Genomic DNA, 144179 nt, shown 5'->3' on the forward strand with positions numbered 1-144179 from the left:
TCACCTGGTACAGAATAGTCTCTTCAATAAATGGTGCCTAGAGAACTGGATATCCATATGCAAAAGAATGAAAGAAGACCCGTATCTCACACCCTATACAAAAGTTAACTCAAAATGGACCAAAGATCTAAACATTCGGTCTAAGACCATAAAACAGTTAGAGGAAAATGTAGGGAGATATCTTATGAAACTTACCATTGGAGGCGGTTTTATGGACCTTAAACCTAAAGCAAGAGCACTGAAGAAAGAAAGAAAGAAATGGGAGCTCCTCAAAATTAAACACTTTTGTGCATCAAAGAACTTCATCAAGAAAGTAGAAAGACAGCCTACACAATGGGAGACAATATTTGGAAACGACATATCAGATAAAGGTCTAGTATCCAGAATTTATAAAGAGATTGTCCAACTCAACAACAAAAAGACAGCCAACCCAATTACAAAATGGGAAAAAGACTTGAACAGACACCCCTCAGAAGAGGAAATACAAATGGCCAAAAGGCACATGAAGAGATGCTCAATGTCCCTGGCCATTAGAGAAATGCAAATCAAAACCACAATGAGATATCATCTCACACCCACCAGAATGGCCATTATCAACAAAACAGAAAATGACAAGTGCTGGAGAGGATGCGGAGAAAGAGGCACACTTATCCACTGTTGGTGGGAATGTCAAAGGGTGCAACCACTGTGGAAGGCAGTTTGGCGGTTCCTCAAAAAGCTGAATATAGAATTGCCATACGACCCAGCAATACCATTGCTGGGTATCTACTCAAAGGACTTAAGGGCAAAGACACAAACAGACATTTGCACACCAATGTTTATAGCAGCGTTATTTACAATTGCAAAGAGATGGAAACAGCCAAAATGTCCATCAACAGACGAGTGGCTAAACAAACTGTGGTATATACATACGATGGAATATTATGCAGCTTTAAGACAGGATAAACTTATGAAGCATGTAATAACATGGATGGACCTAGAGAACAATATGCTGAGTGAGTCTAGCCAAAAACTAAAGGACAAATACTGTATGATCCCACTGATGTGAACCGACATTCGAGAATAAACTTGGAATATGTCATTGGTAACAGAGTTCAGCAGGAGTTAGAAACAGGGTAAGATAATGGGTAATTGGAGCTGAAGGGATACAGACTGTGCAGCAGGACTAGATACAAAAACTCAAAAATGGACAGCACAATAATACCTAATTGTAAAGTAATCATGTTAAAACACTGAATGAAGCTACATCTGAGCTATAGGTTTTTTTTTTTTTACTATTATTATTACTTTTATTTTTTTCTCTATATTAACATTCTATATCTTTTCCTGTTGTGTTGCTAGTTCTTCTAAACCGATGCAAATGTACTAAGAAACGATGATCATGCATCTATGTGATGATGTTGAGAATTACTGATTGCATATGTAGAATGGTATGATTTCTAAATGTTGGGTTAATTTCTTTTTTTCCGTTAATTAATAAAAAAAACAAAAACAAAAAAAATTTGAAAATATTTAGTAAAATAGCTCATTACTATAGCAAAGTTGATACTCATAGTAATTTTTTGCTTGATGTTTTGAGGACACGCAGTCTTGATAATTAATCAAATGGTAACCCTAATGTAGATTATGGACTATAGGTGGTAATATAATAAAATTATTTCATCAATTATAACAAAGTAATGCAAAGTGTTAATAGAGGAAACTATATGTGTGGAGGGGAATATATGGGAACTCTATATTTTCTGTATGACTTTTTGGTAAACCACAACTTATCTAATAAAAAAGAAAAAGAAAACAAAACATTCTGCCTTAATTCATTCCCAAAATGCAAAAACAGTATGGTCTCACTGATATGAACTGACATTAGTGAATAAACTTGGAGAATTTCAGTGGTAACAGAGACCATTAGGAGATAGAAATAGTGGAACATATTGGATAATTGGAACTGAAGGGATAGAGATTGTGCAACAGGACTGATTGTGAAAATTCAGAAATGGACAGCACAATACTACTTAAGTGTAATACAATTATGTTAAAACACTGAATGAAGCTGAATGTGAGAATAATAAGAGGAGGCCTGGGGGCACAAATACAATCAGAAAGAAAGATAGCTGATAAAGACTGAAATGGTATAATCTAGGAATGCCTAGAGCGTATAATGATAGTGACTAAATATACAAATTTAAAAAACATTTTTGCATGAGGAAGAACAAAGGAATGTCATTACTGCAGGGTGTTGAAAATAGATGGTAATTAATATTTTAAAATTTCAATTTATGTGTGAGACTAAAGCGAAAAATGTTTATTTGGTACAAAATTTATAATTTGACTAGTGCATTTCCTAATATAACATATGTAGACAGCTTAATTGAACACCATAAGTACATGGAACCCTGAGTAGGGCATGAGATTTTGTTGGTTTTTCCAGAGTGATGCCCTGATAAATCCCAGAGTGAGTTGAACAGTGAATAAAAAAGTATTTGCAGAGTTCCCTTGTGGGAATGGTGAGAAAGGGGGAAAATTCAACTTCACCAAGTTGAATTCTTGATATTCTCACAGGCAGTGTGGACAACCAAAGCAATAGGCTGAGCCCCCAGTTTTGGGGTTTGTTCATATGAAACTTAACCCCACAAAGGATAGGACAAGCCTACTTAAAATTAGGCCTAAGAGTCACCCCAAGAGAGCCTCTTCTGTTGCTCAGATGTGGCCTCTCTCCATCTGAGCAAACACAACATGCAAACTCACTGCCCTCCCTCTGTCTACGTGGGACATGACTCCCAGGGTGTGGACCTTCCTGGCAACGTGGGACAGAAATCCTAGAATGAGCTGAGACTCAGCATCAAGGGATTGAGAAAACCTTCTCAACCAAAAGGGGGAAGGGCAAAATGAGACAAAATAAAGTGTCAATGGCTGAGAGACTCCAAATAGAGTTGAGAGGTTATCCTGGAGGTTATTCTTATGCATTAAATAGATATCACCTTGTTAGTCAAGAGTAATGGGAAGGCTGGAGGGAACTGCCTGAAAATGTAGAGCTTTGTTCCAGTAGCCATGTTTCTTGAAGATGATTGTATAATGATACAGCTTTCACAATGTGACTGTGTGGTTGTGAAAACCTTGTGTCTGATGCTCCTTTTATCTACCTTATCAACAGAGAAGTAAAACATATGGAATAAAAATAAATAATAGGGGGAACAAATATTAAAATAAATTTAGATTGAAATGTTAGTGATCAATGAAAGGGAGGGGTAAGGGGTATGGTAAGTAAGAATTTTTTTCTGTTGTCCTTTTTTCTTAGAACAATTGATGCAAATGTTCTAAGAAATGATCATGATGATGAATATGCAACTATGTGATGATATTGTGAATTACTGATTATATGTGTAGAACGGAATGATCATAAGTTAAGAATGTTTGCGGTTTTTGTTGTATTTTTTTAATTTAAAAATTAATGAAAAAAAAGACATCATTTGTGACATCAGCCATCACTATGGTATGAAATAATAAATGCTGCTATCATATCTACAAAATAAATAAATAAATAAAATATAATTGACAGGTACTTTAAATACTACTGTCTTACACTATGTCCTTGTACAAGTGCAGATAGAAAGTTAGCCACAAAAAGCAGAAACACTGAAATACTTCTGAGAGAGACAAATAAAGAATTGAATATATATATATATATATATATATATATATATATATATATATATATATACTTTTTTTTTTTTGCATGGACAGGCTCTGGGAATCGAACCTGGGTCCCCGGCATTAGGCGAGAGTGCAAGTATTTTTAACTAGAATATATGCTCTTTGAAACTAAGAATTATGTCTTTCCCATTCATGAGAGCACTTCCTAACCTGGTTACATAATATACTTACAAAACATTCTGCCTGACATTAATAAAGCCATTACAAATCCAAATTCTACGTACTAAGGTAACAAAGAGCAAAGTAATTAAAAGCTAGATTCTTTTAAATCCAGGTAATTAAGTTTACAAAAAACTTTTCACCTATATTTATTACTAAACCTCTGTGATTTTTTAAAATAGGAAATATTTGAAGCATCAGCATATCTTTATTTTTATTATATTATATATGCATCATTGTTACCAGGTGCATTGCTCAGTTCATGTAACCTAACCTATCTAGTTAGGCTATTTTTAAGAGGAATTTTGAGAATTTACCTATAATACTAGCTTATTTTATAAGTAAATTTAGGGAGAACATGCTTAAGCAGAATAGAATTGCATTTGTTCAATTAAAAAAATTCATTATAAAATTCCTTCTGTTGGAGGTTAAAAAATCTCTTTGCTTTCATAATATCTTAAAATTACAAATAACCTTAGAAGTACATGGACTAACAAACTCTGGAAAACATAAAGCCATTGTTTAATTTGTCCCAAACCTAAATCCAGGAAAACTTTTCCACAGTTTTCAAGGAGTTTTCATTTTACTCACTAAAATTTGGCAATTAGATCTTATTTAATTACTCCTACCCCAAAGCTATTCCCATTTTAATCATGATTTGATTACTATGTTTACCATTGCAAAGGTATTATTGGAAAAGAAAATAATTTTAACGAACATGGCCTATTCCGAAACCTTTTTTTCTATGCCTACCATTTCTGATGTCCAGGCCCAGCTGAAAGAAACCTAAACTTCCCCTCCCCCATCTTTTTATACCCAGTCCTTCCCTTTTAGCTGCCTTACGTGGTTAAACCCTGGGGGCAGGGATAGATAAGACAAGGAAGAATGAGGTCTGGTTTGTTGAACTTGTTTTTAAAAGTTTTAGATAAGGCTAGTGAGATCTGAGTTTCTTTACCCTTCTTTTAATCATTTATAATTATTAGATCTATTCCATTTAAATCTGTGACTGGACAATTGGAAAAGGTTTTTCTAGAGGCAGAAAGACCTTTCTCTACCATTTCCAGAGGCAGCCCACCAGCAGCCTTCTGCTGCCTTAGGGAAATTCTAGGGGCAGTTTCTTTCTAATGTCCAGGTTTGTTTACAGTAATTACAAAACTAAGGTTTGAATCTTGTGGCCCAAAGGTTTTTCTTCTGGGATTTTTTATAATATACAAAAATACTTGATTATCTTTAAGCAATTTGAATAGAGCTCCTTAAGAATTCTTTGTTAATTTACTATTACCATCCAGAGGTATGAGAATATGCATAGACTCAGAAAGTTAGTCACAAAAAAAAAAACCAGAAACACTGAAATACTTTTGAGAGAGACAAATAAAGAATTGAATATACATTATTATATCCCATTTTTGCCCTTATGCAGAATAATTTTAGAGCCACTTTCATACCATTCTCCCCTGATTTTATATCATATTGAGGCCAGATGTGTTATGGAAATAAACCTTTTTCTCATAGGCTTATGACTAAAATCTTCCCAATTTTTCAATACAGCCCAACGGTTTTCATTTTAAGGATTTCCATAATCAGTAACCAACTTGGAAAACTTGACCAATAATAATGCAGAAAGACACCAACTAACAAGTTTAAATATACTTAATACTTACTATATATTTAAGTAACACACTTATTAATAAACAGAACCACCAACAATTAAATAGGCATTAAACACTTACTGTACCTAGATAGCACACTGTTCAGCAGTTAATCAGGCCTACTTAATTTCATTAAACACCAATTAATTGTTGGATTACTTATTTTCCAGGAGTATACTCAACAGACAAACTCAGGTCAGAGCCTTAAACCCCATACTGAATGGTACCCAGAAAGTAGAAGGGGGATCGTTCTGGAAGTGAGACCCAGGCCTTCAGGTATGTAGGTCTAGGGAACTTGAACCTCCAAACTGACTTCCCTATTCACTTGTACCTTGATGAATCCCTCACCCAGTCAGATGTCTGGACTTGGTACTGGAAACGGTTTCTCTCTTTGAAACTTCTTAAGATGCCAGAAGGGTTTGGAGTGCTGGCAGAACAGAGGGAAACCTGGTTGCTCAATCTAGTGGTCATAAAATGCTTGGTTACTAAAAATAAAAAGTCTCAGTTATCACACTTATTTGTTTTACTGGGACCCCAAAACCTCAGGCAGACAGCCTTCTTGCTTCTCAGGACCTTTTGGTCTCATCTGGGTCACCAAATTGTTACCAGATAAAGGTGGTGGATTTTTGTCCAATGCACTCAAATGACCAATTCCTGAGACACTGGGGTTTCAAAGAAAGAAGAAGTTTATTGCAGGTGTGCCATGGTGGCTCAGCAGGCCGAGTTCTCGTCTGCCATGCCAAAGACATGGGTTCGATTCCCAGTGCCTGCCCATGCAAAAAAAAAAAAAAAGGGTTTATTGCTAGGCATGAAGCAGGAAGAGCAGATTGGGGCCCAAAGCCTGTTTTTACGGATTCTAACAAGGAGAGATGAAGTCCTTATAATTTCAGATAGTAAGTCTAAACAGAAAGAAAGACAGTGTTATCATTTCAAAAGTACAGGTGGAAAGGAAAGGGGACAGAGTTATCATTTCAATGGCAGAATCTAAACTGATACTATTTGCAAATAAAGGAGTGAAACTGGGACTGGAACCAGCTAATAGCTGACTCAATTCCTTCATTAGCATTAAGGCAGTTGCCCTTCCAAGTTGCTTTGAGAAAAAGACCAGCTAAAAGGAGTAGCAGCTCTTAAAATCACAAAGGCACAAGGTAAGGGCTTTCACAATCATTATCAGATAACTAGGCAGCTGAGTTACAGTTCAGGCATTTCAGGAATTTTCTCTCTGTATTCTAATATACAAGAAAGGAACAAAAAGAATATTGATACAATGATTTAATAGTCATAATCATCCTTTAAATTCTAACTTCTCAGCTACAACTCCTCCCTCTCATTTGATAATTATTTCTCAATCTTGAGGAATATCAGGATGACAGCTCTTCTAACATCTTCATGCTGAAAAAGGCTATAGACATTACGGGGCAGAGGAATGAAACTGGTTGTTGTTCTTGGAGAGACTGTCACCTCTGGGTTTCAGAGCTTATTTGGCATTGGAAAGATCTGGAGATTTTAAGTCTCTGAAAAACAAACTTAATAAGCAAAGCTTTTATAAAACCCAGGGTATCTCTGTGTGGGTTTCCAGAAATCCTGTTGGTTGGGGCTTGCCATAATATATCAGTAGACAATATTTGGCTGAAACGTGCATAAGTGTTACCAGACAAAGGCAGTGGATTCTCGCCAATGTGCACAAATGACCAATTCCTGAGACACTGGAGTTTCAAAGAGAGAAAAAGTTTATTGCTAGGTGTGAAGCAGAAAAGCAGGTGACCTAGAGGCCCAAAGTCTAGGGGTTCAAGGTTTTTATGGATTCTAACAAGAAAAGATGAATCATTACAATCTCAAATAGTAAGTCTAAGTAGAGAGGGATACAGTTATCATTTCAATGGTATAGTCTAAGGTGATACCATTTACAAAATGTAAAGGAGTGAAACTGGGACTGGAACCAGTTAATTGCTGACTTAAGTTCCTCCATTAGCATCAGTGCAGTTGCCCTGACAAGTTACTTTGAGAAAAAGACTGGATAAAGGGAGTAATAACTCTTATGATCATAAAGGCACAAAATGAGGGCTTTTACAATCATTATCAGATATCACAGCAACTGAATTATAGTTCAAAGATTTCAGGTATTTTCTCTATCGAACATACCAGAAAGAAAAAAAGGAATATATATATATATATATATATATATATATATAATGTTTTAGTAGTCATAATCAACCTTCAAATCCTAGCTTCTCAGTTACAGAACTTCCAATAAAATCTCTTGACCTTCAAAAGCAGATAGTCAAAATAGCAACCATTGCTGAACTCCTTTGCTTACACTTAATATTTTAAAATGCATTTATTATGTATGAAAACAATGTCCAGATTTCTTTCCATATTCTATTTTTCAATGTAAAGGGCTGTAAACCATTGCCCCATGTAATGTCCTTCCCTCTGTGAACACAAATCTCTGTCCCCACCTACCCAACCCACATTTGCCATATGGTACTATAGATTGGTACCAAACAGACTTTAAAGAATGGTTAAATTGGCTATTAACTTTGCCTTAGTTGAATTAAAGAGTAACCAACATGTGTAGGTGACTAGCAAGTAGCCTGTGTCACCACCTGGCCCCTATGCTCAGATACTTGCCTTCACCATCCTGCCTCCTCTTGCTTCCTGTGCTGAGCTGTAGAAGAGCTGGCCACGGGAGGAGGTCTTGCCTTCAACATTGTCCCTGTCCTCAATGAATTCACACACCCAGACATAAATAATTATGACTGGAATAAAAGCTGTGGGAATTTTGGAAGACTCTAGTAAATATTGTACTTTCAGGGAATCTCAACAAATGAACTGAAAGCCACTATAAAGGGTTTTTACAATTACAAAATATTCTTTCATGGGATACTGGGAAATATTTTATTGATTTAATATCTTAGAACTAAATAATTCAAATCAAATCCTATCCAATGAAACATGAGTCCTTTAACCCTATTTAAGGACATCACCTGGGTCAAAATATATTGGAAACATCCTTTCAAATTGTCTCCAGAGCATTATTTTATACTCACCCTTGATTTGAAGTCAAGAACAATATGAATTGTAAAACTGTAAGTCTCTTAAGCCTCTACTTTGAAGGGAATAACTTTTTAGATATACAAGTGCTTATTCAAAGACCTGTTAGTCACATCCAGCCATCAGATTGAGAACCTATTTTGTCCGCAGTTTGATATTGTAGGCTCATCATGAAAGAATGAGAAGTATTTATCCCCCCCACCCTTTCCTGAGGGGACAACAAGGAGTTTGTGTTCCCAGAGAGAGATTCTACTGACGATAAGTTTCAAAACACTTGAAGTTTGTTAAGATGCAGATTCCTGGATCCAGTCCTGCTCAATAAGAATCTTTAAGGATGGATTCTGAAAAATGGATATTTTTAATAAGCTCCTTAGGTGATTCTTATATACATTACAATTTGAGAACTATTGATTCGGGCTCTTCTAAGCACCAGCCCTCCCTCCCCTCAACCCACATGAGCAGGGAGTTGCTGGTTGCTGTGGAAAGAACAGTTTCATTATACTTTGAGGCCTACCTTGAAAACATCCCTCAGCAGGCCATATTTAAAGAGATAAGGGCCATCATGGAATTAAGATAATGTAGCCTCTTGGGGAGGGGGGAGAAGAGAAACACGCTAGTGACTGGCAGAGTTAGTTTGTTTAATATCAGAGGGGCTATTCACAACATTATTATTATTATTATTTTAATTAGAAAACCTGTGGGTTTGCAGAACAATCATCATAAAATACAGGATCCTCATATACCACCCAATTATTAACACCTTGTATTGGTGTGGTACATTTGTTGCAATTGATGAAAGCACTTTTTAAAAATAATTACACTATTTACTATAGTCCATGGTTTAATTTAGAGTTCACTGTCTGTGTTGTGCAGTTCTATGGCTTAAAAATAATTTTTTATTCTAATAACATATGCACAACCTAAAATTTACCCTTTTAACCACATTCCAATATACAGTTCAACGCCATTAATTATGTACACAATGTTATGCTAACATGACTATCTTCCATTACCAAAACTTTTCCACCATCCCAAATAGAAAGCCTACATTTTAAGCTGTAACTTCCTGCTCTCTACCTCCAGCCCATCTCCAGGTAACACAGATTTTAGATTCTGATTCTATGAATTAGCTTATTCTAATTATTTCATATCAGTGAGGTCATACAATATTTCCTTTTGTGACTGGCTTATTTCACCCATTATGATGTCTTCAGGGTTCATTCATTTTGAAACATGTATGAAAACTTCATTCCTTTTTATGGTTAAGTAATATTCATTGTGTGTATATGCCATTCACCACTGATTGACACTTGGGTTGCTACCATCTTTTGGCAACTATGAATAATGCTGCTATGAACAACAGTATAAAAATATCTGTTTGAGTTCCTCCTTTCACTTATTTTGGGTATATACTTAGAAGTGAGATTGCAGATCATATGGTAATTCTATACTAGCATTCTGAAAAACTTTCAAACTGTCTTCCACAGTAGCTGTACCATTTTACATATCCAACAAAAATGAATGAATGTTCCAATTTCTCCACATCCTCTCCAACACTTACAATCTTCCTTCTTTTTTTTTAACATTAGCCATTCTAGTGGGTATGGAATGGTAGGTCATTGAGGTTTTGATTTCCATTCCCCTAATAGCTAATGATGTTTAGCATCTTTTCTTGTGCTTTTTTTGACCATTTGTATGTCTAGTATCTATTCGAGACTTCTTCCATTTGTTAATTGGGTTGTTTATCTTTTTATTGTTGAATGAAGAATTTATATATTATGGCTATTAAACCCTTATCAGATATGTAGTGTACAAATACTTTTTCCCATTAATATGGTTGTCATTTTGCTTTCATGATAAAGTCCTTTGAGGGGAAAAAGTTTTAAATTTTGATGAGGTCTCATTTATCTATCTTTTTCTTTTGTTGCCCATGCTTTTTGTGTAAAGTCTAAGAAAACATTGTCTAACACAAAATCCTGAAGATCCTTCTCTATGTTTTCTTCTAGGAGATTTATAGTACTGACTCTTACATTTAGGTCTTTCTTTCATTTTGAGTTGTATTTTTGTATATGGTGTCAGGTAGGGGTCCACCTTCATTCCTTTGCAAACAGAGATCCAGTCTTCCCAGAACTATTGGTGGAAGAGACTATTCTTTCCGCATTGAGTGATTTTTGCCCCTTTGTCAAAATTCAGATGACCATAAATGTGGGTGTTGATTTCTGAGTTCTCAGTTAGATTCCATTGGTGTATATATCTTTGTGCCAGAGCCATGCTGTTTCAATTACTGTGGCTTTGTGATAAGTTTAAAAATAGGGATATATGAGTTCTCCAACTTTGAGCTTCTTTATCAAGATGGTTTTGGCTATTTGGGGACCCTTACACTTCCAAATAAATTTGATGATTGGCTTTTCCATTTCTGCAAAGAAGATTCATGGAGTTTAGATTGGTACTATGTTGAATCTTTAAATTGCCTTGGATAGAATTGACACTTTATAATATTTAATCTTCCAATCCATGAACATGGAATATCCTTCTATTTATATAGATCTTCTTTGATTTCTTTTAGCAATGTTTATAGTTTTCTGTGTACAAGTCCTTTACATTCTTGGTAAGATTTATTCCTAGATATTTTATTCTTTTAATTGCTACTGTAAATGGATTTATTTTTTTGACTTCTTTTTCTAATTGCTCATTATTCATTTATATAGAAACACTACTAATTTTGGGGTGTTGGACCCTGCCACTTTGCTGAATTCATTTATTAGCTCTGGGAGCTTTGTTGTGGATTTTCTGGGATTTTCTTTATATAGGATCATATCATCTCCAGAAAAGGAAAGCTTTACTTACTTCCTTTCTTACTTGGGTGACTTTTATTTCTTTTTCTTGCCTAATTGTTCAGCTAGAACTTTCAGTACAATGTTAAAGATAACAGTGGTGACAGTGGGCATCCTTGTTTTGTTCCTGATCTTACAGGGAAAGCTTTCAGTCTTTCATCACTACATTATATTAGTAGTGGGTTTTACCTATATGCCCTTTATCATGTTGAGAAAGTCTCCCTCTATTCCTAGTTTTCTAAATGTTTTTAATCAAGACGTGGTGCTGGATTTTGTCAAGTAACTTTTCTGCATCAATTGAGAGGATCATGTATTTTTTCCCCTTCATTCTTTTAATGTGGTGTATTAGTTTGAAAGCTGCCAGAATGCAGTAAACCAGAAAAAGAATAGCTTTTATAAAGAGAAATGAAATAAGTCACAAGTTTACAGTTCTAAGGAAGTGAAAATATCCAAATTAAGGTACCAACAAGAGGTTACCGTCATTCATGATAGGTCGATGGGTCTGGAACACCTCTGTCAGTTGGGTAGTCACATGGTTGGCATCTGCTAATCCTTTGTTCCTGGGCTCCACTGCTGTCAGCCTCTCTCCCTGTGGAGGTTCCTCTCTTTGCTTCTCTGTGGCTGGTCTTCATCTCTTGGCTTCTCTTGGCTCTATCCAGGTTCTGGCTTGCTTAACATCTCATGGCAATGTCCGCTGGGCTCCAAGCATCTTCGAAATCCATGTCTCTCTGTACGACTGTGAAATCCTTGTGTCTGATGCTCCTTTTATCTATGGTATGGACAGATGACTAAAACACATGGATTATTAATAAATATATAATAGGGGGAACAAATGTTAAAATAAATTGAGTAGATTGAAATACTAGTGATCAATGAAAGGGAATGGTAAGGGGTACAGAAAAAATAGGGGAACAAAGGTCAAAATATATTGGGTAGATGGAAATACGAGTGGTCAATGAGAGGGAGGGATAAGGGGTATTGTATGTATGAGTTTTTTCTTTTATCTTTTTGTTTCTTTTTCTGGAGTGATGCAAATGTTCTAAGAAATGATCGTGACAATGAATACACAACTATGTGATGATATTGTGAGTCATTGCTTATATACCAAGAATGGAATGTTCATATGTTAAGAATGTTCATGTTTACAGTTTTCACAATGTGACTCTGTGATTGTGAAAACCTTGTGTCTGATGCTCCTTTTATCTACCATATCAACAGATGAGTAGAACATATGGAATAAAAATAAATAATAGGGGGAACAAATGCTAAAATAAATTTAGTTTGAAATGCTAGTGATAGATGAAAGTGAGGTGTGAGGGGTATGGTATGTATAATCTTTTTTTTTCTGTTATCATTTTATTTCTTTTTCTGTTGTTTTTTTATTTCTTTTTCTAAATCGATGCAAGTGTTCTAAGAAATGATGAATATGCAACTACGTGATGATATTGAGAATTGCTGATTGTATATGTAGAATGGAATGATATGTTAATATTTTTGTTTGTTGCTAATTTTTTTAATTAATAAATAAAAAAATTTAAAAAAGAATGTTCATGTTTATATGTTGTTATGTTTTGTCAATAAAATTATATTAAAAAAATCCATGTCTCTATTCTCCATATGTCCATGTCTGTGTCAGCTCTGCTGTGAAGTTTCTGTCAGCTCTGAGGCTTCTGTCAATTCTGTTTGGCTCTCTTCAAAATGTTTCCTCCTTTAAAGGATTCTAGTAAACTAATCAAGACTCACCTGGAATGGATGGAGTCACACCTCCATCTAATTAAAGGTCACACCCACAATTGGACGTGTCACATCTCCACAGTGATAATCTAATTGAGGGTTTCCAACCTATAGTGCTTGTTCTAGTTTGCTAGCTGCCGGAATGCAATATACCAGAAACAGAATGGTTTTTAAAAGGGGAATTTAATAAGTTGCTAGTTTACAGTTCCAAGGCTGAAAAAATGTCCCAATTAAAACAAGTCTATAGAAATATCCAACCAAAGGCATACAGGGAAAGATACCTTGGTTCAAGAAGGCCGATGAAGTTCAGGGTTTCTCTTTCAAGTGGAAGGTCATATGGTGAACACGGTCAGGGTTTCTCTCTCATCTGGAAGGGCACATGGTGAACACAGCATCATCTGCTAGCTTCTTCTCCTGGCTTCCTATTTCATGAAGCTCCTGGGAGACATTTTCCTTCTTCATTTCCAAAGGCTGGTGGCTTGACTAAATCACATCTCCAGGGAGATGCTCTGATTACAGTTTCAAACATACAGAATTGAATAGGGATTATTCTACCTTTATGAAATGGGATTTTGATTAAAACATGGCTTTTCTAGGGGACATACATCCTTTCAAACCAGCACATTCCACCCTCTGGACCCTAAAAAAGACATGTTTTCCCCATATACAAAATACATTCATTTCATAACAATATCAGAGAATCTTAAACCATTTCAGTAACATTACAAATACAATGCAAGGTTAAAACCAGCACAAAATCTCAAAGTTAGTTACAAGCATGGTCTGTTCTAAGGCAAAATTTTCCTCTGGCTTTGGACTTTTGAAAACTCATTAACAAGTTATTTGCTACCAACATAGAGAGGAGGAACATTCACAGGATACATATACCAATTTCCATAGGGAGGAAGGAACTCAGGGGTCACAGGACCCATACAATTTCAAAAACCTGCAGGGCAAAGTCCATTAGATCTCAAAATCTGACAGTCATTTATCCTCAGGGCTTTAGAAAGCGGCAGTCCCACCGTTTCCAAGGGCCTACACAGAGGACCGCCTCTCTCCGAACGCAACCTTGGAGGATACTGGGGAGGCCATCTTTTTCTCAGCTCCATCCTCTCCAAGCATCGGGGCTGCACCCGGGCTCTTTGCCATCTCCAGAGCACATGCTCAACCCCTCCATGTGGTGGTAGCCAGGCTCTCCCCAAACCCCAAGGAATGTGCTTCACCCTCTCCAAGGCCTGAGGCGGTATAACTCTTCCACTACAACAAGGTGGAAGGCCCATCCTCTGCCTTTGCGGCAAACTCACCCTCTCCATGGGCTTGGGTGGGTCCATTTTCCTGGCCCGAGGCTTCTTGACTTCAGACCTCAGCCTCCAGGGTTTTGCCTCTGAAGTTACTTTTCCTCCAATGTGTTCCTTCTCTGAATCTCCCAGTCCAGACTGGCAGCGGCTCTGTTTATACAGGTCCCACAACACTCTCATTGGCTTTCTATGCAGTAGCCTTGGATCATGCCCATCAGACATAGGAGTTTCCATAAATCTTTCCTTGATAACTCCATGTACAATCCTGGCTTTCTCTGAAATCGCTGACTGGTTCCACATTTGGTTAAATCCTCACACAAGGCACTATTCTCTGCGGTCTCCCTTTCTGGAGGCCCAGAATTTTCCAGGACATCAATTTCTGGTTTCTTTGTACCCAAGAGTTCACTTTTCAGCTTATCTCTCTTTTGTCACATTTCACTATAAGCTGTGAGGAGAAACCAGGCTACACTTTCAACGTTTAATCTGGAGATCTCTTCTGCTAAATATCCAAGTTCATGGCTTTTAAAATCTGCCTTTCAGCCAAAGCCACTAGTCAACTTTGCCAGATAATCTGCCATTTTAAAACAAAACTCACTTTCCTTCCAGTCTGGAATGACACGTCTCATTTCTGTCTAAGGCTTTATCAGAAGTGTCTTTAGAGTTCACGTTTCTACCAACAGTCTCTTCAAAGCATTCTAGACCTTCTCTATCGAACTTCTCAAAACTCTTCCAGAATCTTCCCCTTATTCATTTAAAATGCCGTTCCAACATGTTTGGTATTTGCAAACTGCAGCAGCACCCCACTCTCCGGTACCAAAATGTATTAGTTAGGGTTCTCTAGAGAAACAGAATCAACAGGGAACACTCACAAATATAAAATTTATAAAAGTGTCTCATATGACCACAGGAACACAGAGTCCAAAATCTGCAATGCAGGCTGTGAAGCCGATGATTCCAGTGGAGGGTCTGGATGGACTCCACAGGAGAGGCTCACCAGCGGAAGCAGAAAGAGAGCCTGTCTCTTCTGAATCCTCCTTAAAAGGCTTCCAGTGATTAGACTGAGCATCACTCATTGCAGAAGACACTCCCCTTGGCTAATTACAAATGGAATCAGCTGTGGATGCAGCTGATGTGATCATGATCTAATTATATGAAATGTCCTCATCACAACAGACAGGCCAGCACTTGCCCAACCAGACAAACAGTTACCACCGCTTGGCCAAATTGACACATGAACCTGACCATGACCATGCTGAATCAGAATTAAAAGAAACAGATGCCACCACAAAATTGAATCGGGCTTAAACATGGCTTTTCTGGGTACATTATACTTTCAAACCAACATGTGGTGTAATACATTAAATGATTTTCTTTTGTTGAAATAGCTTTGCTAACCTGGGATAAATGCCACTTGATCATAGTGTATACTTCCTTTAATGTCCTGTTGGAGTCAATTTATCAGTGCTTTGTTGATGATTTTTTAATCTCTGTTCATAAGTTATTGGTCTATAATTTTCTTTTCTTGTGATATGTTTATGTGGCTTAGATATGAGGCTTACACTAATCTTGTATAGTGAATTATAGAGTGTTCCTTCCTCTTCAATTTATTGGAAGAGTTTGAGCAGGATTGGTGTTAATTTTTCTTAGAATGTCTTAGTTTACTAAATCTATGGGTTGGCTTTTATAATGAGGATTTATTAGTTTATGAACCTACAGTTCTGAGGCTGTGAAAATGTCCAAATCAAGGCATCATCAAGATGATGCCTTCTTTCTGAAAACAGCTGCACACTATACATTCTAATGATAAAAATGTTAGCTCTAAGATGTATTCCCTGAGATATGTTTCCTGAATTTGAAACTATCTGATAATAGGAAGGAGATTTTCCTAAGTGTCAGTCCTCCTCTCAGGAAGGTCTGCCCAAAGTGAATGCAAAGTGCAGGATCCTCCCTGTCTTTTTTGAGCCCGTGTCTTGTCCTGATCTTGGGCTTGTTAGTGGCCTTATGAGCTCCCCTGTTTACAGGAGGTTGAATTTCCCCTCTATTTCCCAGGAGACAGAACTTCTCCCTCTCCCATGTGCTCCACTCTTGGATTCAAAGCAAATAAGCCTTTGTCCCAGGCTGTCTGCCTCAATTGTTTCGTACACTGCTTTCATCATCTGAAGCTGCTTTTGCCTGAAAGGTTGTTTCTGTTAGGGGAATGCAACAGAGCGGAGTTTCCAAAGTCAGTCTTTTCTGATCATAATAAGGTCAGAGACCCACAAAGGTTGTGCAGAGCACATCCAAACTGTCCTGGAGAGAGTATGATGGAGGGGGTAGGAAGGGCATCAGGAGCTTCTTTCACATCTTCCCAAAGCTGCATTTTCTTGAAAAACCCAACAAGTGTAGCTCTTTAATTGTCCTCCACAGCTCTGAGGAAGTATACTATCTTTCAGTCTCCCCTACCACCTGTATCCAGGGGTGGAGGGAATTGGAACAATGGCCATCCTCAGAGTCAGGTCCTCAGTGATCTGAAGAAGCTAATCAAAAGCCATGATTATTCAATCAGCCCATGTTCATCCCAGATCTTATGTCTTATTCTGGCACCAGCAAGCCATCCCAGGAGCTGGACCTCACTGATGCTTGGTGCAAGAGTCAGGTCTGGGCAATGGTAACCATAATATGAAAAAGATAAATTTACTGGTATTTATTGTCACTTACCAGCCTCTTCCTTCCAGTCTTCCCTGGATGCTGTACAGTGTTTTACTTGATCTGGAATTTCAAAATAATTGATTTAGACAGTTCCTGCCTGTTTAACAATTGTTTCTGTGAAAGGAGTGAATCCTGGAGATTCTTACTCGGCCATCTTGCCCTGAAGACTCTGTGCTGGTTTGAAAGGATGTATGCACTCTAGAAAAGCCATGTTTTGATCAAAATCCCATTTCATAAAGGTGGAGTAGTCCTTATCCAATACTGTATGTTTGAAACTGTAATCAGATCATCCCTGGATGATGTGATTTAGTCAAGAGTGGCTGTTAAACTGGATTAGGTGATGACATGTCTCCACCCATTTGGGTGGGTCTTGATTGGTTTATTGGAGTCCTATAAAAGAGGAAACATTTTGGAGAATGAGAGATTTGGAGAGAGCAGAGAAAGCTGCAGCACCACAAAGCAGAGAGCCCATGAGCCAGCGACCTTTGGAGACGAAGAAGGAAAGCACCTCCCGGGGAGCTTCATGAAACAGGAAGCCAGGAGAGAAAGCTAGCAGATGACACCTTGCTCACCATGTGCCCTTCCAGCTGAGAGAGAAACTGTGACTGTGTTCGCCATGTGCCTTCTCACTTGAGAGAGAAACCCTGAATTTCATTGGCCTTCTTGAACCAAGGTATCTTTCTCTGGAAGCCTTTGATTGGACATTTCTATAGACTTGTTTTAATTGGGACATTTTCTCGGCCTTAGAACTTGGTTCTAAGAACTGTAAACTAGAAACTTATTAAATTTCCCCTTTGAAAGGCCATTCTGTTCTTGGTAATTGCATTCCGGCAGCTAGCAAACTAGAATAAACTCTTATAAGAATTTTATAGTTTTAGCTGTTATGTGTAGGTCTTTGATCTATTTGAGTAAATTTTTGTGTACAGTATGGGGTATGGCTCCAAATTCACTCTTTAGCATGTGGATATAATTTGTCCCAACATCATTTATTACTGTTTGGTAGAATTCACCAATGAAGTCACTGAATCCTACACTTCTGAAAGTGGTATTGAAGTCTTTCACTATTATTATTGAATACATTTTTCTCCCTTCAATTCTGTCAGTTTTTGCTTCATTTATTTTGACGTTCTCTTCTTTGGCTTATATATGTTTCTAATTGTTTTATCTTCTTTAACGATTGACCCTTATATTATTATAAATTATCCCTCATTGTTAGTAACAATTTTTGTCTTAAAGTTTATTTTTCTAATATTGGTTTAGCCACTTCAGCTCTCTTGTGGTTATGCTTGCATGGTACATCTTTTTTTCTTTAAACTTGTTTACATATTTGAATCTAAAGTATGTCTCTTAGACATATAGTTACTGATGAAGTATTTATATATAATTACATATAGTTACTGATAAGGTAGAATTTATGTCATTTTTGTTCCTCAATTCCTCCATTATGCTTTCCTTTTTGCTATATAGGTATCTTCTGTTGTGCTGTTTTAATTCCTGACATTTCTTTGGCTATATATATTTTTGAGTGATGTTCTTTGCTTTTGCCTCAGGGATTAAAATTACCAGTTTAATTTACAACAATTCAGTTAACATTCATACCAACATACTTTAATAGTAAACAAAATTTTGTTCCTATGTAGTTTCATTCCTTTCACTTCCTTTGTGCTATTGTCATACAAATAACATCTCTGCACATTTTTTTTGTGCCCTTTGAACACAGATTTGTAATCATTGCTTTATGCAGCTGTCCTTAAAGTAGATAGGGAGAAAAAAACAGTTACCAACAAAAACATATTGTACTGTCTTTTATATCTACCTATGCAAACACTTTTACTGGTGCTCTTTATTTTCTCATGTGGGTTTGAGTTATTGTGCAATGTCCTCTGATTTCACCTGAAGAACTTTCTTTATTATTCCTTGTAGAACAGGTCTGCTAGTGATGAAATCTGTTTTTGTTTCTCTGGGAAGTTTTAATTTTGCTTTCATCTTAGCAGGATATTTTTGGTGGATACAGAATTCTTGGGTGACATTTTTGGTGGATATGGAATTCTTGGGTGACATTTTTGGTGGATACAGAATTCTTGGGTGACATTTTTGGTGGATACAGAACTCTCGGGTGGCATCTTTCAGGACCTTGAGTATGTAATCTCACTGCCTAGGCTTCCATGGTTTCTGAAGACAAATTGGCTGTTAGTCTTATTGAAGATCCCTTGTTTGTGTTCATTTCTCTCTTGCAGATTTCAAGATTCTCTTTTTGTTTTGTCTTTCATCAATTTAATTTTATCTCTAGGTGTGTCTCATTGAGTGTATTCGACTTGTGTTTGTTGAGCTTAGATATGTATATTAACGTTTTTCATTAAATCTCAGACATGTTTAGTCATTATTTCTTCACTCTAAGTTTTATTTGTTTCATATTTGAAGGTGACAAACTGGGATATCTGAAGTTTGGTACAGTGACTGACTTGCTTGAGCCAAACTACATCTTTAATTGAACCCCAACAGGACAGTAGAATTGGTAGAAGTGAGCCAGAAAGCAGTTATGATTGTTTTAATAGTTTAGCTACAAAGAGAGAGGAACACCATTTAAAAATAGGCTAATATCACAATTCACTTATTGCATAAAATTTTAAATGAATTCTTGTACTTGCAAGGGTTTATTCTAGGCACCAATTCACATCATCGAATCAATTTTAGTGGAAAAGTTAGCACATAATTAAATATAAGCTAATAAAGAAATGAAAAGTTCAGATACTGAAGAGTCTGATGGGGAAAAATTAAGTCAGGGCAATATGATGGAATGCCTGGATGTGGGGCTCCTTTACTCAGGGTAGTCATGGAAGGCCTCTCTAAGTGGTGATATTTGAGAAATAAAGTAACCCTGCATAGATGTGCAGGAAAGGCATTTAGGGCAGAGGGAACAGCAGGTGCAAAGGCTCTAAAGTGGGAACAAATTTCGCAAGTTCCGGGGATGGAAAGAAGGCCATTGTGGCTGGGGTGTAGAATGAGGGGAGGTGTTCTGCGTCAGATCATATCATGTAGGTTGGACTCTAAATGCACTGGAAAGTCACTCGATGGTTTACAGGGGAGTACCTAATGGTTGTTCCAAGAAAATCACTCTAGCTGTGGTGTGAAGATTGGAGTGTGGAGGAGCCAGCATGGAAGTTGACATACCATTATAGCTGTTGCTTCCAAATGTAATTTGGAAATAGAATGAACTTTTTTTTAAAACATTATTAAATTGTAAGAATAACATATATACAAAAAAAGCCATAAATTGCCAAGTACATTTTAACAAGTAGTTATACAATTAGAACTCTTTGACAGATATTCATAGTAAAGGAAAAACAGGAAACAAGGTGCTCTTTTTTTAAAATTTATTTATTAATTAAAAAAATTAAGAGCAAACAAACAAAAACATTAACGTATCATTCCGTTCTACATATATAATCAGTAATTCTCAATATCATCACATAGTTGCATATTCATCATTTCTTAGAACATTTGCATCAATTCAGAAAAAGAAATAAAAAGACAACCAAAAAAGAAATAAAACAATAACAGAAAACAAAAAAGATTATACATACCATACCCCTTACCCCTCACTTTCATTTATCACTAGCATTTCAAACTAAATTTATTTTAATATTTGTTCCCCCTATTCCTTATTTTTATTCCATATGTTCTACTCATCTGTTGACAAGGTAGATAAAAGGAGCATCAGACACAAGGTTTTCACAATCACACAGTCACACTGTGAAAGCTATATCATTATTCAATCATCATCAAGAAACATGGGTTTTTTTCTTTTTTTAAGAAAAATCTGCTGTTCTAGAGTAGGATTCTGTAGGCAGATTTTCAGGATTTGACAACATTATGTAAGTTATCTAAATTAACTTACATATCTAAATTAAGGACGTCTACAAAACAAAGTAGTTGCCTGTAAATTAGTAATCAGAAACTGGTTTTAACCCAGACTCAAGAGAGTCATAATTTCTTAAGAGGAAATAACACTCGTTTCTGGAAATGGAGAGGAAGTTGGTAGCAGCATACCAGGACTGGCTCAAGGCCTTGGTCCTGCTCTAGAACAGGCTATTAAGTAGGTGCTCAAAAACGGATTTAGGTTGCTTTCTGTCAGAAGCAATAGGACTTCACAGGGAATTTTATGCCAGAGATGAGAGCAAAAGGCTCTGGGTTATGACTTAGCATTCCTTTGACACAGTATAAGGAAGAAAATCTTCAGAGAATGGTAAATGTCATCGGCCAGGGTGTCGGCGTTAGGACATGTGTGGGAGCACTGTTTGGGTGCGGACGGTTTTACTTCCTTACAGAGTATGGCAAGGTGGAGAGTGTAGGAAAGTGTAGGTTGAATTCACGCCTGTGAGTGAACAAGCCAAGTGACTTACAGTCTAGACTATGAATTACAGACCAGGGTTGCAGATATTTCACAACCCAAAGGCCCCTGACCAGAAATTCTTGCTGATTCTGTGCTAATCAGAGCTGATGAAGAAAAAGAAGGGACCATGGCAGCATTGTAAGAGTGAAAGAGCATGAACCATGGTGCTCTGTCTTGAAAGGCTGAGGTAGACGTGGAGAGTCAGAAGCAATGCAGACTTCTGAAGTCTACTCTCAAGGAAGGCAAAACCCTAGGGGTAAAGAGAAGAAGTTTCCTCAGTGAGAGCTGGCCTACGTTTTGGTTGTAAAAGGTGCTTAATGTGCTTCTGGTGTAGAAGGGTTGGTTTCAAACAAAAACCTCTGGGTGTCCATCACTGTATTTCACAGGCTCCAGTAGTTATGGAGATAGCCCTCATTTGCTTGGTTTTGGTAAAGGGAATAACGAGTGCCTGCTGTAACCAAAAGAATTTTAACCCAGTTAACTCATTCCTGTTCACGCATTCTTGGAGGGTGAGAGGAGGGTGAGGAGTTGGCGTGGAGAAGAATAAATTCAAACGCTGACATGCTTCTTCCCAGGTTTGCCTGGGAGAACGTTGACGGGCACTGTTAGGCCCAGTCCAGCAGCACTTCCAAGGATGCTTACTATAGAAGGAGGAGAAAGAGAATGGAGACTGGGCCCAAACGTGTGTGTGGTTTTTGTTTATTTGTTTGTTTGTCTTGGTGTCCCTGGGTGGCAAAAGCAGATGTTGTGTTACTCCTGTGGAGAACTGCAAAGAAATGGGAACCTACAATAAGGCAGATCACTTCATCAGAATTCAGAGGCCCTTCTCGGTAAAAATAAAGGCAGTCAGCGTAGGAGATCAGGCTGCATTTTCCAGGACCTGTGGCTAAGAGTCACGGACTGAAACAAGGGTTGTGTGAGTTGCATGGGCTGCAGGAAGAGGAAGCAAACAGGGATTTTAAGTCTAGTATTATGGAGCCTTCATGGTTGAGAAGAAGGAGAAAGAGAAGCAGCTATTGTGAGTAGAACACATTTGCAAAGAAATATCTAAAAAATATTTTAGGGACTTCCTGTGATATTCTATGCCAAGCATTTGCAAAGTCTCCTTAAGAAAGTTAAGTTGAAGAGCCTCGTTATTCAACGATTTGACAGTCAGTTTATGTTTTGTTGGAATGCTATTACATGCTTGGACTGAACCATGTGAAGCCTCAGCTTTATTCAGCTTAGACTCCGAAATATAATCGCCTCTATTCAAAAAGGTTTTAATGACTTTGCTGTCTCATTAAATTACTGTCATCTTTGATCACTCCATTCCAATGACAAACCTCATCCTTTTTTTTCAAGTATCAAATTAACAACAACAAAATACTACAACAACAATTAAGATAACAACAGCACTAATAGCAAAATATGTAGTATTTGTTATGTGTCAGATACTGAGTCAACAATTCTACGACGTATTATTATTGCCCTATTTTAGAGTTGAGGTTACTGAGGCACAGAGTTTGAGTAACTTGTCTTAGCTTATACAGCTAGGAAGTGGCACAGCAGAGACCCAGACTCAGACACTCTTCTTCCAGAGTCTATGCTTTTTTCTAGTACACAAGTGTACATGAAGTTAGTATCTTATTCACTACTTGTGGCATCATGTATCTGCTCAGCATAGCTAATTTGAAAAGTTAATTGGCAACATAGCTGTTTTGCAACACCAAACTAAGACTTGGCTGAAGCAATAAGGCTATTTTTGCTTTAAATCTGTGATTCAATTCAAATGTAACAAGATGACCCACTTTACCAACTTGTGGTATTGTACAGCCACAACACTTTTATATTTTTAATTAAATGCTTGAGAACTGTCACTTGAGTATCTTATTTTGGTACGTCCCCCTTGCAGCCTTCAATACCTAAATCTGCCTTAAATTGAACTCTAGAATGTACTCAATCCAAAGACAGCTCGGTCCTGCTTCAGATCTCTAGTCAGGCGCTGGGACAACTGGATTTCCAAAACGAAAAGAGTGAAGTTGGTAACCTATGTCAAACTAAAAGCAAAATTTAACTCAAAATGGGTTGAAGACCCAAATGTAAAAGCCAAAACCATGACAAATCTTACCAGAAAACACAGGTATAAATCTTCATGATTTTGAATTAGGCAGTGGCTTCTTAGCTATAACACCAAATGCATAAGCAACAGAAGAAAAAATAGATGAATTGACCTTCAATCAAAATTAACAACTTTTGTGCTTCAAAAGATATCATCAAGAAAAGTAAAAGACAATCTACAGATTGGGAGAAAATATTTGCAAATCATCCATCTAATAAGGTACTTGTATCTAGAACATACAAAGAACTCTTACAACTCAATAATTAAAAGACAACCCAATTTCCCTCAACAAATGAATGGATAAACAAAATGTGGTATACATGCAGTGAGATATTATTCAGTCATAAAAAGGAAGTAAATTATATGATGTGTCAACATCAATGAACCTTGAAAACATTATACTGAGTGAAGCATGCAAAACACATAAGAACAAATATTGTATTATTCCATTTACACCACTTGCATGAAATATCTAGAAGTAGCAAATTAGTAGAGACAGAAAGTCAATTAGAGTTACTACAGAATAGAAGAAGAGGGAAAAGAGGGGGTTGTTGCTTGGTGGATAGGATGGTTAGGTTCTTTGTAAACTTGGCCAAGTGATTATGCCCAGTTGTCTGGCCTGACCGTTGCTGCAAGGGTATTTCATGGCTGGGTGATAAACTGGAAGGCTGGTGTATTAAATCATCAGTCAGTTGATTGCATCCGTGGCTGATTACATCTGCAATCAACTAAGGCGTGTCCCCCACAATGAGATCATTTGAAAGCTTTTAAGGGAGAAGAGGGACTCTTTCACTGCTTCTTCAGCCAGCGAGCCTCTCCTGTGGAGTTCGTCCAGACCCTTCATTGGAGCCGCCAGTTTCACAGCCTGCTCTCTGGGTTTTGGACTCTTCCATTCTCATGGTTGCATGAGACATTTCTATACTTTTCATATTTACAGATCTCTCCTGTTGGTTCTGTTTCTCTAGAGAACTCTAACACGGTGGAGGAACAGAGTATCTCTAAATTAAAAATATCGTGACATTAAAAAGTGGGCAAAGGATTTGAATAGACATTTCTATAAAGAATATACACAAATGGCTAATAAGAAAATGAAAAGATTCTCAACACTCATTAGGGAAAGCAAATCAAAACAACTGGAAAACAAACAAAACAACAACATGGAGATACCACTTCACATCCACTAAGATGGCTATAATAAAAATGTACAATAACAAGTGTTGGAGAGGATGTGGGGAAATCGGATCCCTCATACATTGTTATGGAAATGTAAAATGGAGTAGCTGCTGTGGAAGAAGTTTGGGAGTTCCTCAAAAGTTAAACATAAAGTTACAATAGGATCAGCAATTCCACTCCTAGCTATTCATGCAAGAGAAATTGAAAACCCATTTACACAAAAATTTGTACATGAATGTTCATAGCCATGTTATCCATGATAGCTCAAAAGTAGAAATAACCCAAATGTCCATCAACCGATGAATGGATAAACCAAGTGGAATATTTGTACATATTTACGCAAAAGAATATTATTCAGTCATAAAAAGGAATGAAGTACTGACTGATATACTCCATAAAATAGATGATAAACATTGAAAATATGCCAAGTGAAAGAAGCCAGATATAAAAGGCTACATAGAATATGATTACATGTATATGAAAAGTCCAGAATGAGTATAATCATAAAGACAGAGGGTAGACTAATGGTTGCCAATGGCTGGGGGGAGGAAAGAATGGGGGTACTGCTAAACAGGTACAGGGTTTCTTTGCAGGGTGATGAAAATGTTCTCAAATTAGACAATAGTGATGGTTGCACAACTGTGTGGATATGCTAAATATTACTAAATTGTACAATTTAAAATGCTGAATTTTATGGCATGTGAATTATATCTCAATTTTAAAAAATTTCTAGGCAGAGAGAACAAAGCTGCTCCTTCCACTATTGCCATGGTATTATACTGCCACCTGCTGTCAGCATTGAGGAATGGACACACACAGTCCAAACAAGGTTTATACTATATAAAGCTTCTGTGACGGTCTCCTGTTCAGATCTCACCCAGGCTACAGGCGTGCCCCATGCTTGAAGTCTAAGGTCAAAGTTGAGACTTTGGGAACCCCATTTCTAATGGCTTAATATTGAAAAGCTTCTATTCTCGGTCACACACTGTCCAACTACTAGCTCTCCTTCACAGACTGAGATTCTTGGCTAAATCTGGTTCTCAGATTAACGGAGAAATTCACACTCCTTGTCAAAGCATCTCTGCTAAAAGGAAATATCTCTAAGCATGTATTGAATGGTTAAAAACTATTTAAATTGCTACATGCTATAAAGATGTTGATAAACATTGAAAACATGCCAAGTAAAAGAAGCCAGATATAAAAGATGTAAGGAGAAATATTGAGTAATTTTACTGTCTTGGGATAGAAAACTTCCAGTGATTTTGCATCAGTTCTCTCTTGTATTATTTAACCCCGTGTTTACAATCAAAATATTAAAAAGCTCTATAAATGAAGATGGTCATCATAGTATTATTGATAATAGCAAAAATCAGAAATACGCAACAGTGAAAGTTTTATACACATTTGTTGAAACTCATATACTAGTTAAAAATTGTAAATAAAACGCTATGTAACAACATGAAAATCCCTATGCTTTAATGAAAAATGACAAAAGCACATATTTTTGTGTGTATAAATACTATATACATATACACACATATATTCACACATTCACAAAATTATAAGTGATCCACATATAAGTTGAAGTCATATGTCATTGGATACTTGAAGTAAATGTGCTTTAATCCTGTCACCCCTATTCCATAAAATATGTTCAATATCTACACCGAGACGTCTCTCGATTCCCAGGGCACATATTCTCATGGTCACTTTTTCCCTCTTGTTTCTTTAAAAATTATATGAGAGTTTATAATGTGTGTATAGAATTTAAAATGCATTGGTTATTTCCATCAGGAATCAGAAATCTACTCAATCGCTTCAACTGAAGAGGTTTTAATGATGACATTATTAAAGGTGCATGAGGGTGACTAAGAGAACCGTTAAGTTGAGGCATCCAGATACTAACAACAGCAAAAGCCTGTACCATCCGTAGGCTAAAGAACAAGGAGATGAAATAGTGTTTTCAGGACCTGGGGAGAAGGAGCCATGGAAAAGGGGCTCTTCATCAGAAACTGCAGCTGTTGGCCACCAGCTCAGCTCCAGAGAGCAAAATTCTCTCCTCCTGCCTCTCAATGCCCACACCCACTTAGACATCAGCTAAGGAGAGTACAGATGATGCTTTCCTAAGTGGTCAGCCCCTGGGATATAGAACAGGGCAGGGAAGGGAGGAGAATGGATATGAGGAAAGGGAACCAAAAACCCAGATAATGTCCTGGTTTGTCTACCCAGCATTTATTCTTGCCCTTTGCTCATCCCCTCTACATGGAAAACATGGAGTTCCATCAGCCATCATATTGTCTTGAGGTGATATCAGTTCAGGTATATTCCCACTTAGAAACTAAACTGTAATATTCGTTTCCACCAGTAGTCTTTTTACATAGCAGGGAAAGATGGACAGGGAAGAAATAATCAATTAAAATGTTATATGCAGAGCACTATAGTCTCTGCTTCTATAGCTTGTCGCAAGGCTAAAATTAATAACCACAGCTTCCTACCTCTCTCATGAATGCTTCCCTTACCCTCTGCCAGCATCTTGATTTATCAGGATTTTTTACCTGGTAGGGTGATGCAAAATTTAATTCCTGCAGGATCTGAAATTTTAGTGCTCCTGATTTCCTTGGGTTACTGCAGTTACCCAAAGAACATTATTATTGCACGTGGGAGTGTTAAGAGGTGCCCAGTGAATTCCAGTGCTTCATGAATAGTTTCCTTTGTCCTCCTTGTATAGCTGGAATCCAATTTCCCTTTGGGTTCACTGTGAGGAACCAAAATGACCAGGGGGGCAGTTTCAGCTTCCAATTTAAAAGAACCATGGTTTGGTCCTCTATGGAAACATTTTTCCCTTTTGAACCAGGGCTTCCAAACATGATGAGCCTGTGGCTGAACCTATGGTCTGCTGGATGTTTTCTGTCTGTCCCTCCAGTCTCTGTGCCTAGGAGACTGACATCTATGGACTTCATTGGCCTTGGCTTCCGGCTTCTTCATGGATTCAGTCAATGGAAGATCCCAGCAGGGTATCAAAGCATGGGAGGACACAGAGGCTGACCTTTCCTCTCCACTCTCTCCCTACCTTGGGCTGAGGTCCTGGCAATGGCTGTGGACCTCTACAACTACAGGATCTCAACCTGCTGGGCCACAGGTTGGGATTGACAACTTTCTTCTCCTGAGCAACATGGCACCTGCTGGGTAGCCCTCTCCTACAGCCACAGCTATAGCTTTCACCTGGTTTTAGTAACTGCTTCCTCCCCATTGCCCCTTCGTACCTAGGTTAGGAATAGCTCCCCACTGTTGCAAGTTACTTTTGTTTTTTGAATGTCCACTATGTGCCAGAGATCATGCTAAATACCTAAATACGTTATTTCATTTGTCCTCCCAACTCAATAATTTAGATGGCATTAGCTCTGTTATAGAGGGAGAGAATTGAGTTTTAGAGAGGATATTGTGACATATGACACATATGGGTCTTCAGTGACACAGCTAGAAATCAACTCCAGGTGTGCTTATGCTAGAGTCTGCCCACTATTCCTTTTCAGTAAACCCTAGTTCTTGTATTAGTTGCCATTCTCTCTAAAAGAGTCAAAGTTTCCTTTGGCTCTGCTCTCATAGAGCATAGATCACCCTGGAAACTCACCTGCTCCCACACAACTGAAAATGGGGATGCTGGTTAGATTTCCCCTATTCTGTCACTTACCAAATACTGAGTGCCTGGAATATGGAGCTCAAGCTCCAGAATACTGAAGGACAGTGCTGAGAGTTTTAAGGCAAGCCCAGTACACCACTCACCAGGGAGCCTGGCCTCCTTTTTTACTTATGTGGCAGTCAGCCAGGATTGGGGAAGGGACCTTTCTCCAAGATCATCCTCAAGGCCAGAACCTGAAGTCCATGTGTCATGGTCAGGGACATGTGTCAACTTGGCCAAGTGGTGGTACCTGTTTGTCTGGTTGGGTAAGTGCTGGCTTGTCTGTTGCAATGAGGACATTTCATAGAATTAGATCATGAGCATGTCAGCTGCATCCACAGCTGATTCCATTTGTAATCAGCCAAAGGGGAGTGTCTTCTGCAATGAGTGATGCTTAATCTAATCACCAGAAGCCTTTTAAGGAGAATTCAGAAGAGATAGGCTCTATTCCTGCTTCGGCTGGTGAGCCTCTCCTGTGAAGTTCGTCCAGACCCTCCATCAGAGCCGTCGGTTCACAGCCTGCCCTGTGGATTTTGGACTCTGCATTCCCACGGTCACATGAGACACTTTTATAAATTTTATATTTGCGCATGTTCCCTGTTGATTCTGTTTCTCTAGAGAACCCTAACGAATACACCATGCTATTCTCCCAAGCCATTTGGCAGCAAATAACAGAGTGCCAACAGCGCCTCATGTATTCTCTCAAGCAGGCTAGAGATAGAGGGATAGGGGCCATGAGAGAGGCTTGGCTTATTTAAGATAGTAATTGCTGGTGGCAGAGTGAAGAAATGGATGTCTCAGAGTAGCTGAGATGGGGAAGAGATGTCTCTGTCCAAAACATAATTAGTAACTTTCGCTAAGTCCGTTCTTTTCAGTTTTCTGCTTTTCCTTTTGCCACTTTAATGGTGACAGCTTACAGATGAGAGTAAGTCCGCAGGATCAAATAAATTTGTGTGTTTGTGTTGAGAGTCAAACGCCAAAACAACAAAAAAAAGGCCCACCCTCAACATTAAACCTATTCTGCAAGTAGAAACTCGCTTTAAACATGGTTATAACTGTGGATTATATGCTTATAAGTGACAACTTCTCACGAGACACATTCTCTTTCAGAAAACAGACCCAACGGTGGTGGCTGACACCATTTCTAGAGAATAAAATGACATGATGGCTCATTAAACCCTATCAGGCTTAGCTTGGCGGAGGAAGAGCGGAGTCCTCACATAAATGGATAATTCACAAACCTCACTGAGGCCTTTCAATGAGGTTTCCATTCTGCTTCCTTTGCGTTCCCCTCAAAATCTGACAGCCTAGCTCCTGCGGTTGCGCGCGGCCGGAAGAGCTCACTGGGCCTGTGCGGGGCGGTCGGCCCCTTTAAAGAAGCCGAGGGCCGCGCTGATTGGCTGAGGTCAGGGTTCTAATGTCACGGCCAGCCAATCCCGAGGCCCTGCGCGGCGAAGCTCTCTTCCTACGGCAGACCGAGTAGACGCGGGCCTGGAGGCAGTGGTCAAGATCGCCGTGTCCCCTCGCTTCCGTCACCCTCTGCCCAGTGAGTGCGCGCCGGCCACGGGCGGGTGGGGATGGTGGGTGCACGCGGCTGCGTGCGGCTGCCCGCGCCGGAGTCTGCGCCCGGGACTTGCAGGGCCACGCTTGGGGCCCTTTCCACACAGTTGCCGGCCCTTGGAGTCTCTGTCCCCTACCCCTCACCCCTAGTGCTGATAGAGATTGCCAGCCTCGTTTCAGAAGAGCCCGTTTTTGTCGCACGGGCTCGTGATCGCTGCCTTGTCTTTACAATCGAATTGAGGAAAGTGGGCAGAGAATTATCAACAGAAATCAGCATACCGTGGCAGGGACTACCCAGGTTTACTGGGTCCAGAGAGCAAGGGTGGAACTTAATTAGGGAAAACCTCCCGGAAGCTGTGGGTTCCAGGCTGGAGTTTGCAGACCGTGGTCTGGTTTGGATGGGATGTAAAGACTTATTGAAGAGGATTGTGATTATACCACTAATAATAAATTTAAATGATTTGTAATTTGATCAGGAAAAAGGTCAGTACAGAAATCTGGATGAGAGGTCATGGAATTACTGGATAGTTTTCTTTAGTAAAATCAAATCCAGGTTCCCAGGGTGGACTAGAAGACTCCTCAAAGGGGAAGCCTGCCTGGAACTTGCAGCCCAGCTCTTCTCCCTAGAAATACACCTTTCTGGTGTAATCTGTAGCACAGCTGAGGCAGGACTGGAGCATTTAAGAAACCTTTTTACAAGGTGTGTGTGTGTGGAGGAATTCAGTTAGAGAAGCGATATTTTCTGTACAAATGTTTGCAGCAGATGTAAAAATCTAATTGCCCACTCTTGTGTGCGAAAGAAAAATAAGGTATAAAGGATGCAAGTGTCTGAGCCAGTTTCTCTGGCGTCATTTGTGCTTTCTGCAAACTTTTATGAGAAAGAGAAGTGTATGAGACACCACGGGGTATGCCAAGATGCTCCCGCCTTCAACCAAGATGGGTAATACACTGCTCCTGCCTTCTGGTCTGCTATTGGAGATGATACATAAAGTTAGGAGAAGGAAGAAAAGCTCTGCTAGGTTGCCCCACCCTCAGTGGGGGGGCCTCTAACTGGTCACAGTGTGCTGGAATAGGTAGTCCAGCTGGGGGAAGGAAAGCTTATGGTCTCCCGGGTTCTGTTTAGGGCCGTATTCTGGCCAGCCCCCCTCCCTCTGGAGAGTTGTTTGGCCACCTGTGCCCCTCTTTGAAGTTGACTGTGGCTCAGAGGCCCCTGTAAATCCAGGCTGCGTCTTTGCCCAGAGTATAGGGAATGCTGCTGAAGTCTGGCCTGCAGCCTCCATTCACCTAGAGCCCCATCAGCAGGGACAGCCCAGTCATGAAGTCCCCTCCTGCTCCCTCCCATGTTTTCCCTAGTTAGCCAGAACCCAGGATTTCCTGATGAGGATATGCAAAATAGGAGCTCTCTCTGAGTTCTCTACCGAATACCTGTGAGTCCTGGGTTAAACCATTAAGACTGGTCACTCTGATTTGAGTTTCAACAACCCTTCTCAACGGCCCATCCCAACTAAAAGAGGAAAAGTGGTGGCAACATTGTCGAGGACAGTCTAGCAGAGGTAACTTTTCCCTAAGTTTTGCAGTCTTCTGAAAGTAAAGTAAAATCAACAACTAATTGGAGGCCGGATGGGAGTTAATCCATGGTTGGATTAAGAACAAAAATTGGGTTTCTGAGTCATCCAGAGTTGAAAGCCCACTTAGAAACTTCTTAGGTAAGATAAATAATATAAACAATGCAATGTATTCATTTAAAAATGGCATTTCCCAGGACATTTAAGTATCTTCCTTGTTTTCCCCTTTTGAAAATTTCAGGAATAGTTGGAGAGAATAGAGGTGAAGCTGGACGAAAGTGGCAAAGGGATGCCAGTGGTGGGTGGACAGGACTGAGAGGAAAGTAGGAGAGGGGCAGGGATCGTGTGCTGATATACTGGCTGTGAGACATCTAAAACTGGATTGCAAATGCAAGGGAAGGAGTGAAATCTGGTCTCAAGATGTACAATGCATCTTCTGATTGCCCCACCTCAGAAACAAAGGCTTTTCATCCAGTTGTACAGGAAACAAGAGAATGAATGGTATCTACACTGCCCTCCATAAAAAAAGATATTACAATTTTTAATTTAATTTAATTTTTAAATATTCAGTTCTTCAAGATTTGCAGTGGGAAGGAAAAACAGGAACCATGGAGCCATGTCCTTTTAGAGCAGGGGGAGATTTTGGAAATCTTCTAGTTAAGCCAGCTTGGTTGAGGTGGACAGATGGTGCAGGCTAGGGAAGTTTGTCCAAGGTCAGATAGTTAGTTAGGAGGAAGGACTAAAATCCAAAGTATGGTCCTAGGTTATAGATTTCTCTTTATTTTACCTTGTCATAAGCTCGCAGTAGCCCAAAGTAGAGTATACAAGGATACAGGGATGTAAGTAGAATATACTGTTTTAATTCTCCTTGCGTTTAATGTTTTAGGTCAAGATGGGTTTTATATTTTCAAAATCTATGAATGAAAACTTGAAAACTCAACAGGAGTTCATGCTTATGAATTCACGACTTCAGGTACATTTTCAAACAATTACTCTATTATGTTATTACAGTGGTTAAAGTTTTTTCCCACAGGTGCTTCAGAAGTACAATTCTCTTTGACTGAAAAGTAAAATGCTCTTAGGGCTCCAACCTTAAAGCCAAGATGCAGTGTATTACTAACTGTCTGGTGAATGGGGTTGGGTTAAGTCTTCAATCCAGGTACTTGTTTTCCATATTGCAGGAGGAGATAACTGCTTAAAGTGCACAGCAGACAAAATACTACTCCGATGTCATGCCCTAATCTCCAGGACCCATGAATATAACTTCCATGACAAAAGGGATGTTGCAATGTGACTAAGTTCAGGAATTTTTGATGGGTAGATCACTCTAGATTATCTGAGTGGGCACAATGTAATCACAAGGGTTTCTATAAGGGAAAGAGGGAAGCAGGAGAATCAGAGTGTGGCAAGGGGGATGACTGGAATGAGGGAAAGAGAGGGAGAGATTTGTTTTGTTTTTGGGTACCTGGGCCCGGGTGTCCTGCATGGCAGGCAAGCTCTCTACCACTGAACTACTCATGCACCCTGAGGGAGAGATTTAAAGATGTGACACGGCTGGCTTTGAAGCTAGAAGAAGGGGTCATGAGCCAAAGTATGTAGGCAGTCTCTAGAAGCTAGAAAAGGCAAGGAAACAGATTCTCCTTTAGAACCTCCAGAAGAAATGCATCCCTGTCAGCCCATTATTTTAAGCAACTAAGTTTGAGTGTAATTTGTTACAGCAGTAACAGGAAACTACTACAGAGTATGAAAACTTACATTGGATTTATACCATGGCCAGACAGAAAATATCAAAGCAAAGTAGAATATTGTTTAATTGCCTAACAAATACAGATAGTCAAAATGTATTTTTTAAGTGTTGAAAGTTGGGTGCACGGGTGATTCAGTGGTAGAATGCTGGCCTTCCAAGCGGGTTTGATTCCTGGACCATGCATCCTCCAAAAAAAAAAAAAAAAAAAATGTTGAAAGTCAAAATTGTTAAAATTTGACCTGAGTTATTTTCCTAAGATTTTAGATGAAGATTTCTAGGCCTTCACCGTTCATTATGACCCTGGGAGTACAAGGCCATACTGAAAGGGAACATAATGCAGTGGTGAAAAATGAGGAGTAAAGCAAGGCAGCTTGGATTTGAATCCCAGTTTCACCCCTGACTAGTTATAGGGCTTTTACCTCAGTCTCCTCATCTGTCTTCCTAGCTGCCAGAATGCAATATACCAGAAATGGAATGGCTTTTAAAAGGGAGAATTTAATGAGTTGTTGGTTTACAGTTCTAAGGCCGAGAAAATGTCCCAATTACAACAAGTCTAGAAATGTCCAATCAAAGGCATCCAGGGAAAGATACCTTGGTTCAAGAAGGCCGATGAAGTTCAGGGTTTCTTTCTCATCTGGAAAGGCACATGGTAAGCACAGTCAGGGCTTCTCTCTCTCATCTGGGAGGGCACGTGGCGAACACAGCATCATCTGCTAGCTCCTTCTCCTGGCTTCCAGTTTCATGAAGCTCCCCAGGAGGCGTTTTCCTTCATCTCCAAAGGTCACTGGCTGGTGGACTCTCTGCTTCGTGGTGCTGCAGCATTCTCTGTTCTCTCTGAATCTCTCCTTCTCCAAAATGTTTCCTCTTTTCTAGGGCTTCAGAAACTAATCAAGACCCACTCAAATGGGTGGAGATAGGTCATCCCCTAATCCAGTTTAACAACCATTCTTAACTAAATCACATCAACTAGGGAGATGATCTCATTACAGTTTCAAATATACAGTATTGAATAAGGATTATTCTACTTTTATGAAATGGGATTTATATCAAAACATGGCTTTTCTTAGGGGACACACTACCTTTCAAACCAGCACATTCCACCCTCTGACCCCTAAAAAAGACATGTTTTTTCCATATACAAAATACATTAATTTCATAACAATATCAGAAATCCTTAAACTTTTCAGTAGCAATACAAATGAAGTATAAAATTAAAGACAGTATAAAATCTCATCAAATCAGTTACAGGCATGGTCTGTCCTAAGGCAAAATTCTCTTCACTTGCTCTGGACCTTTGAAAACTCATAACAAGTTATTTGCTGCCAACATATAAAGGAAGAACATTCATAGGATACACATACACATTTCCATAGGGAGGAAGGAACACAGGGGTCACAGGACCCATACAGTTTCGAAAACGTGTAGGGCAAAGTCCATTAGATTTCAAAGTCTGAGAGTCATTTATCCTCAGGGCTTTAGAAAGTGGCAGCCCCACACTTTCCAAATGCCTACGCCTGCCTTTCTCTGAATGCAACCTTGGGGGATATTGGGGAGACCACCTTTCTCTCGGCTCCACCCTCTCCAAGCATTGGGGCTGCACCCGGGCTCTCTGCCATCTCCGGGGCACACGCTCAGCCCCTCCATGTGGTGGCAGCCAGGCTCTCCCCAAACCCCAAGGAACGTGCTTCACCCTCTCCAAGGCCTGAGGCGGCTTGACTCTTCCACTGCAACGAGGTGGAAGGCCCATCCTCTGCCTTTGGGGTAAATTCACCCTCTCCATGGGCTTGGGTGGGTCCGCTCTCCAGGCCCGAGGCTTCTTGACTTCAGACCTCAGCCTCCATGGTTTTGCCTCTGAAGTTATTTCTCCTCCAATGTGTCCCTTCTCGAATCTCCCAGTCCAGACTGGCAGCGGCTCTGTTTATAGGACTTCAGAAACTAATCAAGACCCACTCAAATGGGTGGAGATATGTCATCCCCTAATCCAGTTTAACAACCATTCTTAACTAAATCACATCAACCAGGGAGATGATCTCATTACAGTTTCAAATATACAGTATTGAATAGGGATTATTCTACTTTCATGAAATGGGATTTATACCAAAACATGGCTTTTCTTAGGGGGCATACTACCTTTCAAACCAGCACACTAGTGCATAGAACAATGTCTCAAGTCTAGGACAGTATCTCACACCATACAAGTATTAGCTGCTGTTGTTACTGTTTTTGGTATTAAAGACTGGTAAGAGTGTCTTGTGCAAGATAAATATTTTTTGAGGGGATTGGAATAGTCATAAAAGAATGGGCAACTGAATTATTGCATCAGAGCAAAGTGATCTAGGGAAGCACAAATATTAGGCATTCGAAGTAGCGAAATGCCAGACACCTAGAGCATTCTTGTCAAAGACCTTTGGAAACAATAGAACTTTTACTCTTATGTCAGTCTTCATGTAGTCAGGGGCTGCGAAGGGTCTGGGAGTTTACTCTACTTATAAGCTAAAAAGTTATCCATTACTGTTTTATGGATGCTGGCAGAAGACAGGAGACTCCGGGGTCAGAGAGAGAGGACTTTATTACTCACTGCGCCACTCACTGTACCACAGGCATGAACATGATCCTGGTGTCAGTGTCCCGTGTTCCCAAGTACCATGGGGCCAACACAGCTGGGCCTAGATGGGTGCTGTTCATGCAGTAGTTTTGTATCATAGTCAAGGAACACTGAGTTTGGGGGAATATACTGCTTCTATAGTGAGTGGTGAGCAAGGCTTGTCTTTGTTTCCTGCAAACACAACCCCTGACCCAGAGTAAAGAGTAGTCAGAGCCTTGTAATCTTGCCCTACCCAGCAGGAGTGTGCAGGGACGCTCAGGCCCACGGTGGATTTATCCTCCCAACAATCTACCCCTTAGCTCTGTTGACCAGAGCTTTCAGATGGCCTCGAGTTCTGCCCCACTGGTCTCAGAGACCATATTTCGCAGAGCTTTTGCTGAGGCTCAAAGCAATAGTAGCACAGTGGCCACCATCAGTTTGCAGCTTGGCTGAACCAAAAGTGTACCGGGTTCTGATATTTAGGGGGAATCTCTGTAAAAATAGGGCCTTCCTTAGCCAGAAGCTTTATTTCAGGTAGCAGAATGGATGATAAAGTTTCCTTCAAAGGGGTAGCTGCTTCTCCTTTATGCAAAACTGGGATGACGCTAAGGCCAGGCCAGCTGCACCCTCAAACACATTAGTCCATTTCATCAGCTGGTGGGCCCCTTCTACAGTTGTAGTCATCACATACAAGGTGATCTGTCCCACAATATGGACATCAGGCCAGAGAGTATCAAGACCTCCATGGGTTAGGTTTTCATTTTTATCAAGAGCTCAGCTGCAGGCCACTAGCTGCTTCCTGTTTGAAAGGGGTGTGTTTGATGCCTGTGTCCAGCAGGTGGCGCTGATGTACTGGGCAATAGCCTCTGGGTATCCAGGCAAAGCAGTTCTAGTCCTTGTAAAGATGGGTAGTAAACACAAGTTATTCATTGTTTACTGTGTGCAGGCAACAAACTGAAGGTTGAAAAAAAAAAGATACAAGAAAACTGGCCTTTGGCCTATTGTTTATTGTTTGGTAGTATTGCATGAAAGGCAACGTGATATTTGTAGCCATTTAATTTAGAGGCACGGATTTGTGGACAACACAGACTTCAGTGATATAAAAACAGAATCTATTAGGAAAGTAATAAAAAAATTGTTAGAAATGAGACATCACCAGGCGGGACAGCACCAGCACCCAAAGAGGAGCGCTGGGGAATCCCAGAGACAGCATTTTCAGGGTCCGACTAGAAAAGTCCGGAGCACAGCATCCTCCTCTCCTCTCAGATGAGATTCTCTTTCTCGTTCTGTCCCCTCCTCTTCTTTCTAGCTGCTTACATGCAGTTTATATGCTGTTTTTACACAGTAGTGGCCGGATTCCAATTAGCTTACGTGACTGGGCCCAGGTGGTCCTCTGGGAACTGGCTAGGGACCGAGAGGAGCTTCCTGGGACCTGGATAACTTTATCAAAGTTCCCCTCCTTCTGGAGGAGGGCCAGTCCTCCCGGCTGGAGCCCACGTTTCAACAATCCATCCCCACCATCACGCCATGGCAACATCAGTTGAGCATAACAGACTCTACAAACTTAGTTTCCCTTTCAGGTGTTAAGGAAATGAAGTCTGTTTATCAACCAAAAAGTTAGTCCTTTAATATGTATGCCAAGCAGGATTCAAAATGAAGAAAGTGTGGGCTCTACATTCTTACTTAATCTGGTGGGGAGAGAGTGAGATATGCTCTAAATAACCAGATGATGTGCGTATGTCTTTGCCTAAGCCCTGGAATCTGTGGATATGTTAGCAGGGTGAAAGGGACCTTGCAGATGTGATTCAGGGAAGAGACTTTGAGATGGGAGAACGCCCTAGATTATCTATGCGGGATCAACCTAACCACACGAATCTTTAAAAATGATTCGTGTGGTCAGGAGAAGGGTCAGAGAAATGTGGTATTGCTGGCTTTGCAGATAGAGGAAAGAACCCATGAACCAAGGAATGCAGGAACCCCCGGAAGCTGGAAAAGGCAAGAAAACAGATTCTCCCCTCGAGCCTCCAGAAAGGAACCTAGCCTTGCCGACACCTTGATTTTCACCCGGTGAGACCGGTATCAGTTTCCTGCCTAAAATAGTAAATCTGGGTTGTTTTAAATCATGAAGTTTGCAGTAATTTGTTACAGCAGCATAAAAAACTAATATGGTACATGTATGTGAGAGAGAATATATACATGCATATATAAATCTATGACTGTCAAAAGGTTCCATCCAAATTTTTCACAAGCTGCAGCCAAGGTATATGGGGCCTGGAGTCCAACTGTTCATAGAATTGCAAGGAGGAAAGAAGGAAGTCTTCAGCTGCACTTAATACTAGTGCCTCCACCTGCCCCTCCCATTCTAAGAAAGTGGTGACTTCCTGCAGAGGTCAGCCCCTGGTGCCTCCCCATCCCTTGTTGGTTACCTTAAACCCTTAATAGTTTCTTTATTAAATTCTTTTCAGTTAAACTTGCTTGAGGGAATGTGCCACTTCCCACTCAAGCAGAATAATGGGTATGTTCATGTTTTCCTTATAAATAAGTAAAATTTAACAAATACCTGCATTTATCATGAACACTGAAAATGTACACTTTTTAGCTAATATGCCTCAAACTGCAAATGTGTGTGTATGTAATTCTCACATTGGTGGTGTACATCAAAAGAAATGAGAAGTGTATATGCTGATTAAAAAAAAGACCTAGAAATCAAGCATGTCACATGGAATTGATAACATATAGCTGCTTCCATAATAGTATTTATCTCCCCTTTCAGCTATGGATATTGGACCCATAACAAAAGTTACAGAACTACAATTCATGTACAAACCTAGAGCATACATTAACCTAACACTAGCTTTCAAGTATCTTTTTTTTTCAGCCATATAATAATGAACAATATTATATCAAGCCAGAAGTGTTAATGGTGCTGATTCATTTAATCCATGAGCAATGCATGTTGTTGGTCCCTTGGTAAAAGGCTCTGCTTAAAAAAACATTTGGAGACAATATTTTCATATTCATTTGTGAAGCTTATTTGGTATACTGGAGCCATTTCTAAACTTTTTCTGGAGTACAGGCCATAGCATTCTACTAGAAATGAACCAGCTGAATTACTGATTCTCTCTGTTACCAATTGAATTTTCTTTTTTAGTTGACTATGGATCCTCCTTATTCCAAATACCATGCAACAGACAACAGTGTTAGGTTTTCAGGGTGAACAAATTAATGCAATTCTACAGAGGAGCATAATCTAACCCCTAAAATTTTCTCAGCCCTTCCTACATTTAAGCTTGTTGTTGCTTAAATTATGATTCCTTTATGTGTTTGGTGGGTGTCTTTTAATTTCCAGGGCTTGAGCTTATAGCTAGGTGTACTGCAGATTGGAGAATGGAACACTAAACTTTCATATTTGAAAATGAAAGCCTTAAACTCTCGTATCAGTCACTCACATACACACAGAAATCCTAATAGCAACTTTTATTTTCTTTTAAAAATAAGGTTTTAAAGTCAACATATTTTATTATTTTTAAGCCAATTATTTTGTGCTTTTTTTTTTTTTTTCCACATGGGCAGGCTCCAGGAATCAAACTTGGGTCTCTGGCATGGCAGGCGAGGATCTGCCACTGAGCCACCATTGCACTGCCTTATTTTGTGCTTTAATCTGATGTGATTTGGGGGTGGTAGTGGTGGTTTGCATGTAAATCAGTTTCAATACCCAACTCCTCTACTTGTTCTTAAACTAAAATATGAATTTGCAAAGCAATGCCTTGGAAAAATATGTTAGAATTACTTTAAACTGCTGCCTAGCTATGTAAGTAAACATTTTGACCCTTTCATTTGTTTCTTCATAATGATATTTGTGATAAGGATAGAACCCCAAAGAGGAATGAATTCTAATAGTGATTCATTTTTTCAGTACTTATTAAGTGCTGCTGGTATGTCAGGCCCTCTGCTGGTCAATGAAGCTATAACAATAAAAAAAAATTTCAGTAGTTTTATTATATATATATATATGTTTTGATTATTTCAAATTACTTTTTCTAATTATGTTCAAATTATTTCATACAGTGCTGGAAGAAAAAAAAGTTTGACTTATGTTCAAGCAAAGATAAATTTTTGCATTCTCTTTGGATCCATTTGGTAAATTAATGTGTTAGTTTTAGATTCACAGATTCAGTTTGAGTATACTGACTGAAAACTAATTTCAAATATTCAGGCCATTAGAACAGGGATCTATTTCATTATGGTAATTTTATTATGTCATTTAGAGAGTGGATTTTGTTTTATATGGGCACATTCATTTGGTTTTTAAATCAATGTACGTGACTTAGAGGCCAAGTTATATATAAAGTAATCATTTTCAGTTCTGTACCCAAAAAGAGAAATATTAAAGTCATATTAGTTTTGAGAGAATTTCAGACATGAAGATCTCAAAAGTTTAAAAGCTTTGGTGGCGTGGGGGATTATAGGTGGTTTTCCTCTTTTAAAAAATCTTTCAATTGTACATTGTTTTTATATGTTATATATAAAATTTTATGTTTATGTAAAAATAGCCATGTAAACAAACAAAAACGTAAAACACAGTGGGTTCTGCAGCTGTGCAGCGCAAATCTCAACGTTAGCAGCTGCTAATAGGAAGGACGTAGTCGCTGTGTAGTTGGAGGGGACCTTATCCGTCAGCAGCTCCATCCTCTGGATGACCTAGTCTCCCTGGCTACATGTCCTCAGAAGCTGGGGCTCGGGCTCTGCTTTAACCCATCCAAACCGACGTTGACACCTCTGCCACGAAGTTCTCCACAGATCTCAACTGTGCCCCCTGCAGTTCTGTTCTTTAAATGAAAGGAAATAGGGTGCGCAGGTGGTTCCGTGGTAGAGGGCTCCCCTTCTGTACAGAAGACCTGGGTTCGCTTCCCGGGCCATACACCTCCCTCCACCCCCAACATTTGTTTTAGATAAAAAGAGATAAGATGGAAAGAAGTGACCCATAAAATGAAAGCGCTCCTGAGGTCTGCCTCAGAATTAGGAACCTCACAACTTGAGGGGTTGTGCCAAGTACAGCTGATGCAAGGGCCAGCCAGTATGCCCTGTGTCTGTTTACCCCATTAATTCAGTGACCCTCAGGGCAGCACCCTGGACACATGCCTACGGCGCCCTTGTCTCCTCCTTCCTCCCCCAGTGCCAGTGGGCGTGTCGGGGAAATACCTCCAAGCCTCCTGGCTGCCTGAACATTACTCCACCCTGTCCTTATTCCTTAATTTAACAAATATTTATTGAACACCTGTCAAAAGCGATAAGGATATAGCAGTAAACAAAATTACCACCCTCATAGAGTCTTCATTTTAATAGAGGAGACAGATAGTACAAAAAGAAATATATAATGTTAGGGGAAGATAAGTGCTATGAAGTGAAAATAAAGCTGGATGTGGGAGTCTGAGAAGAGCTGTCTCTGAGGAAGAAGTATTTGAGAGAGCAAAGTGTGGTAGAAACCCTGTGCTAAGTGGAAGGAATAGCTGCCCAGTTGTTCTTTTTCATCTTATCTGAAAGGAAGTGTATGAGTTCATTTTCTGATGGATTGGTTCATCTGGCATCACTATTAGGAGGCCCACAATTTTGTTTTGTAGCTCTCACATTCACACTTGGCACCAAAACATTTGCTTCCAGGGTAGAAGTTTACTCCCAAGAGAAAAGAAGAATGGAATTACATTTTAAACTTTTGGTTAAAGCTAATTTTGTTTTATTCTGCTTCAGAAGAATGTTCTTATTTTTGCCCTTATTCTTACTGTGAAATATGAATCAACTCACTCTAAAACAAAGTACCTAATTTTGGAGAGATAAATTGTTTTAATCTTTGTTGTCACTGTGGAATTGTCCGTAGCTAGTTTCCATCTGTTACACTGTCACCAATAATGACATAAATGAAATAAAATAGTACTTATTTCTATCCAACCTTTCATCGCAGATAACCTAGAGGGCAAAAGTATTTTTCTGCTAGCTTTTATCCTTCCTAAAATGTTATTTAATGTACACTTTTAAAAAAATACTTAAAAAAAGCCTTTAATATGTGAAAATGTTTTTTAAAAAGTATTTCCTTGTTAGTATCTATAATACACCAGATAGATTCTATTAACAGACAAAGGCTGTAGATTGTTGTAGCCAGTGTGCTCAGTAACCTGTTCCTCAGACACTGGGTTTCAAAGAGAGAAAGAGTTTATTACTAGATGCATAGTAGGAGAGCAAATGGCCTAGTGGCCCAAAATCTGTCTGTAATTCGGGTGGTATTATCAGAGAAAAGATGGGCAGGGTTTAGGATAATGAGCACAGTGGCCCCAGAGGCTGTAATTAGAGGTGATTTAATTATTGAGCATGCGCAGATTAATTACATGCTTAGGTCACTGAATGTATGAAAGAAAGTGGCGGAGTGAGGTTTAGGTGGCATGTAGGTTAAAGTCTAAGCTACTGTCAGGAGGGCCCACTTTGGTCAGATCCAGTCTTGGTCATAAAGATTATTTGGGATTTGGGGTGGGGTAGTTCCAGGTGGACCCAAGACCCTTCATTAACAGACATCAGGGGCCGTCTTTAGTGATTACAAGACTCTGAAATTGAAACACTGGATAACTGGGTACAGATGAAGGTTAGTTACAAGGTTTTTGTAATCACAGGGGCAGAAGATAAGGGTTGTACAACCATTATCAGAGATCAAGGCAGCTGGATTACGATTCAGAGATTTCAGGTATTTCCCTGTCTACTCCAATATGCCAGAAAGCAAAAAGAAATGTTTATATAATGATTCAGTAATCAAAATCATCCCTTAAATTTTGATTTCTCAGTTATAGTCCCTCCCTCTCAATTGATAATTCTCTCTCAATTTTGAGGGGTATCTGGGCGATGACTCTTCTAACTGCTTCAAGGCTGAAAAGGGGTGCTGCTATTAAGGGGCAAAGGGATAAACTGATGAAACCGGTTGTTATTCTTTTTCTTTTTAAATATTTTTATTGATGAAACAACATACAAACACAAACATTCTTAACATACAAACATTCCATACATGGTGTACAATCAATGGCTCATGATATCATCACATAGTTATCACCACAATCATTTCTTAGAACATTTGCATCACTCCAGAAAAAGAAATAGAAAGAAAAAAGGAAGAACTCATACATACCATACCCCTTACCCCTCCCTCTCATTGGCCACTAACTAGTGTTTCCATCTTTCCAGTAGAGTTTAACTTTTGTTTCCCCTATTATTTGGTTTTTTTAATCCATATTTTTTACTCATCTGTCCATACTCTAGATAAAAGGAGCATCAGATAAAAAGTTTTCACAATCACACAGTTACATTGTAAACATTATGTCTTTATACAATCATCTTCAAAAAACAAGGTCACTGGAACATAGCTCTAAAGTTTCAGGTACTTCTCTGTAGCCACTCAAATACACTATAAGCTGAAAAGGGATATCTATATAATGTGTAAGAATAACCTCCCGGATAACCTCTTGACTGTTTGAAATCTCTCAGCCATTGACACTTTATTTTGTCTCTTTTCTCTCTAACCTCCTTTGGTCAAGAAGGTTTTCTCAATCCCTTGATGCCAGGTCCCAGCTCATCCCAGGATCTCTGTCCCATGTTGCCAGGGAGATTTACACCCTGGGAGTCATGTCCCAGGTTGGGGGAGAGAAGGCAGTGGGTTTACTTGCCATGTCAGCTTAGAGAGAGAGGCCACATCTGAGCAACAAAAGAGGTTCTCTGGGGGTGACTCTTAGGCCTAATTTTAAGCAGGCTCAGCCTATCCTTTGCAGAAATGTTTCATAGGGGCCAACTCCAAGATCGGGGGCTCAGCCTATTGATTTGGTTGTGTCCCCACTGCTTGTGAGAGTATCAGAAATTCTCCAAATGGGGAAGTTGCATCTCTCCCCCTTTCTGCCCATTTCCCTAAGGAGACCCTGCAAATACTTCTTTATTTTTTTTCCTACTTCTGAAAATTTATTCAGATAAATTTACACATGATCAGTGTGATAAATGTTGAGGGTGTTTTTTTTTTAATTTTTTATTAATTAAAAAAAATTACAAGAAAGAAACACAAACATTCCCAACACATACACTCAGCAATTCACAACATCATCACATAGTTGCATATTCATCATCATGATCATTTCCCAGAACATTTGCATCAATTCAGAAAAAGAAATAAAAAGACAACAGAAAAATAAAACAAAAACAGGAAAAAAACTTTACATACCATACCCCTTACCCTTCTCTTTCATTGATCACTAGCATTTCAAACTAAATTTATTTTAACATTTGTTCCCCCTATTATTTATTTTTATTCCATATGTTCTACTCATCTGTTGACAAGGTAGATAAAAGGAGCAAAAAAAGACACAAGGCTTTCACAATCACACAGTCACATTGTGAAAGCTATATCATTATACAGTCATCATCAAGAAACATGGCTACTGGAACACAGCTCTACATTTTCAGGCAATTCCCTCCAGCCTCTCCATTACATCTTGAACAACAAGGTGATATCTATTTAATGCGTAAGAGTAACCTCCAGGATAACCTTTCGACTCTGTTTGGAATCTCTCAGCCATTGACACTTTGTCTCATTTCACTCTTCCCCCTTTTTGTCAAGAAGGTTTTCTCAATCTCAGTAAGTCTCAGCTCATTCTAGGGTTTCTCTCAATCCCTTGATGCTGAGTCTCAGCTCATTCTAGGATCCCTGTCCCACGTTGCCAGGAAGGTCCACACCCCTGGGAGTCATGTCTCACGTAGACCGGGGGAGGGTGGTGAGACTGCTCGTCATGTTGGCTGGAGAGAGAGGCCACACCTGAGCAACAAAAGAGGTTCTCCTGGGGGTGACTCTTAGGCCTAATTTCAAGTAGGCTTCTTGACCTATCCTGTGTGGGGTTAAGTTTCATATGAACAAACCCCAAGACTGGGGGCTCAGCCTATAGCTTTGGTTGCCCACACTGCTTGTGAGAATATCAAGAATTCAACTTGGGGAAGTTGAGTTTTCCTCTGTTCTCACCATTCCCCGAAGGGGACTTTGCAAATACTTTTCCACTCACTGAACAAATTACTCTGGGATTCATCAGGGCATCACCTGGACAAACCAACAAAATCTCATGTCCTATACAAAGTTCCATGTACTTAAGGTGTTCAACCAACTATCTACATAAGTTATATTAGGAGATGCACTAGTCAAAGTATAAATTTGTACCAAATAAATATTTTTTGCTTTAGTCTCACACATAAGGTGAAATTTTAAAATATTAATTACCATCTATTTTCAGCACACTGCAGTAATGACATTCTTTTGTTCTTCCTCATGCAAAAACATTTTTTAAATTTATGCATTTAGTTACTATCATTATACACTCTAGGCATTCCTAGATTACACCATCTCAATCTTTATCATCTATCTTTCTTTGTGATTTCATTTGTGCCCCAGCCCTCCTCCCTCTATCATTCTCATATGCAGCTTCATTCAGTGTTTTAACATAATTGTATTACAGTTATGTAATATTGTGCTGTCCATTTCTGAGTTTTTATATTCAGTCCTGTTGCACAATCTGTATCCCTTCAGCTCCAATTACCCAATATCTTACCCTATTTCTGTCTCCTGATGGTCTCTGTTACAACAAAATATTCCAAGTTTATTCACTAATGTCAGTTCATATCAGTGAGACCATACAGTATTTGTCCTTTTGTTTCTGGCTAGTCTCACTCAGCATAATGTCCTTAAGGTCCATCCATGTTGTTACATACTTCATAACTTTATTCTGACTTACAGCTGCATAATATTCCATTTTATGTAAGTGCCAGTTTGTTTAGCCAACCTTCTGTTGATGGACATTTGGGCTGCTTTCATCTCTTGGTAATTGTAAATAATACTGCTATAAACATTGGTGTGTAAATGTCCATTTGTGTCCTTGGCCTCGTGTCCTTTGAGTAGAGACAGCATATAGATGGGTCCTGTTTTTTAATCCATTCTGCCAGACTATGTCTTTTGATTGAAGAGTTTAATCCATTAACATTCAGTGCTATTACTGCATGGGTAGTACTTTTCTTCTCCTATTTTGCCTTCTGGATTTTATATGTCATATCTAATTTTCCTTCTTTTTAGCTTTACTCTTAGTCTTCCTTTCTACACTCTTCTCCATACCTCTCTCTTCTGTCTTCATATCTGTCTCTAGTGCTCCCTTTAGTATTTCTTGCAGAGCTGGTCTCTTGGTCACAAATTCTCTCAGTGATTTTTTGTCTGAGAATGTTTTAATTTCTCCCTCATTTTTGAAGGACAGTTTTGCTGGATATAGAATTCTTGGTTGGCAGTTTTTCTCTTCTAATAATTTAAATATATCATCCCACTGTCTTCTTGCCTCCATGGTTTCTGCTGAGAGATCTGTGCATAGTCTTATTGGATTGGGCTTCCCTTGTATGTGATGGATTGCTTTTTTCTGGCTACTTTCAAGATCCTCTCTTTCTCTTTGATCTCTGACATTCTGATTATTAAATGTCTTGGAGTATGTCTAAAATCTATTCTCTTTGGGGTATGCTGCACTTCTTGGCTCTGTAATTTTAAGTCTTTCATAAGAGTTGGGAAATTTTCAGTGATAATTTCCTCCATTAGTTTTTCTCCTCCTTTTCCCTTCTCTTCTCCTTCTGGGACACCCACAACACATATACTCATGCGCTTCATATTGTCTTTCAATTCCCTGAGTCCCTGCTTATATTTTTCCATTTTTTTCCCTATAGCTTCTGTTTCTTGTCAGATTTCAGATGTTCCATCCTCCAGTTTTGAAATCCTATGTTGTCTCTTGAAATTTACCATTGTAGGTTTCCATTGTTTTTTTCATCTCTTCTACTGTGTCTTTCATTCCCATAAGTTCTGTGATTTGTTTTTTCAGACCTTCAGTTTCTTCTTTTTGTTCTTTCCTTGCCTTCTTTATATCCTCCCTCAATTCATTGATTTGGTTTTTGATGAGGTTTTCCATGTCTGTTTGTACATTCTGAATTAATTGTTTCAGCTCCTGTATGTCATTTGAATTGTTGGTTTGTTCCTTTGAGTGGGCCATATCTTCAATTTTCCTAGTGTGATTTGTTATTTTTTGCTGGCGTCTAGGCATTTAATTACCTTAATTAGTTTATTCTGGAGATGCTTTCACTTCTTTTGTCTAGGGTTTTCTTGCTGGATGAATTTGTTGTCTATCTGTTCTTTGACATTCCGTTCAGCTTTATCTGGACCTTGAGCTTAAGTTTTGTTTAACGGAGGAGAATTTTTCAGTTCTTGTTTTCTTGTTTCTTTCCCTGCTTGTATGGTGCCTTCCCCCCCATCCCACACTTAGGATGGTCTACTTAGATATTATATACCCCAGCCAGATTTTCCCAGGCCAAACTGGCCTCCTATCAGGAGGAAAGAGTCACCTGCATCAGTTTTCCCTGAGGGTGAGACCCAGCAGGTTGAAAGACTTTCCTGTGAAGTCTCTGGACTCTGTTTTTCTTATCCTGCCCTGAGTGTGGCTCTAGTCTGCCTGCAGGTCCCACCCGCATAAGATGATGTGGTACCTTTAACTTTGGCAGACTCTCCCTGCTGGGGGCATGGTGGAGACAGAGGAGAGGTTCTAGGCTGGTTTTAATGGCTTCAAATTACCAAGCCCTGGTGTCTGAATTCCTTGATGGAGGGATTCCACCTGAGTTGGGCTTCACCCCTCCCCTAGGGAAGGCACAGGCTCCAGACAAGCCCCCCAAAGAGCTCACTTCTGCCTATGCCTGAGGCAGTTGCAGCCTGAAAAGTCCTGCTGCTGTATCCAGAGGCAGTCAAGCCTTTGTAGATACACAGTCACAAAAACCTCTGTTTCCTTCTTTTCTTTTCCCCCCTTTTTCTGTCAATCCTGCCCCCTTGGCGCCAGGGCAAAAATGAGCAACCTCTGCTTTGATCAGATTCACCTAAGCTGGGGGCCTATTTTTAGTAGTCAGAATTTGTTAATTAGTTCCACAATTGGCGTTTGATTGTGCCCAGTCCCTGCTGCTGGTAAAGTCCTTTCCTTTCCCCTCTGGGAAGCGGCCTGTGGGGGAGGGGCGCTGGCCACCACAGCTTTGGGAACTCACTGTTCGGGGGGGTGCTCGCAGCTGGTCCAGCTGGTCCAGACTGGGGTACGCTGTGTATCCGGTCACTGACGTGGCCCCAGGAGCTGTTCTATACTGTTTCTGGTTATTTAGTAGTTGTTCTGGAGGATGAACTAAAATGCGCACATTGTTAAGCTACCATCTTGACCCGGAAGTCCCCAAATACTTCTTTATTCACTGTCCAGAGCACTCTGGGATTTATCGGGACATCACACTAACCTGGACAAACCAACAAAATCTCATGCCCTGTTCAAGATTCCCTGTACTTATGGTGTTCAACTAAAGTGACCATACAAGTTAAATTAGGAAATATACTGCCCAAAATATAAATTTTGCACCAAATAAATATCTCTCCCTTAGCCTCACACAGAAGTTGAAGTTTTAAGATATGGACAATATCATCCTTTACCCAGTCTTCTGATATACCTTAGTCCTATCCAGAACAGCTTCATTCCTATCTCTACTCTATGTCTGATCACTTTTTCATATTTTTAAACAGTTCCTGTATGGGGTACTGCTGATTTTCATAGCTTCAGAGCTCTGATTCTGAGTCTCAGGTGTCACATAAATACCTGAAGTTTCTGGGAAAGACCATTTCATATACAAACAGCTCGATTATGAATTAACAGCTACACCTCCTGAATATATGTGACTGCTGTAAGAGCTTACAATCTAGGACCCTTTTATGATAAACCCCAATGTGATAACCCGTGCTTTTAGTTCACCGAATTTTTATATTATAATTAGTCCATATAATTGAAACATGATAATATATGTCTTTTTGTTCCTGACATTTCACTCAAAGTATAGCTCTTAAGGTTCATTCATCTAGTTGCATGCCTCACAACTTCACTCCTTCTTGCAGAGGCTCAGTAGTCCATTGTATGCATACACCCTAGTTCCCCCTTCCATTCCTCAGTTGTTATACCCTGAGGCCACCCCATTCACTGAGGATCACGATCACTGCTGCCAGAAACACCAGTGTACAAATGTCCATTCATGTCCTCACACCCAGTTCCTCCAAGTATATACTGAGCACCAGTTGTTATTCTTGGAGAGCACAGTATCTCTGGGTTTCAGAGCTTCTCTGGCATTGGAACAATCTGGAGGTTTCAAGTCTCTGAAAAACAAAGTAAGTAAAATTTTATAGAGCACAGGATATCTTTCAGGGGTTTCCAGGAACACTTTTGGTTGGGTTTTGCCATATTGTGGCAGTTTGCAATACCTGGCCGAAACTTGTATAAGGGATACTCTCCAGAATTACCTCTCGACTCGATTTGAAATCTCTGAGCCATTGAAACTTTATTTCTTTTCCTTTTTCGTCAGTTCATCTATGATGTCAGGGCCAGGCTCATTCTTAGTACTTATGTCGCACAGTGCCAGGGCCAGTCATGTTTCCTGCTGCCAGTGCCAGGCTTACATCTGGAAATTATGTTCCACGTTAGGGGGAAGCTCAGAGTTCGGCTCAGAGAGAGACCGCATTTGAGCAACATCAGAGGTTTTCTGGAGATGGCTCTTAGGCACTAATCCTAAGTAGGTTCAGTTTACTATTGTAGAAATAAGTTTCATAAGGGCAAGCCTCAAACTTGAGGCCTTGGCTTATTAAATTGGGAGCCCTTCTTGCTTAAAAAAATGTCAGGAATTCCCACATAGGGAAGCTTAATAGTTCTATCTTTCCCAGTCCCTCAAAGGACATTGCAAATACTTTTTCATTTTCTGCCCCAAATACTCTGAAATGCATCACTGCATAATATTAGCTTGTATATAACATTAGGATTTTGTTCCTTATTCCAGGTTCTACATCAAATAAAGCTGAATTAGGTTGTTTAACTGACTAGACAGATTAAATTAGTGCAAATTTTGGACAAAATAAACATTTTTCTTTTATCTCACACAAAAGTTAAAGCTTTAAAATATAGACAATATTATTCTTTACCCTGTATCTTGATTTAGTTTTAACCAGACCAGTTTCATCACATCTTTAATTGGAATTTGATCTCTTTCAGTTTTTTTTTTTTAAACCATTGCTGTGTGGACCCATGCTGACTTTCAGAGCTGGAGGACCAAATCTGAGTTTCTGGTGTCACACAGACAAAGTTCCAGGAAACTACTGGGCTATACAAAGAGTAAAGCCCCTCAGAATTTAATGATCACAGTTAGTGCTTACAATCTGAGCTTTAATTTTTATAAGCATTTTAAAATAAAGCTTCTTTCAGAAATAAAAAAAACATTAGACAGTTGTTTTATATTAAGAAACCATAGCAGAGGTTTTGTTCTGTTTCACTTTTACACATTTACCAGAGTTTTATTATTTAACAGATAAAATATAACATATATATTTGTCCAACCTTTCTTCTAAAGTTTTTCGTTGTTATAGATGGAACTGGGACCTATAGCTGAGCACATATACTCTTAGAGCAAAGCAGTGCAACTGACAGTATGGCCGTTTTTATTATTGGTAGCCTTTTAAGAATAAAACCATGAGTAACAACATGGTACCATTGCTTAATATCAGGCAGATTAGTATTAGGTTATAACATGCACAGTGAGAACATTGTAACGTTTTTATGAATTTATACAATCTCTACATATATGAATAATATTTTACCTATACAAATTTAACCAGCAACAACTTTCTATCCTGTAATACCTTTTAACCACTGTGATATCCCAAACACCTCCTGTGCAATAAGTTAAACTATTTTAGCACCTTACAAGGTGAAAGAACAAATTATTTGTAACAGTTTTTCCCTTAATGGTGAGAAGACTTGTTTTCTGAAATAAAGGATAATGCCGACGTAAACATTAGCAAAAGGATGTTATTCTGATGTCCATGTTATTTTATTTTTTGGGGTGCATACTTCCTTCCAATAGCAGTGTTCATGACAGGTGAAAGAGAGATACTACAAAATAATGGAAGAAGGAAGAAATTTATGCTTGGGTTTGGAACACAGCCAGCCATCTATATACTTAATACTCAGAACCCATAAATGATTACTTTATCATATACCTAAAATCTCTCAGTCCAATTCAGCACTACCTTCAGAGGTCAGAAAAGCCCCAAGTTTAAAATATAATCAGTTTTTTTTAGTATTTAAGGGGTTTCTACCCAGAAAAAAACCTCAAATTTTTCTCAACATTATTCCCAACTGCTAAATAATGCCAGGAGTGTGTTAGTTCACAAAAGTTGTGGTTTCTAAAAACTAGTTCAAAGTTCAATTTGTTTAAATGCTACTTTCTTATTTAAAGGTCTTACACATGTCATCTCTTCTATGGGGACTTCTTAGGCCGTACTTTATTTGTCTGCTTTATATTTATTTTATTCCAGTGTCTTTATTCCTTCATTACAACTGTCTCACACTATGCCCTGGTACAAGTATATTTAAACTAGAATATAAATTCTTTGAAGCTATGACTTATGTCTTTTCTATTCATGACAACGTTTAGTAACAACAATATATTGATTGATGTTAACAAAGTTACTACAAATTCAAATTCTTCCACATACTGAGGTAACATATGGCTAAGTAACCAAAAGCCAGATTCTTTGAAATCTAGGTAATCAATTTTATGAACATATTTCTGTTTTACTAAACAACTGATTTCTTAAATAGAGTATGTTCAAAGCATTAGCATACTTTTAATTTTATTATATTTCATATAAGTTTTATTACCAGGTATATTGCTCAGTTTATGTAACTTAACCTATCTAGTTAGGCCATTTTAAGAGGACTTTTGAGAATGTATTTATAATACTAGCTTATTTTTTTTCAGTAAGCTAATATAGATTTAGGGAGAACACACCCAAGCAGGATAAAATTGCATTTGTTCAACTCAAAATTTATCATCAAATTCCTTTCATCTGAGGTTGGGCAGGGTTTAGGATAATGAGCACAGTGGACCCAGATGATGTAATTAGAGGTAATCTAATTATTGAGTGTGTGCAGATTGATTACATGTTTAGTCACTGAATGTATGAAAGAAAATGGTGGAGTGAGGGTTAAGTGGCATGTAGGTTAAAGTCGAAGCTACTGTCAGGAGGGCCCAGTTTGGTCAGATCCAGTCTTGGTCATCAAGATTATTTGGGACTTGGGGCAGGATAGTTCAGGGCTGACCCAAGATCCTTCATTAACAGACATTAGGGGCTGTCTTTAGTGACTCTGAAATTGAAACACTGGATAACTGGGTACAGATGAAGGTTAGTTACAAGGTTTTTATAATCACAGGGGCAGAAGATAAGGGTTGTACAACCATTATCAGAGATCAAGGCAGCTGGATTACGATTCAGAGATTTCAGGTATTTCCCTCTGTCTACTCCGATATGCCAGAAAGCAAAAAGAAATATTTATGTAACGATTTAGTAATCAAAATCATCCCTTAAATCCTGATTTCTTTGTTACAATTCTTTTAGAATTGTGAAGTATGCTTAAAAGTATTATGTTAGGGAATGCATCCCTAATGATTTCTTAATATTATCTGACAAAAAAAATCCACCTTCTTTGATCAGTGTTTACATGACGATTCTTTGAGAAAATGAGTACTATGCAGATTAGAATTAAGAAAGCACATCTCTGTTTGGTCCCTATTGCCTATTCCTAAAGAGACTTTCAAGTTATAATGCGTTCACACAGATCAGAGGACAAAAGAAAGGTAATGTCAAGCACTGAATAGAGATCATTATACAAAGGAATGTACATAATTGTAAAGAGGTCCTTAAATTTGTTTTCTTTTCTTCCCTCTTTTTAGAAAACATCTTTATTGAGATATAATTCACGTAACATAAAGTTCACCCATTGAAAGTTTTTGCTTTGATTTTATCACAGACTTGTACAAACAAACATCACCATCCTTTTTGTTTTTTCTTGAAACTCAATTTAGCAACAGAGGTTTGCAAATCTATTTACCACAGGGGAGATTTTATTCTAAAAGTGTTTAGGTCCTGTTTTGTTTTTTTTTCTTTTTTTTCATGCAAATTCTCAAGCCACACCTCGGACCTGCTGAATTAGAAACTGCAAGTGGGACCTGACATTCTGTGTGTGTATGTGTGTGTGTAAGAGAAGTTGTAGTTTTACAAAAAAATCATGCAGAAAGTACAGAATTCCCCTATCCCCACACCAGCCCACCCTCCTTATTAACATCTGCATTAATGTGGTACATTTGTTATAACTGATGAGAGCATATTATTATAATTAAACTGTTAACTATAGGCCATGGTTTACATTAGGATTCCCTGTTTGTGTTGTACAATCCTATGTTTTGTCTTTTTAAAATTTTTATTCTAGCAATATATGTCCACCTTTCTCCTTTTAACCATATTCAAATATATAATTCAGAGCTGTTAATTACATTCACAATATTGTGCTACCTTCACTCACTACCCTCCATCAGCAAAATGTTTTCATCACCCTAAACAAACTCTGTAGAATTTAAGCATTAAATTCCCATTTCTTACCTCCACCCTAGCCTTCTTTTACATTATTTTTTATTATTTTCTTATTAACTAATGAACCTTTCTCTGTGATTCAGTGAAATCCTCTGTGCAGAGATGGTCAAAACTACTGATCAGGCTTTCAATGATTTCTGGACCAAGGAATTAGCTTAATCACCATCTTGCTACACATAAAAAGCTATTATCACTTCTCAGAGTAATGATCACAGCATCAGGAAAGATTTATTTTTCAGTTATATGCTTCTTTAGCTTATATACCAATCCTTAATAAAAGCCTAGTTGCTTAGCATGTATGTGTGTATGTGCAAGCATGCAACCACTATTAGTTCTCACATACTTCTCATGAAAACAAAAAAGTAAAACAACAACAACAAAAAACAACTTTTGTATACGGCATCTATTTGAAGATAATCTCTCATTAAGTTTTCTTTTACCAAGAATCTTTTCTTGGCTGATAATATTTAAGTGTGATGCTTTAAGTATAATATTCTGGTGTAGTAATGGCTTACCAGTAAAAGAATTAAATAAAACTTGTCTGAAACGTTTGAGAAAGCTTGTCTAGCCATGCTGTAAAACCTTGCAGGTTGGAGGGGCTTTGCCTTCTGCTCTCCACCTTGCCTTCTGCAGCCAGCGACACCTCAGACAACTGGAAACAGTTCAACTCCAGCTCTATCTATCAGGCAAAAGAGAGTTGATAAAAAAACATTTTTAAATCAGTGCTAAAGGAAACTAATGGTGAATTTTGTTCATAGAATCTCATATTTGGATTTTTTGCCCCTAGATAAAAAGTTATTTAAAAACAAAACAAAATGCAACTGTTCTCATCACTAGAACGTTAGTAAGTTTCATTCAGTTTTATCACTATCAAATATTCCCCCCTCATTCTTTATTTCTCCATATTTGGCCCATTCATCTTCATGTACTTTTTTCAATGGCTTTATTGAAAAACTGATAAATAAATCCTACCTCCTACACCTTGCCCCCTCTCTCCCTCGCCCTCCCCACCCCATTGATCAGCAATATAATTGCAGACTGTTCTTACTTCCCTGGGATTAAAAATATGTATCAGTCACTAGATCAAAAAGTCTAAATAAGCTGACAGGGCAAGTGAACCCACTGTCCTCCCCACCTACGTGGGCCATGACTCCCAGGGGTGTAAATCTCCCTGGCATCCCGGGATGAGCTGGGACCCGGCATCAAGGGATTGAGAAAACCTTCTTAACCAAAAGGGGGAAGAGAGAAATGAGACAAAATGAAGTCAGTGGCTGAGAGATTTCAAAGAGTCATGAGGGTATCCTGGAGGTTATTCTTACGCATTATATAGATATTCCCTTTTTAGTTTATGGTGTATTGACATGGCTGCAGGGAAGTACCTGAAACTGTACAGCTGTGTTCCAGTAGCCTTGAAGTGATTGTTTAATGATAATAGTTTTTACAGTGCGACTGTGTGATTGCGAAAACCTTGTATCTGATTTTCCCTTTATCTAGGGTATGGCCAGATGCGTGAAAAATATGGATTAAAAAAACCCAAATAAATAGGGGCAACAAAGGTTAAAAAAAATTAGGTAGATGGAAATACTAGTAGTCAATGAGAGGGAGGGGTAAGGGGTATGGCATGTATGAGTTTTTTCTTTTATCTTTTTATTTCTTTTTCTGGTGTGATGCAAATGTTTAAAAAAATGATCATGGTGATGAATACACAACTGTGTGATGATATTGTGAGCCACAGGATTGTATACCATGTATGGAATGTTTGTAAGTTAAGGATGTTTGTGTTTATATGTTGTTTCATCAATAAAAATATATTTTTAAAAAGGCTAGATAACTAGGTCTTTGCAAAATTTGCTTAATAAAGGAAACATAATTAATCTGTTTCTTTACTAGTTCCTTAGGAACAGAATATATATGAAACCTGGTGTTACTAATGCAAAAGAGCAACGCTAGATGGGATGTCAGGCTAGAGAGATGGTGGTTTATTAGAGACTCTCCAATCAAAGGAGAATGGACCTCAATAAAATATAAGATGCTTTCCCTTCCAAAATCACCAAATGTCTGGATACAGTTATGATAATTCAGTGTGTTAGATGTTTATTTCTATGAAGGCACAGGCGTGTAGTCAATTAACCTCCTTGTTATTGCCATTCTTAGAAATCTTTAAAATAGAAGTTTATACTGTTTGGATCCTATTGATAAAGAACTAGTTTTTACTTTAAATCAGCAAGTGGGTAAATATTTGTGGAGGAAATCACTTGATTCCTTGAATTTGTAATTCCTTATGACCAGCTTGTAAAAGAAACAGAAACCTGAGCAGATATTGCAAAGCAGTTACAGAAACTCTGGAACCAAAAGAATAGGTAAGAAAAAAAAATCAAGTTTGTTAATTCCATTGATGTACTGCTTCCTTTGAGAAAGTGCATATCCTCTATTGCTAAGTAAAAAGACTAAATTTGAGATACTTTATGAAATTATAGAAGAAACTGAGGAGTATGGTTATGAGAAAGTAATGTTAGAATTATTTTCACTTGCCTTATTGAGATTTTACAGCAACACTATTCAACTTCTAGAATTGTATTTTTTTTAAGCCCATAGCATTGACATTAGCTGTATTCAAAATCAACAGGTGGTATAATAAAACCATAGAAGCCTTTTAAAAATTTATTTTGTATTATTGTGAGATGTTCATTGTTCAAGATAGTTATTTCTTATTATTGGGTAGATGGTAGGAGAAAAAGGATGTTCCATCCCTATTCCACCCATCAGCTGGGAAAATGCAAATGGCAGGGTGAAGTCTTTCTATTTCTTTCTTATTATAATGTTGCAAATCATTTTTTAAAATGTTTTTACTGTAACCACAAACAAACATACAAATAGTTTTGGCATACAAGCATTCTTGATATGGTTATAATCAATGGCTCACAATATTATCACATAGTTATGCATGCACCACCGTGATCATTTTTTTTGAACATTTGCATCTCTCCAGCAGAAGAAATAAAGAAAGAAAAAAGAAAAATCTCATACATGCCATACCTCTTACCCGTCCTTCTCACTGACTCCTAGTATTTCAATCTAGTCAACTTATTTTAACCTTTTTTCTCCCTGTTATTTGTTTATTTCTTAGCCATATTTTTTACTCATCTGTCCATACTGTAGGTAAAAGGAGCATCAGATGCAAGGTTTTCACAATCACACAGTCACATTGCAAAAGCTGTATCATTATGCAATCATCTTCAAGAAACATGGCTACTAGAACACAGCTCTACAGTTTCAGGTACTTCCTTCTAGCCACTCCAATACACCACACACTAAAAAGGGGGTATCTATATAATATGTATGTATTTAATCCTCCAGGATAATCTCTCGACTCTGTTTGAAATCTCTCAGCCACTGACACTTTATTTTGTCTCATTTCTCTCTTCCTGTTTTGGTAAAGAAGGTTTTCTCAATCCTTTGATTTCAGGTCCCACCTCATCCTGGGATTTCTCTCCCATGTTTCCAGCAAGGTACACCCCTGGGAGTCATGTCTCATGTAGAAGCAGGGAGAACAGTGAGTTCACCTGCTGTGTCAGCTGAGAGAGAGAGGCCACATCTGAGCAACAAAAGAGGTTCTCTGGGGGTGACTCTTAGGCCAAATTTTAAGTAGGCTTGGCCTATCACAAATAGATTTTTTAATCCAGAAATTGTCATAATAAAGGAACATATCAATAATACTAATAAAAATAGTTCTTATTAAATGCCAGTCACTGTTTGACCATTTTGTATATTCTTTTATTTCATTTCATGATAATCTAGTAAGGAGATGCTATTTTATTCCCATTTTATAGATGAAGAAATTGAAGCCTGGAGAGGTCAGGTACCTTGTCTGAAGTCACACAGCTAGTATGTAGTGGGGCCAAGCTTCAAAGTAGGGAGTCTTATTGCAAAATTTGCACTTTTACATGACAATTCTTGTTTCTTTTTATTTCAAATATTTTTTCATAAAGTGTATACAAAAGCTGAGGCATTAACTAATATGAGTTAACCTTAAACAATTTTGTCTTATAAAATATCTATATTATCCAAGTGCCCATCAACAGATGAGTGGATTAACAAAATGTGGTATGTACACACAAAGGAATATTATGCAGCAGTATGACGAAATGACTTCCTGAAGGACATGCCAAGATGGATGAGCCTTGAGGACATAATGCTGAGTTAAATAAGCCAGACACAAAAGGATAGATACTGTATGATTCCACTTTTATTAAACATGGTAAAGGTAAAATCAGAGGCTTATAATACTGAATATAGGGGACCTAGCGATACATGGAAGCTAGAGATGGGTTAACAGTTAGCTAATGAGGTTGAACTCAAATGTAAGGGAATAGATAGAAGTGAAGGCAGTTCACTAGTATTACCATACTGAAGACGAACATGATTGAAAGGGGTTGTGTGGACCTGTGTGTCCCACTGATTAACAATAGAAATATAAATTAGTTTTTGCATGAACTACCACAAAGGTATGAATCTTATACAAAGAATGTATAAGTTCTGGGTATGCATGAAAACTGCCATTGCATGCTTTGGGCTGTGTTTGACAGGAAAACTTCAACAGTACCACAGCAGTACCAGGGGTAAATAATGGGAAGGAGGGACAAGAGTTAAGGGGAGGCTTAGATTTTCTATTTGGTGAGGTGTGTTTGTCGGTTATCTTTCTCTTGGGAACAATGTAGTTATTTAAAATTGAGAGTGTTAACAGGCTGAGACTCTAGACATTATACATGATGCCAAATGAATGGAGGTGGCTGAAGGACGCACTGACTGAGAAGCAGATTGGTGAACAGTGGTGTGTACATATGATCAAATATTGTGCTGCTGCTACAAAAAGGAACAAAGTTGTGAGGCATGCAACATTGTGAGGGAACCTGTGGGATATGTGGTGAGGCAAAATAAGCCAGTAACACAAGAGCAAATATTGTATGGTCTCATTTAGAAAATACCTATAAGAAAACAGGGGCTAAGTTGTAAGCTTTTATAGCAGTCACATTTAGTCCAGAGTAGTAATTGTTATTTCTTGATTTTGAAAGGCTGTTTTATATAACTTGGTATTTAGAGATAAGAATAAAGTTCATCAGGTCAGGATTAAGGTAATTAAGAATACAGGGGTAAGGAAGACATTGTCTATATTTTAGAACCTCAGCTACTCTTACAAGACCAAAGGAAGAAGGTTTATTTTGTCCAGAACCTAAATTTTCTATAGCACATAATCTAATTCAACCTGTATGATCATTTTAACAATCCAGACACAGGGAGCCCAGAATAAGAATGAAGGCCTTTCTTCCTGAATAGCTTAATATAATACTAGGATACATCCAAGAGTATGTTAAGAAGATAATCAAAAAGTATTGCAAAGTCCCTTGAGGGATGGGAGAAAATATATGAAATATTAAACTTTACCACCGGGGAAACCCCTGGTAGTATGTCAAACATTAAGGATGTCCAAATTTATAGGCTAAGGCCTTGAACTTGAGGCTTGCTATTTTGAAGCTTAAGTATGTAGCAGAAGAGCTTACCCTACTTATAGGTGTGCCTAAGAGTTACTTCCCGAGGACCTCTTTTGTTGCTCAGATGTGGCCTCTCTCTCTCTAAACCCGGCTCTGCAAGTGAAATCATTGCCCTTCCCAGTATGTGGGGCATGACATCCAGGGGTGAAAGTCTCCTTGGAGGCGTGGGAGATGACTCCCAGGGATGAGGCTGGTCCTGGCATCGTGGGATCAGCAATGCCATCCTGACCAAAAGAGGGAAAAGAAGGGTAACAATTAAGGTTCATTGGGTGTGAGTTCAAATAGAGCTGAGAGGCCACTCTGGCGGTCGCTCTTATGGAAGCTTCAGTTATACATTGCTACCAACTATAACTTGCCAAACCCCAACCAAAACCATTCCAGTCAATCCTAAAGAATACCTAGGACATTATATAAGACTCTACAAAGGTTCCGTGCACTAGGGTAACATTTCAGAAACCTACAACCTCTAGATGGGTCCCTGGACCAGATAAGTTCTGAAATGCAGAGGGGTCAGCCTCTCCAGAACATCAACTAGTCCCATTCCCCTATCCCGTATTATTGACATCCCCTTCCAACATGAAAAAATTAGAATGGGTATAGTCCAAATACCCCAAGAGTAGGAGAAAGATCAAAGGTGATGGTGGAGTTATACAGAGAAGGTAGGATTCAACAAATGAGTATGATTTCGAATCATTATATTGATATTTCTTTTAGTCTCCAGCATCTTAGAGCAGCTCAAAGTGTAAACCTAAAATTGTGGAACTGTAACCCATACCAAACTCTAAAATCTGTTCTACAACTAATTGCTGTCATGTTGTTTGAAATTTATTGCTTTTTTGTATACGTTATTTTTCACACACACACACACACACAAAAGTGTATTACATAAAAAAAGTAAAAAAAAAAAAAAAGCCAGAATTAAATGAGTTTGTGGTCCCGTTAACATCCAGAGAAGAGTTAGCCAGATAACCACAAGTTTCATTTACTACAATTCCAAAGAGCATTAGAAAAGATAGGGAGAATAAACTTTTTGCCTTAACTCCTGAAAAAAAAAGATGTTTCATTTGGATTTACAAAGGATGACTACAGCTGGGAAGACATTCATTTGTAAGATAAATATGAAAAGCATCTTTTTCTCACTTGACTGTGAATTTTTGGAGATCATGTTTTTATATAATTATAATTGTCACAACACCAAGTTTTGAATCTACTGAATAGTTAACATATAATTGTAAATTGAATAGATAGATATTTTTTTGATCTTTGAATTGGAACCTAGCATCAGGTGATCCTGAAGTAATGATAATGCTGATGAGTCCTGAGCTCATACTGAATATGCATGTTATTTGGGGGTAAATGTTGGGGTATCCCAGGAGCATAAAGAAAAAAAAGTGTATAAAGATTGTAGCCCCAAAAGTCTGTTATTTGAGCATAAGTTTATTCAATTCAACAAATATTTCAATGTAATAAACTTTGGGCACATCAGGAAACAAAACAGTCAACATTGTCTACTCTGACGGAACTTATATTCTAGCATGGGGAGACAACCAATAAATAATTGGATATAATTTTAAAAATCTATGTTATAATTGCACAGTAATGATGTCATAGTAAATAGGAAATGTGAGTAGGAGTTTTAAGATAAAATTTAGGATAAACTATGGAAGTAAAAGTATACCTTTCTGGGACTGGTTGTCAATGACAGTTAATTGACATGAGTATACCAACCCTAAGCAATTAATTAGAACTATGATAGCATCTTTATTGAGAATATACATATAACTACTTTCCAAAGATATCTGTAATCTATATAGATGATATCTATAACAACTTGTTCTTCGGATTAGCCCTGAGGAAAGTAAGTTATATGGTTATTATTATGATGTCTAAAATGTAAATGGAAAAAAACGTGCAGTCGCAAAAACATCAAGAATTTGCCACAAAGTGTTCAGCATGCTTAAGTCTCGTTTTGATTAAGCACTATTTTCCCAGCATTGTTGTTCTAAGAAATTTGCTTCCTCACATAGTTTCTGCCTCTAAAGCTCACAGTACAAATGTCAGATCTCACCTCTGTGCTCCTTGAGGCTAAGGAGATGGACCAGAGTTGCCCAACTAAGTAGAATATGTGCCCCCCTGTGGTATCAGGGGGAGGGGCACGTGCATCCAAATTACCTGTGGGGCTTTTTCAACTAACATTCCCTTCCCCAAATTCTAGTGAATCTAAGAAGTCACTAGCATCAGGATGTCTAGGCTTGGTGGGTGGGCCACGGTGGCTCAGCAGGCAGAGTTCTCACCTGCCATGCCAGAGACCCGGGTTTAATTCCCAGTGCCTGTCCATGTTAAAAAAAAAAAGATGTCTAGGCTTGGACCACTGTGCTGGACAATTGAACATATCAGGACACCTGTCAGGCTGCCTGCATTGTTTCTTGGTTGTACTATGGGTTAAGGGCCAGGTTTACTTTTGCTTTGAGGCCGTAGATTCTGCCTATCACTCTGGAGGACAATCTCTAAAATGTGTGCCACCGATCCCAAGGTGAAGCAGAGAAAGCAAAACTGGATCAGTACCAATTTATCACTGCTTCTGACCAAAGGCACACACAAAAATACCCGGTGTGGCATCATCTTTGTACCCCACAGCACAGCTCATTGCAAATGACAAACTAGTTTTGTGGAATTTTCTGATGTGAAAGCAAAGTGTGTTAGCCTCATGAGAAATATTGTGATAATCCAGATGAAATTATTATTGCAGTAGTTTATGACTTCCTTCTGTGATCCTAGCTTTTATCCTCCAGGCAGTGTTTTTTATATCTTGGTTATTTCCTCTTCCACCCTGAGTAACCAAATATCATAAATTGTTGTTGCTTCAAATATAAGTAATCTTATTTGGATTATCACTTAAATCGAAACCATATTGCATAACCAAAGGTACCTCAAATCAGTGATTTTAGATAGAGCTAATGGTGCTTCCAGCACATACAGACTTTTGATCATTAGAGTCAGGTTCTAAACAAAAACACTTACCCTCTTAGTATGATGCTGATGAGGGCTGGCTCCTGGTTTTGGAATCCTCTCTGCATTGGCCCACATTGCTTTCTCTAACTCTGTGAGCTCTATATTGGCTTCCTCAAAATCTGACCCAAGTATGTACCTTCCAAGTGCTTCTTGCCATGCTATACCCACCTTTGGTTGTACATTTCAGGCCCCTGAAAACCTCATCCTTTTTCCTAACTCCCCTTGATATATCTTGTTGACAAATTCAGTTATCCTGAATTGTACATTTCAACTGGGAGTTCCCCTGGGCTCTGTTCTTCAGTGAAGTCAGTTTTTATCCACTCTCATCTCCCCACGCAGTCTTTCTGATGGCCTTGGATTACTGAGGAGGACGCCATCTTAATCCGAACGCGTGCCAGGATCACTTCCCTCCAGGAGTCAGACGCAAACTCCCCTCTCTTCCAGATTTCTTCCCTGAGCTTACTTTGGGTCCCCGATTAAATTCTCATTCCCTCTGAGAGCTTCCAAAGAATGGATCATCAGCAAAGCAGAGCAGGTGGGCTTGTCTAGAGATAAAGAAATGAAGGCTTTTCTGGATTAGTTTATCCTCCCTGCCCATCTCCCCATGTCCTCTTTGATGACACATACTCAGATGTTGTTGGAGGAAAATGTGAGTCTTTGCAGACTCTATTAATCTACCACCTAAAGCATGTCATTTTATAAATACAGAGAAAGAGAAACCTGTCCCTGACACTAGGAGCTGGCCTGGCACTATTGGCTGGACCATGATGTTCTCCTATTGAACATAATCAATTTCATGATCCCTACCATCAGACGAGGCTATGCTGTGACCGTGATGGAACCAAGACAAAAACACGACCATTCTGTAATCATGCCAGAGCAGACACAAAAACATGAAAATTGTCCAAATCACCGAAGTCACCCCCATCCTGGCTAATACAGGGCCGCTGTGTCTTTAACAATTGCGTCTCTGATCTACTTTGTTCCTCTGGCCTGCTCGATAAGCCTTAAGATATCCAATCATAGAATGATTTCCACTTCTTGATAGCACCCAATTCAGAATATCCTCCAACCCTCCCCCAAATCACCTAACACAAGCCCATATTTATTTTAGGCCCTATATGTATCCTCTTTCTGAGAGACTGTATGGTTCTCCATGGTGTGTGTCTGTCTCCATTACCACAAGTCCATTAATCCAACTTTTTTGGACAACAGATGTGTTGCTGGTAGTTTTTAGCTGCAGGGCCCTGACAATACCATAATAATATAACAAGCATCTGATACTTATTTAGCACTTACTGTGCTCCAAGTGCTGTTTTTAGCTCTTTGCACATATTAACACATGTAAACCTTGCCACAAACTATAAGATAGCTGCTATTATTATCCCCATTTTGTAGATGAGGAAACTGAAGCCCAGAGAGGTTAAGTAAATGACGGTCCTGTTTTTCAAAGAGGCATATTCCATCATAAATTTGGGCAGTCTTTAAACTGTGAAGCAGAGCCAAAAAATTACTTCATTTCTCTATAATCTTTAGAGCCAGGGATGACCAAGGACTAGGTTAGTTTGCTAGGGCTACTTCACATGGGGAGAAGACCCTTTATACTTGTTCATTTGAAGTCTGGGAAGAGTGAGAGTGAGCAACTTTCATTTTCTTCACTGCAACATCTCTCTTGCCAAGAACAAAGAGTATACATAGGTTTTAATGAATATTTTTGGTGATATTCTCTATATAGCCTATGATATTTATTGAGTGTTGACTATGTGACAGGCACAGTTTTAAGATGCTTATTAATCAACAATGAGCTTGTAATATACTCAGACTGAAATCCTAATCCTCAATCCCCATCTCATTCAGCCTTTTAGCAACTTTGTTTTTTCTCATGGTAAAATATATCCCCTATAGCCTTTTCCATTTTAACCATTTTCAAGTGTATAATTCAGTGGTATTAATTATGTTTACAATGTTGTGCTACCACTCACCACAAGCTATTACCTATCAGCAACTTTTGAGAGAGTTGATCACTGATCACTGCCTCTCTTTAACACATGCCTCATTTGCTTTCTGGGAAACCATGTGCCTCTTGGTCCTCCTCCTACCTCCCTGCCCATACCTCCTCAGCCTCCCTTGCCTCCTCCTCTCCCTGACTGCTATACATTCCCGGAGTGGCCCTGGCTCAGACTGTACCCATCTTCTCTTCTCCGTCCATACTCACTTCCTAAGAGGTCTCATCCAGTCTCGATTTCAAACACCACCTGTAGAACTAATGCCTTCTCATTTATATCTCCAGCTCAGACTTTGGCCATAACTCCAGACTGATCTACCAGACCGCCTACTTCACATGTACACTTGGATGTCCATAAACATCTCAAACTAACATGTCCAAAACACAATTCCTCATTCTCACCCCATCTCTGCAGTCTTCTCCATCTCCCTAAATGATACCAACCACCATGCTGTGCTCACACCATAAATCTGGTAGTTATCCTTTACTCTTTCCTTTCTCTTACACCACGTAATTCTTCAGCAAATCACTTGCAGCTCTCAATTCCAAACATATTCAGAATCCCACCACTTCTCACCACCTCCATTGCTACTCCTACACACCACCCTCATTTCTTGCCTGAATTATTGCCATAATCTTAACTACTCTGTTTCTACAGTTTCCCTATGTTTTCTTTCTTCCCTTCTTGTGTTTTAGACAAACAACAATGTGCACAAATCTTAAATGTACAGTTCAATGAGTTTCTACAGATGTATATGCCTGGGTGCATAGTTACCACCCAGATAAACGTACAGAATGTTTTCAGCCTCCCACCAGGCTTTCTCCTGCCCCATCTTACTGCTAAAGGCAACCATGATCAGGTAGTTTTGCCTATTTTAATGCTTCATATATATGGAATCATATAGTATGTATTCTTCTGTGTCTTTTTTTAAAAATTCAACATTATGTCTGTGCTATTCATTCACATGCTTGTAGTAGTAATTCATTCCTTTTTCATGCTCTGTAGTATTCTATGATATGAATATATCATAATTTATTATCCCTTCTATTGCTAATAAACATTTGGATTGATTTCCATTTGGGTCTATTATGAATATTGCTGTTATAAGTGGTAAACAAATACACTCATTTCTCTTGGGTATATGATATTCTTAAAAGAAAAGTCATACTGATCCTGTTAAAATATAATATCATGTAACTTGTTGCTCAGAACATTCCAGTGGTTTCCCATCTCCCTCACAGTAAAAGCCAAAGTTCCTACAAAGGCCTATAAGACCCTATACTCTCATGCTCAAATATGGTCCATTCTCTGAAAGCTTGTTAGAGATGCAGAATCATGTCTTAGAATTAATTAGAAATGCAGAATTATTAAGTCCCCAATCCTACTTAATAAGAACCTGCTTTTTACAAATTCTCCATATGATTCACATGCATGTTGAAGTTTGAGAAACACTGCCCTTGATATCTGTCCCTTCACCATCACCCCTCTGACCTCATCTTCTATTCCTCTCTTTTCCCCAGGGTTCACGCCATTCTAGCCACACTGGTCACTTTGCCATCTCTTAAAAAATCTGAGCATGCGCTCACACTCATAACCGAGGGCTGTGTGGGCAGGACCTAGTGGGCAGTTTCTTCTCCCAACACACGCATGGACTTTACTCTCACAGTTGGCGTCTAGCTTCTTTATGCTCATAAAGAATGAACCCAGAGAGTGATTATGAGTGAAAGACATGGGGAGACTAAGGGCAGATAGTGGTGGTGGGGGAGATGGGCAGAAACAGATGTCAGAAGGAAAAGGTGAAGGCTGGGGTAAATTTGGGAGCTCCCTGAGGACAGGAGTAGAGTGACATTTCTTTGGTGGGCTGCACAGTACTTGTGCTGATCATAGAGCTTTTTATTAGTCAAGGTTTTGTAGAGAAACAGAACCAACAGGAGATATCTGTAAATATGAGATTTATAAAAGTGTCACACAACTGTGGGTATGCTAGAATCCAAAATCCATAGGGCAGGCCATGAGGCTGGCAACTCCAATGAAGGGTCTCGACAAATTCCACAGGAGAGGCTGGCTGGCTGAAGAAAAAAACTGCAAATTCTCTCTTTTCCCTTGAAAGTCTTCCACTGATTGGATCAAATTCAACTGATTGGATTCTCTCATTTGTGGAAAACACACCCTTAGTTGATCATAGGTATAATCATAGATGCAATCAACTCACTGATGATTGAATAAACCAGCCTCCTGGTTTATCAACCAGCCATGAAATATACTTGCAGTAATGGTTAGGCCAGTGCTTGCCCGACCAGACAACTGGGTACTATCATATGGCCAAATTTGATACCTGAACCTAAACCAAGCCTCTTTGATTTAGGTCAGGGTTTCTCTTCCTTTGGCCCTATTGGCATTTGGAACTGGATAATTATTTTGTTATGAGGCTATTCTGTGCATTGTAAGATATTTAGCAGCATCCTCCACCTCTATCTACTAGATGCCAGTAGCACCCTTCAATTGTGACAACCCAAAATATCTCTAAACATTGCTAAATGTTCCCTGGGAGGCAAGATCACCCCTGCTTGAGAACAACTGCTTTAGGCTAAAATATTCTAAAGGTGTCAGGGAACTTAAGTCTCTGACCACTACTGGGCCCTAGTAACACTCCCATTTGTACCAAGAACTGTGAAGGGTCTGACATTTTACCCTATTTGTAGGCTAGCAAATTAGCCTGTTACAGGATGCTGGCAAAAGACATGAGACTTCTGGGTCAGAGACAAAGGACTTTATTACTCACATCAGTAGCAGTATCCAGTGTGTCGGCATTTTATTGTATTAGTTCTCCTTGTCCTCAAATCCCTAGTGAAGACAGCCATTTGACCCTGAACATGCAGTGGGTTCTATTACAGGAGATGGAGTCTGAACTTAGAGAATACAGATCTTTTCTTTTTTCTTTTTTTTTAAACTTTTTTATTGTATAGTATAACATATATACAAAGCAAAGAAATAAAAAAGCAATAGTTTTCAAAGCACTCTTCAACAAGTAGTTACAGGACAGATCCCAGAGTTAGTCATGGGCTACCATACGATCCTCTCAGATTTTTCCTTCTAGCTGCTCCAGAATATAGGAGGCTAGAAGACTTACGTATTTTTTATCATCACAGTTGACTTTTTTCTTTCTTTTCTTTTGGTGAAAAATAACATATATACAAAAAAGCAATAAATTTCAAAGCACAGCATCACAATTTTGTTGTAGAACATATTTCAGAATTTGACATGGGTTACACTTCCATAATTTTAGGTTTTTACTTCTAGCTGCTAGAATCCAGATCTTTTATGATGGGCAGTAAGCATGGCTTCCATTTGCTCTGGAGAGAAACACTATCTTAGACTTTTGTAAACAAATATCCTTGAAAACATATTCTGGAAAAAGGTAGTCAGTGTCTTTGCTCACAAGGTATATAGAAATGTGAGAGACCATAGAGAATTGCCTCTCACCAATTTTTTGGTATTTTTTCCTACCTGTAACTAAAGCTGCTTTCATTCCCTCCCTACCAACTTCTTTGTCTTTGGGGTTCCACCTCCTCATGAGACTCTTCAAAGAGAAGACCCTGTTCTTCCTTGCTTTCTCCAAAATAAACACACAAGTACTTCGTATACTGAAGTTGTTCTAGTTTGCTAGCTGCTGGAATGCAACACACCAGAGACGGATTGGCTTTTAATAAAAGGGGATTTATTTTGTTGGTTCTTCAAAGGAAAGGCAGCTAACTTTCCACTGAGGCTCTTTCTTACGTGGAAGGCACAAGATGGTCTCTGCTGGTCTTCTCTCCAGGCCCCTGGGTTCCAACAACTTTCCCAGGGTGACTTCTTCCTGCCTCTCCAAAGGCCTGGGCTGAGCTGCTAGTGCTGAGATGAGGAATGCTGAGCTGCTTAGCAGTGCTACGTTGCAATCTCCCATTTAAGCACCAGCCAATTAAGTCAAACGTCACTCATTGCAGCAGACACGCCTCCTAGCTGACTGCAGATGTAATTGGCAACAGATGAGGTTCACACACCATTGGCTTATGTCCGCAGCAACAAGACTAGGTATGCTCACCTGGCCAAGTTGACAACTGAATCTAACTAACACATGTCCACCCCTTGTCAACGTGGCAACTTCAAGCATCACTTTAAATAGGTGCAGAAACTTCTCTTCTTGCTGTGGGCCTGTGAATCTCAAAACAAATTATCTGATGCCAATATGCAAAGGAGGATAAACACAGAATCCATAGGGAGAAACTGGAAGGAAAACCTGCAGGCAAACACCATTGGATTTCAAAGTCTGAAAGTCATTTATCCTTAGGGCTTTAGAAAGTGGCAGTCCCACCCTTTCCAAATGCCTACGCCTGCCTCTCTCTGAATGCAACCTTGGGGGATATTGGGGAGACCACCTTTCTCTCGGCTCCACCCTCTCCAAGCATTGGGGCCACACCCAGGCTCTCTGCCATCTCTGGGGCACACGCTCAACCCCTCCATGTGGTGGCAGCCAGGCTCTCTCCAAACCCCAAGGAATGTGCTTCACCTTCTCCAAGGCCTGAGGCGGCATGACTGTTCTACTGCAACGAGTTGGAAGGCCCATTCTCTGCCTTTGGGGCAAACTCACCCTCTCCATGGGCTTGGGTGGGTCTGCTCTCCTGGCCTGAGGCTTCTTGACTTCAGACCTCAGCCTCCACGGTTTTGCCTCTGAAGTTATTTTTCCTCCAATGTGTCTCTTCTCTGAACCCCTCAGTCCAGACTGGCAGCGACTCTGTTTATACGGGTCCCACAGCACTCTCGTTGGCTTTCTATGCAGTAGCCTCGGATCATGCCCATCAGACATAAGGAGTTTCCACAAATCCTTTCTGGATAACTCCATGTCCGATCCTGACTTTCTCTGAAATGGCTGGCTGGTTCCACATTTGGTTAAATCCTCACACAGGGCACTATACTCTGGAGTCTCCCTTTCTGTAGGCCCAGAATTTTCCAGGACCTCAATTTCTGGTTTCTTTTTACTCAAGAGTTCAGTTCTCAGCTTATCTCTTTCCTTTCACATTTCACTATAAGCTGTGAGGAGAAACAAGGCTGCACTTTCGACACTTAATTTGGAAATCTCTTCTGCTAAATATCCAAAACACTATCTTAGACTTTTGTAAACAAATATCCTTGAAAACATATTCTGGAAAAAGGTAGTCAGTGTCTTTGCTCACAAGGTATATAGAAATATGAGAGACCATAGCGAATTGCCTCTCACCAATTTTTTGGTATTTTTTCCTACCTGTAACTAAAGCTGCTTTCATTCCCTCCCTACCAACTTCTTTGTCTTTGGGGTTCCGCCTCCTCATGAGACTCTTCAAAGAGAAGACCCTGTTTTTCCTTGCTTTCTCCAAAATAAACACACAAGTACTTCGTATACTGAAGTGTTCTTCTTTATCTCAAATAAGCAGATGGGAGGTCACAAGGATAACAAGTATTAGGAGAGTTTTAAAGGTTTAAGCAATTACAAAATTTCTCATAAAGTTATTTGCTGGTTTATATTTTATGTGTTTAAAAAGCATTATTTGATACATAACTATGTACTGTGTGGTAGAAATGGTCATTAATCACACTGTGACATTTCACTTCTTAAAACCCTCTGCAGGTTTTCAGGATAACTGGGAATAAAATAAAAAACACTTAATATGGCCCATAAGGCTTATCACATCATCTTCTCTCCACTACCCCCCGACTCATTTGACCCCATGTCAACTGTGTCTGCATTTCTGACCTCATCGTCCCTCAATCTGGCTATTATTACTGTTGTTAAGTAAAGGTGTAAGCAATGACAAATTGAGAAGGAAAGTAATTCATTTGTCAATGCTATATTTTTTCATTTATGAATTTTAGTGTTAGATCATTGGGGGTGGGAGAGGAATTCACACTGAGTAGACACCTTCTGTGTGCTAGGGGCTATGCTGGGTTCTTGTGCACATCTTCTCTATTGGTTTCTGTGTAATTATTTGTGTGGGTAATGGTTCTTATATTTTATGTGGCATTTGTCTGCCTTATGTGGAAACAGTACTAGCTGATCTCCCTGCATTCATCCCTGTTCCCTTCTACTCCATTCCACACAGTGCAGAGACCTTTGTAAATGCAAATTTGATCATGTTCTGATCATAGTCTGTTTAAAATCCTTCAATGGCTTGCCATAGCTCTTAGCATGAAGTCCAACTTCCTCAGCATTTTTGCAAATTGCTCTACCATCCAGCCCTGCCTATATTCCAACTTTACCTCATTCAACTCTCTCCTGCTTCTTTCAGTAGCAAATAGATGTATACCTTGGAGATATTGCAAGGTTCGTCCCAGACCAACCACAATAAGGCGAATACCACAATAAAGTGAATCACATGAATTTTTTTTTGCTTTTCAGTGCATATAAAAGTTATGTTTATACTATAGTCTATTAAGAGTCTTAAAAACAACAATCTACAAACCTTAATTTAAAAATACTTTATTGCTAAAAAATGCTAACCATCATCTGAGCCTTGAGCAAGTTGTCATCTTTTTGCTGTTGGAGGGTATTGTTGCTGACTGATGAGGGTGGTGGTTAATAGCTGCTGACTGATCAGGGTGGTAGTTGCTAAAGGCTGGGGTGGCTGTGAAAATTTCTTAATATGACAACATCAAAATTTGCCAGATAGACTGACACTTCTTTTCACGAAAGATTTTTCTGTAGCATGAGATACTGTTTGATAACATTTCATGCACAGTAGAACACTTTCAAATTGAATTCAGTCCTCTTAAACACTGTCACTGCTTTCAACTAAATTTATGAAATAGTCCAAATACTTTATTGTCATTTCAACAATGTTCCCAGCACCTTCAGCAGGAGTAGAGTCCATCTCAAGAAACCACTTTCTTTGCTCATCTAGGAGCAAAGAGAAGCAACTCCTCATCTGTTAAAATTTTGTCATGAGATTGTAGCAGGAAGTCACATCTTCAGGCTCCACTTCACTTCTAGTTCTCTTGCTGGTCCCACCACATCTACAGTTACTTTATCCACTGAAGTCTTAAACCTCTCAAAGGGGGTTGGAATAAACCCCCTTTTATTTCAAACTCCTGTTAATGGTGATATTTTGACCTCCTCCCATTAATTACAAATGTTCTTAATGGCCTCTAGAATGAAGAATCCTTTCAAGAAAGTTTTCAGTTTACTTTGCTCAATTCAACAGAGGAAACCTTTATCTATGGCACCCATAGCCTTATAAAATTTATTCCTTAAATAATAAGACTTGAAACATCTTATTGAAAGTTGAAATGACTCCTTGAACCAGCTGCAGAATGGTTGCTGTATCAGCTGGCACAAAAAGCAACATTAATCTCCTTTTACATCTCCATCAGAGCACATGAGTGACCAGATGCATTGTCAATGAGTAAATATTTGAAAGGAATCTTTTTTGTGTGTGAGCAGTAGGGCTCAACAATGGACTTAAAATATCCAGTAAACCATGTTGTAAATAGATGTGCTGTCATCCAGGCTTTCTTGTTCCATTTATTGAGCATAGACAGTATAGATTTAGCATAATTCATTAGGGACCTAGGATTTTCATAATAGTAAATGAGTGTTGGCTTCAATCTAAGGTCACCAGCTGCATTAGCCCCTAATGAGAGAGTCATCCCTCCTTTGAAGCTTTGAAGCCGAGCATTGACTTCTCTTCAGCAATGAAAGTCCTAGATGGCATCTTTTCCCAACAGAAGGCTGTTTCATCTACATTGAAAACCTGTTGTTTGGTGTAGCCACCTTCTTCAGTTATCTTGGCTAGATCTTCTGGATAACTTGGTGCTTCATCTTGCACTTTGATGTTATAAAGAGGGCATCCTTCCTTAAACCTCATGAACCAACCTCTCTACTAGCTTCAAACTTATCTTCTGTAGCATCCTCACCTCTCTCAGCCTTCAAAGAACTGAAGAGTTAGGGCCTGGTTCTGTCTGGATTAGGCTTTGGTTTAAGGAAATGTTGTGGCTTGCAGATCTTCTATCCAGACCACTAAAACATTCTCAATATCAGCAAAAAAGGCTGTTTTACTTTCTTACTCATGTGTTCACTGGAGCAGCATTTTTAATTTACTTCAAGAACTTTTCCTTTGCATTCAAAGCTTGGCTAACTGGTGCAAGAAGCGTAGATTTATTTTAGCTTTCCACAGGCTTTCCTCACTAAGCCTTTTCATTTCTAGCTTTTGATTTAAAGTGAGAAATGTGCACTCTTCCTTTCACTTGAACACTTAGAGGCCACTGGAGACTGGTTATTAATTGGTCTAATTTCAATATTGTTGTGTCTCAGGGAATAGGGAGGCCCAAAAAGAGAGATGGGGAATATAGTCATTGGAGCAGTCAGAACACACACAACCTTTATCGATTAAGTTCACCATCTTATATTGGCATGTTTTGTGGTGCCCCCAAATAATTACAATAGTGACATCAAAGATCACAGATTGCAGGTGGGCCACAGTGGCTCAGCAGGTAAGAGTGCTTGCCTGCCATGCCCAAGGACCCGGGTTCGTTTCCTGGTGCCTGCCCATGTAAAAAAAAAAAAAAAAGATCACAGATTGCTATAACAGATATGATAATGAAGAAAAAGCCTGAAATATTGCAAGAATTCCCACACTGTGACACAGAGACACAAAGTGAACACATGCTGTTGGAAAAATGGTGCTGATAGACTTTCTTGACACAGAGTTGCCACACACCTGCAATTTATAAGAAAAAGCAGGATCTGCAAAGCACAATCAAATGAAGGACATTAAAATGAGGAATGCTTGTACAGGATTATTTCATCTCCTCAAATTCATTGTGCTTGGTCTTGCAATTCCCTTGTGGATTTGGTCCATGCTATTCCTTCCGCCTGAAATGTTTCCCCACCCTCCAGCCCTCATCTCTCTCCTCCCATCACTTAGCTAACTCCAAATGCAGGCCTTTTCAGCTTCAACCTCATTTCCTCAAAGAATCCTCCCAGGACTCCTTAATTGGCTCATGTGCCCACAACACCCTGAAATGAACTCTGATCACCGTCATTGGAATTTCTTGATAAATGTTTGTTTCCCTCTACTAGATTGTAGCCTCCATGGAGGCAGGACCTCTGTCTTCTGTCAGGTAGTACCCTGAGAGTGCCTGGCATGAATATTTGGTGAATAAATGATTCAATGACTGAATGAATGAAGGGCCTTTATATTTGTAATTTTTACCATGATTTATTATATGAAAAAATTTTAAATCTCTACTTTGAGAATAGAATAAGAAAGTTGGGAGGCTAATATGCCTTTGTGCCCTATTTCCAGGCTTCATGTTTCCTTAAGCTTGGGAGCTACTGCTTAACTCGTGACTCAGAGTACCTAGGCCTGGAGAGGAGAACCTACCTCGGGAAGCTGGCTCGTTGACTCCACCCCCGCCTTGGGCCAGACCGTTCCTTTTATATCCTTCTGCAGCTTGGCATAATTCAAAGATCTTCTGGAAAAACTTATTTAATCTTATTCTGTTGTACGTTTCCTAATGTATTTTTAAAATTACACTTGGTATCCGTGTTTCTAAACCGATTTCCAAACAGTGGAGACCTACCAGAGGGAACAAGTGAAAGGTCTACTTCAGCTTCTCAGCCCCAGTCCCACCTCTTCCCCAGAAAGGGCTACTTCAAAGTGTGTTCCAAATTTCTGCATTCACACATGTACGGATCTTGACTAGATTCAGAACTTCAGAGGCCCCAAGTTCTGAATCAATTAGGTATCTCTGTAATCCCTTTAGAAATTAAAGATAACAATATTAGTTATAACATTAGTGTAAGGAAGTCTAACACATTAAAAATGTTTTTCAATGATGATTACCAAGATGATTTTTACAGAAAATCAAAATACTTTACAAATATTTGTTTTCCTTCTTTTGGGGTGTAGTCCTCTGGTGGGAGTGTCCAAAGGATTTGCTTGGTCTGCCTGTGGGGTATTCTAGCCCGGTGCATTTCATAACATGGCCAGGGTATGAGGGGGAGAAGGTTTTAGTTGTGTTTTTATATAGATACAATATTTTAATACATCTGTTCTGCAACTTGATTTTTTTTTGTTTACCTAACAGTATATCAGGTATGTGAATCTTATTCTATTCCATACCATTATATATAGAATCACATATGCCATACTAGGGAATGGTATGTCCTGTATGTTTTATGTTGAGGAGGGGAAAGGGGTGATGGTATAGTGGTCAAGAACCTGGATTTGAGTCCATCCTTGTAGAGTCAAACCCTACAATGCTACTCAGCAGATGTATGGCCATGTATACATACATGTATTATATAATGTGTATATATATATACATTATATAAAATATGAATGATTAATTCAACCCAAGAGTACTTATGTGCCAGGCACTATTTTAGGCACCAAAAATGTGATAGTAAACAAAAAAGACAAAATTACCCTCACAGAGCTTGCAATGTAGAAGGAGAGACAGAGAATTAAAAATATTTAAAGGTGAATTATATTGTATATTTGAAGGTGATTGTTCAATAAAGCAGGAAAGGGAATAGGGAGTACAGGAGGTGGGGCAGAAATGTAGTCAGAGAAGGCCTTATTGAGAAAATGAGATTTGATGATAATAGTTAATATTCAACTCATACGGTTCCATGAGGATTAAACAAGTTAACAGAATGGAACCTGGCATATAATAAGTACAACACTCTGTAAAAATTAACTGTTATCGTTGTAGTTCTTATTGTTTTAAACCCTGAATCCACAGCAAGAATGAATCACAATTTATTGAACCATTACCTTACTGGAAGGCACTTAATTGGTTCCCAATTCCATTCTATTACAGCTATGCTGATATTGAGCAGTCTTGTACATATATCTTTGATAACGTATATAAATATTAAAGTAGATAGCTCCCAGATTTGAAATTCCTAGAGGGGGTGGGGGGTGAACGGTGTGAATATTTTGTATTCTGGTAGATGGAGCCAAATTGTCTTTAAAACAGCTATACTCATTTTCTTTCCCACAAACGTTGCACAAGACCTACTTTCCTTATATGCTTACCAACACAGAGGATTATCCATTTGTGTCTTTAAGACAGTTAAAACATTATTTGTTCTATAGATTTCATTTTCCTAAATATTAATGAAGTTGAGCATTTTTCATACATTTCATATCTAGCTGTATTCTTCTGTGAAATTCCTGTTTATATCCTTTGTCCTTTTTTCTATTGGGGTAACTTTATTTTATTGATTTGTAGATTCCTTTTATTATTATTTATTAAGCCTCCTTCATTTCTTATATATATATGTACAGATAGATATAGACATATAGATACAGCTGTATGTGATGATTAGACCTTTGAAATATGAATAGGACACCTGAGAAACTGACTTTTTAAATTTATTTAATTAAAATAGCCACAATTAAAAAATACTATTTAATATAGTAACTAGTGGCCACAATATTGGGCAGTGCACTTCTTTTTTTTTTAATTAATTTATTTTTTATTTATGACACATAACCAGATACAAACACAAACATTCTTATCATATGATCATTCTGTTCTTATTATATAATCAATAACTCACACTATCATCACATAGTTGTATATTCATTATCAGGATCATTTCTTAGAACATCTGCATCAATTCAGAAAAAGCAAATAAAAAGAAAACAGAAAAAAATTCATACATACCATACCCCTTACCCCTCCCCTTCACCCATCACCAGCATTTCAATCTACTAAATTTATTTTAACATTTATTCCCCCCTATTATTTATTTATTTTAAATCTATATGTTTTACTTGTCCGTCGATATCGTAGACAAAAGGAGCATCAGACCCAAGGCTCTCACAATCACACAGTCACACTGTGACATTCATATCATCATACAATCATCTTCAAGAAACATGGTCACCTGAGCACAGCTCCACATTTTCAGGCAGTTCCCTCCAGCCTCTCCAGTGCATCTTAACTAAACAGGTGATATCTATTTAATGCGTAAGAATAACCTCCAGGATAACCTCTCGACTCTGTTTGGAATCTCTCGGCCACTGACACTTACAAGTCTCATTTTGCTCTTCCACCTTTTGCTCAAGAAGATTTTCTCAATCCTTTGATGCTGAGTCTCACCTCATTCTAAGATTTCTGTCCCATGTTGCCAGAAAGGTCCACACCCCTGGGAGTCATGTCCCACGTAGACAGGGGGAGGGCAGTGAGTTTGCTTGTCATGTCGGCCAAGAGAGAGGCCACATCTGAGCAACACAAGAGGTTCTCTTGGGGGTGACTCTAAGGCCTAATTTTAAGCAGGCTTAGCCTATGCTTTGTGGGGTTAAGTTTCATATGAACAAACCCCAAGATTGGAGGCTTGGCCTATTGCTTTGGTTGTCCCCACTGTCTGTGAGAATATCAAGAATTCTCCACTTGGGGAAGTTGAATTTTCCCTTTCTCCCCATTTCCCTTAGGGGACTCTGCAAATACTTCCCTATTCACTGTTCAAATTGCTCTGGGATTTATCTGGGCATCATTCTGGAAAAACCTACAAAATCTCATGCCCTACACAAAGTTCCAAGTACTATGGTGTTCGATTAAGCTGTCCACATAAGTTATATTAGGAAATTGGGCAGTGCACTTCTAAGGAACTTTGGATAAATGGCAAGTAAAACAATTTTCAAAATTGTCTTTGTTTTTCTTGCATATTTTCTCCTCCACATAAATTTTACCATGAGCTTGTCGATTCACTAACATAATTTTGGATAGGATTCTGATTTGGATTTATTGCTGGGTATTGTATAGTATTTTGTAAATAAATTTTAATGGTTTCTAGCATTTAGAAAATTCTTGATTGTTTTTATGTTGAGCATATATCCAGCTATCATGTTAAATTATTTTTTTGATTCTAATAGTTTTTCCACTTATTTTCTTGAAGTTTTTAGACAGACAGTCATTCATTTGTTTTAACTTTTGCTTTTACTGCACAATGGGAAGAAAATATGGCCTACCCGATTTCTGTGTTGGGAAATTTATTGGGCTATTTTATTGTAGTGAGATACAGTGTTCCCTGAATATTCGTAAAGAACATATTGTCCTATAGTTATTAGGTACACATGCACACACATAACTATGCTTGTTAATGTTATTATTCAAGCCATCAATATCCTTACATATTTCCTATCAGAGCTGCCAATTTCTGAAAGGGGTGATTACATCCTACCATTATTATTTATAACTTGCAAAATTTTTCTTGTTTTCCAACATTTTTACTTTATATACTTTGATACTTGTTGTGTAAGGTATAACAGTTTCTTAACTGTAACATCTTCTTAATTAATTATCTGAGCCACACTATACCTGGACTTCTGAAACAAGCAAAGATCATGAAATAATCAATAGGGGTTGTCATTACATTTGAGGTAATCTGTTATGCCAGCAATAGAAAACTGAAAGAGCCATCCCTGTGGAAGGTAATATTGGCCAATTCTAGTTTGTAGTTGGTTGTAGGGAGGGAGGCAATACAAGTATAAATTCAGAGTGAAGTTAAATAGAAAAAGGTAGCAAGGAAGATTAAACCCAGGATTAAATGTTTAAATGCAATAAAAATTTATCAAAATATTTCTACTGGGTATATTACATGGTGACAGTGAGTGGGTTGAAATTTTCTTAAAACTTTTACTGTAGTAATAAATTGATATAATTCAAGATTTCCCCTTCAGCCATTTCCAAGTGTACAATTCAGTGGTATTAATTACATTTACAATACTTTGCTACCATCACAAACATCCCTTACCCAAACATTTTCATCCCCTCAAACAGAAATTCTGCATCCATTAAGCAATAACTCCCTATTTCCCTCAAGCTCCCACCCCTGGAAACCTGTCATCTACTATCTATAAGGATTTGCTTACTCTAGGTATTTCATATAGGTGAGATCATATATTTATCTTTTTGCATCTGGCTTATTTCATTCACCATGATGACATCAACTTTTCTAATATCTATGGTATTAACATAAACTGGAATTCTAACTTCTACAAGCAGGTTTATAAAACTGAAAACAAGGGGGAAAAGTATCTCATGGGTGACAATGTTATTTAAATATGAGAAATTGCCAATAATTTGTATTTCAATGTATAAATGACTAAATTATATCTCAACTGAAAGGAGAATCTTAGTTGCTTAAAGTTTCATTTTACTTTCATTTGATAACTCTTAAAAGACATATAAATCATCTGGAGATGACAATTTCTCTAAGAGCCTGACTCATCTTACAGCAGAGTAAACCATACAGATCAACATAAAGTATAGTGATGACCTCTCTTACGATTCCAGATCTTAGAATACAAACCAAAGTCAAAAGTAATAATACATTGCGCATGCTCTTTCTAAAGAAAAACCTGCAACCTAAATTAAACAAGATGAATATTATTTTATAATTAGAGATTGCATTCAAATTCAAGATTTGAATGCCTAACTTTTTATAGAATTTATTAGAAATACTTCATTGAACCGCTTTTGATGCTATAAAGCATAAAAGTTTCCAAAGTCCATAGAAAAAAGAAAAAAAAATTATATATACCGTTTATCATCCTTCACGTGTATAGCTCAATTAATTTTCACAAACTGAACATACCCCATAATCTCCACCCTAACCACTTGCAGTAACTTCCTGCCACTTAAGGGTAACCCCAGATTAATTTTCTGTCTGATTTTCAACTTTATATCTCTGGAATCCTATGGTTTGTACTCTTTTGTGTCTGGCTTCTTTTGCTCAGCATCATATTTGGGAATATTCACTCATATTGTGTGTAGTGGTAGATCATTCATTTTCATTGCTGTGTAGCATTTCATTTTATGAATATACCACAATTTGCACATCTCTTCTACTGTTGGTGGACATTTGGGTTGTTTCTCATAATGCTGTTATGAACATTATAATACATGTTATCATATTTCTGTTGGGTGGGTGCAATGTGTTCAAATTCAGGCACAGTTGGAGTTGACCAAGGAAAAGCCTTGACCACTTGATGGCAGTGACACACATGCTATTTATTGGGGGTGATGCTTTGACAAGCTTGCAGTGGGTCTGGGAGGCCCCCATAGCAGGAAGTGTTGCAAAGGTCGGGGCCAGGGGAGCTGCAGGAGGGGAAGCAGGACAAGGGGGCTCTCCTGGGGGCGAGGAGAAGGAATGGGTGGGGCTTATGTTTCTAGGTGATGTTGCAGTGTCAGCACAACAGGGAGATTCTGGGTTATCTTTTAATATGCAGGATTTTCTTATCAATGGTAGGCAGATGTTGGATGCAGATTTGTGGGGAATATAAAGAAGGTTAGTCCTAAATGGCTAAAATTTACTATTTTTCAAACAGTTAGGTATGTAAGAATTTGAGTTTGGTGCTGGTGGGCTTTTTCCAGGTTGCGTAATGGGCTAGGCTGCTAGAAGAAGTAAATAACACACAGGGCTACTCCACAGAGGCGTCTTTGGCTCATTTATACAACATCATGTATCTAAGAGTGGATTGCTGGATCATTAGTCGGCATGTAATCCAGCTTTAGTAGATTTGTCAGTTTTTCAATGAAGTTGCACCAGTTTACACTTGAATTTTACATTGATGTTGATAAATAATGATATTTAGTGAGTATTTACTATTTATCAGGTACTGTTCTAAACTCCTTACAGGCGCTAATTCACTTGTACCTCACAACAACCCTATGAGATATGTTTGTTATTATCCTTATTTACAAGTGAGGAAAGTGAGGCATAGACAAATTAACCTTGTTGCCCAAAGTTAAACCGCTAGTAAGTGGCAACACTGGGGCTCAAACTAGGATATATTTTTTAAATGCTATTAATGTCACACTTTTGCTTTCTTATTTTTCGTGTATGCTTGATATGTGGTTGTCCATTACTTATTTTTAAATTTCAGTGTTATTTTATTTTATTATTTTGGCATGGGCAGGCTCCAAAATAGAACATGGGTCTCCGGCATGGCAGGTGAGAATTCTGCTACTGAGCCACCATTGCACCACCTGTGTTATTTTATTTTGATGTACCTTTTTAAAACATGGGTATTCCATTACTTTATCATCCACTCCCCAGTTGTTGGGCAGGAAACAGACATCTAACTTTATAGACTTGCCTTTAAAAAATAGTTAATATGTGCACATCATGCAAAATTCTGAAAGATCAAAAGGGTATATAATTATAAGGTTGACAGCCCTTTTCAGCATGAAGAAGTTAGAATGGTCATTGCCCAGCTCTCCCTGAAGATTGAGAGAACGATCAAATGCAAGAGAAGAGCTGTAACTGAGGAGTTAGGATTTAATAAATGATTATATCAACTATTGACTCATTACATAGATATTTCTTTTTGTTTTCTAGTCTATTAGAATAGCCAGAAGGAAATGCCGGAAATTGTTGAACTATAATCCAGTAGCCTGGATCTTTGATAATGATTGTGTTAACTATAGAGCCTTCATCTTGTGACTGTGTGATTGTGAAAACCTTGAGTCTGCCACCTCCATTATCCAGTGAATGGGTAGATGAGTAATAAAATAAAGACATGCAGGAAAAAAAAATGGGCTGGGAATATGGGGGAAAAATTCTTTTGTAAACTGTGGACAATAGTTCATAGTTATACTTTAACAATCATTCATCAATTGTAACAAATGTATTTACTCTTTTAAAAAATAGTAGAATTACAAAAAAAATGCTGTCAGTTGTAACAAATTTTTCTCACCAATCCAAGTTTTGGTGGTGGGGAGGTGTATAGGAATCCTGTATTTTATGCATGATTGTTCAGTAAACCCAAACTTTTCTAGTGAAAATTTAAAGACAAACAAACAAAAGAGGGTATATAAGGAGAACTTCCTTTTACCTGTCTTCTGCCACCTAGTTCCCTTCCTCAGATGTATTCAGTATGACTAGTTTCTTGTATGGTCTTTCAAAGATAGTCTATACATAATAAACATATATGAATATAGATATTTGTGTGTGTGATGTACACATATGCACACAGATGGTAAAACCTTCAATACACTCTTCTACACTTTGTGTCTTTTGTTTAACAATGTATCTTTTTTTTACATGGGCAGGCACCGGGAATCGAACCCGGGTCCTTGGGCATGGCAGGCAAGCACTCTTACCTGCTGAGCCACCGTGGCCCGCCCTTAACAATGTATCTTACAGATTTTTCCACATCAGAACGTACAGCTGCATAGGATTGACCGTGATGAAAAGAATAAGAGGAACAGCTACTACTGTTCCTTAAGTTCTTACTCTGTTCCCAGCACCATTCTCATTAATATTTAAGTTCTGAAAACAACTCTAGGAGAGGTAATTACTGTTATTATCCATATTTTACAGATGAGAAAACTGAGGAAGAAAGAGATTAGGTGACTTATCCAAGAAGCCAGAGCTAAAAAGTGATAGAACTGGGACCCAAATCCAGGCACTGCTTTTTTTTTTTTTTCACATTTTTAAGTATTCATTCTAAGAACTAAAGGCCAAGATCCCAATAATCAGATACTGCGATGGAGAAGAAGGAAAATGACCAAGCAGAATGCTTGGAATTTGAAATGAAAATAGTGCACCATTTAGGGCCTTGCTGAAAATTCATCTCTTCTGTAGGGAATGTATGTTTAAAAATAGAATGAAAAAAAATTGCTCTTTCCACATTCTCTCTCTCTCTCTTTCTCTTTTTTTTTTTATTTTTCATTATATCAATAAACATATTGGTCTGATAAGACTTAGTATCTTTTATAGCTTTTCACTAAGAGCAAACAAATGATCCAAGAAAACTTTGTCATTTAACGGTGTGAAAACCAAATTCTTGTTTTACATGAAGATACATCTGTTAAGAAAACTATTAAAAATCTTATAAAACTATAAAATCTTAGCCAATCTTAACCACAACCAATAAAATTCACTTCCAACAGACTTTCTATAACCATTCATTTTGTCCTACACATTCCTGTTTCCCATTCTGCAACAGTTATTTACTTTGGGGGAAAAGGTACTCTCTTTTTTCTTAGCAAAAACACCTCCTGCATAATTTACATATTTAAATTACCAAAAAAAAAGGAATCTTGAAATCACTCTTCAAGCCAACATCCTACAAAACACAATTCTTTTTTTGTTTGTTTTTTATTTTTTGTGAAAAATAACATATACAAAAAAGCAATAAATTTCAAAGCACATCACAACAGTTATAGAAAAAATTTCAGTTTGGGATGGGTTACAATAATTTCAGAGTTTGGGATAGGTTACAATTCTACGATTTTAGGTTTTTACTTCTAGCTGCTCTAAGATACTGGAGACTAAAAGAAATATCAGTATAATGATTCAGCAGTCATACTCATTTGTTTAATCCAAACTTCTCTGTATAACTCCACCATCATGTTTGATCTTTCTCCCACTCTTCAGGGGTATTTGGGCTATGCGCATTCTAACATTTTCATATTGGAAGGGGCCGTCGATAATATGGGAGAGGGGGATGGAACTAATTGATGTTCTGCAGAGGCTGGCCCCTCTACATTTCAACACTTTATCTGGTCCAGGGACCCATCTGGAGGTTGTAGGTTTCTGGAAAGTTTCCCTGGTGCATGAAACCTTTGTAGAACCTTATATAACATCCTAGGTGTTCATTAGGATTGCAGGAATGGTTTTGGTTGGGGTTTGCCAAGTTATGATAGGTAGCAATGTCTAACTGAAGCTTGTGTACGAGTGACCTCCAGGGTAGCCTCTCGACTCTATTTGAACTCTCTCAGCCACTGATACCTTATTTGTTACACTTATTTTCTTTTCCCTCTTTTGTTCAGGGTGGCATTGTTGATCCCACAGTGCCAGGCCAGACTCATCCCTGGGAGTCATCTCCCATGCTGCCAGGGAGAATTTTGTCCCTGGTTGTCTTGTCCCATGTAGTGGGGAGGGCAATGATTTCACTTGGAATGTTGGGCTTAGAGAGAGGCCACATCTGATCAACTCAAGAGGTCCTCTGGAGGTGACTCTTAGGCATAGATATAGGTAGGCTAAGCTTCTCTGCTACATACATAAGCTTCACAAGAGCAAGCAACAAGATCAAAGGCTTAGCCTATTGATTTGGGTGTCCCTAATATTTGACCCAGTATCAGGGTTTCCCTGGTGGTAAAGTTAAATAGTTTCATATTTTTCTCCCATCCTTCAAGGGATTTTGCCAATACTTCTTACTTGTCTGCTTGATATACTCTGGGCTGTATCCAGACATTACATTAGGCTATACAGGATTAAAGGCCCTCGTTCTTATTCTTATTCTAGGTTCCCTGTGTTCAGATTGTTTAAATGATCTATCCAGACTGCAATAGCAGTTTTCCCTCTATACCCTGAACTTGTACACTCTTTGTACAAGTTTCATACCTTTTGGGCACTCTGTTTTTAAGACATACTCTTAGCCCCTTAACCATGCTTTTTCCTTGTATTGCAGTGTATGGATGCACCATGATTTGTCAGCCACCTATTAGCCCACATTTTGCTGTTTTTCATTTTTTTGCTATTATAAGCAATGCTGCAAGTCAGTGTCTTTGAATCCATATCATTTCTTTCATGCGCAAACATATCTGTGAGTGAATTCTTAAAAGCAGAATTGCTCAATCCAAAGATGGAGCATTTTAAATCTATATTTTTAATTTTAATAGATGTTACCCAATTCATCCATGGAGTTGTATCATTTCCGCACATACATCTGCAATAAATGCTTTTTTCCCCACATCCTTCCCAAGGCTGTGTGTCATTAAACCTTTTGATCTTGGCCAGTCCAATAAGTGAAAAATGGCTTCTCATAGTTACTGTGTTGCATATGTCTCAGTGATTATGCACTTTCATATATGTATGTTCATTTGTATTTGCTTTTCTTTCATGAAGTATGTGATTATATTCTTTTTCCATTTTCCTGTGGGATGTCTCTCCATTTCTTATTAACTTACAGGAGTTCTTTGTATTTTACTGATACTAACCCCTTCTCTGTAACATACCCTGTGTGTGGATTCATTAGCCACACAGGAATTTTAAATTTTTAGTGTATAAAATCTACTCATCGTTTTCTTTATGTTTCCTGTCTTCCTTGATGAGGTCTTTGCCTCTCTGAGGTTATTAAATTTTACTTATATTTATAACTTCTTTGGGGTACATTTAGGGGTTTGACTAATCTGGGATTTGTTTTCTATTTGATTTGAGACAGGGTGAATCTAGCTTTGTCTTACTCTAGGCTAGGGTAATTCATGAAAGACCATGCATTTTCCTTTCTATTATGCTGCTTTTATGTGGCTTTTTTCCCCATCCAGGGCTGACACTGAGTCACTATTGTTTCCTGTACTTCATATCTTAGTTTTCTTGTCAGTACTATCAAGTTAGGCTTTAGATTTCCACAAAAGAAGTCAGTGAGAATAAAAAGCCTGAAATAAAAAATATTTCTCTTTCTTATTAAGATAAAACATTCAGGAGAATCTCAAAAGAAAATTTATGGTGTAAAACTCAAATTTCATTTATGTTTATGTTTCTTAATTTGACCTCTGTCTCCCTATCTGTGGCTATTCAGTTTGGGATTTTATTTAGCATTGTATAGAAGGGGCAATGAACATTGTTATAGCTAAAAAATAGCAGCAAACCTAAGATTTATTGGTTATGACTGGGTTAGGCTCACCTTTCAGTTGAGCTCTTAGAACCATATAAAACAGAACATGATAACAAGTAAAAATAACGATGTTTTTCTAGTTCAGGATTACTATTTTAATTTTTTTATAATAATGAGATAATATGTTTTGGGGAGTTCATATGGGAAGATGAATATTGGAAGTATTACTTTTCAGAAATGATAACTAAACAATTAATTCTCTCCGTGGTCCACTTTTGTTTTTATGTTGAGATAAAGTTTAAATAAGAAATTTCCCATTAAAAGACATGGCTAAATTTAATTAGAATTAGAGATGAGTTGCCCCTACAACCACAGATACTTGAGTTCCTATTAGCAATTATTATATCACCTGATTAACTTCTATAAATGTAAAAAAGTTGACTTTCCAAAATACTTGCAAAACTGGTGATAACTGACATTTGAGTAGTGTTTTGAAGGAAACATAGCAGTTCAACTCAACCCTTTTAGCCAAAAACTTGCTGTGGTGTAAATTTCACCTCTTTTTTTTTTTTTTTTTTTAAATAATTTTTTATTAATTAAAAAGAAATTACAAGAAAGAAACACAAACATCCGTAATACATGCTCATTCCATTCTACATATATAATCAGTAATTCACAATATCATCACATAGTTGCATATTCATCATCATGATAATTTCTGAGAACATTTGTATCAATTCAGAAAAAGAAATAAAAAGGCAACAGAAAAATAAAACAAAAACAGAAAAAGAAAAAAAATTTTTACATACCATATTCCTTATCCCTCCCTTTCATTGATCGCTAGTATTTCAAACTGAATTTATTTTAACATTTTTTCCTCTATTATTTATTTATTTTTTTCCTGAATCTACTATGTGCTTTTATTTTTTTATCCAATTTTTAAAATTTTTTTTAATTAATCAAAAAAAAGAAAAGAAATTAACACAACATTTAGAAATCATTCCATTCTACACATGCACTCAGTAATTCTTAGTATCATCACATAGATGTATGATCATCATTTCTTAGTACATTTGCATCGATTTAGGAAAAGAACTAGCAAAACAGCAGAAAAAGATATAGAATGTTAATATAGAGAAGAGAATTAAAATAATAATACTAATAATATATATATATAAAAAGGAAAAAGAAAAAAACAAAAACAGAAGATACAAACAAACAAACAAACAAACAAAAAACCATATTTCAGGTGCAGCTTCATTCAGTGTTCCAACATAGTTACATTACACTTAGGTATTATTGTGCTGTCCATTTTTGAGTTTTTGTATCTAGTCCTGTTGCACAGTCTGTATCCCTTCAGCTCCAATTACCCATTATCTTACCCTGTTTCTAACTCCTGCTGGTCTCTGTTACCAATGATATAGTCCAAGCTGATTCTCGAATGTCGGTTCACATCAGTGGGACCATACAGTATTTGTCCTTTATTTTTTGGCTAGACTCACTCAGCATAATGTTCTCTAGGTCCATCCATGTTATTACATGCTTCATAAGTTTAGTCTGTCTTAAAGCTGCATAATATTCCATCGTAGGTATACGCCACAGTTTGTTTAGCCACTCATCTGTTGATGGACACTTTGGCTGTTTCCATCTCTTTGCAATTGTAGATAATGCTGCTATAAACACTGGTGTGCAAATGTCCGTCTGTGTCTTTGCCCTTAAGTCCTTTGAGTAGATACCTAGCAGTGGTATTGCTGGGTCGTAATCCATTCTGCCATTCTATGTCTTTTGATTGGGAAATTCAGTCCATTACCTTTTAGTGTTATTACTGTTTGGATAATATTTTCCTCTACCATTTTGGCTTCTGTATTATATATATCATATCTGATTTTCCTTCTTTCTACACTTTACTCCATACCTCTCTCTTCTGTCTTTTTATATCTGACTCTAGTGCTCCCTTTAGTATTTCTTGCAGAGCTGGTCTCTTGGTCACAAATTCTCTCAGTGACTTTTTGTCTATAAATGTTTTAATTTCTCCTTCATTTTTGAAGGGCAATTTTGCTGGATATAGAAGCCTTGGTTGGCAGTTTTTCTCTTTTAGTAATTTAAATATATCATCCCACTGTCTTCTAGCTTCCATGGTTTCTGCTGAGAAATCTACACATAGTCTTATTGGGTTTCCCTTGTATGTGACGGATTGTTTTTCTCTTGCTGCTTTCAAGATCCTCTCTGTCTCTTTGACCTCTGACATTCTAACTAGTAAGTGTCTTGGAGAACGCCTATTTGGGTCTATTCTCTTTGGGGTGCGCTGCACTTCTTGGATCTGTAATTTTAGGTCTTTCATAAGAGTTGGGAAATTTTCAGTGATAATTTCTTCCATTAGTTTTTCTCCTCCTTTTCCCTTCTCTTCTCCTTCTGGGACACCCACAACACGTATATTTGTGCGCTTCATATTGTCATTCAGTTCCCTGATCCCCTGCTCAAGTTTTTCCATTCTTTTCCCTATAGTTTCTGTTTCTTTTTGGAATTCAGATGTTCCATCCTCCAGTTCACTAATTGTAGCTTCTGTCTCTTTAGATCTACCATTGTAGGTATCCATTGTTTTTTCCATTTTTTCTTCTTTGTCCTTCACTCCCATAAGTTCTGTGATTTGTTTTTTCAGTTTTTCTATTTCTTCTTTTTGTTCAGCCCATGTCTTCTTCATGTCCTCCCTCAATTTATTGATTTGGTTTTTGAAGAAGTTTTCCATTTCTGTTCGTAAATTCAGCATTAGTTGTCTCAGCTCCTGTATCTCATTTGAACTATTGGTTTGTTCCTTTGACTGGGCCATATCTTTAGTTTTCCGAGCGTCATCCATTATTTTCTGCTGGTGTCTGGGCATTTGATCAGATTTCCCTGGGTGTGGGACCCGGCTGGTTGAAAGGTTTTTCTGTGAAATCTCTGGGCTGTTTTTCTTTTCCTGCCCAGTAGGTGGCACTCGTGGCGCTCGTCTGTCTGCGGGTCCCACCAGTAAAAGATGCTGTGGCTCCTTTAACTGGCCAGTCCGAATCTTGCAGTCAGCCCCGGAAACCGCGCGTGGAGGGGGTGGGTCGCCGGCCGCCGTGGCTTGGGGGACTGCCGGTCCAAATTGCCCAGCTGGCCCGAGACGCCAAGTGTGGCGGGAGGGCCCCACTATCCAACGTTCCCACTCAGACCGGGGAGCCACGTGCGTGGAGGGGACCCCAGTCGCCAGCCGCCCCGGCCGGGAAAACGCGCGCCCCTTGGATATCTCACCGCAGCGGATTCTCCCTGCCCGTTCAGCCGTTCCAGAATGGGGTACGCTGTCTTTTTGGTCTCTGTCGTGGCTCCGGGAGCTGTTTCGTATTGTTTCTGTTTCTTTAGTTGCTTTTCTGGAGGAGGAGCTAAGACCCGCGCGTCTTACTAAGCCGCCATCTTCTCCGGAAGCAATTTCACCTCTTTAATGCAATTAATTTTAAGGCAAGTAAGCTTTAATAATCAAGGAAAGTAATACTGGTTTTAGGGATAGGAAAACTTGGAAAAGAAAATGTAAACATTTACAAAGAAAACCTCCCCCAACTTCACAAAAAATTTTGGTGATTTGTTTTAATATGAAAATTGGAAAAGTAGGGTATCTGAAGCTAAAAAATGATTGTTAACAATATATTTATGAAAACAATATATCATGCTATGTAGCCTTTCCTCTTTAACAAATAATACAAAGTGAGTATTATTTATTAATATTTATATTTACACCTCAGTAGAGCTATTCCTTACCAAGTAGTCCAGATGCTTTTGAATACTTTTTGAGAATGGAACATGAAAGACTTTAAGACACAGGACTAATTGTGTTATAAGGCAAACTATGTCATTGCAACTTTTTTTTTATATGTAGAGACTGATGCTGAAAGCATACCCTGTCCCCCTTCTATTTTCTTAAAAACATTTTTTCTGAGGTATGCCATAAAATTGCATACCATAAAATCCACCCATTAAAATGGTACAGTTCAATAATTTTTTAGAACTCTTGTAGAATTATGCAACTATCACCATAATCCATTTTAGAACATAAGCACTATCCTAAGAAGTTCCTTTGTGCCCATATGCAGTAAATCCCTCGGTCCACTACAAACCTCCTTAACACAGCACTTTGCTTCTTTGACTCTACAGATTTGCTATTCTAGACATTCACATAAATGGAATCATATAATATATAGTCTTTTGTGTCTTCTTTCATTTCTTTCACTTAGCGTAATATTTTTGAGATTCATCCATATTGTATGTAGCATGTTTTCTCCTCAAAGAGAATTTTAGAAACAGCATAAGCTGATATAAGTTTATGCTGATATATATATAATCAATATAAGCTTAATAATAAGTAAATAAAAAAAAATTCCTGTAAGCCAGGTGGAAAGGAATCAACACAGCCCCTGATCCTTTTTAATTGTTTCTTGCTTGAGATTCCTCCATTTCTGAGCCGTTTTGGAAGAATATTTTTACACTTAGAACATTTTAGAATGTAATCAGACCGCATGTAATACAAGATATAATACCATATACAAAAACTACCTCCAAATGGATCAGGGGCCGAAACATATGTGCTAAAACCATAAACTCGCAGAAGAAAATGTAGTGGGAAACCTTCATAACTTTAGATTAGGCCATGATTTCTTAGATTTGAGCCCAAAACATGAGCAGCAAAAGAAAAAAATAGGTGAAATGGACTTCTCTAAAATCAAAAACTTATGTCATCAAAGGACATTATCAAGAAACTAAAAAAAACCCCACACAACTCTACATAATGGGAAAAATATTTGGCTACCATATAAGTTGTAAGAGTTTAATATCCAGAATATAGAAAGTGGTAAGTGTTTAATATGCAAAATATATAAAGGTCTCTACAACTCCACAACAAAAATACAACAGATGCAATTTTAAAAATGGGCAAAGTATTTGAATAGACATTTCTCCAAAGAAGACATACAAATGTCCATTAAGCTCATGAAAAGGTGCTTAACATCATTTGTCATCAGGGAAATGCATATCAAAACCATAATGAGATACCACTTCATACCCACTAAGATGACTACTATTTAAAAAGAAAGGAAAGAAAATAAAAAGTTGGCAAGGATGCAGAGAAATCAAAACCCCTGTACATTGTTGGTGGGACTGTAAAATACGTTAGCAGCCATGGCAAACAATTTGGCAGTTCTTCAGAAAGTTGAACATAGATTACCCTATGACCCAGCAGTCGCACTTCTAGGTGACTACCCCAAATAACTGAAAGCAAGGACTCAAATGGGTATTTGTACACTGGCGTTCATAGCAGCATCATTCACAATAGCCAAAAGGTGAAAGCAACTCAAGTGTCTGTCAACAGGTGAATGGATAAACAAAATGTAGTATATACATACAGTGAAATATTATTCAACCATAAAAACGAGTGAAGTTCTGCTATATGCAGTGACCCAGAAAAATGATGTCAGAAGCCAGGACAGGAGAGATTTTCTCCAAGGAGTCCTTCATTTAATATGTGTTTATTGAATATCTGTTGTGTGCCAGGCATTGAGAGGTGAATATGGTAGGCCCACCCTTACTGAGCGCATGATTTTTTTTCTTTTATTAATTAAAAAAATTTTTTTTAAATATAACAACAAACACAAACATTCTTAACTCATGATCATTCCGTTCTACATAATCAATAATTCACAATATCATCACATAGTTGCATATTCATCATCATGATCATTTCTTAGAATATTTGTATCAATTCAGAAAAAGAAATAAAAAGACAGCAGAAAAAAATTCATACATACCATACCCCTTACCCCTCCCTTTCATTGGTCACTAGCTTTTCAATCTAAATTTATTTTAACATTTGTTCCCCCTATTGTTTATTTTTATTCCATATGTTTTACTCATCTGTTGATAAGGTAGATAAAAGGAGCATCAGACACAAGGTTTTCACAATCACACAGTCACATTGTGAAAGCTATATCATTATACAGTCATCTTCAAGAAACATGGCTACTGGAACACAGCTCTACATTTTCAGGCAGTTCCCTCCAGCCTCTCCATTACATCTTGACTAACAAGGTGATATCTATTTAATACGTCAGAATAACTTCCAGGATATCACAATTTTTTTAGGAGAGGTACAATCACACATCGTTATAACATAGAATGGTAAGTTCCAATGTGCCAGTTGGGTCTGAGGTGTCGTAAGAGTATAGAGGGGAGTTGTCTATCTCAGCCTGGAAAGGGGAAGGTAAGGAAAGCCCTTGGAGAAGGAGATGGCAGCATCAAGTCTTGAACAAACCGGTAGATAGGGAGAGGGACAAAACTGTGGGAGTGAGCAAGGAGGGGAGAAATAGCCCTGGGCAGGCCAGAGACATGGGCAGATTTGTGCTTTAGACAGACCGCAGGGACAGCTATGTGGATGATGAGTTTGAGGGGATGAAGACTGGAAGCAGGAATGCCAGTGAAGAGGCTACTGTAGGGCCCAGCTGGAACCCATAACTTAATATAAAGGGCTAATGCCAAACTGAAATTAGTATTTTTGCTTCTGGTGAACTTATTAACTGTTTTAAAATATCTGGGAGTAAGAATGGATTTAATTATGTTGTAATCATTGTTGGAAGATATGTAAGAAAATTCTTGTCACCCAAGCCTTTAAACCTCTGGATAATACTACAGTTTTGTTTATATTCAATTATTTTCAGAAGTCATTGATTTAAAATGGACTTTTTTTTTTTACATGTTCCAATTTACGATCATTTCTCCTAGGTTTTTCTCAAGTTGCTTAATGGACATTGAAATATCTGCAGAGCAAATTCAAGTTAAATGCCACTTGTGACAGTGTTCATTATGGTTGCTTTTTTTAAAATAATGTTAGTTTACATTTTGTTTTTACCTGAATCTCTGATTTTGAAGGTATCGAGAATGTCTCTATTAATTTAACAAAAGAATAGATAATTATAAAATATTCTCATCTCTGATAAAAACAAAATACATTTTGTAGCATGACATATAGAACTAATTTTTTGACATTGTCCAACCAAGCAAATAAACAGTTAATTACTATTACACATGAATATATAAATAAAAGACAGTTGGGAACTAAAAACACAAAAGTAAATTGATTTTTTTCTCAGAGTTGGCCTAATTATTTCTCAACACTAGGAAAGGCTCCAATTAAACAGAATTAAACCCTGCAGTGAGGATAATTTATAGGACAGCATCTCTGCCTTTTTTGTGCAGTGCAAATGTTTTATGTGTCCAAATGAAATTATTTTAATATTGTATTAAGTGAGGGGAAAACTGTATTAAATGGATTTTGGACCTTTACATAATTTCCCCTTCTGAAATGCAAGAGATTCACAAATTACTAAGGTCAGTAATTATGTGGCTGCATTTAATAGTTTTTAAATAAAGCAATTGAAAAAATGAAAATCCACAGGAAAGAGCAGATGTAACCATTTGGTGGATAGAATGTAGTTTCTTTTACTATGGACAATTACTTTTAATAAGCTAGCTCTCTTTTATGTTTTCTTTAAAATTAATTGGTGTCCTCTAATTGTTAAATTAGCATCAAAGCTTATAAAATCTTTAGTCTGATAATCGGGAACATTTTAATTTAAAATTGTTCTGTGAAGCAGTATCAAAAGTAACAGAGATAGGGGAGTGCAAGGGTAGTTCAGTGGTAGAATTCTTGCGTGCCATGTGGAGACCTGGGTTTAATTCCTGGTCCATACACTTCCCGAAACAAACAAGTAAAATAAAAAAGAAAGAAAAAACTAAACAAAAATTCAACAAGTGGTGCTTCAATAATGGGTTACTCACATGGAAAAAGAATGAAATGTGACCCCTACCATACAGCATACACATACAAAAAAGTAACAGGGCAACGGTGGCTCAGTGGCAGAGCTTTCACTGCCAGAGACCCGGGTTCATTTCCCAGTGCCTGCCCATGTGAAAAAAACAAAAGTAACAGAGATAGGAAAGTTATTAATATAAATAATTCTGTAAATTCTTTCAAAATAGGATAAAGAATTATGTCTTTATGATTTGGATTAAAAACTCTTAAGGGAAACTACTGCAAATTTTTTTTGCTCTTATTTATTGTTATTAATATTAATATTTGGGAAAAAGGGTAAAAATGAAGGTACTTTCAGTAAAGGGTGCCCATCATTGGTAAATTGATAATTGCAGTAATATTATCCTTTTGGGGCTATTGAAAATGTTTGGCGATAAAGTTTATTAATTAATTTGCTTTTAAATATGTCTAGATCTAGAACTGTGAATATAAACACAATTCTATGAAGTATGGGGTGACTAATGAAGTTTTAATAATGATTAAAATGATGGGTCAATGATATCCTTCATCATGATTCATTGCTCATAGACAGCAACTGTATGGATTATTATTTTTTAACTCCAGACACAAAAGTATTGCAGGCACACAATCTTGTTGATTTTTACAATTGGTCTATGATTGATGGAGATGACTGCCTCTGTTCTTATTAGGAGGGGAATAAAGACTCAGAATAACAGATTTGTTCCCAACCATTTTATAAAAATCAGCTTTAAGTTATAATAGTTTTAAACTTGCAAGATGGTACTGGTTCTTGAATACACTGCACTAGGTATACTCTATTGTCAACATCTTACATTATCTTGGCACATTTGTCCCATCTAAGAAAGCAATATTGGTATATGACTATTAAATAAATTCCATACTTTATTCAGATTTCATTAGTTTTGCCCCCATGTCCTTTTTCTGTCCCAGAATCCCATCCAGAATAACACATTACATTTAGTTTTCTTGTCTTCTTAGCCTCATCTGGTAGGGTGACAGCTTCTCAGACTTCCTTTGTTTTTGATGACCTTGACAGTTTTTTTTTTTTTTTTTTTTTTTTTTTTTTTAAAGACAGAGAGAAGGAAGGAAGGATAGAAGGAAGGAAGGAAGGAAGAAAGGGAAACATTTTCTTGTTTTATTGTATTCTGTTTCTCCGTATTTGTTACATGGGCTGGGGCCGGGAATCGAACCGAGGTCCTCCGGCATAGCAGGCAAGCACTTTGCCCGCTGAGCCACCACGGCCCGCCTTGACAGTTTTTAAGGTCATATACTGGTCAGATATCTTATACAATGTCCCTCAATTTCTCATGGTTAGGTTGGGGCTATGGGTTTTAACACAACACCATTTTCCGAAGTTACTTAGTTCAGCACCTTTTCTCCCACCCCCTGGTGAAGGTTGTCACACATTTGTGATACGATTAGATTTTTTTGTCGTGGTCTACATTCCATCCTGTGGATCCCCTGACCACCTGGTTGACTTTTAAAATTTGTGTACGTTATTCTTTGAGCTGTAAATTCTATGAGCTTTGACAAATGTGAAGTGTCATGTGTCCACCACTAGATTACCCTATAGATTAGTTCCACTATCCTTAAAAAGCCTTTCTGTTCACAATACTTTGAACCTAAAGGTTCGTTTTCAGACTGACATCTCAACTTGATGTTTGGTGGGAAGAAAACCTAGGTTTTGAGTTCTTGCATCTCAGGTAGTGGTGACACCCTGACTTTATTTTGGGATTATCTGGCAGCCTTTAGAAACTACTGGTGCCTGGACCCATCTCCAGAAATTCTGATTTAGTTGGTCTGAGGAATGGGCCTATGCATCAGGATTTTTAAAAGCTCCTCAGAGGATCCTAGTTTGGTTCAGAACTACTGTTCTTATGCTTATCTCTGTCTTGATTGAATCAGTTGCCTTTTTATAACAATACAAATTATTAGATTAATTGCATCATCATCACCTTGGGGGATATTATGAGCTATCATATAAGTTTTTTGAATAGTCTAGCAAGGATGAATTTCACATGCTGAATAATCACATATGCAAAAACTCAACTTAAATTTTACTCACTAACTGAATGCAAAATGAACCTCAATTCCTACTGGTGATAGCAAATTTAATTGTGACATGTCAAAGTAGTTCAATTACACCCTGGGGAATAACTGTCCAAAGGGACTATTCAAAGTCAGAGTTTATTAAGATATTTTTTTAAAAAGACGAATCAAAGCATTTGAAGAATGAAAATCCACTGAAAAAAAAGAAGCAGATTATTAACTCTGTACTCAGACTCAAAAGTTGAGTAATACTTTGTCTTTTGTTCTTTCTTCAGCTGGAAAGGCAGCTAATGATGCAGAATGAAATGAGGGAAAGACAAATGGCCATGCAAATTGCTTGGTCTCGGGAATTCCTCAAATATTTTGGGACTTTCTTTGGCATGGCAGCCATCTCTTTAACAGCTGGGTGTGTATGCTATTTATTTTAAAATGTTCTTCAAAAATTTACTTCTTTTTGTCTTTGCCATTCTCATATTACTATTAAATGGGCCAATTTAGTGTATATCATATAGTACATATGTAAACAAAATAACCCCTTATAGCAGTCTTCTGAGATAGAACCAGGGTAGTAATATTTAATTCTCCCTTTGGTTTCTTAGATTTCTTCTGTCCTTTTTTCCTTCTTGTAAGTTAGAGATAAGACTGTCTTGACGCCATGACACAGGAGGCCTCAGCAAGTTTATCTCTGCAGTCCCTAAAAGGGTAGATATTAATCACTATCCAGTTTTACAACTAGGAATCTGAGCCTCAAAATCAAATAAAGATGAACTAATCATAGACCTTGCTGTTGAGAAGTATAGAGTCTATGAGGGGTTATTAGTAAGGAGATATTATTTCCATAGAAAACTCAAGTGAATTAAGTAACTTTTGAAAAGGAGGATAATCTTCCAAATCACAGGTAAATGTTTTTTTCATTGAGTTCAGAGATATATTCAAGATCTATTCAAGAGATTGTTCTTTGATATTGGTGCCTTTTTGTTCTTGAAACAGAGCAGTGAAAAAGAAGAAGCCAGTCCTCCTCTTCCCTATTGTCCCTTTAGGCTTTATCCTCACTTACCAGTATGACTTGGGCTATGGAACCCTTCTACAAAGAATGAAAGGTAAGTCTAAAGTAGACCAGGACTTCTATTTTCTGATTCTTATGACTCCTTGACTTACGAAATTTCTGACAAGACCCTCTTCTCTGAGGTTTCCAATAACCAACATTTCTGTTCCCTCTCATACAGTGATATGCTCGAACCAGTTCCTACCAGTTCATGAGAAACAACTGTTACATTTTTAGGAATTTTGGAAGCCAGTTGTTAAACGCACTCATTCTTTAAAATTAAATTATATGAACTTATAATTAAATAAATTATAAAAATAAATAATATTAAATTATATGAAAAACAAAGGTACTAAATACTCAAAGTTCATTGGTTTGAAATTATTTTACTATTATCTACACTCAGGTTATTTATATATATAGTGGTTGTTGGCAGAAACACAGCTACAATAACATACAGATGCAACTAGACCTTCAGAGATGTCCTGTTGGTAGCTTGAAATTGGTCATGTTGGGGATATTTACACCATGGAAATCTGCAAGTGATACAGATTAGGGCTTGAGTTATTGTTTTGGTGATTCTCTAAACCAGCGTTCATCAACTGTGGCTTGCAGGACAGCCCCCTGCTTTTTAAAAAGAAAATTTTATTGGAACACAGTCATGCCCATTCATTTATAGCTACTTCACACTACAATGGCGGAGGTGAGACATTGCAGTAGAGACCCAAAGCCTAACAAGCCTGACAAGTCTAAAATGTTTACTCTCTCCCCCTTCCAACACAAGTCTTCATTGTTTTACTTTTGTTCTACTCATTAACATTAATGAAAATATCAACCACCATTCTCATTGTTGTAACTATAATCTTTTATCAGGTTGGCTTTGGATATAAGAGTTAAGTGAAAATCAGTGAAATCATTTTTGTGAGAATCAAATTGCTATATGGAATTTATCATAAACAGTCAACATTTAGTTATTACATATACACTGTATGCTATGTTTTATATCAGTAAAATTAATAACGTTTGCATACATAGTAAATGTATGTATTTATTTTTGGAGAGCCAGCATATCTCTGTTAAACATTCACCAGCATATCTCTGTTCTCACAGAACCCTAACTCTTACTGTCCTGGAAGATGGGGCTGTTCTCACAGCAGTTATTCCTGGCCTATGGAGTGGAACTGCCCATTGGTCTAGGATATTCATGTCCCCCAAATTTCCACCACTTCCCTAGGAGCTGTACTCTCATGACCTATGTCTGTACTTCTTGAGCCTTCAACCCAACTCCCACTGGGATGGTGCTTTCCCAAGCCTACATCTTTACCATCCTGTGCTCTCCAACCCAACATTCTCCCTGAAGCCCTGTGGGGACTGGTTTGGTATGGGAAAGGAGGAGGTGCAGACCCCTCTCTAGGTATCAGGATTATGGAATAAGTCATCTCATCCTTGAGCCTAGGGATATTCTTAAAAATTCCCATTTGAAAATGGAAATGTATATTCCATACAGAAACTATGCTAAAATGTCCTTAGGGGTCAGGTATTATTGGTATCTAAGTTCAACTGTATTATGGGCTAAACAGCCTTTAGCTGATGGCCTAGAAGTTGACTTATAGCATTATTATCATGGGAAAATATATTCAGAGTCCTAAAACACTGACTTACAAATTAAATTTTGGAGTAAAAACCCATTTTACACTGAAAAATAACTGTACATAACTGATTTACTTATGTTAAAACGTTACAATGACCTGTTCAGTTTCACTTACTCATCTGCTTAAAAATTCATTGGTTTGAGCGCATTCGTGTCTCATTGTTTATATGGAGATGAGAACTATCTGTGGCTCATAAAAATTAATATGTAATATAAAGAAATGCCAACCCTATTACACAGCATCCCCTTCATCATATTACTAATAGAAAGCAAATTTTATTTTCTAAGAAAGTTTTTATTGTATTTTGGAAAGTAATTTATTACAGGAGCATGAGAGTCTATGGAATATAAAATTCTCAACTTTGAAGGCATGTTATGGGAATTTTCTATAAATAAATAAAACACTGTAGAATCCAGCAGGAAACTTACCTCATTAGAAAGGTTAAAATTTCCTTCCTGCTAAATAATATACAATGCCTGTTTGTGTTGTTGGCAATTTAGCATCATTCTATAAATACATACTGAGTATCTACCATATACGAGACACCCTCACATGGAAAACTTTTAATTTGTCATTAACAGCTAATTTAATTATATAAATTTTTATAACAATTTTTGCTCACTGTTTAAGACTGAGGCAAAAAAGATGTTTGCATATGGGTGAATTCGTTTTATAACTTAAAAATTGTAGACAGCCCTGTTGGGTTTAGAGTACAAATGAATAATGTATTAAAAGAGAAGTACCTATAGTAAAAATTTGCCTTTATTCCCAAGGCAGGTTTATGAATGCCAATAATGTGCATTATAATTTTCTTAAAATTGTGCTAATTATTCTTCAACAGGAAAAACTGGAAAAAGTCACTGAGCCCAAGAAAATATCCACTATCTAGCTATTGTTTGGAAAAGGAATTGTTTATAAAAATATGTATATGTATGTATGTATTATGCATTAAACAGACAAAAAAAAACATTCAGTATTATTGGGAGCAGTGGTTTCGGTGAAAGCTTAGCCTTCCTGAAAAATTAGACATTTTAGGAGATTTTATTTTTTCTCATGTCACTTAGGATATTAAGGGGCAATAGGAAGCACTATATGTGGTTCTCCCACTCCAAAACCTTCCCAACACAGCTAATACTGATTATCCTGACTTCCTTTCAAAGAGAAAAATGACCTGTTTTGCTCTTTTTCTCCTACATTTAAAAATACTGTCTTCTGTTAAATGAAATCTCTACTGTCTGATTTGTCTCTTTCTGAGTTCTTAGAATTCATCTCTCAGTTTCTTTGGGAGGTGCATCAATTCTCTATAGGTAATTGGGTGAAATGTCTCCTTATAAGGTGTGGGAACGTGAGTCACTCAGGGAGTTACAGTTGTCCCTGGAACAGCAGTCACGCCTTCTCACAAAACCCTAATGAACACCTTGTCACCTTCTGTGTTTCTGTGCTTTATTTAAGGTGAAGCAGAGAATATATTGGAAACAGAAAAGAGTAAGTTGCAGCTGCCAAGAGGAATGATCACTTTTGAAAGCCTTGAAAAAGCCAGAAGGGAACAGAGTAAATTCTTCATAGACAAATGAAATCACATTTACCCACGGAATCTCAAAGCACTAAATTGTTGACTTGAATCATGGTTTCTACAGTTTTTTAAATGCACAAGATTTTGATACAACAGATTTTATTTTGAAATAGTAGAGGGTGAGTTCTGTTAAACTATTTAAAAATAAAATTTGTAACATTTAATATAAAACCATGAAGGTACTCTAAATACTTTTGAGAGTTCCTCTGTATGCTTGTGTATTACAAATATCTAAATTTAAAATTAATAAATTATATTTTGAAATCCTAGAAACAAATGTCTGCCATCACTTCACTGTCTTACATACTTTTCCCATTACATTCATCTCCCACAGACGCCCCTATTATTTGGCTTTGTCAGTTGGGTCCTGTTCTCACAGTACTGAAAACAACAAACTACAAGACTCTAATGTATATTGTGCTTATTATGGCCAGGCACTCTTCTGAGTGTTTTTCATATATTTACATAATCATCCCAACAATTCCAAGGGATCATCATTTTATGGATGTGGAAACTGAGGCAGAGAAGTTAAATTACTTACTTGAAGTCATACATGAGGGGCAGAGCTGAGATTTGAACCTAGACAGTTTGGTTTCTGTATCTTGAGCTAAAATGGCATAGAAATTTTTAGGCCTTGAGCTTTTAGTCAAACAAGATGGTGGTATACTATGTTCCAGGGTGCCATTCCCCAACAGAATGTTTGAATAATTAGCAAAACCTGGCAGAGACATCTTCCTCAGGACTCTAGGGAACAGTTATAGGGTTGCGATAACTGGACAAGTACTGAATCAAGAAAACAGCTTTACAAAATGAAAGGAGAGGCACATAATGCCTTTGCTGCCCGTCCCCCAACTCTTTCCTCACACAGTGTGGAGCCAGCCTGTGCTCCCATTGTGGGTCCCTGACCTTTTTGTAGAGGGAACAGAGTAACACTTATGCTCATACTGGGATGCCTTTATATTGGTGCCAGTCAATTGGGTAGCAGCCTGAAAAACTGAACCAGGAAACTTTTCTCTGGTTCAACTTCCCAGAACTTGTCCTGTGTGAGAAGTATGTAAATAGTTAGAAGCTTGTAGATAGTTAAAGCAGTGTAAGAAACAATTAAGTGAAAGCAGCCTGGGGAAAAGGATTACCTGCAAAAACAATAGAGCACCTAGGAAGGGGGGAAAGTTTACTTCACCAAGAATAGATGGGGCATTTGAATTCTTGTAAACAGGGGAATTCCTAACACCACGGCTGAGGACAAGATGCAGGCTCAGAAAAGATGGAGAAGACCCTATACTTCATTTTCACTTCAAGCTGATCTTTCTTCATAGGCGTGCTAAAGTTTGAAGGAGAACACCAGCCATTGCCAAACAAATCTGCAAAGACTGCAAAAGGTGTTTTATTTATTTATTTAGTTTTTGCTTATTTGTTTGTCTGAACTACCGGCACTCAAAGAAGTCTGTCATATCACTAGCTGGATACAAACTTAAGGAGTAGACAGCTCAGAAACCAAATCCCACAGTTAACACTTTGAAATAGTAAAATGTACAGTGTGAAACAAATGATTACAAGGCAAATAAAGAAATAGGAAATGATGGCACATGCACTGGAACAAGGTAAAAATCCAAAGACCTTGGACCATGGACATACTGGAAAAAGACTTTAAATAATATATCTTCAAATTGCTCAACAAGATAAAGGAAAAAAAAATGAAAAAAGCAAAGGATATAATGAAAATATGGAAATCTCAATAAAGAGATAGAAATTTTAAAAAGAAAACAAATGTTGGAGTTAAGGTCCACAATAACTGAAATGAAAAATTCCTTAGAGGGTTTCAACAGTAGATTGGAACTGAAAAAATAAAGAATTGGTGAACTTGAAGACAAGACAATTGAAATGGTGCAGACTGAGGAGCAGAAAGAAAGAAGAATGAAAAACAAAAAAGTAAAGAGCACCTAAGAGACTTTTTGGACACCATCAGACACACCAATATACATATTATGAGAGACCAAGAAGGAGAGGAAGGAGAGAATGGGGCAGAAGAATGCATGACACATACAGCATCTCCTATCTGACTGAGGATTGACCTTGCCCTGCCCCCCTCCTCAGGACTCCCTCCTTGTAATTCCTTGGAAGCATGCTGAACTTTAACTGATGAAACCTTGAACACTGCCCACTCAGTGCATCTTGTTGTTGTTGTTTTTTTTTTAAAAAGCACATAATGAAGATTTCCCAAAATTTACATGCAAGCCTCCAGTAGTTAGCTACTTTTGCCCCCAACCATATATAATTTGTAGACTATTGCCATAGATGTGACCATACTCAAGAGGACTTCTAACCAGTCTTGCTGTCTGGTTAGGCAAGATGCAGCTATCTGTACGTAAGTTCCTCTAATGCTTCTGGAGTGATCACCTTCACATTTACTGTTTCTTTCTTCAGAATCTCGACTGTGACCCTGTTGTAGAGGGGTTTAGGGCAGACTTGGCTGGGTCTTCCCTATTTCTTTTTTCAGGTTAAGTGTTTTTGCTAGTTCAGTAGGACACAACAAAGGGATATTTAAAGAAATAATGGTATGAAACTTCCCAATTTAACAAAACACATGGATATATATATATATATATATATATTTTCAAGAGTCCTAGTGAACCCCAAACAGGATAAACTCAAAGAGAACCATGCCCAGACACATAGACGTTAAACTGCTGAATGCCAAAGACGAGGAGAGACTTCTGAAAGGTCAAAGAGAAAACCTTTTTTATAAGGTCTCCAGTAATAAGTTTAAGCTTGTAAGTTTTTGACCCATCCTTATTCAGTTGGGAACACCTAAGCTAAAAATAACCTCATAAGAAGGTTCTGTTTGCAATGAGTTCACACCACAGATATAGATTAAGGTTAAAAACATGCTTTTCTGGCGTACACAACTCCAACCCACCATATCAGCCAAGAATTTTATATCCAGTGAAACTTTTTTTTCAAAAATATGGGAGTGATTAAGACATTCCCAGATAAATAAAACATGGGAGTGTGTTTTAGTTTGCTAAAGCTGAGGAAATGCAATATACCAGAAATGGACTGGCTTTTAACAGTGAGGCTTTATTAACTTACAAGCTTACAATTCAAATCAAGGAATCAACAGGCAATGTTTTCTCCTCAAAGACTACTAGCAATCCTCAGCTTCTCGGTCACATGGACAGGCAGATGGTGACATCTGCTGGACTCTCCCTTATCTCCTGGGTTTCATTGCTCCCAACTTCTGGCTTTAGTGGATTTGTCTCTCAGCTTCTTTGGAGTTTTTTTTTTTTCTCTGTGTTTTATTATCTTATTAAGGATAAGTAAGAAATAACCTAGTCAAATGATCTTCCCTATAATAGGTCTACACTCATAGGAATTGATTAAAAGAACATGATCTTTTCTGGGATATATATAGTTTCAAACTATCACAGTGTCTGTCACAACAGGCTAAAGGGAGTTCTTCAGACTGAAAGGAAAGGACACTAGACACTGGATCAAAGCAGAGTAAAGAAAGATCTCAAGAAGGAAACCATATGGGTAATTACAAATGTCAGTACTATCGTATTATATTTTTTGGTATGTAATCCTATTTTCTACTTCTGACAGGTTCAAAAATGTAAATGCATAAAGAGTAATAATAAATATGGTTTGGGAAATATAACAAAAAGACATTTGTAAGAAGTTTAAGAAATGGATGGGGGGATAAAAGTGTATAGAAATAATGTATGTATATACTATTAGGATCAAGTCAAACATGATGGCTTTAGACTTACAGTACTAAATTTAAGCCTATGGTAACCACAAATAAAATATCTGAAAAATACATGCAGAAAGAAATGAGATGGGACTCAAAATTGTCCACAACAAAAAATCTAATAAATATGAGCGTAGGTATTAATAGAAGAATTGAGGATTAAAAAAAAAAAAAAAAGATGTAAGACTTACAAAGACCAAATAGCAAAACGTCAGAAGAAAGTCCTGCATTATCAGTAGTTATTTTAAATGTAAATGAACCAGTCAAAAGGTAGAGATTGGCAGAATGGATTTTAAAAAAAGACTCAACTGGATGCTGCTTATAAAACACTCACCTTAAATTCAAAGATACCGGTATGTCACATGAAAGGATGTGTGGTAGTTAGATTCAGTTGTCTACTTGGCCAGGTGAAGGCACCTAGTTCTGTTGCTGTGGACATGAGCCAAGGGTACACGAACCTCATCTGCTGCTGATTACATCTGCAGTCGGCTAGGAGGTGTGCCTGCTGCAATGAATGATGTTTGACTTATTTGCCTGGTGCTTAAATGAAAGAGCACAAGGTAGCACAGCCCAAGCAGCTCAGCACACCTCATCTCAGTATCGCAGCTCAGCCCAGGCCTTTGGAGATGCAGAAAGAAGTCACCCCAGGGAAAGTTGTTGGAACCCAGGGGCCTGGAGAGAAGGCCAGCAGAGACCATCCTGTGCCTTCCCACGTAAGAAAGAACCTCAGTGAAAAGTTAGCTGCCTTTCCTCTGAAGAACTAACAAAATAAACCCCCTTTTATTAAAAGCCAATCCGTCTCTGGTGTGTTGCATTCCGGCAGCTAGCAAACTAGAACAGGATGGAAAAAAATGTTACCATGCAAATAGTAACCAAAAGAGAGTTGGGGTAACTATACTAATATCAGGAAAGACAGACTAAAAATCTGTTATGAGGGACAAAGAAGATCACTATATACTAATAAAGAGGTCAGTTCAACAATAGACATAACAGTTGTAAATATATATGTAGCTAATGGAAGAATCCCAAAAATATGAATTGATAGATTTGAAGGGATAAATAGGTAGTTAGTTCTACATTATAGTAGGAGACTTCAGTACACCACTTTCAATATTGGATAGAACATCTAGTCAGAAGATCAATAAGGAAGTAGAAGACTTGAATGATATTCTAAACCAAGTAGACCTAACAGACAGATGTAGAATGCTCCACCCAATACACATTTTCTCTAAGGCACATGGATCATTCTACATGTTAGACCTCTATGTTATGTTAGGTCACAAAATAAGCCTCAACAAATAAAAATATTTCAATAAAAATATATTGAAATCATACACAGAGTTTTCTCTGACCACACTGGAATGAAGTTAGAAACCAATAATAGAGGGGGAACTGGAATATTCACAAATACGTGAAAATTAACAAACACACTGTTGAACAACCAATTCATCAGAGAAAAAATCACAAGGGAAATTAGGAAATATCTTGAGCAAATGAAAATGAAAACTCAATTTACCAAAACTTGTATGATGCAACAAAGGGAATGATGAGAGGGAAATTTCTAGCTCTAAATGCTTACATTAAAAAGGAAGAAAGATCCCAAATCAGAGACCTAACAAGTGGAGAATCTAGAAAAGAAGAGCATACTAAACCCAAGGTGACAAGAAGGAAGGAAATAACAAAGATTAGAGTGGAGATGAATTAAAACGAGAATTAAAAAACAGGAAAGAGAATCAAGGAAACCAAAAGTTGGTTCTTTGAAAAGATAAATACAATTGACAAACCTTTAGGTAGACTGGCAAAGAGAAAAAAAAAAAGAGAGTACACAAATAACTAAATCAGAAATGAAAGTTGGGACGGTACTACTGATGCCACAGAAATTAAAAGGATTAAAAAGGATACTATGACCACTACTTGGTATATACCCAGAAGAGCTGAAAGCAGTGACACAAACAGACATTTACACATGGCAGCACTATTCACAATCGCTAAAAGATGGAAACAATCCAAGTGCCCATCAACAGACGAGTGGATTAACAAAATGTGGTATATACATAATGATGGAATACTATGCAGCAGTAAGACGAAATGACGTCCTGAAGCACATGACAAGATGGATGACCCTTGAGGACATAATGCTGAGTGAAATAGCCACAAAAGGATAGATACTGCATGATTCCACTTTTATAACCATGGTAAAGGTAAAACCAGAAGTTTATAATAGAGAATATAGGAGACCTAAAGGTACATGGATGCTTGAGGTGGGTGAACAGTTAGCCAATTAAAAGGTTGAACTTAATTGTAAGCAAATGAATATAAATGAAGGCCTATAAGTAACCATAGATGAACATGATTGAAAGGGGTTGTATAGATTCATGTGTTCCACTGACTAACACTACAAATATAAATAAGTTCTTGCATGAAATACTGCAAGGGTATTAGTCTTGTACAAAGAATGTATAATCTGGGGGTATAGGGCTAAACTGCTATTGCATGTTATGGGCTATGTTTAACAGGAAACATCAACAGTACCTCAGCAACACCAGAGGACATAATGGTGGGGGAGGGACAAGAGTCAGGGGAAGTTTGGATTTTCTATTTGTTGAGTGTATGTTTATTGGCTATCATTTGGTTGGGAACAATGAAATTGTCTAAACTTGAGAGTGATGATAGACTGTTGACTTTGGACATTATACATGAGGCCCAGTAGAAAGAGGTGGCTGAAAGATGCACTGACTGAGAAGTAGATTAGCGAACGATGGTATAAACATATGATCGAACACAGTACTGCGACAAACAGGAATGAAATTGTGAGGCATGCAACATTGTGAATGAACCTGTGGGACATTTGGTGGTACAAAATGAGCCATAAAAAAAAAGAGCAAATATTGTATGGTCTCATTTAGAAAATACTTACAAGAAAACTGGGGCCTAGATTTTAAGCTCTTATAGCAGTCACATTTAGCCCTGAGTGGTAATTGTTATTTCTGGATTTTGAGGGGCTATTCTATATATGTATAACCTGGTATTTAAAGATAAGAATGAAGCCAATTGGGTCAGGGTTAAGGTAATTCACAATACAGGAGTAAGGAAGACTTTGCCTATATTTTAGAACTTCACCTACTCTTTGAGACCAAAGGAAGAAAGTTTTATATGTCCAGAACCTACGTTTTCTGTAGTACTTAATATAACTTGACTTGTCTGTATAGATCATTTAAACAATCCAAACACAGGGAGCCTAGAATAAGAATGAGAGCCTTTAATCCTGTATAGCTTAATGTAATGCCTGGATACATCCTAGAGTATATTAAGCAGATATTCAAAAAGCATTGGCAAAGGAGTGCAAGGGTAGTTCAGTGGTAGAATTCTCGTCTGCCATTAGGGGGACCCGAGTTCAATTCCTAACCCAAGCTCTTCCCAACAAACAAACAATCAAAAATTCAACAAATGGTGCTGCAATAATGAAATACGTGGAAAAAGAATGAAATGTGACCCCCGCCATACAGCATACCAAAAAAAAAAAAAAAAAAAGCATTGGCAAAGTCCCTTGAGGGATGGAAGAAAAATTATAGAACTAGTCAACTTTATACCATGGAAACCCCAGATACTATGCCAAACGACAGGGACACCCAAATCAAAAGGCTAGGCCTTTGATCTTGATGCTTGCTCTTGTGAAGCTTATGTAGTAGAGAAGTTTAGCCTACCTATAGGTATGCCTAAGATACACCTCCAGAGGACCTCTTTTGTTGCTCAGATGTGGCTTTGTCTCTCTAAGCCCAACTCTGCAAGTGAAACCGTTGCCCTCCCCCCTACGTGGGACATGACATCCAGGGATGAAAGTGTCCCTGGTGGCATGGGAGATGACCTCCAGGGATGAGCCTGGCCCTGGAACCATATGATCAACAATGCCATCCTGACCAAAAGGGGGAAAAGAAGTGTAACAAATAAGGTATCCAAGGCTGAGAGAGTTCAAATACAATCAAGAGGCTACTGTGGAGGTTGCTCTAAAGCAAGCTTCAGTTAGACATTGCTACTATCATAACTTACCAAACCCCAACCAAAACTATTCCAGCCAATCTTAAAGAATACCTAGGGCATTATATTAGATTCTACAAAGGCTCCATGCATTAGGATAACTTTCCAGAAACCTATAACCACCAGATGGGTCCCTGGACCAGATAAGCCCTGAAATGCAGAGGGGCCAGCCCTTCCAGAACATCGACTAGTTCCATCCTCCATCCCATATTATCAACAGCCCCTTCCAACATGAAAAAGTTAGAATGGGAGTATCCCAAATACCCCTAAAGGGTGGGAGAAAGATCAAAGGTGTACAGAGAAGGCTGGGTTTAACAAATGAGTTTGAGTGCTGAATCATTATAATGATACTTTTTAGCCTCTAGAACCTTAGAGCAGCTAGAAGTAAAAATCTAAAATTGTGGAATTGTAACCCATACCAAACTCTGAAATCTTTTCTATAACTAATTGTTGTGATGTACTTTGAAATTTATTGCTTTTATGTATATATATTATTTAAAAAGAAGCAGGAGTACAACACAGAAGATAGGATTTAACAATTGAGAATGACTGCTGATATTTCTGTTGGTTTCCAGTGTCTTGGAGCAGCTAGAAGAAAAAACAAAAGGTCATGGAACTGTAACCCATACCAAATTTTAAAATCTGTTCTATAACTACTTGTTAAAACATACTTGGAAATATATTGCTTTTTTGTATATATGTTATATTTCACAATAAAAAAACATTAAAAATTTTAAAAGGAGTCTATGAACAAATGTATGCCAATAAATTGGATAACTTAAATCCTAGAAACACACAAATGACCTACACTGGCTCAAGAAGAAAGAGAAGATCTAAACAGATTAAAAATAAGTAAAGAGTTTGAATCAGCAATCAAAAACCTCTCGACAAAGCAAAGTCCACAACCAGATAGCTTCACAGGTGAATTTTACCATACATTCCAAGAAGAATTAGCACCAATCCTGCTCAAACTCTTCCAAAAAATTGAAGAGGAGGAAACACTTCTTAACTCATCCTACAAGGCCAACATCACCCTCATACCAAAGCCAGATAAAGATACTACAAGAAAAGAAAATTACAGACCAACATCTCTTATGAGTATAGATACAAAAAATCCTCCACAAAATACTAGCAAACCAAATCCAACAGCGTATTAAAAAAATTATATAGCATTATACACTATGGTCAAGTGGGATTTACCCCTGGTATGCAAGGATATATGTAACATAAAAAAAACAGTTACTGTAACATACCACATTAGCAGGATGAGGAAAAAAAAATACACGATCATCTCAATAGACACAGAAAAGTCATCTGACAAAACACAGCACCCATTCTTAATAAAAACATTTAGAACACCAAGAATAGATTGGAACTTCCTCAAGATGATAAAGGCTATATATGCAAAACCTACAGTTAACATAATGGGGAAAGATTGGAAGCTTTCCCTATAATTTCAGGAATAAGGATGCTTACTGTCACCACTGTCATTCAATATCGAAACGGAAGTTCTTACTTCCGTTTAGTAATAAAATGCATCCAAATTGGGAAGGAAGAAATAAAACTTTCCCTATTTGCAGACAATATGATGCTATACACAGAAAATCCTGAAAAATCCACAACAAAACTCCTAGAGCTAATAAATGAATTCAGCAAAGTGACAGCACACAAGATCAACATGCAAAATCAGTAGTTTTTATACACTAGAAATGAACATCTGAAGAGAAAAAAATTCCATTATAATAGAATGTAAATAGAATTTACATTTGTATATAAATGACTTATACATTGGAAATTATAAAATCTTCTTGAAAGAAATCAGAGACAACTTAAATGGAAGGACTTTCTGTGTTCATGGCGTAGAACATTAAATATTGTTAAGATGTCAATTCTAAACACAGCAATTTACAGATTCAATGCAACCCTAATAAAAATTCCAACAGCCTCCTTTGCAGAAATGGAAAAACTAGTCATCAAATGGTAAGGGGTCCTATATAGCCAACACCATCTTTAAAAAGTAGAATAAAGTTGGATACTTCTCAATTTTAAAACTTAAAACTACAGTAATGATTACAGCATTTTACTGTCACAAGAACAGACATCTATAACAATGGAATCAATTGAGAGTCCAGAAGTAACCCCCTACATCCAGAGCCAATTGATTTTTCTTTCCCAATTGATTTTTGACAAGGTTGCCAAGTCCATTCAATGGGGAAAGAATAGTCTCTTCATCATATAGTGTGGGAAAAACTGAACATCAATAAGCAAAAGAAAGAAGGTAGTTTCCTACCCCATATTATATAAAAAATTAACTCAAAATGGGCCAAAGATCTGAAAGCCAGAAACAAAACCATAAAACTCCTGGAAGAACATGATAGGGAACATGATCAACAGAAGAAAAAATTGCTAAATGCAGCTTCTTCAGCATTAAAAGCTTTTGTGCCTCAAAGGAATTTATCATGAAAGTTAAAAGACAACCTCAAGAATGGGAAAAGATATATGGAGGTCAACTATCCAATATGGGTTAAATATCCAGAATATATAAAGAAATCCTACAACTTCACAACAAAAAGACTAACAACCTATTTTAAAAATGAGCAAGACTTAAATAGATATTTCCCCTAAGAAGATATACAAATGGCTATGAAAATATGCTCAATACCATTAATCATTAGGGAAATGTAAATCAAAACTACAATGAGATAGTCACACCCACTAGAATGGCTACTGTTGAATAATGGAAAATAAGAAGTATTGAAGGGATTGGAGAAATAGAAACACTTGCACATTGTTGGTAGAAACGTAAAATGGTGCAGCCCTGATAGAAAATGCTTTGGCAGTTCTTCAGAAAGTAAGGTATAGAATCATCATATGACTTGGTAATCCTACTTTTAGGTATTTATCCAAAAGAACTGAAAGTAGGGACTTGAACAGATACTTGTACACTGGTCTTCATAGTGGCATCATTCGCAATTACCAAAAGATGGAAGTATCGCAAATGTCCATGAACTGGTTAATGGATAGACAAAATGTGGTATATATACACAATGGAATATTATTCAGCTGTAAAAAAGGAATGAAGTTCTGATAACATGTTACAACATGGATTAATATTAAAAAGAGCATACTGAGTGAAAGAAGCCAGACCCAAACGAACAAATATTGTATGATTTCACTGATATGAAATAATCAGAATAAGCAAATTCGTACAGTCAGAAAGTAGAATACAGGTTACCAGGGGCCAGGGTGGGAGTAGGGAATGTGTAAATAGTGCTTAATTGCTACAGAGTTTTGTTTGGGGTGATTGAACAGTTAAGTTATGGTAGGATAAAATTGTCAATGTAATTAACACTACTGAATTATATCTTTCAATATGGGTAAAAGGGGAAATTTTAGGTCATATATATGTTACTAAAATAAAAAATTTTTAAAACTCTATAAGACTTTACATCACAATAGGTAACCCTAATGTAGATTATGGACTATAGGTGGTAACATAGTAAAATTATTTCATCAATTATAACAAAGTAATGCAAAGTGTTAATAGAGGAAACTATATGTGTGGAGGGGAATATATGGGAACTCTATATTTTCTGTATGACTTTTTGGTAAACCACAACTTATCTAATAAAAAAGAAAAAGAAAACAAAACATTCTGCCTTTGCATTCCCGAAATGCAAAAACAGTTGCGAAAAAGAAAGGATCAAAACGTCTAAGTAGTGACTAAAGGCATAGTAGGTAGTAATGTGGGATGGAGGGAGAAGTTGATTAGGATTTTCACTGTGAGAGAAGGTGGGCTTCTGTTTGGAGAGGATGGAGCTGAGAAAAAGTTGGTCTCTCCAGTGTCCCCCAAGGTTGCATTTGGAGAGAGCCGGGCTGTTCTGTGGGCCCTTGAAAAGGGTGGGACTGCCACTTTCTTTTTTAATTTATTTATTAATTAAAAAAATAAGAAACAAAATAAAACAACATACATAATCAGTAATTCACAATATCATCACCTAGTTGCATGTTCATTATTTCTTAGAACATTTGCATTAATTCAGAAAAAGAAACAAAGACAATAGAAAAAGAAATAAAACAATCACAGGAAAGGAAAAAAAAAATTATACCTATCATACCCCTTACCCCTTGCCTTCATTGATCACTAACATTTCAAACTAAATTTATTTTAACATTTGTTCCCCCTATTATTTATTTTATTCCATATGCTCTACTCATCTGTTGACAAGGTAGATAAAAGGAGCATCAGACACAGGTTTTCACAATCACACAGTCACATTGTTACAGCTGTATCATTATTCAATCATCCTCAAGAAACATGGCTACTGGAACACAGCTCTACATTTTCAGGCAGTTCCCTCCAGCCTCTCCATTACATCTTGAATAACAAGATGATATCTACTTGATGCATAAGAATAACATCCAGGATAACCTCTTGACTCTGTTTGGAATCTCTCAGCCATTGACACTTTGTCTCATTTCCCTCTTCTCCCTTTTGGTTGAGAAGGTTTTCTCAATCCCTTGATGCTAAGTCTCAGCTCATTCTAGGGTTTTTCTCAATCTCTTGATGCTGAGTCTCCGCTCATTCGAAGATCTCTGTCCCACGTTGTCAGGAAGGTCCACACCCCTGGGAGTCATGTCCCACGGAGAGAGGGGTAGGGTGGTGAGACTGCTCATTGTATTGGCTGGAGAGAGGGGCCACATCTGAGCAACAAAAGAGGCTCTCTTGGGGGTGACTCTTAGGCCTAAATTTTAAGTAGATTTGACCTATCCTTTGCGGGGTTAAGCTTCATATGAACAAACCCCAAGACTGGGGGCTCTACCTATAGCTTTGGTTGTCTACACTGTTTGTGAGAATATCAAGAATTCAACTTGGGGAAGTTGAATTTCTACCCGTTCTTACCACTCCCCGAAGGGGGCTTTGGGACTGCCACTTTCTAAAGCACAGAGGATGAATGACTCTTAGTCTTTGAAATCTAATGGAGTTTACCCTACAGGTTTTCAGAATTGTTTAGAACTGGTGACTCCTGTTTTCCTTCCAATTTCTCCCTACAGGAATGAGATTGTTTATCCTATGACTATTCCTTCTTTGTACATTGGAAGCAGATAACTTGCTCCAAGTTCACAGGTCCACAGCTAGAGAATTTTACTTTAGGACAGACCAGACCTATGAATGACTTTGACGAGATTTTTTTATTGTTGTTGAATTGGTATCGTATTTGTATGGTTACTAAAATGGTTTAAGGCTTTTGTGATATTATGATGAAACGAATGTACTTTGTATATGGAAAGATTTAGTGCATTGTATGCAGGACAGATGATCTTTGTTAGGTGAAAAAATGTCTGTTATTGTTTTCTGTTTAGAGATTTAGTACGGTTTAAGGTGATATGTATAGTTGCCAAGTTGACAAGGGGTGGACATGTGATGGTTAGGTTCAGCTGTCAACTTGGCAAGGTGACAATGTTTTGTTTCTGTGGACTTGAATCATCAGTATGTGAAATTCATCTATGGCTGATTATATTTGTGGTCAGCTAAGGGGAGGGCCTTCCACAATGAGTGAGATTGAATTTAATTAGCTAGAGGCTCAAAAGAGAGAGATCAGAAGAGAGCTCAGCAGGTCAGCATACCTCATCTAAGCACTTGCAGCTCAGCCCAGACATTTGGAAATACAGAAAGGATCTGCTTAGGGGAAAGCCATTGGAACCCAGAAGCCAGGAGGGAAGCCTAGCAGATATCTACCATGTGCCTTTCCAGGTGACAGAGAAAGTCAGAGGAAAGCCAGCTGCCTTTACTCTGAAAAACTATAAATTTGTAACTAAATAAATCCCCTTAGTAAAAGCCAGTCCATTTCTGATGTGTTGCATTGTGGCAGCTTTAGCAAACTAAAACATCCACCTTTTAATTTTGGCTCATTGGGAAACATTCCTATTCAAAAAATAATCCTATTCACACCCGTTCTTCCAAAGCAAACCTTTCACTATAGTACACTCATCCCAAACATATTTAGTGATACCTATTATGTGACAGGCACTGTTGCAGGCACTAGGGCCCTGCCTCCCAGGTAGAAGGAATATATTTTAGTGAGAGACGGGATAACTGAGGAGGGAAACAAATAAACATGGAGATGAACAAGGCCATTTCTGATGATGACAAATTCTTCTGTGGAAATAAAATGGGATGATAGTGACTGGAAGAATGTAAGGGGGTTACATCAGATCTGGGACAAAAGCAACTGCCTCTCTGAAGAGAAAATATTTGGTTTGAGACCAGAATATGAATGAGGCAGTTCTGGGAAGAGCAAAGCTGGGTAATAGGAATGGATCTTGAGGCAAAGGGAAGAGCCAGAGTAAAGGCTCTGAGACTTGGCACATTGTTGGTGGAATAGAAAGAAGGCCAGGAAGTATACAGTGAGGAGAAATCTGAAGGAGGAAAACAAGCAAGTGGGCACTGCGCTCAAGGAGCTGATGATGCATTAATACATGGTTTTGATATAATTAGAGTTGCAGAGAACCTTGGGCATAGTCTAGAAGGATGCATAGAAGTTCACCATGAAGACAAGGAGGTGAAAAGGAATGGCATCCCAGGCAGAAGGACAGCTTGAGTAAAGAAAGGAACATACATGCTCAGTTTGGCAGGGGCAAGCAAGGAGTTCCTCATATGAGGGGCTTGCTAAGAAATTAGTTTAGTGGCACAGCTCAACTCCTGAAGGCCTTGTGTGTAACGCCAAAGAGTTTGGACTCTGTCTGAGGAGGATAGGAGTGGAAGAATGCAAACTGGGAATTTACCAAGATTCACAGATTGGAAGGGGATGATCCCAGAGCCCAGACAGTGAGGGACTTCTATAGCTCCTCTGAACGCTACCCAGAGCCTGAACAAAGGCCTTGGGATGGAATCAGGAAAATGAAAACAATAACAGAACCAGGAAACCAGTTTGAAGTGATGGAGGGAGAAGTTGATTTCCCTTCATTTAATCCACATATATATCAGGGGGCCCTGGAGGGCACAGGTAAGAAGTGAGTAGAAGACACTTGTAGGCTAACAGATGTCTAGGATCTAGCCCTGGTTTGTAGATTATCCCAGAACCTGGAATTTTCAGTATTTCTTTCTCCTTAAATCCAATCATGTGTCTAAATGTTCCTGACATAGCAGACCAGGGCCCACTGAGAGAGGAATTGGGCCCCCCCTGCAGATCTTACATGGGATTTACATTACTCAGCTACAGAGCTGAGCTCTGAGCATCTCTGGACCACCAGGCCCATAATTTATGAATTTGTGCTGGATTCTCCCATGGCATTGACTCTGAGTTCAGTAATAATTCTAACTCAACAGAGCCCTTACCAAACACACACACACACTCACAGTCAGACTTTTATTTATTTTTCCCAATTATGGTGTGAGACAAAGATCAAAATAGAGTTATTAAATAATGCCTGTGATAGTTAGGTTCAGGTATCAACGTGGCCAGAGGTGATGATGTCCCTTCTGTTGTTGGGGGACTTAAATCATCAGCATGTGAAATTCATCTATGGCTGATTACATCTGCAGTTGGCAAAGAGGAGCGCCTTCTCAATGAGCAATGTTTAATTTAACTAGTTGGAGGCTTAAAATAGAGAGGTCAGAAGGGAGTTCAGCACAGCACAGTCCAAGCAGCTCAGCATACCTCATCTCAGCACTCAGAGTTCAAATCCGGAAGTTTGGAGATGCAGAAAGGAATCACCCCAGTGAAAGCTGCTGAAATTGAGAAGCCAAACGAGAAAGTCAGGTGATATTGCCATGTGTCTTCCCATTGACAGAGAAACTCAAATGTGCTTTCCCATTGACACAGAAACTCAGATGAAAGCTAGCTGCCTTTCCTCTGAAGAACTATAAATTTGTAACTAAATAAATCTCCTTATTAAAAGCCAATCCATCTCTGGTGTGTTGCATTCTGGTAGCTTTAACAAACTAAAACAATGGCTTTGAAACTCAATACTGTATTAAAACATATCCCAATTGTCCTTGGTATTGCTGAGAAAGCAAACCTTTTTTTCCATTGTTTATTACATAACCCTTTTATTGAAGGGACAAACATTTCCACTTGAGCTATCTCACCGTCATTTATGCTAATACTAAGCATTATAATACATCTAACTGTTCCAGATCTGAGCCTAATATGGTTCTTGTTTGGTTAGCTTATAATCATCACTACTTTTTTATAACATTACAAGAATGAGGTAATAACTTTAATATGAAAACATATATATCTGGGAGAAGGAAAGGAAACTAAGGTTTCAATATAAGAAAAGATTCAGAGATTAAAATAATATTATCCAATCAATGCCTCTGTCAATGTTTGAGACAGAAACTATATTTCTCTCCCCAAGACACTGCTAGCCCAGCCAAAGCAAAGCAGTGACCTCTAGATATATGTGGAGCTTAAGTCGTGGTTTGAAGGTCATAGAGATGGGCCCACAATTTTTTTGCAGCTGAAATACTGTTTTGGAACTTATTTTATAATACTAAAAACACAGTTTATGGCATATAGTACTTAAGCATTTTGAATATTTAAAATTTGCATTTAAACGAGAGAACTAGTTCTCCCAGTTAAAGTGATAAAAATATATCAGGAATTACAAAGAAATCAAGTTCATATGGCATTCCACCCATTACAGTTTGTTTGGGAGTAATATGGAAGTTTTCTTCAAGATATGGTGCAATTCTTTATAAAGACTACAGCAATGCTTATTAAGCCACTCAATGCAGGGTTTTATTTGGATTTTTTTAATGCATAAGTTTATCGTTCATACAGGGTGCCACTGCAGGTAAACGTTCATAAAGCAAACTGCTATTTTCCGCCGTACAGAACTGTACAATAGCACTTCACCATGCTGCTGTACTGTATACAGAAAACCGGTGAACAGAGCTCATATAGTTATCTTAATAATTTAATATTGAATTTCCCTTACCACATATATTGGCAGTCGGCATTGAGAATTTCTGAAACATTAACTGCATAAATGTAGGGTTAATAAGCAGAACACTGTGTAACAGAAGTGTTACTTTATAACTTTCACCCTCAACAAAAGCAATTTCTTTATTTTAAGATATAAGTTAAAGAAGTATCTCATGGGAATGTAAACCATGCATTTTTTCAATGTCGGTTAAATATTTTCCTGTTTCACAATCAGTAATTCACCTACTTCATCTATCTCGATACCCATCACACTTTCTTGTGATTTCTTATTTAGTCATCTGATGTCCCTCTCTAATAGATTTTAAGATGGGAATTTGGAAGGGGTCCATGTCTGCCTCTATTTCTACTGCATGTCAGGAGACCAGCAAATATCTGATGATGAAAGAAATAGTTTATTGCGATTGATTATCTGAAGCTGTGAAAGACAGAATGTACCAGACAGTAAAGAGATGATTTTATAAAGGCTATTGCAGTAGGGAGAATGTTCATTTTGTGAAAGACACGGAAGGGGAGCTGGAATGTTTATACAGTCTTATGTAAGCTGTGAGGAAGGATGGAGGGAGATCCTGTCTGGAAGTGTGCAAAGGCAGTGAGGCCCTTTGATGTTATCCCCTTCCCTGAACACAAAAGTTCTCAGATTTCTGGAACATTGCTCTTTCTGGAAACACAGAACTCAGATAAAGGGCAACATTGTCAAACTACGTAAAATCTCTAGCACAGAAACTAAGAGCATCAGTGCAGTTTTAATGACAAATCCTACAATTATAGTCAAATTCGTTATAGAGGGAAGGAAGATCCTTAGAAATGGTCTAGTCTATGTCCCCATTTTACAGTTCAGAAAACGTAGGCCTTTGAGATTTACCTAAAATCCCACGTCTGGTTATAGCAATTTGTACTAAAACCTTGGCGTGTAGTCTCTCTGGCTGGATTCTTTCCAATGCATCATGCTGCCTGATTCTGGAAGGATAGTTAGACTCAAAGTCAACATTGAAAATAGTTTTAAAAAACAATCATACATATCCAGTCTCAGAGCAGCAACAGGATGTGTCCTAGGATGGGCTAGAGGGGCATGGGTTGGAAGAGAGTAGGGAAGGAGCAGATTCAGATACCAAAGATAATCTACAACCAATATTTTCTGAAAATTAGCAGTCTGAAATTGACAATATATTTTATAGATTTCAACAATTTTAATATATGCATGTTAAAATGAGAAATTTTAGAGACACTAGACAGAGCCTAGATATATTTCTGCCCTAGTATTCTCATAAAGAAACAAAATCTTGCCTGGAAAATATTAAATAGAGCCTTTTAAAATATTAAATATTAAATTAGGTGTTGTGGTGTCCCTTAGCCCTAGAGTGTGTCTCTCATGCAGGGGTTCTGGAAATGCTCCCGTGGATTTGGCCTTGTGGATGTCCACAAGAGCATGGTATCGTAAAGCTGGGAATTTCATGACCCATGGATTTCAGAAATATCTTAAATACAATCTGATTTTCAGAAAGAAGCTTCTAGGATTCTCTTCAGCATCTCTAGTGTTCGTTCTCCTGGTGACTTTGGGGCAGTAATGGAGCTTATGTAGGTATGAGCAGTGCCCAGGTTGCAGGTGCATCAGGAGACCCAGAATGGGGTGAGAGGAGTTGGAAATGCCTAAAAAATGAGGACCAAGAAATAGCTGCCTTCATGAAGATATAGAGCAGATTCTAATGCCCCTAACAGTAAAAATACCCCCAAATAGCCAGCACCCTTCAGTTACTGACTGGGTGGAAGGAGCTGAACTTCCCAAGTAACAAAGTCACCAGTAGGATCCCTTTGCAGACCAGTTTATTTTGCTGTGCTAACCAATCCTTCTGGCTACTCAGATAACTATGAAAAGTGTGGCTGAGTCAGCACAAATCCATTATGACCATTAGTAAAAGCGACTGGAATCTAGATCCCACAGAAAACTGGGATTTGAGTAAAGTTTGTGCCAATGGATAGTTACTTCTCTTAAATTCAATAAGGGTGGAATAATATTCAATAAGACACTGGACTATCCTTCTCTGAACTGTAAGCCTAGGACAGATCATGGGAAATTTTTTGCAAAGCCTGCCACCTCTGAAACAGCTTAAAATTCTAACTAGGCAGGCAGAGCAATTCTGCTCAATTTCAGACTTTCATAAGATCTCACCAGGAATTAAAAAGAGACTCCAATTTGCTACTAGATTAGGAGTGTTTTAGGAAAAGGAAACATTGCAAGTAGGCTTATTGGCCATAGTTGGGGGAATGGGTATGGTGGAGTTGGGGCAGAAAATCAGCAAAGCAGTAGTTAGTTCACAATTTCATGAAGCACTTCTCAAAAGCACTTCTGATTTGAAGTATATTTGACAAAGTGTTTGATTTCTTCTGACCAAGAGATAGGTGTATTTTCATTGCTTTGACTTTGTCGCATGTCAAAGCATAAGACACACCTTAACATGCAGAACCGCATTTCTTCCTTTTATATGAATGTTTCCTATCCCTCCCATCAGCACAGGATATCATCTAAGGGCAAAGAAGAAGAACCTCACAAAATTCTATTATAATGTTCCTGCTGAATTGTTTTGTTGAAAGTAAACATCAAATGCTCCCAGAAATCATAACCATAAAGTCAGTGCTTTGCATATTAGTTATTCACTCTCTTACTTCAGGATCTCAAACATATACCAGTGAAGACCTAATTACATTAGCTTTGAGTGTACTTGGCACCCACATGAATTGTTCCAATTTACAACTATTACTTATTAGCTTTCCAGCTACACAAAATTAACAGATGAATATTGAAAGATTGCCAGTGATGTTAGAAATGTAAGATACTGATTTTAAAAGTGGGCTTATATTACAACATTTCTACTATTGGCTAGTCTTCAATAATTTCTAAAATACAGTCTGGGGAGAAAGTGTGTATGTCAAACACAAAATTGTCAGCACTTTACAAAATAAACGATTTAATTTTAAAACTATTTCACTGGTTTACTTACTCAATTTTGAGCTATATAAAAGATACTTACCTCAAGATCATTATGAAAAAAATTCTAATTTTCAATTGCTTTATCAATGTTCATGCTTTATATGTATACTGCACCAAAGTTTGACTGGTATTTTACTACTATATACTAAATTAGAATATGATTTTTAAAACTATAGACATTTTCCTTTATAATCTATTCTTTTTATTAACTCATTTCCCAAACCTCAAATGTTTTTTTCAGTAGGTAAACCAGAAGAACTCACATCCTTTACCAGGGATATCTAATAGGGCAGGATTTTAGAACTGGTATTTTAAACTGGTTGAATTGCTTAGATTTTAAGTAGGTGAAGGAATAAAGGGTCAGAAAATGTGTCTTTAATCTTCAAAGGTTGGAGAGTGTTTGTTACATATCTGCATATAACAGTTATAAAAATCCAAACTCTAGTTGATTTAAAAATAAAATTAATATGTTGTTGCTGAATCTTGACTGCCTCACAGGCACCAATGAGAGACAAAACTTGGGTGTGATGGAAAGGAAAAACCTTTGGCAAATCACCTGAAGAGTCTTGCCTGTAAAATGGGATAAATACCTGCCTTAATTGTCATGGAGCAAAATGAAATACTTTTTGTAAAATTTTTCAGGAACCTGTGGTTGATATACCAGGGTTAAGATCCCTTGAGCTCTGCAAGCAGCCTTGGTTTGACAACCCTCACAATGACTGAACCTCACCTGTTATTTGGGGATGCTAATATCACTCAGCTCAAGGGGTACTGAGAGGGGCCAAAATGAGATAATGCATATGATGTATTTGGCAGATAATAAACACTCAGTGAATGTTTCCTGATATGATTTTTCTGTGTATACTGATATACCCCAAAGCATTCTTCTGCTCTACTATTTTCACTCTAGCCTATAACTGAAAAACCAATAACTCATTACAAACCCTTATCTAATAAGTACTTGATTGTATACCACATTTTTCAGAAAATGACTACTCCTTTTCTATGGGCATAATAGACACATCTGAGAACTAAAGCTAGAATAAATGACGGGACAAAGGGGCCTTTTTGATGGGTGCATTTAGAAGATACCACAAAAAGGCATAATTCAACTCAGTTAGTTCTATATTCAACAAATGAAACTTACTGAAAAGTAAAGCAAGACTGTCTTGGAAAATCCAGAATGCAAGGTATCTGGGTCTATGGGCAAGAAAACCTGAGAACAGATGTTGAGAGAAACATTTCTCTTTGGGGGAGTGTTCGGAGGGATTAAGCAAGCTGGTTACTGGGTCTAATAGACTCAATCTCTGGACATAAATGAGAAGAAGGTCTCCTCACTCATTGTGATAAAATGAGATCATTATGACTCAGTAAGCAGACAGTCTACACAAACCAAACAACACTAGATGGGCAGGAAGAACATCTTCATAAAAAAGTGATGAATCACTTGTTAGAAACCACTGAATCATAGAAGAGAGCTCACTATCATGCAGATGCACATAACTTTCCCTAGATCCTTGATCAGTTTTCTTCTCCACCCAGTGGATTAGTTCAAAATGATTCCCTTTGGCAAATGCTTCTGTGAATCTCCTTACTTTATGAAAAAAGAAAAGTGAAGCCAATCACACTTGCCAACCAATGTTAGCTTAAAAAAATAGAAATAACCATACTTCATTTCATAAAAGAGGGGCAATTTCCAATTCTGCTTAAATTTGAAGCTATGAAACAATACTTGAATATCAACAGAATGATCTGTTTTTCCAGTATTTTCATATGTCATCTCTGGCATACTAGTATATGGTTGATAATTGTTTGAGAATAATTAGGAGAGATGCTTCAAGGTTGGTATATTGAACCAGCTACAAATAAATAGAAAATATAACTTATTCTTCTTGTCCAATGTATGCAAATTACAAATTTCATTTGTTGTCTTTGCAAAATAAAAGATTAAGTTTTTTGAAAGTAAAAAGTATGATTTGTTCAGGCTCTAAATGAGCATTTTTGTTTTACTTATTCCCATGTGTTCCACTGTTATGGCTGACTGAAATAATTATCATGTTTCTCTAAAACATTTGCTAAAACCTCTGACAAACTACAAAATATGTTTATTTCCTCTTCCAAATATACACATTTGTTTTTACCATATTAATTACCATATCTTTACATTACTGGCATCAGTTCTTTACAAGATACATTTAAGTAGTACATAACCCATTTATGCTAAAGAGTAGTATATTTAGGAATTTAAATATATCAATTTATTCTGGAGTTCATAAGTTACAGAGTCAATATTTCACTAGAGTCTTTGGGAAGCAACTAGGGCAGTGGTTACCCAATTTGGCAACAACTGGAAATAACTGGGGATCATTAATGATGCTGACGACTGGCTCCCGCACCTGGACATACTGATCTAATTGTTTTAATGTGCAACAGGCACTGGGCGATTTAACATTTCTCCAGGTTATCCTAATGTGCTGCAAGGCTGGAATCACTGGGCTACGGTAAGGCCCAGGTTGGAAACTGGGGTCATGGATGATTGACTGAGGATCTCAATCTCCTACTGAGAATGAGATTCCAGATTATGGGGGAAGGGACTTCATTGAGAATTAGTTCTTTTTAATAAATAAGTATAGATCCTAAATCGTATGGAAACTTGGCAATCTGTCTGAGGCAGTTAGGGGAAAATGCAGAGAGGAAAAGCAAGGAATGAATGAAAAAATTAAAAAATCCTCCACACAAACACGCATTCATACATACACAAAACCTTTCCATATTTCTTCTCTTTCTATTCAGGAATTGATACAAGAGCTGGGGCATCTAATCTTTTCTACTTTTACACCAACACTAACAAGGGGAGTAAAATAATGAATTGGTGGAGGGAGATTGGGCATGATTACCCTGAAACAACTCCGGAGCCCTTTCTACTTCCCTGTTTCTTTAGACCTATGCCCAATATAGACCATTCCTCCCATCTCTCGTCCCCCCACCCTCCCTCTTATAATCTTTCTGTGGATTCCTCTTTTACCCACAGGACTATTCTACTTCACCTCCTTAATGAGACCAATCAGCCCAAAGACACCCTCCCGCAGCAGCTGTGGAACCCGACCCTTCTGGATCTTAAATAACAGAGGCTCTGCTTCCCTGCTCCACCCCATCCCCCACTAACATCAGGACATGGAAAACTAACACCCCGACTAACATCAGCCAGGTCCATTTTTTCCCTTTGGAATTTTCAAATGTATCATTTTCTGGTGCTATTAATTTCCTTCAACCAGCGTGTTGAGCAGATTCTGTGTGCCTACTATTGCCCCCAAAGAGCTCTCAGTCTAGTAACAGGGACTGAGAAGTAAAGGATAAGTGCTATTATATGAGAAGACTAAAGGAAGCGGGGTTGGGGTGCGAGTTAAGAAGAGATAGTTAGCAAAAGTTCCATAGAGTAGTTGATGTTTACCTTCTTTGGAAAGGAGACAGTCAAGTAGTGAAAGAGGACAGAGGAGGAACTGAAAGAGGCAGAGGGAAGCTGCAAAATCAATGATCTAGAAGCATGGAATAGGGGAGGACTGAGTCAGGAGGGCTCAGCAGTGGAAGCTGAAAGGCAAACACTGCTGCTAGAGTGGAAGCAAGAAGGGACCTTAAAGGATCTTTAGAAGCTATAGAGTTCAGACTTACACACTGGGGGGAAAAGGGAAACCACTGAGGGTTTAAAAGAGATCATGATTCCTCCTTCAGAAAGAACTCATTTTCTACCAACATTGGACATAGAACGAGGAGTGATCTGGGGAAGGATAGGGCAGAGACCATGAGAATCCTAGAATATATTATGCTGTCTGAACTGAATCCCCATGTTTGTTGAGGTTCCTCTAGGTTTTCTTCAGGAACAAAGAAAAGTAGCAGATATGTTGTTTTAGTTGGCATTAATGATGATCAGTAAAACTAGGATATTGAGCGGGGTGGGAGGAGGCTATTCATTTACTGAGTGCTACAACATGGCAAGCATGTGTCATTAGTGAGCGAAACTAAGGTCCCTGTTCACAGGTGGTTTCCAGTTAGTGGGATGACACTTTGTGGATTTTCATTAGCACATAACTTAGCAAATAACTCTCTTAGATGAGTAGAAATAAGAAGTAAAGTAAAAGAAAATTATTTCTTTCCTAAGAATTCTTTCCTAATTTTTTCTTTTCTAATCTTCGGGCTGATTTCCTAAGTTAGACTGTTTGCTGTAAATCACAGAAAATCCTGCAGTGGTGACTAAAAGAAGCCTAGGGAGTAAGCTTCCAGTCCTGGCTCAGCAAGGGAACGATGCCAGCAGGCTCCTCTCACTTTCCCTGTCAGACCTTGCTTATTCTCGCCACCTGGTGGCCCTTTGATAGCTGCTGCATCTGTGGCGTCAGTCTGCATTTAGGCAGGGAAAGGAACAAGAAGCCTTGGTTCCTGGCTCAAAAAAGCAAAGATTTTCCCAGAAACCTCAACACCTGTGCTTCTATTATATTAGCCAGAACTGTGGCACACGGACACCGCCAGCTGCACTGGGAAGACATTGGGAAATCATTTTTAGTGCTTACAGCCTTAAGAGTTGAGATAGGAAAGAAAGATGAGTCTAGAAAAGATTAGGACAGTTCACCTCTAGCTTTCTTCATTCCCATCACTCCCGTACCTAAACGACTCTTCCAAAGACATGCATTTATTTCAGTCTCCTCTATTCAGATTAAACTCCAACTGGAGCTGGACCCAAAAGAAACAGGAAAAAAGAAATGGGGCTTTGGAATCAAGTAGACATGGGCAGGAATCCCAATTCTGGCCCTTACCAGCTGTATGCATGATCACATTTATTTTTTTCTCTTTTAAATCGTTTCTTTGTTTCTTTTTAAGGATCTACAAACCCTTAATTATTATCTTTTAAGGCTGTGAAGCCCCAATTTGTCTGTGGCCCTTAGCAGTAAGGAGAGCCCACATTGGGTAGTCAAAGTGGCACTGGACAAGTTACTTGAGCTCTCTCGATTTGTTTTCTCTCTCCATAAATAGGAAAATCGCCTTTTCACTAGACAGTTGCAAGAATATATGTAGTTCTTGCATATGACCACAGAGGCAAAGTCTCCTCGAAATTTACATTTTCAAACAAGCAGTTACTTGCAAGGGCAGCCTTGCAGGCCGATTGTTTTCTTAAGGATTGTCAATCCACAAAAATTCCTTCCAAGCCTCAAAATTTAAAAACCCACATAAGGGCACAGACTACCATGCTCTAGTCAGGTGCTACTTGAAAAGTTACACAATACTTAGCATTCAGTCAAAACTAATTAGACCCTATTCAAAGTAGCAATGATGTAGAAATTTAAATTATTCTATACCATAATTGTATTTGTAACTAAGAAATTATTGAGTTATTACTTTATTTCAAAGCTACCCTAACTTCTTCCAAGTCCCTGACTTACCAGAGTGGAGCCGTAGTAATTTGAGTAAATTTTGAACACAAATAAGGAATCTAAAAAGTGATCCTGTTTGTTCTTAAAAGTTTACTGAACATCTAGAAAGGTTGTTTAATGAGCATATTATCTGAAAAATTGTGTTTAAATTTTAAAAGTTAAATTAGAAAATGCAAAAAATTTATCACACTCAGCACAACAAATATGGAATACAGTAAAACAATAATAAAGATATCATATTTTTGTGCTGGAGTATGTCTTACAAATTATCCTTCTGAGATTGTGGGATTCCATTGCTTTTTTTTTTATCTTTTCTGTTCTTTTGTATGTAAATATGTTTGCCCTCCAGTTTCTAATGAAGAGGAATAAAATCTCAATTAATATATTTAGATACCTGATTACAATCAACCTCCCTAAAGAGTCAAAGGAAAGTAAGAAATGGGCGGAAAGTACTAGAGCTTGATTTCCCATTACTGTAAAACCTTCCATTTCAGTGCCCTTTCAAGACTTAATAGACAACTCTAGAGGTGCCTAGAGGTTTTCTCAGTCCTTGTCAGGATCCCTAGAGGGCACATTGAAGTACAGACCTCTGAAGTTCCATCTAGCTTGAGTTTGATCCTGTGTAATAACGAATGGAAAAGTGAGTTGTAAATGTAAAACATTTTTGTACAAGCCTAAAGTGATATTGTTGGGGATTTTAGTGTTTTAACAGGATTCAGATTTTAATTTACTCACTAGTCAATAATTCATTCATTCATCAATTATTTTTATTGATCATATACTACATACTATACTACTTAATAACAGTGTAAACTTATATAGAAGGTTAAGCAGCAAGTATTCACAGTGGAAATCTCTGTTGTGAGAATATGGGTGATATTTCATGTAATTTGTTGTAATGGCTAAGCCTTGCTTTCTAATGAAGAAAAAGCTTCAAATATTGAGTAATTTTACACAAGCATACAAAATGGTTCGAGGGTAAGAAAAGAGAGGAAAGGACAAACTAAAAAAGGCAGACCAGAGCAAAGGAATGATGGGCAAATGGAGGGGGGTGGGGTGGAGAAGGTGAACAAAAGCATACAGGAAAATCTATGCAGACGAGGAGGGGAAAGGGGTGGAGCTAGGGATCTTAGATTCAAGGTCTACAAGGTAGACCAAGGGCTATAAAAGCCTGGTGGGGCCAGGCAGGGACAGCAGCCCGCGAGCAACAATAGCCACTGAAGAAAGCTGAAACTTTCATAGCGGGAAAACTCAGGTGCAGGATGGCGCGCCAGATCTTGTCCCACCTGCTAACATTCTGGCTGCTGCTGAGCCAGCTCCCCAAAGGGCTCCTAGTCCAGAGGATGGATGAGGTTATTACGCTGTGCGGCCGCGAATTAGCCCGCGAATGGATTGCCACCTGCGGAATGGTCGGCGGGAGTTTCGCCGGGAGCAAGAAACTGCCAAGAATCCGCTCGCGATCCCTCGCAGGTGAGACTCCGCCCCTGGTCGGTCCACACTTCCCACTGGTTGGCGCTGGGCTGCGGACCAATCGGAACTGCCGTCGGAAAGGCCCGGTTGAGCTCTTATTTTAGGCGTTTTCTTTGTAGCTTGCTTTTATTTCAGGTTCTCCTACGGAATCTCAGCAGCAGGGCGGGAAAGTTGCAAGAATAGCCAACAGTTCACTGAGAGGCGCTTGGGCACTTTACCGCTTATCTAACCAGGGAGACGGGGTGGAAGGCGGGGAAGCAGCAGAAGCTTTCCTACTCCCTCAGGTTCCGCAGGAGTCAGTGGCGCATTCGGATCCAGAGGAAAGCAGCCGCTCAGCAGACCGGCTGGCTGGAGATCGGCAAATGTTCATGCCTCTTGAATTGAGATGTGAAGGGGCAAAAAGTGAGGTGGATAGCTGGTGACCAAGCATGTTTGTGCGCCAAAGGGCACAGGGCAGCATCCTGAACCTTTGTAACGGTCCTGTTACGGTAGACAAGGATTTAAAGAAAGTCCTCCTTTGTATATAAGCCAGGCTTGGGCTGTGCCATCAGACAGTTCTTTTTCTTTTACAAACCACACCACACGGTAGACCCTTGCCTCCCATCTCTATGAACTGTTTTTTTTTTTTTTTGAAGTAAAGTTGGGACAGAAGGGCTGGAAGAGGAATAAGGAGCTGAAGAGCCTATGTAAAACTGAAAGGGATCAGAGTCAAGAGAAACCTGCCTCTCAGAGGATCATTGCCGAACCCTAACCGGCGTTTTCAGGCCCTGGGAAATTGTCATGGATTTTCTTCAAAAGTGAGAACTCAATTGAGGATAGTTCAAATCTGGAACAGTTTTTTTTTTTTTTAAATACTTTTGTAGATATAAAGAATTTATAAAAAGAAGTTGGAAGCTAAACTAAACTAGCAAAAGAAACTTTCACAGAGGTATAGGGTAGTTTAGTCACTGTAATGGGTCACATTAAATTAAAATAAAATAAGATGAATTATTTGCTTCATTTCACACCATATATATGGCATTTACGAAAAACTACAGCTATATTTTATAGGCTAAATGCATATCTTATATATAAATGACCCTCATTTAAAATCAAGTACATTAAGTACCTGTACTTAGGTACCTGGATTTAAATCACGATTTAAAGCTATTTACTTTTCTACATTACTATTCAGACCTTGATTTAGTTAATACATTTTTACAATTTAAAAAATGTTTTACATTTATAATACTTTTATAAAAAATAATTGAAGACCACAGCACCTAGGAATTTATTAATTCAAACTACAGAAGACCAGATTGTATTGCATTTTGTTTTATTTCAGTTTTTCTGGCTAAATAATAACGCTATGAAAGACCTTGAAAAAATATAGAAAACCGCAGTGAGGAATGAAATACACTCATGGATATTAAAGAGTTTGCAAAATATATGGGAATTTAATTAGAAAAAATCTATAAATTTAAATGAAGAACTAGAAAGCAATACTAACTTTTAGAGAAATTTATGTATATTATATTAACATTGTATTGTGAGCATTTTGTCACATTCCCCAGAAACATAATTTTAAACTTCTGTGTAATAGTTCATGATATACATCTACCTTGATATTTTTAACCATTCTTTTGGTGTACATTTATGGTATTTCCAAATAGTTACCTAAAAATGGGTTACTGATCACATTCATATATAGATATCTGGCCAAATTTCTGACCATTTCTTCAGGAGAGACTTGTGATTATGAAGCAGTTTTGAAGAAATATCTGTATAGTTCCCTAGTGCATAATTTAAATGAGAAAACCTAAAAAATATTGCCTGCAAGAGGGTATTAGGAAAATGTTTATATTACTAGGTAAAAGTCATTTTGAAGGTACATGTCAGTAATTTGTGATTCATATGAGGTTGTTTTTTTTTTTTGCATGGGCAGGCACTGGGAAGCGAACCCAGGTCTCCAGCATGGCAGGCAGGGACTCTGCCTGCTAAGCCACCCTGGCCCACCATCATATGAGTTTTAATCTCTACCTTTAGACAGTTCTATTTGTTTTTAGCGTTTTTGTTTGTTTGTTATTGCTTTTGCATGGGTAGGCACCGGGAATCAAACCAAGGTCTCCGGCATGGCAGGTGAGAATTCTGCCACTGAGCCACCATCACACTGCCCTCTGTTTGTTTTTAAATAACTGAATTGTGGGGCAACCATTTTTCCCCCCACAATGTGTGCAAAAATAAACTTATTTGTAAAATAAGATACATTTCTCCATTAGAAGAAACCTATTCTCATTAAGAGAATTCAGCCCAAGATAGAGTGATTGAGATATGTATTTGTTTGAGTAAATTCAAAAAGATTAGAATATTATTTTTGAGTTTAGACTTCAGAAGCTAAAGGTGCTGCAGATCAGAAAATGGTTCAAACTTTTAAAAAATAATTTTAATAAAATTACCAAAAACATAGCCCAGGAATAAACATAAAAATGTTTTTGCCTGATGCATTAATTGGCTTTAAGTATATGGAAAGTTATCATCACTAAATAGAAACCAGCTTTCTTCTGTATTCACTAAGACTCTTACTAGAGAAAGTTTAAGTTAGAGGTGAGGAGTAGCTATTTTTGTCTTATTTTTAACTGAAAAATATAATAGATACACAAAGCAAAGAAAGAAAAAGCAATAATTTTCAAAACATACTTCAAAGTAGTTATAGAAAAGATCACCAGAGTCTGTCACGGACTACCATTCTACCATCTCAGATTTTTCCTTCTAGCTGCTCCAAAACACTGGAGGGTAGAAGGAATATTACTATAGTGATTCCAGCAGTCACACTCGTTTGGTAAATCCTATTTTCTTTATTATACCTCCTCCTTCTCCTTTGATCCATTTATCTGACCTTAGAGCCCTCTGGGAATTATAGGTTTCAAGAAAGCAAACTTAGTGCATGAAACTTTTACAGAGACTCAGTCCAGCCCTCAGTGTTCTTAGGAGTTAAAAGGAGTGTTGCCCATGCTGTGATGCTCCTGAAGAACAGGTTTTCTTCCAGGGGATACAGAGAACTTGAGCAGTGGCTGATTTACAGCATTGGAATAAACAGCACACACTACATTAGTCAGTGCACATATGCCACACAACTACTAAGCACTTAAAAACAGGATTAGTGGGATATAATCCACATTCCATATAATTCAGTGCTTTTTAGTATATTTGGATATGTGCAACCATCACCATAGCCCATTTTTAAATATTTTCTTCACCTCAAAAAGAAGCCTCATAACCTGTAGGTATCACCTCTTTTCCCATTCCCTCTGCCCCTCAAGCCCTAAGCAACTAATCTACTCTCTGTCTCTATAGCTTTCCCTATCCTGGTACTTCATTTAAATAGAACCACACAGTATGTAGTCTTTTGTGACTGGCTTCTTTCACAATGTTTTCAAGGTTCATCCAAACTGTAGGATGAATCTGTACATCTTTCCTTTTTGTGGAAAAATAATATTCTGTTGTTTGTATACTACATATTGTTCATCCATTTGTTTGCTGATTGACTTTTGGGATGTTTCCATCTCATAGCTGTTACGAATAATGCTGCTATAAACATTCATGTACTAGTTGCTGTGTGGATATATGTTTCATTTCTCTCAGACATATACCTAGGAGTTTCCTTGATATGGCTGGGTATACCTAGGAATTGGCTGGGTCATATGCAAAATCCCTTTAAAGGCAGTCCCTTTAAAATACCACTGACTTGGAGTAAATACTCTGGGGAAGAGAAACTGTGAAATAGATGTATGAAGAAGTCAGAGAGTTGTATCTCCTGCCTATTAGCTCACAGCAATTCAAAGTTCAGTCTCTTAACTATCCTGACAGAGTAATTTGCCACCATGGAATATTTGATGGCCTAAAATACTTAATATCCTTTGCAAGAGTTACTATCATACTATCATAACTATCACAACTCAGAAGTTGCCTAGCAGTGAGAGATAATTACTCAAGTAAGAAAAATAAATCGGGGGTCAAACTGAGTGTTTTCTATGGCCAGGCTGACTTCAGAAGAGGTCAGAGTCAGTGAGAATGAAAAGTGCCAAGATGAAATCTGTACAAGGGTCATGGGAGAAGATGACAGAGGGATAGAGTGGAGTAAAGCAGAACCTTGGTAATATTGTAGTACTTTAAGCTGCCCAACTGTGAGTAAGCTAAATTTTTCAGATATTAGGATACTTGCTGATTCTATTTCAATGTCTAATTACATTGAGTCAAGGTATACCTTGTTGTCCATGAAAATTTTATAATTTTCTTGTTTATCCTTGACATGAATATGCTTTCATTCTCTCTCTTTTTTAACTTGACAGAAGTTGTATCATCATCCATCAACAAAGATGCAGAAACCATAGACATGATGTCAGAATTCATTCCCAATTTGCCACAGGAGTTGAAGGCCACATTGTCTGAGAGGCAGCCATCACTGACAGAGTTACAACGACTATTTATACCTGGATTAGAGAGTTTGCAACTCATCTTTGAAGAATATAAGAAAATGGTTCAGGCACAAACTGAAGGAGGAAAAAACCATCTTTTACAATTGAAAGACTTAGGCTTGAGTAAACATTCCCGAAAAAAGAGACAGTTCTCTATGATTTTGAGTCATGAGTGTTGTAAAGTAGGTTGTACGAGAAGAGCTCTTGCTAGAGCATGCTCTACCTAAATTGTGTATTTCTCTTCTTATATGCAAATGTTCTCCATGACATATTCACTGATCCCTCTGTCAGGTACCATGATTATTGGAACATTAGAAATAATTGTTAGTGTCTGAATCTTTAATTTGGTTGGCAAGAAAATAGTCTTTGCATTGCTATAGTTTCTGTTAATAATCCTTTTGATGCTAATGGTCTTTCTGCCTTTTTTGTTAATGGTATAATTACATTAATTGTATTTTAATGCTCTGAAATTAAATGATAATAAAGTTTATCATTTTAACTATACATAATAGTTCAGTTTATACAATGGCTAATATCTGGTAGATAAAATAGACCTAAATGTTTTATTGATACTAAATAAATGTACATAAAGCTCCAAAATACATGAGACACATAATGGAAAAACAGAAGGGAACTACAGACATATCAAAAGTAATACTGGAAGACTTCAATATACCATTCTCCACTATAGATAGAACAACCACACAGAGGATCAACAAGGAAATAGAGAACCTAAACAATTAGGATAAATGAATTAGATCTACCAGACATATATATATCATTACACTCTGAAACACCAGGATATACATTCTTCTCTACCACACGTGGAATGTTCCCCAGGATAGATCATATACTGTGTGTAGATATACAAACTGTGTGTATCTTAAAATTTAATAAGACTGAAATTATTCAAAGCACTTTCTCAGATCACAATGGAAAAAAGTTGGAAATTAATAATCACCAAAGAATCAGTGCTTTCACAAATATATGGAGATTAAATAAAACACTCTTAAATAGTCAGTGGGTCAAGGAAGAAATAGCTAGAGAAATCAGTAAATATCTGGAGATGATTGATAATGAGAATACGACATATCAAAATGTATGGGATATGGCAAAGGTAGTGCTGAGGGGGAAATTTATTACCCTAAATGCCTATATAAAACACAAGAACGAACAAAATTTGAGGATTTAATTGCTCACCTGGAGAACTCAGAGAAAGAACAGCACACTAGCCCCAAAGCAAATAAGAGGAAATAATAAAGTCTAAGGCAGAAATAAACTGGAGAACAATAAAACAACAGAAAGAATCGACAAAACTAACAGTTGATTCTTTGAGAAAATCAATAAAATTGATGGTTCCCTAGCTAGACTAACAAAAAAAGAGAAAGGACACAAATAATCAAAATCAGAAATGAGAGTGGGGTCATTAACACAGATCATAAAGAAATTTTTAAAAATCATAAGAGAATATTATGAATATGCCAACAAACTAGACAATTTAGATGAAATGGACGAATTCCTAGAGACACACGAATTACCTATACTGGCTTGATAATAAATAGAAGATCTCATAAACCAATTTACAAGTAAAGAAATCCAATCAATCATCAGAAATTTTCCCACACAAAAAAGTTCAGGACCTGATGGTGTCACAGGAGAATTTTATTAAAATTTTCAAAAAGAACTAACACCAATCCTTCTCAAACTTTTCCAAAAAAATTGAAGAGAAATGAATGCTACCTAACTTATTTTATGAAGCTAACATCACTCTAATACCAAAATCGGATAAAGATGATACAAGAAAAGAAAACTACAGACCAATTTCCCTAATAAACATAGATGCGAAAATTCTTAACAAAATACTAGCAAATCTGGGGCGGGCCGCGGTGGCTCAGCGGGCAGGGGTGCTTGCCTGCCGTGCCGGAGGACCCCGGTTCGATTCCCAGCCCCAGCCCATGTAAAAAACAAACAAACAAACAAAATATAATAAAACAAGAAAATGTTTAAAAAATGTTTCCCTTTCTTCCTCCCTTCCTTCCTTCTCTGTCTTTCCTTCCTTTCCTCCCTCTCTCTTTAAAAAAAAAAAAAAAAAAGAAAAAAATACTAGCAAATCATATCTAACACCACATTAAAAAGAATTATACATCATGATCAAGTGGAATTCATACCGGGAATACAGGGTGGTTCAACATTAAAAAAATCAATAAATGTAATACAGCACATTAACAAATCAAAAGGGAAAAATCACATGATCATATCAATTGATGCTGAAAAAGCAGTCAACGAAATCCAACATCCTTTCCTGATAAAAACACCTCAAAAATTAGGCATCGAAGGGAACTTTCTCAATATCTTAAAGGGCATACATGAAAAACACATGGCCAGTATCAAATTTAATGGTGAGAAATTGAAAGCATTCCCCTTGAGATCAGGGATGAGACAAGGATGCCCATTGTCAACCACTATTATTCAACATTGCACTAGAAGTACCAGCTGGAGCAATTAGACAGGAAAAAGAAATAAAAGGCATCCAAATAGGAAAGGAATAAGTAAAACTTTCATTATTTGCAGATGACACGATCCTATACTTAGAAAACCTTGAGAAATCTACAGCAAAATTACTTGAGCTAATAAATTCAGTGAAGTGGCAGGATACAAGATTAATGTACAAAAATCAGTAATGCTTTCATACACAAGCAATGACCTATCTGAGGTGACAACTAAGGAAAAAAATCCATTCAGAATAGCAACTAGAAGAATTAGGCATCTAGGAATAATCCTAACCAGGGCTGTCAAGGACTTATACACAGAAAATCACAAAAAATTGCTAAAAGAAATAAAGTGACCTATTCAGATAGAAAGATATTCCATGCTTATGGACAGGAAGGTCAAATATCATCAAGATGTTAATTCTACCCAAATTGATCTACAGATTCAATGCAATGCCAATAAAAATCGCAACAACCTACTTTGAAGACTTGGAAAAACTCGTTATCAAATTCATATGGAAGGGAAAGAGACCCCAAATAGCTAAAGATATCCTAAAAAAGAAGAGAGAACTAGGAGGTTTATCACTTCCTGTGTTTAAAGCTTACTATAATGGTCAAAATAGCATGGTACTGGCACAAAAATATGACTGACCAGCAGAGTAGAATTGAGAGTGCAGAGATTGACCACCAAATTTATGGACACTTGATCTTCCATAAGGCCCCAAATCTACTGAATTTGAACAGAATAGCCTTTTCAATAAATGGGCATGGGAGATCTGGATTACAACAGACAAAAGAAAGAGGACCCTACTTTACACCCTATACAAAAATTAATTTGAAATGTATCAAAGACCTAACTGTAAGAGCTAGTACCATAAAACTTCTGGAAAAAATATAGGGAAACATCTGCAAGATCTAGTAATAGGAGGTAGCTTCTTAAACTTTAGAACAAAAGCACAAGCTACAAAAGAAAAAATAGACAAATGGGACCGCCTTAAGATCAAGAGCTTTTTGTGCCTCAAAGGACTTTGTTAAAAAGATGAAAAGGTAGCCAACTTAATGGGAGAAAATATTTGGAAACTACATATCAGATAAAGGCTTGATATCCTGTGCACATAAAAAAATTATACAGCCCAACAACAAAAGAACAAACAACCCAATTATAAAATGGGCTGAGGAAATGAATAGACACTTTTCTGAAGAGCAAATACAGATGCCTAAAAAGCACATGAAGAACAGCTCCTCTTCATTGTGTATAAGAGATATGTGAATTAAGATAACAATGAGATACCACCTCACACCTGTAAGAATGGCTGCTATTAAACAATCAGGAAACTACAAATGTTGGAGACATTGGAAATTGGAGCACTTGCAGGGAAATTGAAACACTTATTCACTGTTGGTGGGAATGTAAAATGGTTTAGCTGCTGTGGAAGCCAGTTTGGCATTTCCTCAGAAAACTAAATATAGAGTTGCCCTATAACCCAGCAATACCAGTACTCAGTATATACCCAGGAGAGTTGAGGGCAGTGGCATGAACAGACATTTGCACACCGATGTTCATAACAGCACTATTTACAATTGCTAAGAAATGGAAACAATCCAGGTGCCCATCAACAGATGAGTGGATAAACAAAATGTGGTATATACATATGATGGAAGATTATGCAGCATTATGTCTTCAAGGACTGAGTGAAATAAGTCAAACAAAAGGATTCCATTATTATGACTCTGATAAAGCTACCAGTGCTTTGGAGCAGCTAGAAGGAAAAATCTGAGATGAGGGCATGGTAGCCCATGACAAACTCTGGGACCTGTTTTGTAGCTGCTTGTTGAAATGTGCTTTGAAAATTATTGCTTTTTTCCTTCTTTTCTTTGCATATATATATAGATACATATATGTTATATTTTACAACAACCAAAAAGAAGGTTTAAAAAAAACTATAGACAATAAAGTAATATTAGTTAAAATAAATTCCTGAAATAAAAAATTTGAAAATATTTAGTAAAATAGCTCATTACTATAGCAAAGCTGATACTCATAATAATTTTTTGCTTGATGTTTTGAGGACACGCACAGTCTTGATAGTTAATCAAATGGTATTTAAGATAGTATTTAATTAGATTTTAAGAAACTCTGATGCCTCTACCTATAGATTTTTTCCTTCCTTGTTTTAACTTTAAATTGGTTTATGAAACATATTGTATGAACAGGTTTATGATGATTACTTATATATTTTTTAAAAATATGCCTATGGGTAAGCTAAGATATTTATTTTAGGTGGTTAAGATTTTCATGTGTTAATTGTAAAAATATTTGTATCCTCATAGTTTCCTGAAATAAAGAGAATATTTAGTAACACAGGTTATTACTATAGTAATGCTGACATTTGTAAGAACTTTCTACTTGATATTCTGAGAACATTCACAGTTTTGACAGCTGATCAAATGGTATCTAAGTTAGTGTTTAATATTTAGAATTTAAGAAGTTTGCTATCTGAATTTGTAGATTTTTTCTCCTTGCCCTAATTTTAAATTGGCTTATGAAACTTACTGTGCAACACAGGTTTTACAATGATTATATGGATACTTTATTTAAATATGCCTATGGTTAAGCTAAGATATTCATTTTTGGTGATTCTAAATGTATTGTTCATTTTCTTAAATAAAAAATTAAAAAAAATATGCTACAGTCAAAAAAGAAAATCCAGTATTTCCCTGTTTAGTAATATTGTACTACTAGAGAAATATATATTTAAATAAGGAAGAGACAGTAAATTATTCATAAATACGTACTTCTTTCACAATGTGGACCATTCAAGATATTTATTTTCCTTGACTACTCTAACATTTTATTGTGCTCATTATCTATCTAAGCCTCTCCACCTAAAGCTAACCTTTCCAAGATTTAGGGGAAAAATTGCATATAAGCACTGAATGATTTATAGTTATCAGAATATTCTGAATTGTCAGATTTTAAACCATTTTTAAACTATTTTTCCATTTTGCATTGCATTATTTCAAATTAGTATAATTAAGGATAGTTTACAACATTTTGTTTTAAAATAGAAGTCAACTTTTAAAGGGAATTTTAGTATGAAATTGACCGACACCTGGAAGTTAATTTTTATACAAGCAATTATTTGGGAGGACAGCCTTGCACATGGATTATTTTCCCATGTCTTTCAACCCATAAAATAGTTCCCAAACCTCAGTTTTCAGAAGCCTCTTCCAGTCTGTGTGTCTTAGTGAAAATGAATCTAAAACAACAGACTCTGTGCTTCCCATAGTTCTATGCACGTAATGTTTGAGAAGGAATGCTATACCCAGCATGTGATGAATGATGATAGTGCCGTCTTCTATTAGCAAAGATTTGGATATTTTTTATTTGGAAGTAAGAATATCTATGGGTTTATTTCAAAACTACCCTTTTTCCTTTAAGCAACCAGGTCTACTAAGTGGAAAAGAGGTGGTTTGAGTAGATTTTGACACAAATGACTAAGGCTTTAAAATGTGGTTCTCCTTATACTTAAATGTTTACTGAGGAGTGACATCATCAACATGGTGACGTAAGACTCCAGAAAAAACATCTCCCCAGAGATTCAGCGAATAAAAGGGCAAATTTCACTTGCTTAGAACTCTGGAGGATGGTAGAGACTGGAGAAGCACTCAACAAACATGAATCAAAGAAAGGGAAAAAAGTCAGGTGGAAACTTCTCTCCTCTTCCTTCCTACTTCACATAATCCCAAACAGTTTAGGAAGTGCTCAGAGGCAGTTGCCCGGATTCCTTCCACCTCCCACCAGGGACACAGACTACAAGAAATCCACAGCAGTGAGTTAAGATCTCATGAACATCCAGATATAGGGCAGAACACAAGCTGCTGAGGAGTGCTGCATATAAAAGGGCCCTCCCGGAGGGGCTTCCAAAATGGAGGGTTAAGGAGAGAGCAACAGATCCGATTTCTCTCTGTAAAGCAGCAAGTAGCCAGGTGGAAACTGTCCAAATCAACTGTTTGGGGATTTGGAGACCAGGAGAGAGAGGTCTGTTACAACACCCAGCAAAGTGTGAGATGAAGAGACTGACAAATCATGGACAAAGATGGTAATTCCATCAGTGGTCCTGGTGCCCGTCATCTATCCTTGAGGGAAGCAGCTACAAGAGTTCAATTCTTGCCTGGGAGGTGGCTGTAGACAGAGACTAGTGGGGGAGTCATCTGCCAAGAATGACTCAAGAACAGAGGGGGACACAGCTCAACACTGAGCCAGATATGGGCTGGTGAACATAGAACACAGGATTCCTGCAATTTCAGCTGCAATTTCAGCTCATCCAAGTCAGATGCTGCCAGGCAACACTGTTTTGATTGCATCTGGTAAAAAGCCATGATAGCCTACCTTCTTAGGGTTGAGGGAACAGGTAGCTAAAAATTGCCATCTGTTAGGTAGGAAAGTGTGGCTTGGTGACAAGAAAGGGGGTGGGAGGGAAATAGGTTTTTGGAGTCTTTATAGACCCTCTCCCAGGGCCCACTGGATCTGGTCTATGCCCCCTGCATTGGTACCTCACCCTATTTTGGAAGGGAAATACTGATGATTCAACTGTTAAAGAAGAGTCTTAATATAAGCCCAATCACCAACAAATTCCTAGACAAGAAAGAGGAAATACTGACCTTCAGAATAAACTCATCAAGGTAATCAGATGACCAGATACCAGCAAAAAAATCAAAATGTATACCAAAAGCTGAGATAGCTATACTAATATGAGATAAAATAGACTTTAAATGCAAAAGTTGTTATAAGAGACAAAGAAGGACACCATATATTAATAAAAGGGGCAATTCACCAAAAAGAAATAACAATTATAAATATCTATGCTCATAATCAAAGTGCCCAAAGTACATGAGGCAAACACTGGCAAAACTGAAGGGAGACGTCAACACACTACTTTCTCCAAGAGACAGAACATCTAGATAGAGGATCAATAAAGATCATATCAGTTATCATCTTATTTAGGTTCTAAATAAGATGATAAATGAACTAGACCTAACAGATATATATAGAACAGTGTACCCCCAAACAGAATATACATTCTACTCAAGTGCTCATGGATCATTCTCCAGGATATGCCATATGCTGGGGCACAAAACAGGTCTTAATAAATTTAAAAAGACTGAAATTGTACAAAGCACTTTTTTTTTTATCATAATGGAATGAAGCTGGAAATCAATAACAGAGAATCAGAAAATATACAAATACATGGAGGTTAAATGACGCACTCTTAAAAAAATCAATGAGTCAAAGAATAAATTGCAGGAGAAATCAAATATCTTGAGATGAATGAAAAGGAGAACACAATATATCAAAACTTATGGGATGCAGCGAAAGCAGTGCTCAGAGGGTACTAATGTAGTCCTAAACATCTACATTAAAAAGAAAGAAAGAGCTAAAGCCAAAGACCTAACTGAACAACCAGAGAAACTGAAGAAAAACAGCAAACTAATCCTAAAGCAAGCAAAAGGAAAGAAATAGTTAAGAGTGGAAAGTAATGAAATGAAGAATTTAAAAAACCATAAAAAGAATCAATAAAGCCAAAAGTCAGTTCTTTCAGAAGATCAATAAAATCAACAATCCCTCAAACTGACAAAGGCAAAAAGAGAGAAGATGAAAATAAATAAAATTAGAAACGAGAAGGGAGGCATTACCTTAGATACCAAAGGAAAAAAGATCATAAGAGGTTGCAATGAACAACTGTATACCAACAAACCAACCTAGATGAAACGGAGAACTTTCTAGAAACAAACAAAAAAACCCTACACTGACCCGAGAAGAAACAGAAGATCTCAATAAACCAATCACTGATTCTCAACAAACGAATCAGTCATCAAAAACTTCCCAAAAAAGAAATGCCAAGGACCACTTGGTTTCACAGGTGAACCTTACCAAGCATTCCAAGAAGAATAAATACCATTCCTGCTCAAACTCTTCCAAAAAATTGAAAAAGAGGGGACATTACATCATTCCATTCTGTAATCATGGATTGGAAGCTAAAGGTCATTAAGATATCAATTCTACCCAAATTGATCTACAGATTCAATGTAATACCAATCAAAATCTCAAAAGACTACTTTGCTGAAATGGAAAAGTTAAGTATCAAATTTACTTGAAAAGTTAAGGGGCCTTGAATAGCCAAGAACATCTTGATAAATGAGCATAAAGTGGGAGTTACCATGGATATTTAAAGCATATTATAAAGTCACAGTGGTCAAAACAGCATGGTACTGGCATAAAGATAGACATATTGCTCAATGGAATTGAATTAAAAGTTCAGAAAAATATCCTCAGATCTAAGGTCAGTGGATTCTGACAAAGTTTCTAAGTCCACTTTACTGGGACAGAATAGTCTCTTCAATAAATGGTGTTGGGAGAACTGCATATCCATAACCAAAAGAATGAAAGAGGATCTCTATCTCATATCTTATACAAAAATTAACTTAAAATGGATCAAAGACCAAGCTATAAAAACAAGTAGCACATAACTCCTAGAAGAAAATGAGGGAAACATCTTCAAGATCTATCGATAGAGTGGTAGTTTCTTAGACCTTACACCCAAAGCACAAGCAACGAAAAAAAAAAAAACAGATAAATGGGACCTCCTCAAAATCGAATATTTCAATACTTCAAAGGAGTTTGTAAAAAGGGTGAAAAGGTAGCAGATTCAATGAGAGAAAACATTTGGAAACCACATATCTGATAAAGATTTGATACTTAGAATATAGAAATAAATCCTGTAACTTAACAATAAAAAGACCAACAACTCAAAAATGGGCAAAAGACATGAATAGACATCTTTCCATAGAGGAAATCTTTTCATGGCTAAAAAGTATGCAAAAAAAGCTCAGCTTTAGTAGCTATTAGGGAAATGGAAATCAAACCCACATGAGGGATTATTTCACATGCACCAGAATGGCTGCTATTAAATATGAAACTACAAGTGTTGGAGAGAATATGGAGAATTTGGAACACTTATTCACTGCTGATGGGAATGTAAAATGATACAGTCGCTGTGGAGGATGGTTTGGTGGTTCCTAAGGAAGTTAGGTACAGAGTTGACTTATGACCTGGCAATCCTGCTACTTGAGATACTCAAAAGAACTGAAAGCAGGGACATGGACAGACATTTGTATTCCGATGTTCATACCAGCATTATTCACAACTGCCAAAAGATGGAATCAACCCAAGTGTCCATCAACAGATGAATGGAAAAACAAAATATGCTGTATATACATACAATGGAAATTATTCAGCTGTAAGAAGGAATGAAGTCCTGAAGCACTTGAGAACATGGATGGACCATGAGGATGTAATGTTGGGTGAAATAAGTCAGACACAAAAGGACACATACTATTCAGCAGTAAGAAGGAAAGAGGTCCTGAAGCACATGACAATATGGATGAACATTATGTCAAGTGAAATAAAACAGACATTAAAGGACACTTGTATGATCTCACTAATATTAAATAATTATAATATGTAAACACATAGAGATAAAATCTAGAATATAGGTTACCAGGAAACGAATGAGGCTAAAGAATGGGGAGCAGATGCTTAATATGTGCAGTATTTTTAACTAGGTTGAATTCAAATGTTTGGATTTAAATGGATAGAGGTGATGGCAGCACATTATGATGAGTATAATCATTAGCACTGAATTATGTGATTGTGGTTGAATGGGGAAGTTTAGAGTCATCTATGTCACTATAAGGAAAGCTAGAGGCTAAAACATGGGACCATATCACACAGTGAACCCTGTGGTGGACAATGACTGTGATTAATAGTACAAATATTTTTTAAAAGTTCTTTCATGAACTAGAACAACTGTATGTCACTATTACAAGGAGTTAATAATATAGTGGTAGCTGGGGGGATATGCACCTATTGCAAACTACTGATTACAGTCAACAGTAAAATTTTAATATTCTTTCATCAACAGTAGCAAATATAGCATACCAATGCTAGGGGTCAATGATGGGGAGGGGATAAGAAGTATGGGATTTTTTTTTTAAGTAATGAAAATGTTCTAAAATGGATTGTGGCGATGAATGCATAATTATGTGGCTATACTGTGAGCCAATGATTGAATACTTTGGATGGATTGTATGGTGTATGAATATATATCAATATATAAAACTGCATTTTTAAAAAGAAAAAAGTTTACTGTGTAATGACTGTATGTTGTCTAAAACTGCATTGACATGTTAAAAAATTTTAAATGATAAACATTCTCTCTTATCAAATACAATACACAGAGAATATAGTAAATTAGTCACAAGTCTTGGGAGTAGGAACATGTTACCTACATATTATTCTGGAACTGTGGAATTCTACTATGTTAATGTCTTTTGTGGGTGTATGTGTCTGTATGTGTGTATGTGTGAGCAATACAGTGTCTGGAGATTGTATAAAGAACACAGTCTCAAATTAAAATATTTCAGTAGTGGTTTCAATCACTTATTCTCCCAGAAGAGTCGAAGGAAAAGAAGAAATTGGTAGATAGATAGTAATCGAGTCTGTTTTCCCACACTCTAAGAAGACCTTCAAATCTGGAGCTCTTCCAAGACTTAACTGGCAAAAAAGAGAGCTCCTATATTTTTTCAGTCCTTGTTAGGATCCCTGGAAAGCAAACTGAAGTACTGACCTTTGAAGTTTTGTCTGTCCTTAAGACTCTCATCTTCTGCAATAATGAATATAAAAATGCGTGTAAATTTAAATATTATTTTTCAAGCCTAAAGTGATGTTATTGGGAACGGAGTTACTTTTCCGCAGGACTTTAAACATCACCAGTTTTCTCTCTTTTGTGAACTATCCACCTAACCCATCACATTATTATTAATTGGCAGACCAAAGTGCATAAAATTAATAAATATTAATCTAATTATAATTTCAATGCTTTGAAGTAGAAATACAAATAAAGGTGGGGAAGTTTGTAGGAATAATAGGAGGTTATACGTGTTACAGCGATTTTCTTTTGTTTTCTCATATTTACTATAATGACTATGCCACACTTAGAACTTAAGACCAAGAAAAAAAAAAAGGAAAACATTTAAGTAAGTACAAATACAGTTGTGGAGAAGGAAAGGAAGAAGACGGAAATTCAAAATTTAAGATAAGCAAAGATTTGAAGAACATAGAGAAGACGGAGCGGTGGGGACGTGGTGGGGAGCGTGAGAATAGGAGCTGAGAGAAAAAAATCCCGTGGAGGCGTATGCGGAAAGATGTGGAGCAGGCACTACTGACTCAAACCTGAGTGGGAGCTTGAGGGCTATAAAAGTCACTAGGAGACAGGCAGGGACAGTAGCCTGAAGCCGGAGATAGCCTCATAAGAGCAAGCCGACAGGTGACAGCAGCGACAACCTAGAGAAAAGTTGAGAAGCCCAAAGCAGGAGAGGCCGGGCCCAGGATGGCGCGCCAGTTCTTGTCCCACCTGTTAAGAGTCTGGCTACTGCTGGGCCAGCTCCCTAGACAGCCTGTGGCTGAAGAGCTGGACGACAAGCCCTTGAAGTTATGTGGCGATGATTTGCTCCTCGCATTGCACGCCATCTGCGGGGCGTCCAGCACGATTAAGAGGATTGCCGGCGTGCCGGAGGAGCAGCCCTTGCGAGCCCATCCGCCAGCAGGTAACAGCTCGGTGGGGCCTAGCACTTCCCATTGGTTGGCGAGGGGCTGCGGACCAATCGGAACCGCGGACCACGCGGCTCCGCTCGAGCTCTCCTTAGCTGTCAACGCTCAGCACCCGCAGCTGCCGCTGGTGCCCGAAGTTTCGGCATTTTCTTTGCAACTTGCTTTTCTTCAGATTCTCACCGAGAACCTCACGTGGGTGTGGGTTGTAGGAATGGCAAACAGCCTCATTGACAAGTGCTTGGGGGCATTTTAGCTACCTGCCAGGGCGGTGGACTAGGGACGGGAAAGCCGCAGAAGCATTACTACTTCCCTTAGGTTCCGCAGGATGCCGTGGCGCGTTCGGATCCAGAGGAAAGCAGCCGCTCAGCAGGCAGGCTTGCTGGAGACCCGGTAAATGCTCGAGACATCTTGAATTGAGATGTGATTGGGTAAAAAGTGAGGTGGATAGCTGGTGATCAAGCATTGCTGTGTTCCAAAGGGCAAGGGGCAGCATCCTGAACCTCTGTAAGGGTCCTCTATGGCAGGCAAGGAAGGACCTTTTTAAAGACGGCCCTTCTTTGTAAATAAACTGGGCTTGGGCTATGCCATTAAAACCTTAGCCTTTGCTCTTTCCCTCCCCTTCTTCTTCTTTTTTATAAACCACACCACAGGGGAGAGCCTTGCCTCCCACGTCTTCGAACTGGGTCTTTATGTACCTGTCAGAGATAGGGGAAGGAAGAGGAAAAGGACCTAATGCTTACAACAGAAACTGAAGGGGACCAGAGTCAAGGGAAGCTGGCCCTTAACACGATCATTTCTAGACTACGGGAAGGTACCATGATTTTCTTTAGGAGCGAGATCTCAGAATTGCGTAGAGCTCAAATCTGGAATGGTTTTAAAATATTTTTGCTAGTCATGGGATATTTATAAAGTTAAATTGGAAGCTAAGGCAAAATTAGCCAGGGAAGTTTTCAAAAGAGATACAGGTATTCTTATCAATCTAATAGGTCATTAAATTTTAAGATGGTAAGGCAAATTATCAGTAATAGTTCTACATTTAATATAGATGACGTAAGTTTCATTTGCAGTGTATGCTAAGCCACAACTACATTTTATAAGCTATAGACATATGTTTCATGTAATTAATCCTCATGTAAAATCATTGTGAACAATGAATATTTATTTCCATTTCATGGGATTTAAAGCTTGATTACAAAGTTATTTACGTCTTTGTATTGTTGGTTAGAACTTGATGTATTTTGATAGTAAGTTTTTACATAATACTAATATAAAATTAAGAGTTTACCAAATTGTTTAAGATTGTATCTGACTCAAATTAGGGAAGACAAGATTGTACTATATTTTATTTTACTATTTTTCTGAGTGAATAAGCAATTCTGCTCATATTAAAAAGACAAAAATTTAGATAAATTTAATGGAAAAAATAAAACTATTCATGAACAACCAATGTTACCATACCTACATATATACATGTTTGTATATAATTTCCAAATATTTAACTATTTCCATAGGAGAAACATGATTTTAAAGTGTATTTATATACTCTGTTCTAGCTAGTGCATAATGTAATTGGAACTAAGCTGTGAAATACCATCAGGGAAAGTGAAAAGTGCTGCAAGTAAAAAGGGTCATGGGAAGAGATGGGGGTGGGAGTAGAGCAAAAGAGAGCCTTGGTAATATTGTTGTACCTTGAGCTGCATAACATATAAGATACATTTTTCAGATAATAGGACACTTGCTGATTATTTCAATGTTTAATTATATTGAGTCAGTGCTTGTTGTACATGCAAAATTGTTGTTCATGCAAAATTTTATAATTTTTCTGATTCTCCTTGACATGAACATGGCTTTATCCTCTCTCTTTTTTAACTTAACAGAAATTCTGCTATCACCCATCAACAAAGATGCAGAAACCTTAAATGTGATGTTGGAATTCATTCCTAATTTGCCACAGGAGCTGAAGGCAACACTGTTTGAGAGGCAGCTATCATTGAGGGAGCTGCAACCATCCCCACGGGAGAAAGAAATACCTAACACAGTAGCTAAATTATGTTGCAAAGTAGGTTGTACTAAAAAAGCACTTTTTATAATATGTGCGGCATAATACTACT

The 144179-nt window shown here is 37.7% G+C and overlaps 2 protein-coding genes and 1 long non-coding RNA gene across 3 annotated transcripts in view; all 3 read left to right on the forward strand.

Annotated features, from left to right (window-relative positions):
* The first annotated feature begins 29918 nt into the window (after positions 1-29918).
* PLGRKT (plasminogen receptor with a C-terminal lysine) lies at positions 29919-99113 on the forward strand. The gene is made up of 5 exons (XM_077148263.1): positions 29919-30019; positions 32485-32571; positions 94842-94972; positions 95557-95666; positions 98716-99113. The coding sequence occupies exons 2-5, from the start codon at positions 32491-32493 to the stop codon at positions 98835-98837; spliced, it is 444 nt and encodes a 147-aa protein (XP_077004378.1). The 5' UTR covers positions 29919-30019; positions 32485-32490; the 3' UTR covers positions 98838-99113.
* A 26838-nt stretch (positions 99114-125951) lies between these two features.
* LOC143661092 (uncharacterized) lies at positions 125952-130050 on the forward strand. Its single transcript, XR_013164410.1, has 2 exons — positions 125952-126249; positions 129781-130050. It is a non-coding gene; the product is annotated as an uncharacterized LOC143661092 (long non-coding RNA).
* Positions 130051-141665: 11615 nt separating this feature from the next.
* LOC143657026 (uncharacterized) overlaps positions 141666-144179 on the forward strand; it is a 2667-nt gene continuing 153 nt past the window's right edge. Inside the window, exons 1-3 of the mRNA XM_077128932.1 lie at positions 141666-142195; positions 142278-142458; positions 143946-144179. The exon at positions 143946-144179 is cut by the window's right edge and continues 153 nt beyond it. Of these exons, the coding sequence (XP_076985047.1) occupies positions 141848-142195; positions 142278-142458; positions 143946-144172 (756 nt within the window). The 5' untranslated portion in view covers positions 141666-141847 and the 3' untranslated portion in view covers positions 144173-144179. The remainder of the gene's footprint in view (positions 142196-142277; positions 142459-143945) is intronic.

Source organism: Tamandua tetradactyla, chromosome 2, assembly GCF_023851605.1.
Source record: "Tamandua tetradactyla isolate mTamTet1 chromosome 2, mTamTet1.pri, whole genome shotgun sequence".
Lineage (NCBI taxonomy): Eukaryota > Metazoa > Chordata > Mammalia > Pilosa > Myrmecophagidae > Tamandua > Tamandua tetradactyla.

What these genes read in the sequence shown, in the direction of transcription:
- PLGRKT (XM_077148263.1), top strand. Translation starts at nt 32,491, where the DNA reads ATGGGTTTTATATTTTCAAAATCTATGAATGAAAACTTGAAAACTCAA. An exon ending in GCCATCTCTTTAACAGCTGG is followed by an intron (nt 94,973 to 95,556) that starts GTGTGTATGCTA and finishes TTCTTGAAACAG; the next exon opens with AGCAGTGAAAAAGAAGAAGC. An exon ending in CCTTCTACAAAGAATGAAAG is followed by an intron (nt 95,667 to 98,715) that starts GTAAGTCTAAAG and finishes GCTTTATTTAAG; the next exon opens with GTGAAGCAGAGAATATATTG.